The 144,179-nt window shown below is 37.6% G+C and overlaps 1 pseudogene; it reads left to right on the forward strand.

Annotated features, from left to right (window-relative positions):
* The first annotated feature begins 21,671 nt into the window (after window positions 1-21,671).
* On the forward strand, window positions 21,672-117,397 carry LOC119260325 (60S ribosomal protein L6-like; annotated as a pseudogene).
* The last annotated feature ends 26,782 nt before the right edge of the window (window positions 117,398-144,179 follow it).

A 144,179-nucleotide genomic window follows, 5' to 3' on the forward strand; every position in this document is an offset into this window, starting at 1 on the left:
CTTCATTCCTTTGCATGCAGCTATCCAGTTTTCCCAACACCATTTATTAAGAAGGCTATCCAGAGTATGTTTTTGGCTCCTTTGTCATACAGATGTGGGTTTATTTCTGGGTTCTAATTCTACTCTATTGGTCTGTCTGTTTTTGTTGTAGTACCAGGTTGTTTTAATTATTGTGATTTTATAATATAACTTGAGAAAGAAGGTTGTTTATTTGAGCTCTTTCTTGTTTCTTGATGTGGGCCTGTATTGCTATATATTTCCCTCTTAGTACTCCTGTAGAAGGTTTGTAGGTTGCAAAGCTGATGTTGGTATGGGCAGGCATTTGCTTGGTCCTGTGGGAGGTCCCGAGACCTCTGTTTGTCTGGGTGGGAGCTGGCAGGGTTTCTAGAGGCCTCTGGTGGCTCTGGCGCCATCTCTGACATGGTCTGGGGCCTCAGTAGTTTGCCAGACCTCAGCTGCTCTGAGTGGGTGTTAGTGATGTCTCGTGGATGTTCAAGAGGTCTCTGGCTAATAATCCAGCTTCCTCCCTGACATGGGTCCAGTGTCCTTTAACTGTTTTTTATGAATATCATTTTCTACCATTTCAATTATCAAGAAATAGCTCATGGGTTTCATTTATCAAGGAATATTTGGCACTATTAGTTAAACTGGAATATTTAGAAAACTATTTGTAATTTTGTATCAATTTTTAACTGCCAGAAAAAATATATTGTACATATATATCTGTCTGTATATAAAATATACATATATGAGGATGTATATATATTATATTTAATTGTGCAGATACTATAACAAAGCTAACTCACACTATTTTATAATTCATAGGAAAATTGTTTAGTATATTTGACCATAGTTTTTAAAATACTCATATCCCTTGACCCATTCATTCCATTTCTGTAGATCTATCCTAAGGGAATAAACATACACAAGAAACATTAACCACTTAAGATAAATATTGCATCATTATTTGTGCTAAAGAAAAATCCAAAACTACTTATATTTGCAGAATAGGACAATGGAGAGGTAAATAGTATTTTAACTCTCTGAAGGAATATTATGTAAAATAATGCTTATAAAGATTTTATGACAGGGCCTCCCCTGGTGGCGCAGTGATTGAGCACTGGGCTGCAAAGCTGCCCTCAGCCTCTGCAGCGCCAGTTCGATCCCCGGTCACCAGTGAGGGTCCCACACGGTGCACAGACCTCTCCTGTGTGCCCGCTGCTCCCCTCAGCAGTGTAATTCATCAGTCTGCCTGTTCTGTTCCCTGCTCTGGCTCTGGTGAATTCTCTCACCCTCCTGCGCTTCTGACTGTACCCAGTGCTTGTAAAAGAAATAAATAAATCTTAAAAGAAAAAAAAAAAAAAAAGAAGTGTGCTAGAGGAGAGACCTTTAAAAAAAAAAAGATTTTATGACAACATAGAAATTCTCATGTTATAAAGTTAATTTAAAATAAATTTAGGTACAAAATTTCACATGCACAGACAGAAACTGGGAAGAAAATAGTTCTCAAATTATCCATTCTTTAGGCATTTTACTTACCACTTAATTCTATCTGCATTTGGGAAGAAAAACAAATTAACCCTGCTCTCCCAAAACATACAGAGGAATATTTGCCTGAACACATATATAATTATTTTAAAGACTGGAAATTTTAACTAAAGAAGAATTAGATCCCAGCATTTTACAAAATTCTGTGTTTTGAATAACTTGTTCAACTTCCCTGAGTCCTTTTAATTTGTAAAATAGTGATAATATATATAGTTACCATCTTCATGTGCTTTTTGTGAGGACTGATAAATATTTTTATTGTTGTTAGACTAAATGAAAGTGTGTGTTTTAATGTTGAGCCACAATGACAGAGCAATAAACACACACAAACATATATACATACATAATACTCAAATCAATAGGGGAAAAAAAGGAAACTTGAAGGGAAAATTTGGTAATTTGAAAGAAAACGTTCAAAGAAAAAAATATCAATTTAAAAAATAAAACTCTATGTCTCATATAGTCTAGACCATTTCTCATGACATTTTCATGAAATTTCTTCATAGTCCTTCCATGTACAATTTGAACAATAAACTGTTGGCATAGAAACTCAAGGATCTTGACTAAATTGTCACCCACATCCTTCCCTTTCTAATAATTGTTGCTTGAGCATTATTCATAATGTATGGAATCAACCTAAAGCCCATCGATAAATAAACAGATAAATTGTGATATATTCTCAATGGAGTATTACTCAATCATTAAAAAAGATGAAATAGTGTCTTTATGGACAAAATGGATGGATATTTGATTGTATTAAGAGAAATCAGTCAGATAATGTAAGACAATTACAAGATGGCTTCACTCATTTGTGAACTATAAAAAAGCCAAAGAAAATAATCTAGAAAAGACAGCCAAAGTAACACTTATATTCTGAAAAATAAAGTGGTCACCAGCCAAGAGGATAGAAGAGGAGATGGAAGGGGAATGTAATAATACATTGGCACTGGAATTTTGGTGGAGAGTGAGTGAAACATGGGCACGTGTTGAAGTGTAAAGTTCTCATCCCCAAATTATATAATTCTATAAATGAATGGCAAATCAATGAAATTTGATTAAAAAATCATTTCTGCTTAAAACTAGCTTAAGATGACATCAAAGAAATCTGAGAGCAATACTGGATTCATTTTCATGTCCTACTGCCCCCTAAATGATGCTCCCAACCTCCAAGCCAAAAAAAGATATATAGCTGAACTATGCTATCTTAATACAATGTACCTGGCAAATATAATCCCAATAGAAGTCCATGTTAGGCCAACTCTTCACTGCCCCTCCCAACTGGCAATGTAGGAAAGCCCATGCCTCTGTGGTTTAGCGACCAGTTGTTTTGAGGAATGAATTTTATGATGCCACAGGCTGAGCCAAAATAATATGGGATCGTAAAAGAAGAATGCTTCACTGAAAACTGTCTCCATACAAATGTCATTTGAAGACCAGCAGAGGGGAAATGAGGGCATCTCCAGTTTTTTCGTTATCATCAATTGAAGCCAATCAGGAAAGTTGAAATATTGTAAGTCCTTTTCAAGTGGCTAATCCCAAAGCATAACATTTACTCCAGGGAATTTCCAGAATTCATATAATCTGACCTTGGCACTGAACATATTTTGTGGTGCCATAGTTAAGATTTTGAACTAGTCCTCTCTTCATATGGTATTTGCTTGCCTCATGGCACATGCTGTAGTTCTAGATTTGATAGAAAAGATAGAGAAAATAGATTAGATATGGTGTCTGTTTTGTGATATTTTTATGCGGACAACTAAGTTTATTCTTCCTATTATGATACAAACTTGACCTCCATTTCCATTCCTGACTATGTACCTACAGTGTTCCTGAGAAATCAGACCCTTGCAATGCCATATCTGGAGTGCAATGTAGTATGCTAGGCTTTATCTTTGCCTAGTGCTTTATTAGCACTCCTACAATATTTTTGAATCAAAATTGTCATTATAACAATTAAACCTGAATGAACAACTGATTGCACCTATGTAGAATTTATTTTTTTTCTTTATCTCAGATGATCAATTATAACAGGAGTGATGTGATAAGGACAGGAGCAAATGCTAGTCTTAAACTAGGTGAAAGGATTTAGTGACGTTCTAAGTATGTAGTCGACAATTTCACAACATTTATTCAAAAGAAATTTAAGAATCAGTGGACTCTGGTGATTTCAATGGTAATAAAACATATGTCTATTAGTACTCCTGATTATGAAATAGTTATATTGAAATAGTCATTTGTGAATCTTCCTACTGCTGTTTGCATTCAGACCTGGAAATTCTCAATTTCCTTAACTTTCAATATGTTGAAATTACCAGGAGAAAGTATGATATAAATTGCTTGCTAAGAAAATCTGAAGTTCCTACAATGCTTCTAGTTTATACTAGAAGAGGTCTGAACTTTGTGAAATCAATTCTTCCTACCATTTAGAAAGGAAGACAGGAGGGCAGGTAAGGATGACAGTGTTTATATAAAGTATTGTAAACTGATCTGAGTTTGTATATGATAGTGAGTATATGGGTTTAAGAGTGTTAAGGCCCAAGCAGAAGTGGAAATGTATCTGATAGGAAAAAATGGGTAGCGAGAAATTAAGTGAGAGACAGGGTTAGAGAGGGTATAGAAACCAAAAATTAAGCTCATGCTGTGATATATTAAATTTTTGCAACTTAACAATCTTATATCTTTGTCTCTTAAACCAGTATTTGTGTAGTGGGATGGTAAAGGAAATGTATATGAGAGGAAGCATGCATAAATCTACAACTGACGTAAAATTGAAGATGATTCTCTCTCAATCTTGTAAAACATTGTTGTGTAATATTTAAGATATATATAGGTTTAAAGAATAATACAGGTAGATTAAAAAAATGAAATATCATTATGATAAAATAATGTTACCCTCCCAGATTGAGTCACCTTTAGAAGTAACCAATATTCTGAACTGAATGTTATTTCCATGGACTTTATTATTATATCAATTACCATATGGCCATTAAAAAACATGCAGTGTTATGTTATGGTTAGCCTTTTTTTATGGGATGCCAAAATTTTAACTTATCTACTGCTAGGAGTTCTAAAAGTAGTGTTAATTTATTTAATGAAAACCATTGTCTTACATCCTTGTTAATATTTTACATACAGAATTTCTCCCCTCAGATGTGGTCACTGTAGCTCTCCCACCACCAAGGCACCCATAGTCCATTGTGTTCTACTCTACCCCACCCCATTCTCACCTTAGAATCATTTTTAATCTACCTACTGCTTTAACCATGTTTTTAAAATTGAGATTTAATTTATGTATAACATTATGGTAGTGTCAGGTATAAAAATAATGACTTGATACTTGAATATATTGCAAAATGATCTACATGATAGGTCTGGTTAACTAACATCTGTTCCCATATTTTAATAGCCCCAATTTTTCCTTTCAATCTCTCTCCACCACCACCACTAGAATTAAGTTTGAAAAATGCATTTCCTCAGCATCATTCATAATTCACGTACTTCTTTTAAAATCCTGTATGTCTAGCATTGTGTTAATTTAAGGTATCCTACTAGAGATAAGTAACATAAAATTCAGAAACTCCTGGCTCTATTCATCAAAGACTAAGCTTAGCAACTCATTTGTATTCCAGAGCTCATTTTGCTAACTTATGAAAGGGTAAACTATATATGAATTATCTCCACTGCCCTTTCCAACTCTAATATTTATCCTTTATTTTGTTCATTTCCTTCTGCATAGATGAATAGACATATTGTCTCCATTAACAAATTTTCTTTCTTTTTTTTTTAATTTTTTAAAGATTTATTTAATTTTGCATACAAGAGCTGGGGTACAGGCCAGACATGCAGGGGGTGAGAGGATTCACCAGAGACAGAGTGGGCAACAGAACAGGCAGATTGACTGAAATACACTGCTGAGGGGGGCAGCAAGTGAGACAAGAGAGGTATGTCTCGCCATGTGGGTTGCTCCCTGGCCAGCCTGGTATCAAACTTGTGCTTCAGAGGTTGACGATTGCTTCATAGTGCGGTGCTTAACCCCTTGTGCCACCAGGGAGGCCCAAATTTTCTTTCTTTAAACCTCTTTTGTCATTTTCTTGAAATTACTACTAGCCAGTATAGGTGATAATGTTCCCAAATATTTTTCCCAAAGTATAAACTAAACCCACATTCAAAAATCATTTCTTCTTAATTTGGTTCAAGTAAACTACCTTAGCCAATTTAGTATTGTGTGATCTGTTGAGTAGTCATTATATTACTAAAAGTCTTTTACATGCTTTGCTTGCTACACAATAGAAATCATTAAGGTAGGTTTAATTTGAAACCCATCTAAGCCTATTGCAAACCAAAATATCTCAAAGCTGCAAGTTTCCACCTACAAGACTTCCTAGGAAAGTTTTCAGACAGCTTCATACAAAGATACCATATGATTTCCATTCTCATAGTTCATGCACAGTTGACTGTTACTTCTAAAATAAAATCATTGTAAACTGAAACATTCCATGTTTAGTCCCTGTCTATTTTTTATTGGAACATGTGAGGAAAATCAATTGAAAACCCTAAGTTCCAAGAAAATAAAGTAGACTTTTCTCCAATAAAAATAATAATAATAACTTACAATTTTTCTTCTTTCAATTAATATAAAATGTCATTTCTAAGATTCTCTACTTAGGAAAAGCAGGCACTTGATTAATATAAAGTTTCAGTACTTCAAGCTAGGCTAACAAGAAAGAAAACATTAGTAAACAGAATTAGAAATAAAAGCAGAAATTAGCACAGATGGCACAGATGATAAGAGAATACCATAAACAACTATATGCCAATAAATTTGATGACCTTGAAAAAATGGACAAATTTCTTTAACAATGTAGGATACCAAGTTTAAATCAGGAAGAAACAGACTTGAATAAATCAATCACAATCATGGAAACTGAAACAGCAATAAAAAAAAATCTTCCTAAAAACAAAGACCAGTGCCAGACAGTTTTACAAGTAAATTCTATCAAAGGTTTAAGGAGAATTTATGCCCATCTTGGTCAAATTATTTCTAAAAATCCAAAAAAAAAGAGAAAGTTCTTGAATGCATTTTATGGTGCCAATAATGCTCTAATGCCAAAAGCAGATAAAGGCAGCATAAGAAAACTACAGACCAATGTCCCTAATGAATACTAACATGAAAATCTTCAACAAAACACTAGCAAGGTGACTTCAACAATACATTACAGGGATTATACATCATGATACCCAGAATTTATCCCAGGGATGCAAGGATGGCTTAATATATATAAACCAATTAATATAATACATTAACAAATGAAAAGATAAAAATCACATGAAAATATCATGTGCAGAGAAATCACTTAAGTTTCAGCACACATAAGAAAAAAAAAAACTTAAACAAGATGGAAATAACAAGAACCCACCTCACCTTATATAGTTCACCTTATATATCACAAATCTACGTCAATGTAGTTCTTAATGATGAAAAGCTGAAAGTCTTCCCTTTAAGATCAAGAAGAAAATAAGGATGCCCACTGTCACCACTTGTTTAATTTCATATTAGCAGAAGTTTTAGCTAGACAAATCAGACAACAATAGGAAATAAAAGGAACCCAGTTTGAAAGTGAAGAAGTGAAACTATCATTTTTTTTTAAAGATTGATTTATTTATACAAGAACTAGGGTACAGGCCAGATGCGCGGGAGGGTGAGAGGATTCATCAGAGACAGAGCGGAAACAGAACGGGCAGACTGACGAAATACACTGCTGAGGGGAGCAGCGGTCAAGACAGGAGGGGTCTGCTTCGCCATGTGGGATTCTCGCTGGTCAGCCGGGATCTAACCGGCGCTGCAGAGGCTGCGGACAGCTACACAGTGCGGCGCTCAACCACCTGCCCCACCAGGGAGGCCCAAAACTATCGTTATTTTTAAATTATATGATACTATATATATAGGAAACCCTAAAGACTCCATCAATAAGTTATTATATATGATAAATAGAAAACTGACAAATAAAAAAATCTGTTGCATTTTTATATATGGTGAATAAAAAGACAAAGAAATTAAGAAAATAATTCTATCTATAATCACTTTAAAAAGAATCAGATAATTAAGAATTAGCCTAAGGGGGTGAAGTGTGTATACAACAAACGCTACAAGACATTATTAAAGGATATAGATCATGACATAAATAGACAGAACAAGAGTTCATGCTTCTGGTTGGGGAAAATTATTATAATCAAAATGACTAATCTAACAAAAGTAATAAGTAAACTTATTGTAATTCTCATTAAAATATCAGCAACAATATTCCTCAAAGAAATCGCACCAAAAATGTCAAATTTAAATGGAGCTATAAAAGGTCTTGAATTGCAAAAGGAATCCTGAGGAAAGAAGGAAATAGAAGCATTATATTACCAGACTTTATGCTATAATGCAACTGTAATTACAACAATACTAGTATAAAATAGATACAAGGATCAATAGAAGAGAATTGAAAGCCTGGATATAAGATTCACAAACATATCAACATTCAATTCATGCTAAAAGAACCAGGACCATATAACAAAGAAAGAAGAGTTTCTTTAACAAATGGTGTTTGGAAAACTGGACACCCATGTTGGATGAAGCTGGACCACACTCTAACTCCATGCATAAAAATAAATTCTAAATCAATTAAGACTTTGATATAAGACTTGCAACATAAAATGCATAGAAGAAAACATTGGCAACACATTTGATGACATTAACTTTAAAGATGTTTTTGGAGATTTGACTCCTCTAATGAGGGAAATAAAAGCAAAAATAAATTGGGATTACCTCAAATTAAAAAGTTTATGCATGGGGGGAATATAAATTGATTAAAAAGATATCCTACTGAACAGGAGAAAATATTTATACATTATACAACTGATAAAGGGTTAATATACAAAACTATTCCATTTAACAATAAAAAACAAACTATCCAATTTATAAATGGGAGGCAGATATGAAGGGACAACTCACCAAAGAGGGCATCCAGAGGCTAACAGACACATGGAAAAATGTTCATCAGCATTTTCAATAAGGTCAATGCAGATCAAAACCACAAAGAGATATCAGCTCACAACCTTGAGAATGGCACATATTTAAAAATGTCCTCCAAAAGCAAGTGCTGGAGAGAATGTGGAGGAACAGGAGTTAGTGAGAATACTGTTACACTGTTGGTGAGACTATAAACTGCTGTAGCCATTTCAGAAAGTTATTGGATTTACCTTAAAAAACTAAAAGTGAAAAAAAAAAGCTAAAGGTGGAAATATGGTATGAGCCAGCGATCCCATTTTTTCGGAAATTATATGAAGAATATGAAACAATCAACTCAAAAAATCATATGCTCTACAATGTTTATTACAACATTATTTATAAAACTAGGACATGAAAACAATATAAATGCCTACTGATAGAGGATTAGATCAAGAGTATTTCATATATCCACATAATTGAATGCTATTTGGACATAGGAAAGATGAAATATTACCATTTTCAGCGGAATGGAAGGACTTTGAGGAAATTATTATGTGTAGTAAACCAAGTTAAAATTACAAAGACAAAGAGTGTACATTTGCTTAGCAGACAATTTGACAAAGCAAAATACTTATAAAAACTAGCAGACACTAATAAATGAAGTTCCTGATTAAGATAGAGGGGGGTGGAAGGAAGGGATAGCAACAGGGCAAAAAAAAACAAAACACCTAGAAAGTTCTCTTTTTAACACCAAAAAAAAAAAGTATATTGAACTAAGTGAACTAAAAACAATATAAATTGTGGGATATAGTTTCAGCTATAAAACACTGGTTAGAAAATGTATTAATAATTCCTACAGAGGTCTCCCTGGTGGTGCAGGGGCTAGAGTCTTAGTGCTATCAAACTATAGGCAGCCACTGCAGCACAAGTTCAATCCCCTGCCAGGCATCTAACCCACATGGCACACCATACCTCTCCTGTCTCACCCACTGCTCCCCTCAGCAGTGTATTTCAGTAGATCTTCCTATTCTGCTCTCCCCACTCTGTTTTTAGTGACTCCTCTCACCTCTCACACCTCTGGCCTACACCCAGTTCTTGAATGCATAAATAAAAATAAATCTTTAAAAAATTTCCTAAAAATTAAAAATTATTGTCAAATAGAATATCAAAGAGAAGAAAGTTTTCAAATCAGTTATCTCATCAGAAAATCACATCTGACTATTACTTTTTAATATAGAAGATTATGCTGCTCAAGTACTTGGAGATTGAATTACAGGTGCTTGAATTCTCTTGGTCTTCTTAGGACTGAGCAGAAAAATAATTTGTTTGTAGTCATTTACAATGTTTTAAAAATTTGCACTAGCCTAGGTTTCTATTCTCCCTCCTTCATACTATTGCTCCCTCCCTTCCATTTACATTTAATTTCCTTCCTTCCTTCCTTCTTCCTTCCTTCCTTCCCCTTTGCTATCCTTCCTCTTATTTTTCTTTCTTTAAACATTTATTGTATATCTACTATTTGCAAGATATGCTAGATGCTGGGAATGTAATGATGAATAAATCATGACCCTATAATATCAGTTGTATCACTATAATAAATAAGTACAAATTAATCATACCCAATATAGATAAAGAAAACACTATTGAAGCTTTAAAACAGATGCTCCTTGGTATTTAACTGTAAATTTCTGATTCCATTTGTCTGATTTTCATGAAGATCTATTGAGCCCAAAATGTCTGAAAATGTTTATAAAGATTAATTGGTTTCTAGGATTAAATTAGAAATCTGTAGCTGCAAAAACATTTCATTTTGGAGACTTTTAACAGTCAAATCTCTCCATTTTCTTTTTCACTATACCTCCCACATTCCCACACATTCAATCCCTACTCAGAGGTCACTGTCCTCCTTTTATTCCTTCTGAGCTGCACAGCAGGCAAGCAGAGGAGGAAGGCAGAAAACAAAACTTTTCAATGTGGGCATCAAGCTGTCAGCCTGTTTCTGCCATACCATTCTACTTCATTCCCCGACTAAACTCTACAGCAACTCCACTTACCCACCAAATGCTAAAAATGGAAAGAAAACCCTCAATTCAAGATGATCTCTCCAATCAAACAATACTCCTTAACACCCATACAATTCACTGAAAACACAAAGAGGAGGTCTGCAGGGCAGCTTCCTGACAGGACTCCACAGACTAGTTCTTGTGAAAAGAAAAGACATCTGAGGATAACAGCTAAGGTGCACTGAACAATTGGACTGGCCTGGCACTATTCATGAGCATACACAGAACTCACTTAATCTTCACCTCAATCTACAGTCTTCACAGGTACATTATTTCTCCCCCTTTTACTGAAGAGGACTGAGGTATAGAAAAATTATAGATGTCAGATTTAGAAAAACACCTCAAGCAGTACTCTATAATTTCATGAGTCCATATTCTTAAATATTAGACAGATCTGCAGGACATTTTAAGGTAGTGTGATAAATGCTAATATAGACATGTGTTCAGGGTGCTATTGAATCAAAAATCTAGACAATACCTTATGAGTGTTATTTCAGAAGCCAACACTTCTTTTTTACAGTCTAGGAAACAGCTGGAAAAACTCTGTTAAGCAGGTCCCGATCCAAGTGATTCTATGACTCTAAACCCATAAGGTTAATAACTACTCTTTATCTTGGCTATTTAATGACAGCCATGCCCTTGCAAACATATCACATAATATTCTTTTATATGTGGTTAGCTCCAAGTATTGGAAAATTTATTTTTACTTCACAAAGTTATTTGTTCTCATAGCCTTAAATCTTTGACATTGCAACTCCTAACTTCCTTTTCTCCATTCAATATTCACTGTAGCACAGTGACCCTCATAATACTGGTAGTCAGTGAATTCAGTTTTCTGGCATCTGCCAGATGCATTTTACATTTTTTTAAATGCTTCAGAAGGAACAATTTCATAATAGTCATTAGAAGCATCTGCAGGAGGCCAGAGGATCTTTGGAAAAAAGTACTTAGATGATATGTTGCCCTATAGTACACAAACATATAAGAATCGTTATATGTCAGGTATATTTTGGTTCCAAAAATTAAGCCAAAATTCTGCTAATATTTTAGATAAAAATTAGAATGTTAAATAGATGAAAATGCCAATTTTATAGCTTCCCAGCTCACTGTAGTGACTGGATTTGGGCCACAGGAGAAAAATCTCTAGTGTTAACATAAACACAGAGAGACATGATAAAGCTCTTCCTAGTCTGATGACTTAGGAGTTAAACTACAGGTTGAAATGCCAGCATTTTCCCACCCCATCTTGGCTGTAAAATCCCTGAAGTAGCTTCCTTTCGGAATTCAGGGTTTCTTATAATGCCATAATTGGTTGAGTTTGTATTATCATGTATTTAGTAACTTGAATCCCTTGATTTTCACAAAAATCCCTTGTCACCGATTTGTTGCAATTCACCTTCTGAAATCATGCAAATGAATATTTTGAAATTCAGTAGTAATTTTTGAAGACAGCTTTGCCCATGTAAGGAAAATGTTCTAAACCAAAACTAAGACCTGTAGTAATAGTTGTTACAACTGGCTATCACAAGTCAACTGCTATTGGTAATGGAGAAATGCTGGACAATAAAAGTCTTTAGAGTTCACAGGTAATTGTTGAAATGACTAAAATGTTACATTATAATCATATGGAAAGGGTTCACATATAAAAATTGCCAACAGGGCCTCCCCTGGTAGCGCAGGCAGTTGAGAGCCATGCTGTGAAGCTGTCCACAGTGTCTGCAGCACCGGTTTGATGGCACAGCAGACCTCTCCTGTCTCTCCCGCTGCTCCCCTCAGCAGTATATTTCATCAGTCTGCCTATTCTGTTCCCGCTGTCTCTGGTGAATCCTCTCACCCTCCCACACATCTGGCCTGTACCCCAGTTCTTACATAAAATAAATAAATCTTTAAAAAAATAAAAATTGCTAACAAAGACAACACACTTGGACATACTATGTCCTAATTTATACATTACCTCTCCAAGAATAGCTATGAAAACATCCATGATAGAGTAATAGTTCTATCCCATCTCATAAATAATTGTAAATTTAACTAGAGGATTGAAAACCAGTTGTGACTCAGGGAAAAAAGTGACTTGTCAACCAAAATTAATTTATTATGAACTAAGATAAATGCATGAAGTTAAAATAGAAATTTTTTTAGCCAAAGGAATTGAGTCTTATAGTTTGCTGATTAAGCAGAAAGGTTAGAGAATAAAAATTTATATTTTATGTTAACATAAATAAAAATGTGCTGAAGTTCTAGTCTTTTGATGTGGGATGAAAGCCATTCCCTTGAGAATATATACTCTAACGGAAATTTCACTTGGTCTTTTATACATAAACTACACCATAACATTGACTGAAATTTCCAATTTCAAGCTTTTTAAAGATACAAAAATTTAAATACTTTAGAGAAGCAAAAATCATGTCAAATCCTTTTAGATTTTCAGGATTTTACAATTTTCTCTAAATATCTTAACTATCAAATTTATATCCTTTTGTAGCTATTTCTCTGAGTCTTTTCAATACATTTATTTCCCTTTGTTATAGTTTTTATTGTGAGAACATTGGTTTACACCACTGTATATGAGCGAAATGTATAGATTACCATATGACGCCCACCAACAAGGCACCCATAGTCCTCCACCACAGTCCACTGTGCTCTCTTCCCATTTTGCTCCCCAATTCCAACCTCCCTTTCTGGTAGCCTCAATTCTATAGTCACATTTCTAGGGTTTATTTTGGTTTAGTATCGTCTGTTCCTATATATTACACATATGAGTGAAGTAATCTGCTATTTGTCTTTCTCCATCTGATTTATTTCACTTTGCATAATCCCTTCCACTTCCATCCATGTTGTCACAAATAGCAAGATTTCATCTATTTTCATAACATTCCTTTGTGCATACATACCACATCTTAATCCACTCATCTGTCATTGAGCACTAGGTTGTTTCCATAACTTCTCTGTTGTAAAAGTGGTGCAATGAACGTATGAGTAAAAAGCATTAATTGATTTGGTACATTTTTGAGTAATTAAAGAGAAATAATGAGAGGCGAAGGGTAATGAATCAAAATTTAAGGTAAAAGGCAGAGAGGGTCCAGGAAGCATTAAATAAAATCCATAGTCTATTGCTGATAAGGGACAGGTACAATAAAGGACAGGCTTTGGACTTTATTCTAAGACTTGCATGAGAGGCAAAGTTGAAGTGGTAGCCAGGAGTGGCCCAAGCTATACAGAGGTAGTTAAGAAATGGTCAAAAATATATGATCTAAGGCCTCCCCAGTGGTGCAGCGGGTTAAGTACCACTCTGTGAAGCTGTTCGCAGCTTCTGCAGCACGAGTTTGATCCAGCTGGCCAGGGAGATACCCACATGGTGCAGCAGACCTCTCCTGTCTCACCTGCTGCTCCCCTCAGCAGTGCTTTCAGTCCATCTGCCTGTTCTGCTCCCCACTCTGTCTCTGGTGAATTCTGTCACCTGCCCACACCTCTGACTTGTACCTCAGTTCTTGTATAAATAAATAAAATCTTTAAATATATATATATATATGATCTACCTAAAGGTATGATGGACAGCCAACACATATATTGCTAAATTTATATAATGGTGAGAAACTGAGGAGGAATAGCAAAAAAGTTGAAAGAAAGCTACACAATCCTTGCTCAGTTTCCAGATCTAATATAGCATCTGGACCCAGAACTCTCTGACATAAAGAGAGGCTAGATCTCTGAGAAAAGACCCTGAAGTACCAGGCCTATTCACTTGGATAGCCAGTAATTGGGAAAAGAATAATACTAGCTTATTTCAAGGATGATTAGACATGAAGTCCCAGTTGATATTGATATTTAGAGTACTACTATACCCCCATCATTACCTCTGTACAAGCCAATAGACTGGTCCAGGTTCAGTTCTTAGTGAGTCCACTGGGGACACACAGTCCCACCTGCTAAATATTTCCTCAAAATTTGTGTGTATATATAAATGGACATACTTAGACATTCACAGAAACCCGCATTAATTACTTGATTTGTGGCGGAAGAACATTTAGCCAGCGGTGAAGGCTAAATGGAATTGACTGAAACTGATCCCCTCCAACAGTGCTAATAAGTTTTGAAATTACCATATCCTGGGTATAGGAGATATTAGCTATAGACAGTAGATATTAATTCTACCCTGCAGACTTATTAAAGATAGCCCCATCATATCTCATTTAATTAGTTTCAACTTGTAAAGCTTACATGGATCACAACAAACAAATAAAAACTTAAGCAAAGTCATTCTAATTTATTGTGCTTAATGTGGTATCTTGACAATAGCAAATTAGCACAGTTTTGGCATGTGATGTATAGCCATAGATGCAGCAAATTTGCTCTTTTCTATCCTTGTCAGGAAAGAGCATCAGAAGCAGTTTTGTTCATGTGAAATGAATGAGGGTACAGACCCATGCTTTTCCCCAGGGCTATGCTAAACTCTCTTACCTCTTTCTGAATACAGTCCAAATGGATCTAATTGTCTGAATGTTACATAGAACATTCCATTGATCTGTCAGATCAATGACATCATGTTAATCAGACCGAGACAGTCAGGCTACATAGAGGTTACAAGAAAACCTCACATGAAATATTGAAAGGTTGATCTTGTTCTTGGAATCTGTTCATAGAAATAAAAATTATCCCTCTTTAAATGACTCTCCTAATTTCAATGAATTTGGAGAATTCAGGGGTCCAGAGCATACTACTGAACCCAGAGTGAGGAGGAATGACAAGGGCACATTATTATACAGTATTGCCTCGATGCATATATAACAGTTATCAATATCTCCTAAAGCGTAGAAAAGAAAAAAATTGTAAGATAAAGGACTTAGTATTACCTATGTTTTAAATATAAATTATTTAATTATAGAAGGTAATGTAGCTTAGATTTCAATAATGGCTGTATATATACCATAATTTTATTTTGCAAAACTTCCCAAAACCTTAGCAATCAGTTTCTGTGAGTTGGTTCAACTTGACTTGAATCACTGACAGAGAGCGAATACTTTATCCTCCTTCCTCACTCACCCTGACTACCCTATGACTCAGGGTGAAGGGCACAGAAGATTTCCATGATGTGAAAAATGCTTTCATGGTCCAAGGTGCTCACCTGTTAGACTGAGATGACTTACTTTCACCAGCCCATCTTTTGTGTTCCACTTCTCTTGAACATACTTTGTTCCTTGTGATACTCAAAAGTTTTGAAAAATTTTTTTTTAATTTCTGTAAGATTTATTTACTATTGAAATATGAAAATACCCTTTGTATATACAGCACAAACAGAGTGGATGATGACTCTGCTGAGTTAATACCTTCAGATCTGAAATGGAAAATCTCCAAAGCAATTGAAAATTATTAAAATTACCCATACTAATAAAAGTAAGAGAGTAAGGGAAAGAACCATGAGGGTACCTGGAGGTAAAGCAGGCAACAGTCAGTCAGAGTCCATGCTCTGGACTCTGCACTTGTGAGACAGCCCCCCCGCTCCAGGCATGCAACTATATCCTTCCCACTAAGCAGAGTCTATAGCACCAGGGGAGGTAGCCACAGAGTCCATGCTGCCCTCTTGTAGACCATCCTTCATGCTCAAATGACACTGAGTCCATTTTAGGACCCATACAGATCTCTTCTCTTCCTTCTGAGGGGGACTACATCTTCCCTCTGCACCCTTACCACACTCTGCCAGATGGGAGGCCAAAAGGTGGTTGGTTGCCTAGTGAGTTGGAATAGAAATCAACCTTGCAATTTGGGTGTCCAAGTGCTTGCACGTGAGGTCTTTCAGGGTGTAAGACAGAATCAAGGTAGGAAGAGAAAGGGTAGGTGACAAGCCAGGCATCCCCCTGTGCTCTTGCCAGGGTCACCAAAAGCTAGTGCAGAGGGTGGGGAAGACTATTCCAAATAGAGAGGTCAGCGAGTGGAGAGGCCCTGACTTTTCTCATCACTAGTGTCAATCTTTTCAATATCATCTCAGAAATCATTTTGCCTTTTCTTCTGACCCCACAAATTTTTTTTTTTGTGTTTCTGTAATTATGGAGGAAATATGGTATCACCACAAGCAACCCCTCACTTCCCCAAGCTGGTTTTTGTTAAAGCTATTCTGCTAGGAGTAAATACCTAGAAATTTTTCATCAAATCTTATTTCCTAGGTTACTTAAAAGACTTCTGTTCTGCACATGACCATGATTAAGTAGGTGTTTATTTTGTGTTCTTCACAGAACTCAACAGTGTTCCATCTTCAGGTTTCTTCCATGTACTTAATGAATTCTGGTTCCTTTGGAAATTCTTGATCCTAGTTTAACCTGATTTAGTCATTACTTAGTCCCAGGGCACATATATGTACCTTGTCAACATGCACTGTTCCACACGACTCTGACATAACCTCTGTGGCATCGACAATTTCTGCCACAGCAAAGAGCTGCTTTCAGATTCACTGTCTTCACTGAAGGGCCTGTCAGTGCTTTAGAAAGACCATACCCTGGTTTCTCAGCTTTCCAGGATCACCAACTCCAGATACAAGAAAAACAATCAAGCATTTTGTGCATCTGGGGCCATAAATTTTAGCTCACATTTAATCTCACCTTCTCTTAGAAAACGTCAACATACTCAGGAAGATGATATTAAAAAAAATTAGATGCATTAAACACTAAGTGGTCTCTCTATATATATGACACACATATAAAAATATATTTACAATCAGTAAATATATTACAATCAGTAAATATATTGAAAAAGGGTGGTAGAAAAATGTGGCATGGAATTCAAAGACAGAGACTCTTTTTGGAGCAAGCCCAAATATAACATACTCTTCTCTAACAAAGAGTGAATGTCTCAAAAATGAAAGCAATCTTCTCAAGCAGAGCTCTTCGATGTCTCATCCATTGCTCCCATAATTGTCCTGACTTTCTCTAGTGAACTCTGGGTAACTGTCCTCTGAAAAGGATTCCTCTGTTGTCTAATTCACAAGTTTCAAGCTCTCAGGCTGCCTTTTTACGGACGTCTTCCCTATGGTCAATTCCTTGAGGAATTAATTCAGCTTAATTTTAGTATCACACAGGGAGTGTTGTGCCTCTCTAAGTAAGTTCTTTCAGAGCATCCTCTTAAATGAAGACATTCTCTGAAGGCCCTGACTATCACTAATTGCTTCCCAGTGGTAATCATCTTTGACGGGAAACATCTGCTGTTGCCTTTAGGGTGAGTGCTTGGTTTTGTTTTTCTCTGTTGTCTCGCAGTACTCATCTCCCTCTTATTTATTTGGGATTGTATAGTGAGGTACTTGATGATATCTTTTCCTTTGCTTGGGATAAGATTCACATAATTCAATCAGTGAAGAGTCACTAATAATTCACTTAAATTTCTATTTGTCCTGCTGAAATTGAAATCTTTTGTCAGAATTCTGTTTATGTTCTCTTTTCATCATTGTTTTAACTAGAAATTTCAACTGAATGGGAACCCAATTAGAGTCTTTCCCGCTTGTTATTCTGAAATCTAAGAAAAATAAACTTACTACACTATGTAACTTCATTAACCATGGAAGCCAAATGATCAGATGTTAAAAATTAACTTTGTGTGTAATATTGTCACAGAATGGTGAATGTGGAAATAAACCAGATTACAAAATTCACATTTTACTGGTAGTTTACTGAATCAAATTTAAAAAGGGGTAAGACTTGTAATGACTGGTAGTAGTAATTTTGGTACTTGTTGCTGTTGTTAGCTTTAAAACTTCTTGGGGTCTATTTTATATAGAATATTTTACTATTACCAAATCAAATTTCTTTAAAGAAATTAAGGGGGGGAAGAAAGCACTTTAAAAAGAGGTAGGGGGATATACATATAAACCATTTTATGTCTCTGTCATTTGTCTTTCCATTTAAATCTTTTAAGTAGTGCTTTTTAAAAATAAACTCAGATGTACAGAACAGAATTAAACATAATCTTTGATTCATACACACTCCCATGATTGGTCTATATATGGTCTCCTTGGTCCAATGTATGAATAGATTTTAAATAATTATAGAACTGTGTATTTCTACACCCATTATTGAGAACTAGAACTTTAACAAAAAGTTTTAACTCCCAATACTCTCTCTCATCCTGTCCCTCTTCAACTTCCACTCAAGGTAACTATTACACTGAATCCCACATATACCATTTGCTTGCATTTATAAAAATAGTTTTATAAGTATTCCTAAAATATATGTATTGTTATTGCTGCTTTTAATTTTTTTTTAAGTGTACCATATCCTATGCAGTGTTCTGGAACTTATTTTTTTATGAAATATATTGTAAATTATATGAACATCCATCTATAAATGTAACTTTTTATTTTTTTTATTTTTATGTTTTATGCCTAGCTCTGGTGAACTTGATGAACTACCCAGTAACAGTCACAGTTTATAAGTTCTGTTTTAAGCCTATTTTCTTACTTTTCCCCTTTCATCTTGTTATGAATAGTTTTCTGGATAAAATTAATGGATTCCACATATCAGCTGCACACATTTGTATACCATTAAAAATATTAATATTAAATTCAAATGAAGCCAGACCAAGATAATTATGCTTCCATTCTGAGTAGAAAAAAAATATTTTAAGGAGCTTTCCTCAGATTTAGAAATTAATGAAACTAAAGTTTACAACCATTCAATGAGACAAAACAAAATTTAAATGCATGTGAAGAATTCTATCATGACCAGTATAGTTTCGCTCTCTACTACACTATTTTAAACAAAAGATTGTAATCAAAAATTTTAAACATTATGGGTTTGGGGCAAAAATGAGATGTAGGTGCCAATCAAGTCAAGCTTCCTACTGTATCTATTCTAGAAGCTACAGAGAGGTTCTCTGTGGTATACAAAGTAAGGTGTGAACTTTGCAAATGATACTTGTAAATGTTAATAATGCCATCTTCCTGCATATGTGCCTTTTATGGGGCTCTCCCATGATGCTTTGGCCAATGACAATACAAGCTGGACTCAAACACCTGAGTGTTTCCTCTTTCACAATCCCTTCACTGCCATGAGCACAGACCAGGGCCAGCCTGTTGGAGGGATGTGAAAGACACTTGAGAAGTCACCCAGACCAGGTTTTCCTACATCAAACAACTCCAGCAATTTAATAGCTAATTTCAGAGCAAGCCTACCTGAGAACAGGCAAGTCCAGCCATGTTGTCAGTGCCCACCTAAATGCTGATGACCTGGTGAGAAAAAAATAGTTATTTTAAGTTTGGGGAATGTTTATGTTGCTTGTGATTTTTACATGTGTGTTCCTCAAAGCAGTCTTCTTAGGTTTATTAACCTGGCATTTTCTGGCCAGTGGTCTCTCCCTCCCTCCTTCCACTCTTAACTTCTTGTACAAATGTTCCAGGATTTTTTCCCTGACTTTGGGACTAATGTTCTCCACTTATTTTTCCCACCCATAGTTCTCTGTCTGGTTTTTCTGTCACAGTTTCTTAGTCCTTCTACATCTCCTAGTCAATTCTCCCCTTGAAAGAGTGCTCTTAGGGAAGAGTGGGCATCAAAAGGGCAGTGCCCAGGTGGAGATCAGGTCACTGTCTGTGGGTCCTTCACCAGCATGTACAATTTCAAGACCACTCAATTTCAGGGAAAAACAATGGGGTTTATTTCACAAACAGGGTAAGCAAAGTCCCCAAAGCCACAAGCAGCCAGCTATCTCATCCCAGAGTGTCCAGTGTCCAAAACTCCCAAACAAAAGTCCACGATGTCACCATCCCACCAACAAGGGCCTGGAGCTGGTGGCAGCAGGCCAGGATCCAACTTACCACAGCTGGAGGTGTTCATAGGCGGATCCACCAAGATGATGCTGCAGCAGCCACAGAAACAGCCTGAAGGACGGGATGGACAGCACCAGACATGGGACCAGGCGTGGGTGGCGACAGCACCGGAGGCAACAGTACCCAGATACAGTGCTGGGTGATCAGGAGCAGTTAACAGCTATCAGAGGTGACCCAGACACTGAGTGCTGCTGAACACTGATCACTAGGAAGTAGCAGTGTCAGAAACACCAATGCTACAGTTCTTTGTCATTTGTTGGCCCACACCAACAATAAACTCTTTGAGACACCAGGCTGGGGCCTTTGGTGTTCCTTCCAAGTGATGGCAAAGGCAGGGCCGGAGGGCAGTGGCCCTTAGCCTGTAAAAAGCACTTTAACTTTTCTGTGAAGTTTTTGAGCTTCTGTTCTTCCTTTGGAGGTTGGCTACTGGATGCTTGTAGCAGAAGCAAGCACAGGGCCGGATCTCTATCGATTCAGGCAGACGGATAAAGGAGCATCCCGGAGTCCTCGGTGGATTTTAAAGGCTTTAATGCACTTTCTACACCAATTGTGGGGCAAGCCTGCAGGCTGACAAGGCAGGGGGGCCAGGGGCCAGGAGACAGGCAGCAACCAAGCCCCCAGTGATTCTTTACTCTCTTGGACTCTCTGGCATTCTTTCAAGGTCTCTTCGGCTTGCAGCTGTTGCTTGTCCTTTCATGGCCGCTCTGCCATGCTGGATTTCATGTCTCTGAGATGCCGCCCTTTTAGGCTCCGCCTCCAGGCTCAGGTGCGCCCACTTACGCAGCCCCCCCACACCGTCTTCCAGGTGCCCACCATCAGGCACCTGTGCCCCACACCCACAATCCTAAGCACCTTCTGCTTTCAAGGCCAGAGGTGATAGCCAAAGGCTAGAGGCATAAAAGCCTGACTGACCCATTCACTTACCCTAAAATGCTCCTTCTTTCTTCTTTCTCCGCAGGCCAGGAACAAAGTCACAGAGTCCAAGTCTACGAGAGTTCCAAGCTGGCCTCTGCCCTGTCTTATAGCCTCCTTCAGCCTCTCGCCCTCCCCTGCCCCCATCTACAAGTATGACTTGACCGATTGAACTATAACACCAATCAGTTCATAGCTCACACCTGATCAGGCCATTATAGGCTGCAGTTACCAAATTCTCGGGCCTCTCTACAGTCTGCAGCTGGAGGGAACCACAGCACTGGAGCTGGCCCTGTGGGGCCCCATGCTCCTCCCGCAGGACTGAAACAGGGGCTGCATGCCCTAGAGTGACATGGTAGGGAAACGACAGCCATCCACCATCACTGCTGGCCTCTGCCTGCAGCCTGTGCCCCAGAGGGGTCAGTGGTGGCTGACAGTAAAATCCCCACCACCTGCTGCCACTTGCACTGCCCACAAGCAGTTTCTAGAGCTGGTAGCAGGGGGCTGCCCCACAGGCAGCAACTCTAGGTGAGAACTCGCTATTGCTTTTCCAAGGGCTCCTGCCTCTTTGGCAGTGGTTTTGCCCCACAGCACAAGCTGTGGGGCCCTGTTTTCACTCTTTGCTTTCTTAATCTGTCGATGGCATATGATAACCAGACCCAAATGATTACTAAAATCTGGTTTCTCGTTCTCTGTAAGAACAAGGGGAGAGTGTAGGGGGTTGGATTCAGCTTCAGTGTGAGGCAAGTACACGGAGCCTGCACTGGCCAAGGAGCTGCTCTCGCCAGCCCAGCCCTCAGGGCCCTGCGGCTAGAGCACCAGCTGAGAGTTAGAATTGAAACTACATCATGGCTGACTGAGATGGGGGGGAGATTTCCAACAAATGGTGGCTTCAGCACTGAGACTTTTCATGACACCCTAGATATGGTAAAGGTGTGCTTGCTGTCTCAGCGCCCCTCAGGGGCCAGCTAGCTGATGCCATTCTCCAAACTTTAGATCCTCTCCTGTGCCAAATGGAAGAGCCTCCTGTACTGCAATGGGGACCTGGAGCCCCTGTGTCTGTGTCCAAATGGTGCTGACTGTGCCATGCATGTTCAGCACCCCACTTGCTTCACTAGCACCAGGGGTGCCTTTGTGAAGACTAAGACATGGCAAGCACCAGGATCATGTGGAATCCTGTCACCTTAGTGATTACTGTGCCCACCAACATCTACACCTAAAACCAACTCAAGGCCTTCCTCCATGGTCAAACGCTGACCCCTGACCTCTCTGTACCCACAGTTACTGCTGCCCTGCCTTGCCTGAGCATTGTGACTGTGATGAGCCCCTGCAGCTGGTACAGACAAAGCTGCAGTCTCAGAGGTGTTGTACCCAGAGCAGGGCACCTGTGTCCGGCTGCCGTGGCTCAGGGTGGCTGTTGCTCACTGGCTGGGATAGGATCCTGCTGTTTGTAAGGATGTGCTCTTCTCAGCCCTGTACTTGTTCAACTATGAGCTGATGAAATCCTAGCTTAATGGGCAAATGACTAACCACCTGTGGGCATCAGTTTTGTGGGTGTTGCTATCTCAGGGATGGACTCCAACCTGGTGAATACTTAGTGAATCCTGGGAGCAGTGGAGGCAGAGAGAACAAAGCCCTAGCATGCCCACTCTACCTGGCTGCTGTTACAGGGATCCCAGCTGAGCCTGGCACTAGGGAGCTCTTTGCAGCCTTCTTCCTAAGGTTCATCAAGGCTGTCCCTCCTGTATCATCATGATGAGCACTTAGGAGTTCAGCAAAAGCTTCTTCCAGAGTCTCAGCTGGGAATGGTCTCAGGGCCCTTGAAAGGGGCCAGGGTATGAGCCAATTAACCCCAGTACTGGTGTAGCCTGTAGCCATCCAGTTAATACATTGAGTCTAAAGAAAATGAACTTCAAAAAAGACTAAGGGAGTCGGGGAGAATATTAACTGAATCCTGACATCCTTCTAATATACCATATATATATATATATATATATATTTGGTGGTGTATATATATGTGTGTATATATATATGTATTGGTGGTGTGTCTGTATATATACATATGTGTGTGTATCACCAAATTAAAATACATTATTAACTATTTCTGTCCATCTATGCAAGTATTCTTTGCAAGTGTGTGCAATCCAAATTTAATTTTATTAATAATGACTCATTGTAAAGGCAGGACATGGGCACAGGTGCAGGTTTTCTGATCCCATGCAGATCGGGTAAAGGAGGAGTCAGAGTCCTCAGTAGTTTTGTAGGTCTTTTATTGGGGTTCACCAGGCATATGGCAGGCAGGGGTGCTGGCTGGGGGGCTGGGAGGCTGGCAGGCCTCCCAGCCCCCAGCAAGTCTTTACTCTATCTGGGCTATCTGGCATTCTCTGCTTCTGCGTCGGCTTCTCCTTCAGGTTCTGCTGCTGCTGCCTGGGGCTGCTGGCGTCCCCCCGTGACGCCACCCTTAAAAGCACAGTCTTAGCTCAGCTGAATCCCATCTACCTATGCCCACACCCTATTCCAGGTGCCCGCCATCAGGCATGCATTCAGGACAAGGATCCATCATCTATCCTGATGGCGGAAGGGCAGAAAAGCCTGACATTTTCTTTACCCTACAGTCCACCCCCTCAGGGTTTTCTGCCATACAGTCTATACATATATACACAATTTTCTAAGCAAACAAACAATGCAGCCATGGCCCACAAAAGCAAATACATCAAATAACAAAATACAACATAACAAAATACAACAGAACACAAATAAGTCCAGGCAGGGCACCAACCAAGTGCAAAAGACAATTATTGGTACCAGCAGATGAGCCACCAAATCTGCTGCCGAAGGCACTGCTCATACGAGGGAGGGGAAATCACACATGGCATCTGCTATAACACACCAGGAGCCGTCAGGCTTCCTGGCCTTCTCTGGCTGTAGTCTCGGCTACAAGGCACACACAGCATCCACCCCCAGGATGCACTAGCTCTGGGATTGGCAATTTTATTCTGTTGGGGGTAATCGCCAACCCTCAGGGTTTCTGTCTGCAGTCGCTCCAACACTCGGCCTTCATGGCCACCCATGCGACTCACAGACCCCTGCTCTCAAGCCAACCCACTGCACAAGCACATGGGTTGGGGATCCAAACTTTGCATTTGGCTTGGGCTCCACCCCAAGCCACATTCCCCACCCGTCCCCCAAGGACGGGCTCCTCAGCTCCTCACCCTCACTCAAGAATGAGCAGGGCATCACCCATAGGTGATTTTACGAGACTCACAGGGCTTCAGCATACCCAGGCTGCTTAACAGCCGCTTTAGGGCTTCTCAACTTAGCATCAGTACCAGCTTTTGCCACCTTAGTTGGCTTTTCTCCTCCACCTGGCTGCTGGGCATGCACAGTCTGCTTTTGGCCATCTAGGCCCACTGGCCACCCCCAGATTCTCAAAAAAAAAAATAACCTGCCAAGGTCCTCTGCCTTCTGGCGGTATTGTCAATCCAAGTTTATCAGTCCACGTCCATCAGTTGAAGTCCATTGGCCTCGCCTTGCGTCAGCAACGGCCTGCTGCCTCAGGGGTCATTGGCTGGTCCTTTCCGGTGTCGTTGGCTAGTCCTTCCCGGTGTCGTTGGCTGGTCCTTTCCGGTGTCGTTGGCTGGTCCTCTCGGGCGTCTCCTTCACGCCAGGTCTCATCCTGTAGCTCGTGGACGTGTCCACCTTCTGTGCCGCCATGGCGCCTCCAGTGTCGTCACAGGCAGTCTTTTACTCCTTAGTCCCTCCAGGTCTTTGGAGGGCTCCAATACCCGTCTGCATGGATCTTGCCGACTTACGCCAATTGTAAAGGCAGGACATGGGCACAGGTGCAGGTTTTCTGATCCCATGCAGATCGGGTAAAGGAGGAGTCAGAGTCCTCAGTAGTTTTGTAGGTCTTTTATTGGGGTTCACCAGGCATATGGCAGGCAGGGGTGCTGGCTGGGGGGCTGGGAGGCTGGCAGGCCTCCCAGCCCCCAGCAAGTCTTTACTCTATCTGGGCTATCTGGCGTTCTCTGCTTCTGCGTCGGCTTCTCCTTCAGGTTCTGCTGCTGCTGCCTGGGGCTGCTGGCGTCCCCCCGTGACGCCACCCTTAAAAGCACAGTCTTAGCTCAGCTGAATCCCATCTACCTATGCCCACACCCTATTCCAGGTGCCCGCCATCAGGCATGCATTCAGGACAAGGATCCATCATCTATCCTGATGGCGGAAGGGCAGAAAAGCCTGACATTTTCTTTACCCTACACTCATATTTTAAAAGATGTGGTCTCCCTGGGAAGTTTCACCTATTTATGTTTACCAATGCATAAGGGAGTGCACTGCACCTATCACAACCATTCTGTCAGTCACATTAACTACTTGGAATCTGGCCCATTCTTCTGACTCACACTCACATGGTGATGGTCACTACCTGTGAAGTTATTTGAGGCTGCCTAGGCTTGAAACTATAATGGGAAGCATACAAATAATTTTAATGATTGTACCAAAACTATTGTCCTGGTTCTCCTGATATCAGCAACCTCAGGGTGCTATATTTAAGCAGAAGTAGGGGGACATTCTTCCTCCTACTGCCTCATATATAGATACCAGTATGCTGCCAAGGAAGACTTTCTTATTGCCCCAAGGTAAGGAATTTACTCAAAGTCTCTCTTTCCATAGTCTCTGAATAAGTCCATGACAAAACTACTAACAACAGATACATTGCTGCTGTCTGCATACCCATTTTATTCCACTTGGCTTTTTTTTTTTTTTGCAGTAAACTTCTCCTATCCTAATCAACTCATGCAAATGGGTACCTTTAGACCATCCACTATAAAGTTTCTTAAATTTACCTGTGTTTGCAATGAAACTCAGTGGTAGGTGCCATTTGGACTCACAGCAGTATACAGCTATCCCCTTTATATTGCCTTGGGAGAGCTTTAATATGGTGTTACTGTAGACATCACGTTGTGCTCATCTTCATTCTTTCACCAAATGATCAAATCATCATAGAAATGGATAAGGCTGAGTCCTTTCCAATATCTCATTAAAGCTTTTAGTCATCACCCCTAGGGCTTGAACTGGAAGAGAAAAAGGAGCTCAAATAACCTCTCTCATCTCTTTCCCCCAAAAGCTACCACACCTGCATAGTGTCTGGCACATGGGAGTTTCTTAATACCTATTTGATGAATGAAGAACGTGCCAACACCTCCCTATTCATCTGCAACTTCAGGTTCAAGGAATCTGAAAGAAGCTGAGATGGAAAAACAAAAAAGACAAAGAAAAAGTGGCAAGAATGACTAATTCACATTTCATGTTGCCCAGAGAATTTGCAAACACTCAAATGAAGGAAAGGATGTGATAGTTGCCAAAACAGAACCAGAAAGCCATTGTTCTGTTCCCTCCCCACCCCAAGCTCTGTATTTTCCTTGGGTAACTGTTGCCTGCTCTGGGGGAGAGTGATTAACAAAATATAACCACAGCCAGCTTTACTCTTGTTCTAATATTTCTAAATTTTTATCCCCCCCCTACTTTTTTTTAGTGTTTATTCTCAACACAACCCACTTCACCAGATTCATGATTACCTCTGACAGCCAACTGTAAAACTACTTGACAGATAGAGGTGAGAAGCATCCTCTTACCGGAGCTCTAAAGGATGTATGATCCTTTAGAGTGAATGATCTATTGTACTTTAGCACAGTGTAAGTACTTAGCAATTTTGTAAATATGTTACCTGAAATGGGGCCTCCCTGGTGACGCAGGGGTTAAAGACACAGTGCTATCAAGCTATTTCCAGCCACTATAGCACAAGTTCGATTGATCCCAGCGGCCACGGAGCTGACCCACATGGCACAGCAGACCTCTCTTGCCTCACCCGCTGCCGCCCTCAGCAGTGTATTTCAGTAGATCTGCCTGTTCTGTTCCCTACTCTCTCTGGTGAATCCTCTCACTCCCTGCACCGTTGACTTACATCCCATTTCTTGTGTGAATGAATAAATAAATCTTTTTTAAAAATTACCCAAAGTCTCACAAAAGGAAAAAAAAATTAAAGATTAACTGGGTCTCAGAAAGGACAATAGAGCATCCAGGCCAGGAAACACCTATTGCTTCCCATGGGATCACCCAAGTTGACGACTGTCAGATTTATAAAGGGAAATTCACTTGACTAATTTGTGACTTCTATTCAAGTGCTCCTGAAAGTCAAATGTTTTTAAACATTTTTACATTGTATTAGTATATTCCAAATGTCTCTAGCTGAAGATCATAATTTAAAGGCACCTTTACTTGTTTTGTACCTATAGATTTACATTTTAAAACTAGATGCAGAAAGATCTTCATCTCCATTTTAGGAGTTTAAAAAAAATGTCATTCCTTGTGAGATGCTTAGGTGATTTAGAACTTATAGATAGACTCCAGTAAGACGGTGACAGAATGAAGACACCGAGGTCACGTTCCCCAGAGACTGACAACTAGATTGCAGTAGAACAAAGCCAAAAATCCTCTGAGGGGAAAATTAACAATCACAGCAGAAAGGGGCAGGACAATTTTTTTAGTAAACTCTGTTTATAGTGATCCTGGGGTAGTACAACCCCCAAGAGGAGGGTGGCAGCTATGCAGAATCCCCTACAGTTACTGACTCAGACACATGCCAATGTCAGGGACCCCTGAGACCTGGCACCATACTGGATAAAGGGGTTGTAAGGGCAGGAATGAACACAATGCAGGTTTTCTGATCCCATGCAGACCGGGTAAAGGAGGAGTCAGAGTCCTCAGTTGTTTTGCAGGTTTTTATTGGGATTACCAGGTACGCGGCAGGCAGGGGTGCTGGGGGGCCGGGAGGCTGGCAGGCCTCCCAGCCTCCAGCGAGTCTTCCTTCATTCTATCTGGGCTCACTGGCGTTCTCTGCTTCTGCTTCTGCTTCTGCTTCTTTGCTTCTCTCTTGGCTTCTCTTCAGCTTCTCTTTCAGCTTCTGCTGCTTCTTGGCTTCTTTATCAGCTTCATACTGGTATCCCCGAGACACCGCCCTTAAAAGCCCAGTCTCAGCCCAGTGAATCCCATCTACCTATGCCCACACCCTATTTCAGGTGCCCGCCATCAGGCATGCATTCAGGACAAGGATCCATCATCTATCCTCATGGCAGGAGGGCAGAAAAGCCTGACATTTTTTCTTACCCTACAGGGGTGCACAGGGTTGATGCCCAGGGCGAAGTGCACAATAGGAGAGCCTCATGAGTGGAGGTGCAGAGGAAGGAGTGCTGATTTCAGCACTATCCTGTGGTTCTCAGGATAGAACAGCTGGATGCTGAATGACAGGGAGAAACAGGTTGGATCACCTGTGTTTCCGCACATAAGAGGCCAATACTCAAAAGCAAAGATGGAATATTTAAAATACCTGCCACCTCCTACCACAGGGCTAACAAAATAAAATACAACAACAACAACAACAAAGGAACACTTGAATAAACTAATGCTCAATTATCTGTAGTAACGAGAGCAAACCCCAGCATAAGCCTGGGGATAAGAGGACAAGTTCCACCTGTGACCCCATAGCAATTAAAATCCATGCCCAGTGTTGTACCTAATACTTGAAAGCAGGCACCAAATTATACTTGGAAGCAGACATCAAATTATAAGAGATAATGATACTGCGGGCTTGCGTAGAGGAGGGGATTACTGTGTATACCCACCACACAGTACCAGAGCATAGTAGGAAACTAATTTCTCAGTTTACTGGAGATGATACTTTGGTGCCCTCCTGCCCTGGCCCTCTTATATACCTACTATACCCATTGCCGTTACTAGTTTTCTGATTACTTCAATAGGCACAAAAACAATGGTCTGAAAGTCTACCCCCATTCCAACCCATAAGAATTAAAAATGAGGAAACAGGACATCTCATAAAGGCTGGAGGAAAAAAAATCCCTGAGAGGGGTCCCAGTCCAGCAGAATTGCAGAACCTGAATGAAGGCTCAGGTAACAGCTCCAACAAAGGGTATGGCCCTTAAAAAGACAATAGAGGGTATAAAACAGCAACAAAAATAAAGATAAAGAAAATATAAGGCAGTTGAAATTAGAAATAACTGAATTGAAAAATATAATCGAGACCCCCTCAACAGGAGATAAACAGAAGCAACAACGAGAATTAATGGGCTCAAAAATACAATGTTGGAGAACATACAAATGGAACAATGCAAAGAAAAAAATGAAAATAGTGTGAGAGCACCTTGGGACAACTTAAGGAGAAATAACATCCATGTCAAGGAATCCCAGAAGGGGAAAATGTCTTTAAAGAAATAATTGCTAAAAATCATCTCAAACTGGGAAATGAACCAGATGTCATGATCTGAGAGGCCCCAAAGAGTTCTACAAAAATTAGTATCAGACAGACACACACCAAGACACATTAAAAGTAAGTTGTTGAAAGACAACATCAAGGACAGAATATTAAAGGTATCAAAAGAAAAAAGGGAACATCGATGGGAACACCAATCAGACTGTCAGTGGACTTTTCAGTAGAAACATAAATATGAAGGCAATGGGAATGATTTTTAAATTTTTTTTTAGATTTATTTATTTATACAAGAACCGGGGTACAGACCAAATGCGCGGTAGGGTGAGAGGATTCACCAGAGACAGAGTGGGGAACAGGACAGGCAGACTGACTGAAATACACTGCTGAGGGGAGCAGCGGGCGAGGCAGGAGAGGTCTCCTGCGCCATGTGGGATTGTTGTTGGTCAGCCGGGATCTAACCCGGCACTGCAGAGGTTGCGGACAGCTTCACGGCCCAGCACTCAACCGCTGCGCCACCAGGGGAGGCCCTGGAATGATTTATTTAAAGCACATAAAGTAAAGGACTTCCAGCCCAGACCCTCTCCAGAAAGATTAACATTTAAGAGAGAAAGAAGACTAAAGAGCCTCACTGAAAAGCAAAATCTAAGACTTGGATAGGATGTGGAAGAAAGGAACCCTAGTACCTTGTTGGTAGAAATGTTATCTGGTGCAATCATTATGGAAAGCAATATGATTTATTTTAAAATACAAAAAATGGAGATGTGGTATGACCTGGCAATCTTATTTCAGGGCATATACCCAAAGAAAATTAAGCCATCAATACCAAAATCCATATGTTCCAAAATGTTCCCAGCAGCATTATTTACAATAGCTAGGCTATGGCCGTGGCCCAAATGTCCATAGACAGATGACAGGATCAAGAAAATGTGTTATATCCATGCTACATAGTGCAATGCAAACAGAAGAAAGGATGAAATGAAGTCATTTTCAACAAATTGGAGGAAGTTTGAGAGAACTATCTGTAGTAGAGCATGTCAGAATAATAAAAACAAATACCGCACATTTGCATAGCAGACGGTGAATGTCAGTAAACATTATGAGGGCTCTGAGGTTAGAAAGGGGAGGGTGGGAGAGGGACAAGGGGACTTAGGGGTGCTAGTGGGGAAAAAATTAAAAAATAGTACTTTTAGACCTTGGTGCATCAAAGAACCTGATCTCTAGCAAACAACTCTGTTAGGTCAATTCTACAGAGTTAAAATCCCTTCTCAAGAAGTTCTTAGATTTTTATTGGATGGTTTCATTTATAGGAGGAATATAGGGAAACCAAATAAGAGATCAGGGGGGAAAAAAAGACAAAACTAGCAGGAAACTATAAATCGGAGACATTCAGCAGGGGATGGGGAAGGAGAGGGATTAAAACAGAGGCTGGAAGAGCACAAGAGACTATGGTGATGATTCACGGGTGACTTGGTGGTGGAAATTTTCCGGGCACTACACCTAAGAGGATAAATCAAACACTGTACAAAAATGACCAATGATGTAATATACATATATATTTAAATATATATTACATATAATATATTATATATATAAAACACATTATATATATATTAAGTTCTTAAAAAAGTTCATTCTGGGATTCTCATAAATGTTTGCTTCCTCAAGTCAAAATATTGCATTGTGTTCTATCCATCAAGCACACTGGCTCCTTCTATACTGCTTGCCCAAGTACAATCATAAATCACAATCTCATGATTTCATCTGGTCTGCATTTCATTAATTGTAATGTTTCTTCATTTCCAGGTACACCTGTGTTATATCCCTTCCATATTAACAAAATAATTCTTTCAATCCCCACTCTGCACTCTTTTCCATCCTCTACTCCCAGAGGACTGAGAAATCTGCAAAAATAATAGAAAAATTCATGAAATATGTCGATATTTTGAAGACAGTGTTTTTGCAAGATTGTCTAATTCGCCATCTCAATTTGTGCTGAAGACATGAAATGTCAAAGAATAAAGTGGTTTATTTGTATCAAATCTAAAAAGTAGATCCCTCACACTTTCGAAGAACCTGTATCTTTGTGTTGAGCTAAGTTTATTTACCTAAGCATCTGACTAAACCAATGAAACACTTCTGATGTTTGCAGAACCTAATGGAATGACTAAATAAATAGGAAGAAACAATTCACTTGATTGTGTGCCTCCTACTCCCAAATGAGAATGATTTATTCCACATGCTCTATTCTCAGTAAAATTGATAAATTTAAAAAATTGTTCATTATTAAATAACATTTATTGAAATCTTTCTATGTATTTTCTATGCTAAACGCAGGCCTTGCTTTTGAATCCTCATAGCAGCCTTATGAGATAAATCTATTAGCACCTCCATTGAATACATGAGAAAATTGAGGATTAGAGAGGTTAAAGGAATTGTTCCAGGTCACACTGCCATCAAGTGACTGAAATAGGATCTGAGTCCTAAACCTCAATGATTCCAGAATCCATTCTACTGTGCAAGTCGTTTGCTTATGGGACTATCCAAGAAATCTTCACTCAGATCATTTTATACTGTTGATTTATACACAAGCTTAGTTTTTGGTCCAGAAAAGATTAGGAACTGGAAAATAAAAGTAGGACCCTCCACCACATTAACAATAACAATCAGATGATAGAGGGGATTGTGGGAAGAGTATAGATGAGGAGCTTTGAATCCATGAAAATCCCCCCCATAAAATAAAGAGAGCAAAAACTAAGGTAAAAACTAAAAACCCATAGACAGCATTCACCACAAAACTGGGGATAATTTACTCTCAAATGAGTTCAAGGAGACAAAACTTTCTGAAATGCTCTGTAGGAATATGTAAGTAAGAGGAGTCTGAGGAAAGCTAAAAGATATGCCATTTTCATGAGACAAGAGAACCCCAAATCAGGAGTACAGTGGACCAACCTGAAAATCATAGCTACAACATAGAGGAGTTCAGAATTCCAGGTTGTGAGTTAAACCTGCACGAAATAGAAGTTTATAGCAAACAGGAGCTGTTGTTCTGTCTAAAACAATGGAAGAGGACCTACACATCTAAGAACTAAGCTAACTTCTTCTCTACCTAAACTACAGAAAAATTTATTTCACCACATAATGAAAATTCTTACAGTCCTAGTGTGTAAGTAGTGTTATGAGAATCCCTTGGAGAAACAAGTTATTAGAAACTCTGTGGAGCAAGATTGGTAATACCTACTAAGACAGAAGTTATAGGGAATAACATAAGAAAAGATATAGAAGACCATGACTAGTGTAGTAAGCTAGATTGGGCTAATGAGGAAAAATCCTCTAGTTGGTAAATGGACTAGATTTCTTGTAAAATTACAAAAGAAAAAATTTTAATTTAATACAGGTTACCAAAAAAGGTAAAATAATAAGAGCTTCCAGTTTTGAAGTATTAAGTATTAAGAAGGAGCGCAATCTAATGAAGAAGGTAATAGACCAGCAAATGTATTTGAAAAGAAAAGGAGAAATGCACATGAAGACAAAGGTTCACAGTCATTGAAATAAATAGCTAATTAAACACAGAAGTCCAACAGATGTTGGATTTTGAGCAATATTGGTTTTGATTATTAAAGGAAAAATAAATGTTGAGGCTAAAATTATTTATTAGAAGCATGAAATACAGTTAAACTTTTCCCAATATGTCCTCTAAGCCTAATTTGGTATATCTTGAAGAACTTTGTATTTAATTAACTATGATATATTTCAAAAATAGGTTATTATGTCATATTCTGAATTAAAAAAAAGTAAGATCAGTTACAGAAATTAAAAATGGTAAGAACTGGTGTAAGGGTAAAAGGAAGGAAGGATGAAGTAGGAGAGAAGGAGGGAGGAGGCAGGAAGAAGAGAGGAATGGAAAGAAAATATTGGAATTCTGCTATGACAACAGATTATTAAGCATTGATGACTTTTTCAAACCCCTGAATTAAATTCAAGTTTGCAAGTGAAATTATTGACCTCAATTCCAGAATATCATTTCCTCATGAAGTTGAGCAGATCTGAGGTCTGGATAGAAGCATCTGGTTTAGTTGATGAGTTAAGTCTGAGATCATAGGCAGTCTATAATTGTCTCACTTAATGGCAGTTTACAAATGGCCTATTCAAGTCGACATCAGTCAGGCAGGCTAAATTCATTCAAAACACTCTCCAAACGTGAGAACATGCTCAGAGAATCAACTACGTATTTTAGTTCTCATGATTGGAGACTAATGAGCCATTTTGGTTGACAGTCTTCAACTCAATTCAATGAAACAGGGTGATCTGAAGTAAATATTTTGTTAAAACATGTTATCCAGACAATTCATATGCTTACATATGCTCTATTCTATTTTCTTGTCTCCAGGTTTTTTGATTTCTTATAGATATCAAATTGATACCCTTAGTTTTGTGTCCTAATGGCACTTCTGAACTTGGAAACATTAATTAACTTTAAAAATATTTCATTCATAAAGTAGTTTGATTTTTAGAAGATGGCAAAATGTGCCTTCTCTGATTTATAGTATTTATGTGAAGGTTCCTCTGTGTCTGAGAGTGTTCCTGCATAAAGACTTATTTAAATGGTATAAAACATAGAGTAGTTACAGAATTCCAGCTAAGAAATAAGGAGACTCAAATACTTAAAAATTAAGGTGACCCCCCCCCCCAAACTCAACATGGGAGAGTAAGTATTGGAACCTAAATCAACATTAATTGTAGCATGACCTTCAGAGGTTACAGAGTCATTGCATGGAATATAGAACCCATTTCCCTTTGGAGAATAAATTTCATGGTCAAATTTTCAGCATACAACTTCTAGTGATATATATAATCAATTCTCATTTTATTCCTTAGCTTTACAAGAATTGTTATTATTATTTCAACTTTGTGTATTTTAGTGTTAGTAAATTTTTAAGAAAGGTTTAAAAGTGCTGAATTAGTGATGAACTATTTCCATCATTATTTCTAGAATTTCTTTAGGCAGGAAATGCCTAAACATTTTAAGGCTCTTCATTGAATTGCTTTCAAAAAGAAGATCAACAAAAGTAGATATAAATTGCTAAATATACATGTTTCAGGAGGTCAAAAGAAGAGCTATTGTCAGATACTGTCTGATGAAAGATTTCAAGAAGAGGATAAAGGAAAATTCAGAAGCTCAAATACAACCTTTTTATAGTCCAAGGAGGACTGGAAAGGAAGCCTCATCTTCAGGAAACTCCAGACAGTGCAAATGCCTTCTGGTGTCCACCAAGTAAAGAGGGGAATTAACCTACTTGGTCTGCTGGGCACTGAAAGAAATGTGCTCCATATGAGTTGAATGGTTGTAATAGAATCTTTGGGTTAGTACAAGCGAGAAAGATCTTAAAAACTTTTTATACTTATAACTATGAAAAGTTGTATTACATGCCCAAATTTCTTTCCCAGGCAGCCATAAGTCCTGGAATTTTGAAATCTATGACTGAAATCAAAACTGGGAAGTGATAGCAAGGAAGCCTAACTGAGAACAAAGGGGTTTCCAGTTTCTCATTCTTGCCCTGGACATCCTGCTAATACTTCCCACTTCCCGTCTCCTTGGCTCACACAGGGCTGTAATGGCTTCAGGCTAACATAATGGAATAGACAATACAATGGGGTCAATATATTTACCCCATTCTGGAGTTGGTGGCATCTTCAGAAATATCCTAAGAACATCTGATTCTCAATCCACCACAATATACATATTTAGCACACACACAGAATTGTGCATTATCCTAACATTCAAATACCACAACCAGGAATTGCTATAAACAATATTAGTGCAAAAAAAGGTGAAAGGAAACATGAAACATGACATCAAGAAATAAATATCTCAGTTGAAACAGGAATGTTACACTATAATATCATAAAGAAAAAGGCAGGGAGTGGTACCCTACTTGCCTTCCCAGTCACAGCAATACCAACACTCATGGGTCTCTCAGCTCTTATGGTTGGATTTTTACACCTATAATTGCCCACAACAATTATGAAGGCCAGAACGTTAATGTGAAGGACTCGCTGCTATTTTGCAATAAGAAACAACACAGTCTATTGTCACCTTGCACAAAGCAAGTGGGTCCCTGGAGAGATGCCCCAACCACCTTTATAATGAGAGTGCAGAATAAAAGAGGGCTGAGTCCCAAACTGGATAGTGAGCTCCTTCCATAATTCCCTTCTGCCAGATTGGGCCAGAAAAGGCGAAGAAAAGGGGGAAAAAAAGTCTACTTCTTGGTCATCTCTGCTGGGAAGTCTGAAATTCCCTGTTACCTGAGAAGAAATGCCAGTTGGCCAGGTCACACTCCTCTGGACAATGTCTCGCAGCCTCACTCAACTCTTCCACTTACGGCTTCTTTTGGTTTAATTCAGAAAACAAGATCAAGAAAATTTTTGATCAAATGATAAAATATAAATGGGCAGTTTGGTTTAAAAATGTCAGTTCACATGAAATTTTTACAGTGATTTTTGTAAGTGGAGGAGAATTTTGCCTCAAATGACACAGGGATTATAGAGAAGTGGGCAGGAGAGATTGGAAAAGCATGCACGGAAGTTTTCATTATTTTTTGTTTTCACTCTTAGGGCAAACATTAGAACAGACAACTCATGTACTATGGGTGAAGTTATTCCTGGACATGGGGAAACATCTGTAATTTGGGTAATTTTTTTTTTCTGAAAGAGAAAGTGCATTGAGATTTCGCTTTCCAACTTCATTTTTTTAATACAGAAAAATAAATAAAATCTGGAAGAGTTCAAATCCTTTCCTAATACCTCTAAAATAGCAAAGCACTTTTAAGAAGCCTGATGTATTTTCTGTTACAGTGTCAGGTCATATTAGCTCAAAATTTAAATATAAGAGGAGACATAGCAGGTCACATTTGCTCAGATTTACTCTAATCAATAGTCACTATAAATGAAAATTCCCTAGAATTTTTTACTAATTACAACTTTTGAAATAAATTAGTAGGAATTCTTTTATATATAGTACTAATTATCATTTACTAGCAAAGACCTTGACTAACTTTCAAGTTATGTAATTATGTTTTCCATATGTATAAGCCTTTATACTTTTTTTCAAAATGCTTTAACATATACATATAATCATGATCATCTTACAAGCAGGTTGAACAGTTATTATTCCATTTCTCTAGTTGGTAAACAGAAAGCTGATGAAGATCTAAGGATCTTCCCTATGTCTTTCTCATCCTGCTCCAGAGACCAGTGAATTAGTTATGGTATAAAGAGACATGTGCTCCACTCAAACTGGCATCCTGTAGTATCAACCCATTTGCCATTAGCCAAAGAAAAGATGTGAGTGACCCAAGGTCAAAGAACAAGAAATACATTTCAGCATTAACGAGTCAGTCATTCAGTATACCACATGCTTTAATCTCATCTTCTAATAGTATATCTTATTGCAACATCCTCTATCCAGACTGGGATTTTTGTTTCTCCTCAGTTACAGAAATACTATCCCAAACTCAATATTTGGACAAGCACACACAGAAAAACTAAACTAGACCACTCTCTTATGTCATATACAAAAATTAACTCAAAATGGATTAAAAATTTGGATGAAAGGCTGGAAACCATAGAATGCACATAAGAAAACATAGGCAAAACACTCCTGACATTGGATTCAGAGTTGTCTTTGGGGACTTGACTCCAATGACAAGGAAAACAAGAAAAATAAACAAATTGGACTACATCAAAATAAAAAGCTTCTCCATAGTGAAAAAACACTATTGTTAAAATGGGCGGAAAAAAAGCTCTATTGGGAGAAAATATCTGTACAGTATATCCAACAGGGTGCAAGAGATACAAAGGACTCATACAACTCACCAAAGAGAAACATCAAAAAATAAGCAGAAAAGCTAAATAGACATTTCTCCAAGGAAAAGAGATGGCCAACAGACATAGAAAAAATGTTCAACATCACTTATCATTAGGGTAATGCAAATCAAAACCACAATAGATACTTCCTAACTTCCATGAGCACAGTCCATATCAAAAAAAGCAGAAATGATGAATGTTGGTGAAGATGTGGGGGAAAAGGCACCCTCTTACATTGTTGATGGGAATATAGACTGTATGTAAAACAGTATAAAGATTCCTTGAAATATTAAAAGTAGATCTACTACATGATCCAGAAATTTCACTCATAAGTATCTAGCTGAAAAATAGAAAATCACTAATTCAAAGGAATATATGCACTCCTATGTTCATTCTAGTACTATTTACAATAGCCAAGTTATGGAAACAACCTAAGTTCCCAATGATATAAGAGTGGATTAAGAAGATTTAGTCTATAAACACAAGGGAATACTACTCAGCTAAAATAAAAGATGAACTCTTGCCATTTGTGACAACATAGATAGAACCGGAGGGGATTATGCTAAGTGAAATAAGTCAGAAGGAGAAAGACAAATACCAGATGGCTTCAGTCACATGTGAAATATAGAGAAATAAAACAAAAGAACCAACTAAGCCAAAACTAAGCCAAAACTAAGCCAAACAAACCCTAGAAATGTAACTGCAAAATTGAGATTATTAGAGTGGGATGGGAGGGTGGATGGAACAAAGGGGGACACAGGGCCCTGCAGGTTATGGTAAAGGCTTTTGGGTACTTTGGTGGTGGGGGTGCTGTGGTGATGTACATCTGAGGAAGTGATATACAGTGTTAATAATTAATTAATTAATTGAGTCACTCCAATTAATTAATTAGGTCATCCCAAGCTCAGGGTACTGACTTTACTGTTCTCTCTCCTGGAATGGGTTTCTCCGTATATTCCATGGTTCATTCTCATCACATATACCTATCTCTCAAATGTCAGTTCCTTAAGAAGTTCTTCTCTGATTGCCATATCTAAAACAATTTCCACCCCTACCAAAAGTTGACACACCCACCATCTTCCATTCTGTTATCTTGCTTTAATGTTTTTTTCTTCAACTTTTTTTTTGAGGTAACATTGCTTTACCTCAACACTCAAACATATACAACACTGTAAAAGTATTAGGGGAATAACTTCATAACTTTTCAGGTGCATGTTATTCACCACCAAAGCACCCATAATCATCCTTCATAGTTACGTAGGCCTAAGAGGCAGTATCCAAAACATTATTAAAAATTACATGTATTTGTTTATGGGTCTCCATTACTCTATTGGTAGTTCCTCAAGGGATCCTTTTTGTCTGCCTAATTCACTACTTCCCCCAGCTCCTAAGATAGTGTCTATTACATAGGAGCTCACCTACAAATGTTAGTTAGATGGGTATATCAAAGTAATTACTATAAGAGTTGGAAAAGTGAATTCAAAAGTGAGCATGTGCAAATCAAAACTACAATGAGATGCCATCTCACACCTGTGAGAATTGGCCATATTAAACACACACACACACACACACACACACACACACACAAAGTGCTGGTGAGAAAAAGGAATATTCTTACATTGTTGGAGTGTAGACTGGTTCAGCAACCATGGAAAGAAGTGTGGAGCTTCCTCCAAAGATTAAAATTGGATCTGGGGCCTCCCTGGGGGCGCAAGGGGTTAAGCACAGCACTGTAAAGCTATCCGCAGCCTCTGCAGCACAAGTTCGATCCCTGGCCAGCCAGGGAGCTACCCACATGGCTCACAGACCTCTCCTTCCTCGCCCACTGCTCCCCTCAGCAATTTATTTCAGTCAGTCTGCCTGTTCTGTGCCCCAGTCTGTCTCTGGTAAATCCTCTCACCACCACCCCGCCCCCCACCACAACACACATACACACACCTCTGGCCTATACACCAGTTCTTGTATGCATAAATATGTCTTTAAAAAAAAATGGATCTGCCATAAAACCCAGCAATTCCACTCCCAGGAATCTACCCAAAGACCACAAAAACACTAACTCAAAGGGAAACCTGCACTGTTATGTTTATTGCAGCACTATTTATAATATCCAAGATATTGAAAGAGTCCAAATACCCCCAAATAGATGATTGGATCAAGAAGATGTGGTATATGTACACAATGAAATACTACCAAGTAATCAAAAAAGATAAACTCATGTTTCCATTTGCTGCAACATGGATGGAGCTGGAAGGGATTGTCCTCAGTGAAACAAGGCAGAAGGAGAAAGATAAATACCATGTGGTTTCAGTTATATGTGGAATATAAAGAAACCAAACTAGGGTCAGAAAAAGACAAAACTTTAATACAAACCCTTGAAAGCTGATCATAAATCTGAGACATCCAGAAGAGGAGGAGGAAGGGGTGGGGGAAGGGATGGAACTGGGCATGCAGGGGGGAGCGCACATGGTCTCTGTGGAGGACAATCAGTGCTTTGGTGCTGGGAGTCCTACAGAGACCACACCTGAGAGGGAAATCCTATATTGTCCAAAAATTAACAAGTCTGTAAAAGAATGATAGTTCATTTTTGGAAAATAATTTATTAATGAGAAGCAACATTTTATTTTTTAATTATTTTTATGTTTTTATTTATACATTTTACATCATTTTTTTGTACAATGTGTGCTGTCTCCTCTCATGTATAGTCCCCATATAATTTCTTCCACCAATTCACCCGTGCACCCTCACCATAGTCCCTTGTGCTCTTCCCACTCTTGTTTTGATCCCTTTCCCCCCCCCCTTCCCTTGCAGAATATCTCTGATTTATAGTTGCCTGTTAATTTTGGTTTTTTATTTATAGAAAAAAAATTTTTTTTTTTAAAAAATTAAGTGAACCTGTGCATCCCTGGGTCCGTTCCTCAAGACCAGAAGTTTCTTTGTAAACTTTCCAGGGAGATGAAGACAGATTCCAGACCCTGTAAAGAATTCTATTTCCAATGAATTCCTTGTTACATATTTGATCATAGAATGAGGAAATGTGCATTTTAAATTAAGGAATCACAAATACATATATATGCCACAGAGCAACTTCAGGATCTGCAGTTAAACAGGTTCCACAAAAGAAAGGCTCTTGCAGGCCTGTCACTAAAGAAGTTCCTTCATTTGCCTGCTAATTCTCCAGACAGATTACCATTATCTCATATGTCTTCCTAACTGACAGAATCAAGAGAAAGAAAGGAGATGTGAATTCTACCTGGATCCAGCAAAGGCCTCAAACAGCATAATTCAGGGATGGGTGCCCTCTCCAGGGAGGCACTTTTGGATTCTGAGAAAGTATGCAGGCCTTCAGCATCTCCAGATCACACTAATAGGCCTCACAAGACTGTGTTTTTGGCTTCAAGGAGGCCTTTCATGAAGTTCAGATTGAACCTGTGCAGTTTTAGTCCTGCAATGTTTCCTTAAAATTTTACAGGGAGCTTAGTTCTTATGACATTTTCAATAATGGGAGCCAAACTTTTGTTTGAAATCATAGCGTGATCTCCATAATAATAATAATAATGGCAATGGCATAGTAATAATAAAAGCAATTGGAAGGCAAAAAGATATGAAACTACATACCCTATCAGGTTAATTTGGTATTTCTTTATAAATTTTAAGGGCTACTAAAACTCATAGTGAACAACTCTCGTGTAATGTCTTGCATATTCTCTGTGGGATATTTTTTTTTTTTTTATTTCTTGGGAATTAAATGGAGGAGAAGGCAGAATGGTGCTGAAACTTTCCATCACAGTTTTTTCTTCTGATTCAGCAGAGTTTTTCCAAAAGCCCCACGCTCCAACAGAAATACCCATGCCAGTATATTCTTCAAGGAAAAAGAATGCTCTGCTCTGTCTTCATGATCCCACGTGCATGTGGGGAAGATCCAGCAGAAATACATGGGCCAAAACATTGGGAGGAAGAAATTGCCTTCCCTTTTCTCCCCTCCTTCTTGTTTTTCTGAAACATACTTCACTCACAAGGACAAGTGTGGAATAGGGCCATGAACATATGCTTTACCTCAACTTTTGAATTTTTGGTTTTGAGAACTTGAATATTTAGGGCTGGGTAGGATGGTGGAGGTGAATTTAGAAGTAGGAATTTAAAAAATGAATACCAGAAACTCATCAAATTACTCTCCCAAATAACACTATGCTTTGTTGTATACAAATGGCTCAGAATTTGAAATCAGGAGAGAAAATGTTCCGACTATGTTGTGTTTTGGATTCTACTGACTCCAAAATAATTTTCCAAATATTTGCTGCACTATTCACAATAGCCAGGGTATGGAAACAATGATGTATGAATGGATAAAGATGTGTATATATACACAATGGCATACTACTCAGCTACAAAAATAGATGAAATCTTGCCATTTGTGACCACATAGATGGAACTGCAGGGGATTATACTAAGCAAAGTCAGCCAGAAGGAAAAAAACAATACCCAAATAGGATGACTTCACAAAGAAACAGACAAAATTAAACCAAACCATGCCATAGAAATGTGACAGTAGGATTAAGGGTACCAACAGGAGGGGGAGAGTGAGGTGTGAAGGGGAAAAGGAGCCCAATTGACTATGGTGGGAAACAATGCGTGTTGGTGTTTTAACAAACATTTGAAGAGTTGTGACTCTAAACCTCTGGATCCCATACATTGTTATAAAACAACACTACCCCAGTAAAGAATAATAGAAAAAATACTTTGGAAAGAATAATTTTGAGATAATTTTGCTAAATCCAATATCCAGCCAAACTCTTCTTATCACTGAGGGCTAATAGGAAAAAGAAAAATGTGAACTCTGCTTTTCAGATTGTGGAAGACGTGTCAACAAAAGAACAAAAGAGAAACACTAGCATGGACTAGAAATGACCCTAATAATCCAAGAAATTGAATGAGTTGTTTGAATCATACAAAACTAAGCAAAACAAAAAACAGACAATTATAAACCAGAGACATCCTGCAGGGGAGGAGGAGGGAGAGGGGTGAGAGGGAAGGAGGGAGGAGCACAGGGGATTGAGGTGATGGTGCATGGGTGCCTTGGGGAAGGAAATTCTATGGGACTACACCTGAGGGGGTGGGAGGAAGCAAATATGGTCTAAAAAATGTAAAAAATGATAAATGTTAAAATTTAAAAACACTAAGCAAAACAGTAATGGGAATCATACAAAACTAAGCAAAACAGTTGTTTGAATCATACAAAACTAAGCAAAACAGTCCCTTTATTTTCACAAATTGAACACGTAGAAGGAGGTAGCTCACTTGTATTTGTTTTCCCAGCATTTAACACCTATGTGGAAATAATGACTAAAATACTGAATGAGTTAATGAACAAAGGAATGAATCAGTACATGAAGACCAAAGAACATTATTCAAAATAATTTTGTATACAGCTTGCATTCTGCTTCACAATTATGCATTATAATGTTCAACTGGTAACATTTCTAAGTATGTGCAGGATTTTCTGACATGAACAAAACCTACAAATTAGGATCAGAGATTAGACTTAGACCCCATGCAGTGCAAAGGGCCTCTTTATCAGGGAGTCTGGGTGCTATATCCCCATGCTGGATTCCTACCTTTACTACTCTAGACAAAATTTAATTATCAGCACCTTGGTTTCCTTATCTGCACAACAGAGTTATAAGAGATAAATTGTCATGTAGTGTATAAATTCTTGTATTTTTTTGATTATCATGATAACCATAAATTCAAACTTTAAGGACTTGATTATCTATTCCTACTAATCTTCAAAATTTAACCTTTGCATTACCCAGTCAACTTCCTTAAGAGTCTATAAAATTTCCACTTTCCTGAGTAAAGACCTTCAAAAGATGAATGAGATGTACTTTTAGCAAATTCTCTTCCTTCCCTAAGATCAAAATGTTTCTGTCATTCAGAACTTGCTCCAGATGCTCTGAATCCCCACAGCTCTACAAGAATGGGGCATATAATTCAGTGCTGTACAACACTACTCACAATTCATTATTACTTGTATGTCTTTTATCTGCCATCTAATTATATTTTTCTTTCTTTTTTTTGCTAGCCTCCCACTGAGTTCTACCACATCCCCAATGCCTGCTCCTTCATTTGCTGTAGTTGTCATTCTAGATCCATTTCCCTGCACCACAATTTTGGGACTTCTAACTACCCAGGTTATGTGGATCAGAACTTGAGTGCACTATCTTAGTGACTGCACTGTCTGCCTTGTCTGCTGAGCTTGTACTATCACCCAGCACCCTATGGCTCTTCATCATGCTCTATTGTCCCACTGGACTTGACTTTGAATACAAGTTCAAAAGTAAATTTATTAGGACTTTTTATAGGATAATAGCAGAACATTAATCAGAGGGGAGATAGGAAGACTTTTCTGATTGCAGAACTCTCTGTGACCACAGAGCTTGCAGCCTTGGTGTTTGAAATTTTTATGACTTTTTAAAATCAGGAAAGTAAAAATGTTCTCAGAGGTCTGTTTAGGCCCTATTGCCTGCTACTATGTCAGATGGTGATTTCTTGCCACAAGACCTCTTGCTATTGGAGAAAGATTATTTTCCTTCCTCTTTTTTATTGTATTATTAAATTATAAGCTTCATTTGGGCAGTCTTTACCATTTACAACTGTCTTTCACCTCTCACAGCTCACCAGCAAAAAGCCAGTGTTTGATAAATACTTGATGACTAAGTGACACCTAAGAATGACCAGGGATGGGAAAAGGGCTATTAATGGACAAAAGATTTCTCAAAACTTCAGAAAATGGGAAGCAGTGGGAAAAGTAATAACTGACGCAGCTCCTCAGAGAAGATGTTGTTAAAATGCCTGTAGAGAGACTTCAGAAAAAATGAATGTCACCTCTCCTGCAGATCACAGAGAGAACGCTTAGTTAAACATGGAAATGGTAATCAGGTGATCAGATGAAGTGCTGAAAATTTGGGATTCGCTGAAAGTCTACATAAGGTCATCCCAACCCATGTCCATACCACTGCACCCCATTTCAGATGGAATATGCAAAAAGTTAGTAGTCAGAAATCTCATTCTTAAAGACGAAAGAAAGAAGACCTGTTCTCTGGAGATAATAGAACTTCAGAGAGCTGGTGTTCTGATATTTGGGAGTCCCCTAGCTGTTCACCAGTAGAGAGGGCTGCCAGCTAAAAATGAAATCAAAAACAGAGTCACATGCCTTCCCTGGTGGCGCAGCGGTTGAGCGCTGGGCTGCGAGGCTGCCCGCAGCCTCTGAAGCACCGGTTCCTCCCACGGCCGCCGGCGAGGGTCACTCGCACACGCACACGCACACACACACACCAGAGTCACATTTTTTAACTGAAAATAATCATGTCTTAAAAAATAAACCATTATGTGAAAGGTAAACAAGATAAATGGGAAAAAGTCCCAAAGAAAAAGAGAAATGAGTTGATAGGAAAATAATGATAATAATAATGTTCTCTAATTTATATATCCAATAGGGTAACTTTCATTAACTATATCACAATAAAAAGTAAGAAATTATAGAAAACAAAGAATACTAGACACTATAGGATACATTTATTTATTCTCATTAATGCAAATATTGTTAATTGATTTACCTAAAATTAAGATTATACTTTTATAAGGAGCAGTGTAAAGCTATAGGGTGGTGTAAGAGTAAATTTCTAGCATCATAATAGGAAGCAGAGAATACACTATATTATTTAGCAACATAGAGCAAATATAAGAAAATAGTTTAAAATAATAGCCTCTACTGAAAATTGTACTGGGAGTGAAAATATTATAGTGTTTTCCTCTAATTTTTTAGCCTCTTGGGCTCTAGTTATTTTCTAGTGTATGTAAGTATCTTTTAATAAGTATTTGAAATATATCTAAATAAGCAGATCCAAAGCATAACATAACAGAGTTGTATTGCAATTATAACCACCTTCAACTTGGTTATCACTTCAATTAAGTAAAACAAAAGATATCCATTACCAAGAATCCATTCCTTAGTGTTAGCAATGCTTAGAACACTTGTTGAAACATACTATCATCTGGATGTTTGTGTATCCCCAAAATCCAAATGACAAAATCCCCAGTGCCAGAGATGATGTATGAGGAGATGGAACCTTTGAAAAATGCTTCTATCAGGAGGGCAGAGCCTGGTGAATGGGGTTAGTGCCTTCTGAAGTGGTTCTTGGAGACTCCTACTCCTATCAGACACAGGTTCAGTTGCTCACCTCTAGAAAGTCAAGAGAGGCTGAAGGGTCTGCATCAGTAGAATTATAAAGAAATAGGTGGGAGCTTCCTGAAACTTTGTTCATACCCCCTTTTCTTCCAAGTTGGGTTTGTCCAGTTCTGTCATGGCACTGGTGGAAATGCTTTTTCCTATACTAATGAGGCTATGGTTTAACCCTTCTCTGAACTCTACTTCCATCTTGATATCTCACCTGATTTTCTGGTGTTGTCTGCAAAAAAAATGTAAGCAGGAGCAGAGAAAGGATGAAAGGAGCAAGGATGTCTACAAACTGTCCCTTGTTCTTTAGGGGCATTGGGCAAAGGGCTGTCTCAAAGCATTGTTTCTTAACATCAATCTTCTGCCTATAATGGCATTCAGTACAGTGGATGAAAAAAAAAAAAACTAATAGTTAAGCAGTAGGAACTGCTTCCTGCTGAAAAGGGACAGTGATTTGGGGGCCATACTGGAGAAGAATTTTTCCCTAACTTAAAATATGATTGAGGGGTTGAGACGCAACCTATGAAGATATCCACAGCCACTGCAGCACGAGTTCGATCCCTGGCCAGGGAGCTACCCACATGGCACAGCAGACCTCTCCTGACTTGCCCGCTGCTCCCCTCAGCAGTGTATTTCAGTCAGTCTGCCTGTTCTGATCTCCACGCCATCTCTGGTGAATCCTCTCACCCTCCACAACTCTGGCCTGTACCCCAGTTCTTGTATGCATAAATAAATAAATCTTTAATCAATATATGACTGACTGTTACAGGATTATAATCACAATTGTTCATACCCTTGAATCATAATAATTTGAAATTTTTATGTCTCCAGCCTTTTGGAGACAAAGGAAACTAGGCAATTCAGGAGACAAAAGCCAAAGATCAAAAGAATCTGAACAGCTGTTTAGGAGCAAAGAAATACAGATTTGGTTGAAGTTTATTAGCTAGTCATGGAACACTTCAAACATGAAGTTATCTTTGAAACATGAAGGTTTTTCTTCAGATGAGTAGAGTTTTTAATTAATGTTTGTGTGCACCTCCTCCTCTGGGTACCCCTTTTTTGCATTCTTAATTCCTAGCCAACCTTGGAGCTCAGTTCAAGGTTGTCTTTGCTTTATCTGTAAAAACAGATCTCAAAGAGAAAACTGGGTAAGTTTTTTTTTTCTTTTTTGTGCTTTAGTATTTGAGGTCAATTTAACCATTTGTCCTTGGTTTCACTTGCTAGTTCCATGTGATAGAACACAGCAAGGCCACACCAGCTCTGAATCAGGATGGTACTGACCAGAACTTGATCAATGCTTATCTTGAATTTCCCAGTTTTCACAACTGTGAGAAACAAAATTCTGTTGTTTACAAATTAGTTACTCATGGTAGTTGTCATAGAAGCCCGAGTGCAGCAAGCCAGAGCAATTTGCTACGGAAGAAGGAAAAGGTAGAGTTCACAATGTTTACTTTAAGGAATATTATTTTTTAACTTCAATCTTCTGCCTATAATGACATTCAGAAGAGCATGGATGAAAGAAAACTAATAGTTAACGTATTAGAACATCATGGATTCACAAAGCCTAGGTAGTATTTCTGATGACAACTAGTGAGATTTCTCTTTTATATGAATCAGGTTATGAGAGGGTCAAAACTTAAACATTACTTGAATATAAGGTCAGAACTTGATCTCTTGCAAGATAGTGACTGTAATTTCTATGAATGATTTCAATAAACATTTATTGAACTGAGTTGAATGTGAAGCAATGTCCTTGCAATGATTTATTCTAAAATATAAAGACAGCAGTAGCAAGAATAGTAGAAAATTTCTACCTTATTTAATATTTGTCTATTTCCCCTTCATTTCATATTATTTCTTTGAGCCCTAAACATTCTTAATTTTTTAATTACAAATGTACTATAAATTTTAAGACATCCTTTAGAAGTGAGCAGAAACATAGTATTAGATTTTTGTTATTATTTTTGGAAATTTATTTTTCTCTATGGCAACAAATTGCAAATTTTACCCTAACAAAAATCTCCATCTGTGTTTTCTATTAACTATGTAACTCCACAATACAGATTTAATGAGATAATTCTCAAAGATGTGCTTGTGAAATACTGCCTAATGTGTTAGTTCCTTTTTTTGATGTAGAACTCATTAAAAAATATATTTAAATAATTCTAAAACACTCTTTTGTCTATTTTACATGTATTTAAAATCCATTATTGAAAAGTCAGAAAGCAATAATTTTTTTAAGTTTCACATAATCTTACTATCTATTCTAGATAATATTCTTAACTTTTGTTGCTGTCAGGTATTTCTCTATGTTTAATAAATATGTGAAATATGTATGAATAAAATATATCAGTAAAATATTCTTTTTACAAAAAATGAAATCATATCCTCTGTAGCCATTTTTTATATGCTAGTATGTCATCAACACAATTCAATTTCATATCAATATATAAAGATTTCTATCATCATTTTTTTTTTTTTAAAGTGGGAGACCAAATTTTATTTTATTTTATTTTTTTTTTTAAATATTAAATTTTATTTTTATATTCCCCCATACAATTGCAAACGCCCCATTCTGACCCCAATCCTTCCCCTCCCACCCCCCACCCCCCAAAAAGTGTCTCTGGTTCATAGTTTTTTGTTGATTTTGATTTTCACTTTCTTATATTCATTTTCCTGGTCCCTTATTTAAGTTTTCTAGATTCCTGCTATGAGTGAGACCATCCGGTATTTTTCTTTTTCTTTTTGGCTTATTTCGCTGAGCATGATCCCTTCCAGTGCCATCCATGTTGCTGCAAATTGCATGTGTTTATCTTTTTTGAATGCTGAGTAATATTCCATGGTATATATGTACCACATCTTCTTGATCCAGTCATCTATTTTTGGGCATTTGGGCTGTTTCCAAAGCTTAGCTATTGTAAACAGTGCTGCTATAAATCATTTTTAACTGAATGATAGATACCATCATGTGGGTATATACATTATTATTCAGTCAATAACTTAATGTTGGACAAATACCTCATTGATTACCTGTAAAAAGACCCTACCACCAAATTATATCAAATTTGAAGTCTGGGGGTTAGATTCCAACATATCATTTGGAAGGTGGGGCACAAGACTATGCTAGTATGTATGTTCCCCTTCTTGACTTTTATTGTCTTTTGTCCTTATCAAAGCAGAAAGTATTCACTTACTATTTGGAAAAGAGGAAGCCTGAACTAAAAAAAAAAGAATTAAATCCTGTAATGTGTACTTAATGTGAAAAAGGACATATTTCAGACTGATAAAAAATAGCCATTTCCAGTTAGTAGGTAGCCATTTCCAATAAGTAGCAAGTCATTTCTAATTAATATGATCTATAAGGCATATAAAGACCCATTTCTGGGAAATATAGATATGGTAAAATATTCTTCTGTCAGGCCTAAATTGAAAAACACTCTTGTTCATTCCCCAAAAAGTGGGGGCAAATGTTACATTTATCAACATAAGCATTTAGGAAAAATAATTCACTCTTAAGGGATAAATTAGACATTCTACTTGATATTAAACAGTCATTTTTCTCCTTTACCTCATTCAGCACCTTCACTCCTGTATTAATTTATATTTACAACACAGTTGTTGAGGCAAATAAGAAAATGTTCTGATCTTCATATAGTATTTCCTTCAGCTAAAACATACTTGTACAGTAATTCTGATTGAAACAGCCAAAATTCCATACCTTAAGACTGAATATCAACTTATACTGTTTTACCAAATATTCACTCAAGTTATGTTTGAGGGCCTCCCTGGTGGCGCAAGGGGTTAAGCACAACACTGTGAAGCTATCTGCAGCCTCTGCAGCACAAGTTTGATCCCCAGCTGGCCAGGGAGCTACCCACATGGCACAGCAGACCTCTCCTGTCTCGCCCGCTACTCCCCTCAGCAGTATATTTTAGTAGATCCACCTGTTCTGCTCCCCATTCTGTCTCTGGTGAATCCTCTCACCACCCCCCACCTCTGGCCTGTACCCCAGTTCTTGTATGTATAAATAAATAAATCTTTTTAAAAATTATGCTTGAGCTCCCCCATGTAATTAAAAGAGAGTACAAAATTTTCCTTTATGAACACATGAATAAAAGGTGGATTTCTTGAGTTTCTGGTGGACTATCCAGCCTGAATATTTTTTTTTTAGTAAATTAATATAGTATGTTAATTGGCTTTCTTGTTGAAGGAACAGAAAGCACACAAGGGGAAAGTCAAGGGAATCTGAGGCTCATGTGACTGGAGCTGTAGATACTCACTACTCCTACTTTTTTTTTTTTTTTTTTTTTTTTTTTGCCTTTCTCCAGCCTCTGAGGTCTAAGTAGGGTATCTACATAGTAGAGTTGCTCTCATTAGAAATCTCTTCCTTTCAAAGCTATACTCAGTGGCCAGCATCAGTAAAGTTATTTGTTGAATTATTACGTGTTCTAAAATTTTCCAGGATGTATTGAATTCATTTATATAAAGCTAATACAGGCTTAGCTCAATATACAATACTAAAATACCTTTATATGTATACATCAGACAGCTCAAAAATATTATGTATCTCAATATAAGAAACATTTTGGATAAATTCCTCACTATGAAAAAGCAGGAAAATGTTGATTGAAAATAATTAATTGGTTGAACTGGCTAAGCTATGTAGAGAGTTGGTTGATTAATGGAATGAGGTCAGCTATGATGTGAGAAGGAAGAAGTCTTTGATGATAATCCACAGGATTTTTCTCTAAGCCTTGTTTTTGTTAACTTTTTTTAAGTAGCTTCCCTGAGGTTATAGATAATATGTAACTCAAACTTGAAGATAGAAAAATAGTTGAGAAAGATAGCTAATAATGGAACCAAGAATACTCAGAAACATATGTCAATTTAGAATAATGGGACAAGTGAAATCAAATATTATTAAATACAAATAAATGGTAAAGGCTGTAGCTTGGTTCAAGAAATCAACTATATAGCTCCAAGATGGACAATAACTACAGAAAAAAAAATTTAAAGATTGATAGCTAAGTAAGGTAAATTATAACTAAGTATGTATAGTTTTCTGTAAATTAGAAAGGATACATGCAAGTTTGCTATTGTATGGGTAAATAAATGACTGGATGCTTAGACTGCATCATTAACATTATATTATGCAAAATAAGGGTAGTACTAACATTTCTTTCTTTTTCTGATTGAGCTATATCTGCAGTATTGGGTGAAGTTTTAGTTACACACTTCAGAAATATAATTGGAACATGTATAGACATCCGAGTCTCTGGTAATATGTGGACTTGACACCATGTCATAAAGAATAGTTGATGAGACTTCAGTTTCTAATACCTGAAAGTCACCACTTCATCCTAATAACAAATCAAAAGCTGAACAGACTGGAAAAAAAAAAAAAACAGTTCTTTTTAGATCCATAAGAGAGGAGAGAACAAAAGGACAAACTGCTACCCCTCAAGACTGTAGAAACAGGCAAATACAAGTATAGCTATGTCTTACCAGAGCAGAGATTCATGAGCAGAAAACATCTCAGAAACCAGTGATGGGGCAGGAAAACCTGAACTGTAGTTGATAAATTGTTCTTGGCTTAGTAGACAACTGAGAGTTAAAAATTCCATTAGGATCCAATCAAATTGTGAGACTTAGCTCCAGGAGTTCAGCCAACTTCCCATAGTAAATCACAGAAGATCCCCAGATTTCTGGTAAGTGGTGGGAGGGGCAGGAAGAGAAATAACTTTGAAATACACCAGAAAATGTTCTTAACAAGACTTGCCCTCAAATGAAACTAGTTAACCCGAGCTTAAACTGCTGGGATATTACCAGAATTTAACTGACCTAGAGAAGGGAAATCCACAAATCGAATCCACTTTAGCCATTCTTTCGCATCTCAGAAAAGGAGAAAAACATTTAACAGCACAAGTGAAGTTCATAATCCAGAGGCACAGCCCAACTAAAAGTTAAGGCCTAACCGTAGAACCACTGAAATCTTCCCCTCCTCCATAGCTCATCACCACATTATTAAAGGCCTATTTACAGCAGTTCTGCGTACCCATTATATCATGTCTTACTATTTAAAAAAATGTATAAGCTGTATCAAAAGCTAAAACACAATTTGAAGAGATAGGACAAGCATCACAACAGGACATGACAGGGATACTGTAAGACTATCAATTTTAAATAAGTCATATGATAAGTGCTCTATGGATAAAATAGATAGCATGCAAAAATAAATAATCAATGCAAACAGAGAGATGGAAATCCTAGGGAAGCAAAAAGAAATGCTATGGATAAAAAGTAGCAGAAATGAATAATAAATTTCATGGCCTTATTAGTAGACTGGACACAACTGAGTAAAGAATCTGTAAACTAGAATCCTCTAGTTTTTCAAACAGAATCTGAAAACCAAAAAAGCAAAAAGAACAAAGACTGAAAAAGAAAACCCAGAATAGCCAAAGACTGTGAAGTAACTATAATCTTCTCAATCTCTTCTTAGTATTTCTCTTTCTCTAACTACTATATTCATCTCAAAATTTATGACACTTGAGTTCAGACTTCTGATCTTTAGAACTGTGGTGAATAAATGTCTATTGTTTTAATTAACACAGTGTGTGGTAATTTGTTACAACAACCCTACTATATGTGTTCCAAATATATTTTTATTTACTTATAAAGTAATTTTTATAATTATCATGTTCATGTCCTTAAAATATAGAAATCAAATGCACCCAGGCATATGCAAAAGAAAGAGAGTGGGAACCAACACAATAATGTGGCCAGTAATATATATTTGAAGAGATGTGATCCCTTTCTACAAATTGTAAACAGCATTGTAAACCAATGTTTTCTCATTTAAAAAAAAATTAAAATCTTAACAGTAGTTATCCCTGGTTGGGGCAGGAGTGGCTTTGGTATTTAAATTACACTCTTATTTTTCAGGAGTTTTCCAAGATTTTCACAAAATACTTGTTACTCTTATTTTTAAAAGAACAGTAATATAAAATTTGCCAGAGTACAGAATGTAGAAACAGAAGGTTGAATGAGAATGTGTACACTCACAAAATTTGATTTCTAGAAAACTCATCTAGTTCAGAACCTTACAGATGAGTACAGGAAGGTCAAGATTCCTCCTGAAATACACTTCTATTACTTAAAGGGTAATAGAAGAACTTGAAGAAAGTTCTTAGTTTCTGATCCAACGTTCTCTCTACTGTTATTTCCAAGAATCAAATACAAAGGCACTACAGGACCTCAAAAAAGATATAGAAAAACTTAAGAAAATTGGCCAAAATAATAAGAAGAAAAAGAAAAAGAAGTCACTGTGAGAGGAAAGTCCTGTTCTAGCCAATGAGACACCAAACTCCATTGTTTCAACAATCAATACTTAAGGACTTTAATGGAGCCACCACAGCAGGTGGCTTTAGTTAGACAAGGAGGACAGGCAACACTATGATTTTATCTGGACTGATCCATGTGAACCCATTTATGGGAAAATTAAAAGGTAAATGCTACTTCATAACCTAGTAAACCAGAACCTCACCTACTGATGTTACCTAAAGTGTTCTTACCACATCAGAACAACTGGTCCATGCCTTCTCTAACTCCTCACTTAGGCTGCCATGCAGTGCATTACTGGTAGTTAGCCATAGATATTTATAAGTTCTTTGGAAGAATCTAAGTGAACACTGAAAGAGCTCTTATACGAAGAAAAAAACCCAGCTTATTCTTTTCTTACAGAGGATACAAAACTGGTTAGAATTTTAGGCTTTGTGTTTAGGAAAAACAGGGAGTTTGGAAAAACTCTTATAGAAGCCTTAAAAACTCTCTCCAAATGTTTAGAGGATTCCAAGTCTGTGTGTGCTCTGTTGCTTCCAGTTCTAGTAGAATTATCCAGAAAAAAGCAAACAAATAGCAAACAAAATCCATAAGCATAAAACAAAACCCAGCAAAGAAAATCTCATCTATTTGTTGTTTCTTGCACAGTAAAATGTTTAACAATGATTTTTCATGAGAAATAACAATACCTAAAAATTTTTCAGAGCAGTGATGAATCATAAGAAAATAATACTAAAACTATCATGTAGTTGCAGAATTTTCAAGAGCTCTCAATTTTTGGACTATGATCAAGTGTGAGATGTATTGTGCTTTTCAGGAACAATGAAACAACATGTAATTACTTGAGAAACCTCAAAAGAATCCATCATATCATGATTAAGGAGGAATTAATGCTTGATTACTTAATTCTAATCATCAAATAAGATTATGACTTTTGCTTTGGTGTTGAGCAAAAACATAACTAATCCACTTCTGCTGTAAGAAGAGTATTTCTTCACCCAGAAAATGAGGAGATTGCTGTTTCCAGTGATGATAGGAATGTTTCCAGAGATTGTTGAGTGAAGGATGTGAGTCACTCAAAAGGGAAAAAGAAATATGATTAGCATATCACCTGCTTGGACAGTTTCTGCTAGTTAAGAAAAAAGACTGGGGAAATTACTGTGTAATTAGGCAAGGATTTCATGGATGGCATAATCTCATGGATCTCACCTTCTTTGGCCTCTCCAATGACTACAAAAAAGGGAGATGACATCAGAAGTCATTGAATACATGACCCTTCGCAAACAAGTATAGCCCCTTTTCAGCAAACCTGTGTGTTTGCACACTTTGTAGGTATAAGTATTTTAAAAGCTTATTGAGGGGCCTCCCAGGTGGCGCAGCGGTTGAGCGTTGGGTTGCGAAGCTGCCCGAGGCCTCTGTGGCGCCGGTTCGATCCCCTGCTGCTCCCCGGCCACCGGACGAGGGTCCCACATGGCGCGCAGACCTCTCCTGCCGCCCGCTGCTCCCCTCAGCAGTGTCTTTCGGTCCTTCTGCCTGCTCTGCTCCCCGCTCTGGCTCTGGTGAATTCTCTCACCCTCCCGCGCTTCTGACTGTACCCAGTGCATGTATAAACAAAACAAACAAACAAATAAATAAATAAAACATGCCTCTATTAAAAAAAAAATTAAAAAAAAAAAAGCTTATTGATCTCCATGGATATTTTTTCTACTCGCACAAATATTTATAAATTAAAAAAAAATAAGTTTTTCTTTTTCAAACATTCAAATAATGCTTATGTTGCCTGGCATTCTCTGATAAGCTGTGGAATTAAGCAATTGCACATATGTCTCAGTGTCTAGGCCTTCCAAGGGGGCCTCCCTGATGGCGTAAGGGATTAAGCCTCAGCACTATGAAGTTATCTGCTGCCACTGCAGCATGAGTTCAATCCCCATCCAGGGAGCTGACCCACATGGCATAGCAAACCTCTCCTGTCTAGCCCCATAGCAGTGTATTTTAGTAGATCTGCCTGTTCTGCTCCCTACTGTTTCTGGTGAATCCTCTCACCCCACTCCCATACACACACCTCTGGCCTATACACAAGCTCTTGTATGCATAAATAAAATAAATCTATAAAAAATAAAATAAAATACCTTCCAAGGGGATTCTTAAGCTCTAGACTTGGGAAATGAATGATGTCAGATGCCTGAGCCTACCTTTACAAAAATGCCAAAGACTCAGCAGTAACTTCAGTACCCACAGATAAGGCACAGCCTTCTCTATACTGCAAGCATCACCTTGGTTTGACTGGTGTCCAGGGTCAACCATGTCAGAGGCAGTTCCCAAGATCCAACTTATACTGCCAGTCAGTATAGTTGACAGATCCCAGATCATTTTGACTCATTTGGGCCCAACAAAGACGCGTTTGAAGTGTAGATAGTTGAGAAATCTCCTCTTGATGTCTTCTCAGTGAAGATTTTTATCTATAAGGGATGGTTGAGGTGTGGTCTTGCCTTAAGGTAGTAGGGAAATCTCCCCAAATCATCAGTCTTTGAGGCTTGGAACTTGGTCAAGTCACTCCCTATTTGAATGACTCTGCCTGTTTCATTAATGCTTTTATGATCTGTGGGAGATTAATATGCCACCCAGTTTCTAGGATGCTGTTTGGAGATTGCCATTTTCTTTTACCACCATAGATAGGCCCAGGTTCTGACCCGGAGGCTCCGTATATAAATACTTTTCTTATAAACCTGCATTACCTCCTCATCTGTCTATCACTTCTCTGGAATGTGACATTGAGTATCACTTTCAAAACTGAGTTTAAAGTTGGTTTCTATTGGTTTGAATATCTTCCATCAAGTTGTTATTAGTCCCCTAACAGAATTTCCTGGCCTACTTCTTATTGGGAATAAGTATCTTAAATTCATGTTCCTCCAATTTTTATTTGTAATTCAAAGATAGGGAAGATGCCAATGATTATAGCACATTTTCCAGATTCCAAAGGTCTTCCTGACAGTCAAATAAGAAAATGTATAAATAGACTATAAAACTATAAATCATAATAGATAGATGAGATGTTATACTTTATAGTAAATATACTATTACCATAAGAGTACTAATATGCTGAAATATAATATTTATCTGTCTGCACTGGCTAGGAAAAGTCAACTTCTCATGTGGTCTGAATACCATACTTTTTCACCACACAATTCTTTCTAGCTGGAATTTCCTCTTTTCCTAAATCTTCTGATTATTTTCCAGCCCCCTTGGCTCCTGGAAACCTAGTTCATTCCAAAATTTAGTACCTGTGTGGCCTTGGAAGAGTGACTTGGGCAAGAAATATGTCTTGAAGGTCTTCTAGATTGACTGTCACAGTGTAGGGTGAAAAGCTGATTTGTACATGTTAACACTGTAAATGGCAGATGAGACTAGAATTCCCATCTTTGTCTCAGAGATCAGCTACCATCCACTGCCTTATCACACCTCCTAGGGTAACATCAAGGAATTCATTGATTATTACCAAACTCTGTTTTGGGCAAGGTGGAGGTACCAAGGGACCTCCAAACCTGCACGCTCTAAATAGGTCCTGCCATCCTATTTAGGATCAAGACAAAACACACTCTAGTGCATGAGACCTTCAATAGAAAATGAAAATGACTTTAATACAATCAGTGATCAATACAGAGAAGAGAAGGGAAAGAATAGATAAAACAGTTTCCGCATAAAACACCCAAAGTTCCCCAAACAGAGTTGGCCCAAGCATGACAAGACTAAGGCACCTTCTGGTGGGGATCCATAGGAAAGGGGAAGAAGGGGCCAGACAAATCCAGAGCCTGAATTCCCAAACATTTCTTGTCTAACTCACAGACCAAGCTAACATTTTCCCTGCTCCAAATTATCCATGACTAGCTACCAGATAGTTAGAAACCATCCCTAGAGCCCAGAGACCATTAACATTATAAAACCCAGCCAATCCTAAGCTGTTTATCTCATCTTTCCCTTCCCACAGAAACCCCAATAAATGTGATCTAGGAATTCCTCTTGCTCCTTCTGTCTCCTAAGCAAAACCTGTTGTTTCTTCTTGGCTCTGTAGAGCATGGCATACCTTTTCTCTTGGGAAAACTAAGTAACACGTTTCTTTCGATAACACTGGCCATTCTTTGTCATTGCTCAGTCATACCTCTATAAATTAAATCCTGGGTATAATTTTAATGTAATTATAATGCTGCATAGGGAGATCAGTTTCATAGTCACTTTGACATCTGAAGTATCAATTTCACATGAGCTGAAACTTCAATTTTGTCTTTTTAAAAATTCATAATAAGTTTTTGATAGAATGCAGAGCTTAGTCTAAAGTTCCACATATGTCCGCGAACTGTTTCTGGGGTATGCTATTCATTCAGAAGCTGTTCACTTGATATTATGTCTGCCAGACAGCATACTGGGTGATGGGTATATGAAAATTGCTGCCACACAGAAGCATAAAGGCTGTTCACATCGAATGCAACTGATAGCATAGAATCAGCTCCCTGAAGTAGATTACCTCTTAGCTCTAGAGGCAGGAAATGCCATTTGACTCTGAGCCTTGGATTTGTTCGTTAACCAGTAAAAATTACACAGCATTCAATTGGTGTCTAAAGTTGCAAGGAAACCAAAGCCATAGTTATAGTGTTATAGATCTAATGTCTTTTGATGGAGGTATTTATCAAAACACCACCTTGAAGAGATAGCAGATGAGAGCCAGCTTGAAAGTCTGAAATCAAGCTGCCATTTCAAAGGGATACTAAAAAAGGGGGAGCCTAGTGACGTTTAAAGAACATGGAGACTGATGATGCCTAATAAGAGAGAGGTTTGGAGGAGATGATGAGGAATGGAGCCAGAAGACAGTTCTGAGTGGAAAAACAGGTGGACATAGAGCTTTTTATCTGGCTCATGGGAGGTTGGGCATGTTCAAAAGGGCAGCTGGTGGAATAAACATTAGCCCAAGAGATCAGGCATCCACAAAAGCAAGTAGCAGTTCCAGATGCTAGCTCTGTCATGACACTAATAATCTTTATAAAGTTAATAACAGTTTTCTTCTTTTTGAGGACTCCAGATATACTAATATGGACTCTAAGAATTGGAAAAGATGATAAGGAAATTTTCCAGAATCTATTATGATTTAATGAAGAAAAGGTATGTCAATAAAAAACAGAAGGGTACATGAGTGAAGTGGGCCTGAGTCATTAGTAAGATGTCCCAAGGTATCTATAGGTTAGAGACAAGTAGTGTTCCCAGAAATTGATGCTTCAGATTTATATATTTGGTCCACTCAACTAGCCAGGGCTCCTGAAATCATTAACATCTTGTTCTGGTGTGAGAAGCCTGCTACCCTCAGTTCTAAATAATGGAACATGACACCTGCTTTGGTCCAGAGGGCAGCCCAAGGCTTACAACCTCCTGTTGATAGACTGTGCAGATACAGAAGGTGGTTCAGTGTCCCTACAGATCAGACACTCGACTTTTCCTGAAAGCTGAACAATGGTTAGCAAATGTTGTCCAATCTCTTTCTTCATATGAGAGTTGATATCAGTCCAGATAGCAAGTTTCCTGAGTGGTTAGTGCAGTTTGAAGGAGTGGAGATACTTGCCAGCAGAAGTGGTGTGTGGAGCCAGGCAAAATTACTAGATTAGAAACAGAATTTAAGGAGAAGCAAGGTCAGAAGAAAGGTTTAGAATCTTAAATCACTTGACCAAACAAATCTATGTAAGAGGAAGGGAGACATGATAAAAAGCCAAATATTCCACAGGACACAAGGACATTAAAGCAGATAGACCTAAAGGAATTCCCTGTCCAAGAATGACTACAGCCAAGGTAGCTCTTTTTATAAAGTTGAAATCCAGGGTTGAGGGAGATGAAGGGGGCCACTGGGGAGCCCACCCTTCTCTTTCATGACTAAGGCAAAGAGACCATGCTTCCTCTATTGCTTCCAACTTTCACCCTCTCTCTGACTGACATTCCTTAATTGTTCCCCTTTCAGGTTGTATTTACTTCTTTTTTTCTTTTGAATCTGACTTTACCTCCATGAAAGTTATTCATTGAAAGTGAGCACGCACTGTCTACATAAACCTAGAGATCATCTCAGATCTTATAATCCACTGAAGACATATTACAAACATCCCCTGAAGTAAAGTATAGTTAAGAAATATTTCACGACTGACTTTCACTATTTATAAGATTCAAGTTCTCACAGCATTAAAATTGGGGGAAGAACTCTTCTACACTACAGTATGAAAGTTACAGCTCTTTGGTCAAGAAATGGCTATGCAGTATTCACATTCAGAACAAATTTCATATCCCAGACACAGAGCTGGAGTGTGTTCTAATTTTAAATTAGATGTTGAAGAAAATAAATCTGGATACTATAAAAAAAATTATACCTGTATCAGGCTAAAAGGGATTTTTAAACAATTGTCAGGCCAACACATCATATTGCCAAACCCATAAACTGCTTCAAGGAACAGGCGGAATTTACATCACAGACTCTCAAACCTCAGGGGGAGGGATCTTTGAGTCCAATTAACCCTTTGGCAACAACATTTAATCTGGAGAGATATGCTTAAAGCATTCAAAAATATTTTGTCTAGACTTACTACAGAATATTCTATCACACATTCTCTGGACATGGTGACATGGATCTGAGGAGACTGATGATCACTTCTCAGTATGCAAGTTCTCTTTTCACATTGTCTCAAGTTCATCTCCATAACAAGTTTATGAGACAGGTATTCCACCTCAGTTGGGCCTGACATTCAGTCTTGCTAGGATTTCTAATGCAAGTGCCAGGCCCCAAATTAAAAGAAAATTCAAAAACCTGTCAGTAGGTGCTGAACCACTGTCAACAATATTCAGCGATGGCCAGAGCTGGAGAATTTGGAGAATTAGTGTTTCATTTTGTGTAAAATGCCATCAGTGAAATTTTTTGTAGGTATTTTCAACTAATTTTAGAAGGAACTAGGGGTTAAGAAGCAATCCATCCTCTATAATTTTATTAGGATTTTGGATACTTTTCCTTAAGTGATTAAGCCAGGTCAGTGACAAAGCAGTTAATTTAATAAGTTGGTTCTTGCAGTTATGGGTGCATGCCATAGCACTGTGGGAACAGAGGGTCAGAATCTCCTTCCCTTCCACTCAAGGACATGTGCCCAGCCTCTGTACTCAAACCTGCTTGGATGTGGTCCTGTGTGAAGGCAGAGGACAAGAATGGACATGCTCCTCTCAAAGATCCACTGCAAGACTCCAGTCCTTAATACAAGACCTGGTCTTCCAACAATCAGAAGAGCTTCCTACATAGATGACAAGGGAAGAGAAAAAAGGAAATTAGTTAAGCAAGTTACAAAGTAAAATAAAAAAAAAAAAAAGGCAGAAGCAGCAGCTTGTGGCCAATTTGAAAGAGAAGAAAATGAAAGCAATTGACCTAGTAGTTTGTTGACATTGGACTAGAAAGGAGAAAATGACAAGCTTTAAAAACTTGATAGAAAAAAAACCTGGAAAGAAATACATGGAAATCTTTTTATGCAGGTGATTTTTGTTTTCAACACTTCTACTACCATTAATGATGTATTCATCAATAGTTCCTGACAATGTTTTATGTTCATTACTTTTGACAAATCCCTTGCCTAAGAGGAATGACAGTTATGATTGGCTATGTTTGTTAATATTAGATGTAATCACTGACATTTGTAAATGACTTTACACTTCCTTAATCACAATTCAAAGTCATCAAAAAAAGTCTGTAATCCAGGTTATCAATATCACTATCCCCATTTTATAGATGAGGAAAGGCTTAAAGAGGTTAAGGGATTGACCAAAGGCTATTTTCCCAGACTTTTCCCCACACTGACTTAGCTTTTTGTACTAAGCAAGCGAAGTATACATTTGTGAATAGGTGACACATGAAATCAGTGCTCTCCACAGTTTTGCTGAATTAAAATATCTTTCCTGCAAAGATGCTTACCAAATGTTTACAGGTATACTGGAGAAAATGTGTTATAAGAGTAAATAAACAAAATTAAGACAAATAATTTAACACAGTCTTTGATTTCAACTTGCTTTAAAAACTTGATTGAAAGCAGTCTGGGAGGTATTTCGTGTAAGTATAAATAGAAATAATAATGTTGATGGCATAGCATAGTAGTTAAGAGTTAGATCCAGATTCTGACTGCTTGTATTTTAATCCTCCCCTGATACTTATTAGCCAAGTGTCCTTAGGCAAATAAGTTAACCTGTGCCTCAGTTTCCACATTACTATAATGAGGACAATGATAGTATCTATCTTATTAAAATCATCAATAGAGTTAAAAAAATTAACATAGGTCAAGTTTTTGGAGTAGCACTTATTACATATTAAATCCTATGAGTGTTGGCTACTTAATATTATATCCAGGCATTATGTATGACTTTAATTTTCTTTTTTATGTGTTTTGAAATTTCCAAGCTTGTAATAGCTGTTTAATAATTTAACACCAAAAAAAAATCTATGAAAAGTAGCCAGCAACTGACAACCTTGCACAGTTAGCTTAACCGAAAATTCTGTCCCTATTAAGATTCAGAGCTCCTTTATAACAATCTCCAGTTTTTTGCTCCTTGAAAAATTTGTCTTACTGACAGGTAGTTCCCTTGTTTGCTAAAGAAAAGCTATGTGAATTATAGCTATTCCAAAATCTCCCTGATGAAATCGGAGCAGATGTTTGAGAAAGTATTCAAGGTATCTGGGATTCCTTAAAGGGACAAGGTCCATCTTGAAATCATCAAGCAAAAGAAACAAACACCAATTTCCAGGTAACCTTGCGCAAATTAGATGGCAGGTAAATTAATCAAGTTTTCCTGACACTGAGTCTTTCATTTATACAACCCTTAGCAAGTTGCTTCGAGTGATTAGTCTCACCATAAATGTGCACCGAAGCAATGCAAAAGCATTTACCCCAAAAGTTAACAAAACTAGATTCACGAGAAACATGGCACACATCAGACAACTGGGAAGAAATACAGAAAGCAGACGGCTTCCAACCAGATGCTTCTCAAAATATGTGGCAAACATTTTAAAGAGTCCTGTAAGAATTTCAAGAACCATTCTTCTAGATTAAGAAAAGCACAGAAGGAAGACAAAGAGCAGATGGTGTGCACAGGCTGTCTAAGATTTTGAGAGGAGAGATACTACAATTTGATAAAGTAGTGGTAGTTTATGTACATTTTAGGCAGCGTTCAGTCAAATGTGCTCAATTTCCCCTCCTGCTCCCGACTCCTCAGAGCCTCCTTTTGAAGACACTGGATATAATCTGCCTCTATTACAAATTGTGATTAAAGAGTCCCAAATTACCAATAACTGGAAATAGGATATTTTTATAACAAGTCTATTTACAATATCCAATAAAATGATTATTTTGTAATTAGCAATATGTATTAAGCTCTTAAAATCTGTCCATCTGGCATCTTGATGGGATTTTTATACTGTACTGAAGTTGCAAACACAACAGCATTCTTTATCTCTATAGGCTGAATAGTGCTTTATGACTATTTACTACTTTTAATGCATTCTGCTAACCACCATGGGGGTAGACAAAAATTGGCACTAAGTGATGAAATACAGCCAAATATCTCAGCATTCTAGAGCCACTTATCTCTACCACCATTCCTGGTAATTAAATACAGGGAGAAGTGCCAGCATGTAAAGTACAGCCTTCATGCACCTATCAGTAAATAAATATCTCCTGACAGAGTCCTTAATGAGACAAGAATTTCAGAGTATAATTGGAATGAACTTGCCATTAAATATAGTTTCAACTGGAACAGCACTTAGAGATTTGAGGGAAAACTCTAGCTCTTGGTGTGTTGCTTTGAATTTTCTCCCTGTCAATTCCTTTTTGCTTCTTTGGAATATATAACAAATGTAAATAAGAGTGAAAGAGAAAGAAAAATTGCTCTGATCATTTCTTTCATTTTCTAGCCATTGAAAAACTATAGACACATCAAAGGAATGTTAAGGTATTATACAGAGGTTATGCTCTAATTGAGTCCTTTCTACTTGTTTTGCTGATTTGCTGATAGTGGGAACAGCCAAAATGGAGCAAATCTACTTCTACAGAGTCTCCAAATTTATCATGCTTTCCATTCATTAGATTCTTGCAGATAGTGTGTGTCTCTTCACTCCCATAGCAGATACAGGGCTGAGGCCAGGCTGGCTGTGCAAAAGATAGATGAATGTCTTTGCCACTGGATTATGACTTTCCACTAGCAAACTTAATCTGCTTGACAAATTACAGTGTCTCTTCTGCCAAAATGATATTTTCCTAATACAAATGCAACCTTGTGACAGAGTATGTTTTATTTTCTCCTTTGCTTCACACCCTGTTGCTTACCAGGGGAGAATTTTCCCTTCCTGTTGACAGCAAAAATAAATCTCTATGTGAAGGAAGATGGTCAAATAAAGTTTTCACATTGGCAGCCACAGATATTCTAATTCAAATTCAAAAACTATATTGCATTCTGTTCCGGGTGTTTGGTTGTATTCTGAAAAAGTCAACTGCTGTGCAGAAAAATGGATTATTTTTCAAAATTCTGTACAGAATTATCTTCATGGAACTAATTTCTTTTTCCTTAGCCTTATGTCCCCAGAGACTAATGGGAACAGAGTAACCCTGAATTGTCCTTGGAGCTTCCCAGCAACCCAGTCTAGCTATTATCCTATCTCTGCTTCCTTGCATCAGCTGCCTCCATTTCCTGCCCCTGCCATCTCTTGCACTTAGTTTCTGCAGTCCCTTTGCTTCTACTCTACATAAAACTCTTTTTTGACATAATCAGCAATCATCTTCTTGCCAAAAAAAAATATATATATATATTTTCTCCTGCCTTTGCTAAACTTGAACCTGCTATACTTAGAATTTTCTTGGCTTCTTTCTCACTGGTGCTTCTCTTCATAATTAACCACTATTCATCATTCTGTTCTTTTTTGTCTCTCCGGCTGTCCTTGCCATTTATCCTTTTCTCTCACGCTCTTTCAGTAGTGAGTTTACAAAGACTATTGCTTCAACTATCTCCTCTGAGGAGATAATCCCCAAATCTCCACCTCCAGTTCTTATTTCCCAGCAACCCCTCTTGTATTTACAAATGACCACAGGGTAAGGCCTGCTGTAATCTCAAATTCAACATTCCATCTGTTAGAAACTGTCTTATCTCTTTCAGAATAGCTCTTCTTCCCAAGTACTCTACACTTACCCTTGATTTCATCATCAGTCCAGCTTGCCAAATCATAAAACTTCGTATCTTCTTAAAAGACATTTGACTGAAGTGTTGGTGACAGAGCTTTACCTATTTAATATCTACAACTCGATGAGTTGGGGGATAAGTACACATCTGTGAAACTATCACCACAATTAAAGCCATAGACTACTCCATCACCTCCCAAAGTTTCCTCAGTCCCCTCTATTGTTTGTGTGTGTGTGTGTACTAAGAACACTTAAAAGCTTCTTAAAAGTATTTTCACTTCTTATTAGTCCTAGAATGTAAACTTCAACAGAGCACAGACTGTTTTGTTCACTGATGAAAGGCAGATTCTAGAAATGTGCCTGGCTCTCAGTAAATACTTACCGAATGTATGAATTGTGAGTAGCCAAAGACATAATGTATGTACAAATCTAAGCAGTATTTTGCAGAAAAAAGTTCAAAATTAATTTTGCCTATCCCGTATTACATCATCAGTGCTATTCCTACTTCAATATTATTTGCAAGTTAAAAAGATGACTGCAAGCATTTGTGTTGTTCTTTTGTTTTTAAACACTTTTTCAATGCTGTACTTTTCTCCTTCATTTTGGGAGAGCAGGGACTTTGGTTTGTCTTTGTCTTCTTATGACCGAAACCCCAATATCTAGAACAATGTAAGAGGAAAGTTCTAATAAACAGCCTTTCCTGATTTTTGCAGAGTGAGAGACAAAAATACAAAAGGAGGTAGAAATCTGGAATAACTGGGTCATTTATCTTGTTCATATGTTGTATTTTGTGATACTATATTATAGGCATGAATGCTAACAGTCTTTTGAGCATCCAGTAAAAGATAACTGACCTGAAGAAAACACTAAAACATTTCCAAGTTGAATCTTCACAAAGATAGATGGAAGGTATTTTCAATAACTTTGAACTGATATAAAAACTGATTTGATACAACATTAAAGAATACAAATTATTAAATTATATTGTGCCTCTGTAAGATTGTTCCAATTAAATAAGCATTTTAATTCAGTTATTATCCAAAAATAAATCATAGTAAACAAACATAATTCAATTATTTTCTTCCCAGTTTGTTTTGTCTGTTGAAATGAGTTTTTAGGGTTTCAATTTGGTAATCTGTCTCTGTTTAGGTTTCCTTTGACCCATCCTGTTATTTTATGTTTTTATATTAATATAATTTATCTGTTGCGACAGGAACTTTGTTGTTGCTGCTTTGTGGCAGGAACACGGTGAGGGACACAGCAGTCATGGAGCAGGTTTGCAAGGCAAGACTCTGCTTGAGCAGTTCTTGTGACATTTATTGAAATCATAAAGGCTAGTAAAAGCTGATTGTGCGACAATGGTATAGGGAACAGGATCCGAAGGGTGGGATGGAAGTAGGGGACAAAATTTTACGAGGAACAGGGAAGGAGATATTGTGACCATATGTCAAGAGACATTTGTGTCAGCAAATTATGATGTTATCACAGGCAGAGTCATCCGAGACCACCATGGAGATAGTCACGTAATCAGGTCAACAGTGGCCTAGGCGTCCCTGGCCTGCCTTGTGATATGGGCTATACTCAGTAGGTAGTCAAGGAATGTTCTGTAGTGATTTGTAGATAGCAAATAGGTCACAGTTGATCATGAGTGGCCAGCTCATAGAAACCCACATTTATCTTCTTGCTTGTTTCCACTATTTTCCTAATTTTTCCCTGTATATCTAATTCCTCTCCCAGAAAATCTGATTTTGGCAAGCTAGAAGTTATTCAAGTGTTAGCCTGCACTGTTAGTACATTTCTGATTGTTAGGAAGAATCTTTTTTTCAATTCTTCAGCTCTCATCAGTTCCCAGTTTAAACCAAGACACGCATAGCCTAGACTTACAGTCTAGGGAAAGGACTATTCCAAATTCCTGGTCTAGCCTTTTCTTGATATCTAAGGTCAGTATGACTGCTAATAACATTAAAAGACTGAGGGTTATGGTTAAGGAAGTCAACACCAAACCCAAATATCCAGAGTATAAGCACTCCATGAATGAGTATTCTCATTCATAGAACAGATGTGATAACAATGCCCACTGCACAGTTTATGGTATAATGAATTGAATTTATAAATAAAAAGTACTTTGAATATTGTGAGACTAGAAAGGGATGAAGGGATATGATGGTAGTGCTAACAATGATACAGCTGACATTTGAGGACTTGTGCCATCTTTTACATATCTGAAGTCATTTAATCATCACAACCACCTAATAAGGTAGGTACGGTTATTTTTATTTCACAAATGGAAAAATGAAACTAGGAAAAATGAAGTACCTAGAACAGGTCACACAATTAATAAGTGAGATGATCCTTTTACAAAATCATGAAAAATGATGAAGATAAATCTGGTACATGACCTCTTTCAAATGTTAGCTTGTGTCTGACTGACAGATTTAAGAGTAAAGATTCTTTCCACTTTCTTTCTTGAACCTATATCATGAATAAAATATATATAGCATAATGGTTATCATTTGAGCAGGGCCTGAGTTTGAAAATGGCACTGTCATTTTCCAGCTGTGTGGTCAAAGCCGGAAAGTTGTTGGGCAACTTTCCTTGGGCAAGTTGTTTCATTAACTCTCTTGGCCTCTACTTCTTCATTTCAAAAATGAAAGTGATAACATGTTTTCATAAATTTGTTATAATTAGTAAGTAATATTATGACTCAAAGCCATTAGTATATTAGCACAGATAATCAGCAACTAAACATCAAAAGGAGGAAAAAGAGAAATACATTCTTCCTATTGTAGTTTTTTAACACATGCTTTTCCTATAGGAAGGGTCATATCCTAAAGCCTCTCAATTAATTTTCTAAAAGTTCTGAAGTCATTGGTTCCTGCAATAGGTCTGGAAATAAATATATACTTAACACTGTAAGCTTGACAAACTGTCTCTTCATTTAAATAGCACATACTTGCTTTCTGTATTTTACAGTGGGCTCCTTGGCTCATATATATTTCACCATTCTCCATAGGATTAGCTTCTCCTCAGTAACTTTTTGTAACCAAGTATTGATTTACTCCACCAATGTCTTTCTCATTCCCTGAATTGTACTGGAGAACAACACTACTTAAAATCTCCCTCAGCAGTGTATTTCGTCAGTCTGCCTGTTCTGCTCCCCGCTCTGTCTCTGGTGAGTCTTTTTACCCTCCCACACATCTGGCCTGTACCCCGGTTCTTGTATAAATAAACAAACAAACAAACAAACAAATAAATAAATAAATAAATAAATCTTTAAAAAAAAAATCTCCCACATCATTCTCCACATTCAAGTACAAAAGGGTCTGAACTCCAGGGACATCTCAAGGGACTGACTCATACAAAGAAATTCTTACTATTTCAGCATCTCACCCCTCTTGGATGACCAAACTAACCTTGTGGCAAGTTCAGTTTTGGTGAATATTCTTCCTTAGGGTTATTTTGTCCACAGAGACGATTAATGCCAGAGATACAAAAGTGGAAAATATGAGCTTTGCCTAGAAGACCCTTGCCATCTGTTTCACAACAGTGACAAAGTGTTCTCTCCCCCGAAAGCATCGCCCACTTCCTCTGAGGATGACCTGGTGGAGTCACCCCAGTGCCTACTGGGTCTTGGGTTATTGACTCCATGACAGAAAGGACAGACTGGCATGTGTCCACCAGCCTCCTCCACACTCACTGACAGCTGAACAAGCCCCACACTTCTCTCTCCAAATGACTGGCAATGCCAGCAGAAACTTGGAACAGCCGGCAGACAAAGAAAAACAAGTTAATTTCTCTCTGACTGGCTGGTGCTTTCCAAATGTGACAGCTTTTCTAACCAAATGGCTCCTATTCTAGTCAGTTAAGACTGAGGTAGAAAGAGGGTGAACAGTGACACCAAATGGTTACATTTATTAGGAAAGGGTGTTTATATTGCATCTCATATCAGAAACTCTTTGGGGTGGTTTATAGAGATACTTTTATACTGGGATAGCATAAACTAAAATCAGATACTAGATAAGGAAACAAAATACTTTAGGGATTTTAAGATGTCTTTAGGAGGGGGGCAGGAAACCAGTTCTTCCTCAAAGCAGAAGTAGAATTCTTCCTGAATCTAGAAGTAGAGAAATTTCTAGTTAGGGGCTCATACATATCTATTAAAAGCAAAAATCTTCGAAAATGTTTTTACTCCTTTCATTTTTTTAATGTATATTTTCATTTATGTCACATTAACTTCTTAACCTTTTATTTGGATTTCTATCTAGTAGTCTTAGATCACACTAAATTACAGTCTTTTCTTGATCTCTGCCAATTAAAACCAATTAGATAGTGTAGATCAGTTGTTTGTAGGGTTTTTGTGTTTTAGGAACATGCATCACTGAAAATCCCAGTGAGCAAGAAGGGAAAATCACAGATGTTGCTCTTTGGTGGGGTTAACTATTCATGATGATGTTGGAAACACTTTTAATCTAACCAACATATCCAATTTTTTCAAGTTGCATAAAAAATAACATTCAATTTGTTTTAATATGGATATACTAAAGAAATGGTAGAGAGCAGAGAATGTTCAAGAGAACAGAATTTAGCGAATAGACAGGGAACACCCTAGAAAAATAAAGAGAAATGGTTACAAGAATAAATGGAAGCTCCACCAGAAGAATAAGAAGTGGAAAAGATGAGCATGTCTAGGGGAATGAGAGAAATCTCAGGAAGAAGATGGCCAGGACTATCAGGTTATTGGTGCTTAAGCTAAAAGAGGGAAATGGAGAACAAGATGAAAGAGTCAGATAGGAGATGGGGGAGAAAATAAAATTTCTCCCAGTCAGGGAGAGAGGAAGTCTAAAAATGCTTTTAAAATCACAGCTGGAAATTTTAGCATACTCAAAGGTGAAAGTGCCAGAAAGTAAAGAGAATGTGGAAAGAAAAGAGTACTTGGCTCAGAATGAGCTCTTAAAAAACACTTGGTAGGCTTTGGTTGCTGTTGAGACAGAAAAGAGATAGGGAATTGGAAACGAGATTAGAATTTATAGAGGAAAGAAAAAGATTTTTTAAAGAAAAAGAAAACGTAGAGAAATGAAAATTCCTTTCATGTTCCATATTCTTTCCATGATGTTACATAAAGGGATAATCAGAAAATTACCAGGATGATTAAAATGTTAGAAAATCAGACCTCTGAGGAAAGGGTAAGTAAAATCTGATCTTTTCCCAATAAAAGAATGAATGATTAAAAGGATTTTGATTTTGGGAAGTTTGTGTCTTGCCATTAGTCATTCTGAAGCATCCAATGGAATTTTCGTTAAGTTCCTTCCTCCTTCATTTTGTCCACATCCCTACCATATTGGGTATAAATTTGTACTGACTTTTTTGACATGTTTTTCCCTCAGTAGATGATAAGCTCTCTAAGATCAGAGACTAAGTTATATTAATTTTATATTTATGTTCAGGTCCCAATATATATTTCTCTTGTTTATTTATGCCTTGTCTTTTCCTGAAAAGATTAATGTGTTACCACTAGCAAACATTTTTTGCTGTCTCTGAAAACAAGTGTTATCTTTGATTCCTCTCTCTCTCTCCCTCTCTCTCTCTCTCTCTCCCTCTTTCTTTCCAGTAAAAAAACCTGTATCATTACTTCTCCTCACTTCCCCATCATGACCCATCCTGGATTATAGGTACAGTTTCCCAGTCAGCCTCCCTGCATCCTTATTTGCCCCTTCCAGCTTATTCTTTATAGATCAAAGTAGTTTTTAAATCCTAAAACACTTGACATAATCCCCCAGCTTAAAATCTTCTTTCTTCCCATTGCACACAGAACACGCGTCTCAATATCATTTTATTTCTTACCCTCTTTCCCTTGCCCACTAGCCTTCATTTACATAGGGTTTCTTTTGGTTCTTTTTTTTTTTAAACATACTTGTTTGTTTTTTCACAATATAGTAACTCTCCTTGAAGGTGTGGCCACCAGGCTTTCTTGTTGTGCTTTGAAGAATTCACTCCAGTCCTTTACCCTTGCATTCTTACATAACTAACTAACCCTTTCTAATCATTCATTCACTACAAAATGTCACTTCTTTTTTCTGAAAGAACACACAGATTCCCTAAATCTGGTTCTTTTTCTTCATAACCATTGTTACTCTCTGAAATGATATACTTAGTTTATATTTCCCATGCTCAAATATAAACACTCAGAAAAGCATACGCTTTGTCTATTCATGATAGTCCTACATTCCCAGGACCCTGAGCACAAAAGAGGTGGTCAAGAAATAAATTCCAAATGACCACATAGATATGTTGGACAATTAGACTCTAGCTTAAAGGACAGAAAGTTTCCATTCATATCTACATATGTCCTGGTTTCATAACATGTAAGATCACTATCTTTCCTATAACCATGGCGTTTAGATAAATGACAAGAAGTTTGTGCACTAGTACTCAGAAAATATGATATTCAAATGATTTAAACCAGAGGAAAATGGATGAAGAGATTTTAAGTGACCATCAAGCTGAATCTCACACCTATTTCTTGATTCCTTCCACATCCATTTAACACTTCACACACGGACACACAACCTGATGAGGCAAACTGCTTCCCTGTTGGAAAGATGTCAATCTGTGGTGACTATAGTTATATTGTATTGCATATCTGCAGGTTGCTAAGAAAGCAGATCTTAAAAAAAAAAAATTGGGTGACAAATGTTAACTAGATTTATTATGGTAATTATTTCACTATGTACACCAACACAAATTATCATATTACATTCTTGAAACGAAAATAATGTCGTATGCCAAGTATAACTCAAAAAAAAATAAAATTGTAATACTTAACCAAGATATATCCTTTTTTTTTTTTTTAGGGTGGGGAGTCACAAACTCAGATGCCTACAGAAAACATGTAGATAAGACTTAAGTGAACTTAGCCGCTTGCGGCCAATGAGAGAACGTGGCTCTTCTGAAAGGGGTAGTTGTTTCTATAGGAGTTTTCAGGTCTCATGTTGCCAAAGTGTTCTCAGTTTTCAAGAGAAGGTTGAAAAACAGATACATTATGTCAAATGTCTCCACCTAAAAAAATCCTAAAACTACATCAAAACCTGAAGACTGGTGATTGATAAATTTCTAGTCTTAAATATCAAAGAAGGGGCCTCCCTGGTGGCCCAAGGGGTTAAGATGCAACCTATGAAGCTATCTGCAGCCACTGCAGCACAAGTTTGATACCCAACCACATGGCACAGCAGACCTCTCCTGACTCTCCTGCTGCTCCCCTCAGCAAGGTATTTCAGTCAGTCTGCCTGTTCTGTTCCCCACTCTGTCTCTGGAGAATCCTCTCACACACCCCCACACGTCTGGCCTATACCCCAGTTCTTGTATGCATAAATAAATAAATCTTTAAAAATAAAATATCAAAAAAGACTTCTCTGTCTCCCACAACAGAGTCCAGACTTTAAAGGTATTGAGGATAATGCTGCAAATTTTCTATTTTTAATCCTCTTAGCTAAGTAAAACATTTTTTAATTGAGCTGTAATTGTCTACATTGCAAAAATCAAATAAGAATTTGCTGGATTAACTCAAATATTCAGGTTATAACTGAGTTAAAAACAAACAGAAAAACTAAAGTAAGTAGGTATAGGAATGATTACAAGGAAAACAGTGCTGTGGTAATCTCCTTTCTTCTGGTATTTCATCTTGTGGCATCTTGTCCAGACCACATTTCAATCCTACCATTTTATGTACCATTAAGATTACTAGTTTCAAACTTCACACAGCACAGCATGTACTTGAAGGAATGACCTTCAGCGAACAACATGTTACATGACAAATTTTAGTGCAGGAAAATTCAGGCCATTGTTTTAACAAAAATATTGTAGCTCACCCACACATATTCAGAGCAGCACATATTCAGTCAGACTCTGTCTGACCCCAAAAGGAGACTTACACTGTATTATATTTGTAGGTAATAAAACATACTTGTCCTCATGCTTTTCTTATTTCAGTCCTCCCCCATTTATCTTTTTTTAAATGTTCTTTTTGGCTGTGGACTAATAATGCGGTTTAAATTTGAGGAAGACAATAATTAGTGGAAAATACTGCAAGTCCAAATATTGGCAATTAAAAAATTTTGGAAATGTTTTCTAACAATAAACCACACATTTATAACTTTTCTAAAGTATTATTTGTGATCATTCTTTAAAATTCTTGTGTCAGTGGCACCAAATTACTGTATAGTGGCATTATATTCATTTGTCTCTATTCCAAATTTCATTATATAGACTGCTCATTCTTTTTTGTGTTGCTGATTCCAATTTTCCCCATGTATCTCAGAGGCATGACCCAGTTTTGACCCTTCCATTGTATCTAATAAAAGAGCCTTTATTTTTTCAGTTTGTCATATTGTTTTCTTCTCAACTTTCCAAATACAAATCATATTTCCCAGCTGTATTGGAATTATAACATTTTTTAATCCTTATCACTAAAATATCATTTAAGAATATACCTGTGGTTTTAACACTCACATTTGTTAATATGTGTTGTCTTCTTTATGGTACTGCTCAAAATATCCTCTTGGTCACCTTGCAAGATTGATCTCTATTATATTTGTGCTATAAAGGGCAGTAGACTTCCCAATTGGTTCAATAACATCTGGACAACATTTGGATATTGAGGATACTTGTTCTTATCTCTTCCCTTTCTCAGATGTAGATAGACTTAGTTAAGAAATTGGCTCACAAAATCATGGAGACTAACAAACACTAAATCTCCAGGACAGTGCAGCAGCTAAAGATCCAGAGAGGAGTTGATGTTGCAGCCCAAACACCAAAGGCAATGAAACAGAATCTCTTACTTCTTGCTAGTTTCAAACATCACACGTTGCATGTCTTTTCATTGGATGAGGCCAGTTCACATTATGGAGAGTAATCTATTTTATTCAAAGTCTGCTGATTTAACTGTTAATTATGTCTAAAATATACCTTCACAGCAACATCTAGACTGGTGTTTGAACACACAGTTGGGTACCAGAGTTTAGCAGATTTGACACATAAAATTAACTACCCTGAATTAGAACCTAGGTTTATGACCTTCTCAAAACAAAAAAGGCTCCCCTTCTATGATTAATTATGAGTGCTTAGCAGCAATCTTCATGATTGCTTGTAATATGGTACCCAGACAACTAAATGGAGAATGTAGCTCCACATTGATATAGACATTTGTATAAAAGCTTACATTTCTCTTCCTCTATAAGCTTGACTTTGAGTAACAGCCAATATATGAATCCTCTTCAAAATTAAGACCAAAACCAAGTAACCTTTTGACAACCCCCCCCCATTCCTGTCCTTTGAAGTTTATATTAACTCTCTAATGATGGGGAAATGTGTTTCCTCTTCTTCCCTAAACCTTAAATATACTGATTTTAAAACCCTCCTAAGTCATAAAGTCTTCCTAGTTTAATCATAGCTTTATTTAGATGCTTCAGTAACTATTTTCAACTCACTCACTGAACCAACCACCTTTCTGCTTTTTGTACTTAGTCATTGTTATGTGTAATTATGTATATGTTTTAAGATTCTGTTCATTTGCATTTTATCTGTGTATGATTTTTTTACTCTATTTGAAGTTGTGTGTTGTCTTCCATACTTTTGCAAGCAGCATTACAAAAATTTTTTTGCTTTACTTATGTATTTTTATATTATTAGACTTACTTATTTCTGCAAGTAACAAGTGATTAAAAAACTAGACAAACTTCATACTGAAGCTTTTAGTCATTTGTGTTATCCCCCAAGCCCTCTGTTTCTGTCTCTTAGATTCCCAATCACCACAGTCTCTGTCCCAAATAGAGTAAGTGGGATATTTACAGCTTTTGTAACGATGAAGTGTATTTTGTCTTTTAGGAAAAAATTTGGGTCAATTCTATAGGACTTTTCCAAAATAGTGAAATTCTTCCTCACATTTTAACTATTGCAAATGTTCAATTTCTACATTCTAAACAGAGTATCAATTGTCTAATGTGTTACCTGACAGACCACAAAGAAAAAAATCAGAGCAAAAAATTCTTGGTTGCAATAGTTGAGTGAATCTTTGCAAACCAAAAATAAAGGACTTTTTTAATCTTTAAAGTAAAATATGGTAGAATATTATCTATAAAATACTATAGATAAACTCTAGGATAATTTGAGTATAGGATCCTAAACAATATGTAATAACACATAAGAATGTCTTTTTAAAGTTGTGCCTGAGACAACTTATGAAAAAACGTCCTAATAATCCCAATAACACATTCATGTTGATTGTATCATTATTAATTCTTTTTTTAAATTTTTTCCCAAAGATTTATTTATTCGTTTACACAAGAACCGGGGTACGGGCCAGATGTGCGGGAGGGTGAGAGGATTCATCAGAGACAGAGCAGGGAACAGAACAGACAAACTGACATAATACACTGCTGAGGGGAGGAGCGAGCACGACAGGAGAGGTCTGCTGTACCATGTGGGTTCCTTGCTGGCCGGCCGGGATCGAACCGGTGCTGCAGAGGCTGCAGACAGCTTTATAGCCCAGCGCTCAACCCCTGTTCCACCAGGGGAGGCCCTCATTATTAATGCAATGAGGTTTTTTTCTCTACTAAAGTGAACATGAGCAACCAACTCAAATCCTTAAATTAAAAATGGATTTAAATTTTCATTGCTTATCATCTTGGAGATGTCTCAACTTCCAATACCACAAAAAAATTGAGAAAAAAATAACCCATAGCCCTTGTAACATCTTATAAATCTTAATCATTTTAATCATCTTTCAAATTATGCTTGATATGTCTAATATAAATTTATCAAAAGATAACCTTCATTTTAGCATCATCTGCAGTTCATCTGGGACTCTGACATATGGAACATCCAAGACCTCATTGGAATGTCTCTGGTTTCCCATGGTAACTAGGACCATATGCAAAATCCTCCACTGACAAATTAAAAAATATGAAAAGAAAGAAATGAGAGAACTTTTGATGCATTTCCATCTATAAACAAATCATCATAAAAAACAAAGACACTGAAAAAGCTATTGTAGCCTTCAAACTTAAACAATAAAAAAAAATCCTAACCACTGAGCAGACAATGTAATTTGTTACAGTCCATGACTAATCACCACAAAATAATTCAGCTGTGCCAGATGGGGAGAAAATTCTTAATTACTGAAGATATATGTTGTAAGTTTATCAGCACTTTAAACCACTAAATTTGATTAAAGCTAGAAATGTTATCATAGGAATGATTGCTTTGGAAGAGGAAAGAATCTTGTCCTTTGTTTTTGTGGTCAACTGTGGAAAAAACATAAAATATAGGACATGAGTGGTATCCAGTGGATCCAGTGGTATCTAGAGTTTCCAATGGGGATATATGTGCAAGATGGTCTCCTGTTATCCAAAATTACCTAACATTTTGTATTATCAATTTATTTTCTATTTTTATATTTTATATAACATGCATAATAGTATAGTAATGTAAATGTAAAAAAATATTTTTTTCTATTTGAGATACAATATCAAAAGTTCCATATGCCTGCTTTTCAGTAAGTAACCCTAGATTCGACTGTAAATATACCAATTATGCCTAAGCACCAGGCACTACTCCAAAGCTGTGCATGTAATATTTCATTTATTACTTGCGTCAAATCTATCAGATGACAACTATTATCATCCCCTTCTTGTGAATGAGGAAACTGAGCCACAGAGATTACAGCAACCCACTCAAGGTCCCAAGATTGATGTGATAGAATATATTTGAAGACACACAGTCTGATCCTCATGCTTTTATTAGAGTAATTTCCTTACACAGACAACACCAATATTAAATATGATGCCCTGTTAACTTTAATATCAGAGTCAATAAAAAGAAACACATTACAGGGCCTCCCTGGTGATGCAAGGGGTTAAGATGCAACCTATAAAGCCATCTGCAACCTCTGCAGCACGACTTCGATCCCTGGCCAGGAAGGTGACCCACATGGTGCAGCAGACCTCTCCTGACTCACCAGCTGCTACCCTCAGCAGTGTTTCTCAGTCAATCTGCCTGTTCTGTTCCCTGCTCTGTCTCTGGTGAATCCTCTCACCCCGCCCCAACACCTATGGCCTGGACCCCAGTTCTTGCATGCATAAATAAATAAATCTTTGGGAAAACAAACAAACAAACATAAAGAAACACATTACATAGGAGCTGGCCCAACATGGGCTCTCCGATCAGAAGTCTCGCCTCCATGTGAAGAGTAAGAATTCCCCTGGAAAGAGCACCGAACGAGTTCACTGGCAATGAAAAAGCAGGGATACATGGGTCACCCTAGAAGATTTATCCTAAGCATTCAGCAGAATGGATGTTTCCTACTCATCATTCCTCAGGTAGTCTGTTCCAAACGAGAAGCTGTAGATAAGTACTGGCTGCACGGTAGAGGAAAGCCAGAAAAGACAGTTGTTTTTGGTTGTTGTTCTTTTTAAAATAGGATTATGTTGGGTTTTTTTTTAAGATTTATTTATTCTTGCATACAAGAACTGGGGTACAGGCCGGAGGTGTGGAGGGATGAGAGGACTCACCAGAGACAGAGCAGGGAGCAGAACAGGCAAAAGGACCGAAGTACACTGCTGAGGGGAGCAGCGAGCAAGACAGGAGAGGTCTGCCCCGCCATGTGGGATTCTTGCCGGCCTGCAGGGATCGAACCTGAGCTGCAGAGGCTGAGGACAGCTTGACAGCACAGCGCACAACCACCTGCGCCACCAGGGGAGCCCAAGACAGCTGGTTTTAAGGGTTCTCACACACTAACTTCCATCACATACTAACTTAAGATTTTTAACCAAATCTTCATTTCTAAAATGATCAAACTGGAGTAAATGATATCAAATTGTATCAATGAGTCTCCAGCAACATAAAAAAGCTAAGAGCCAACAGAAAGGCTTCACAAGGTCGCAGCAATTCTGCAGGAACCTGACCAATACAGCTCACCGACATCCATGGACTAGTCACTCAAAAGACTTGGGGAGGGCCTCCCCAGTGGCGCAGCGGTTGAGCGCAGCACAGTGAAGCTGTCTGCACCCTCTGCAGCAGACCTCTCCTGTCTCGCCCACTGTTCCTCTCAGCAGTGTTTTTGGTCGTCTACCTGTTCTGCTCCCTGCTCTGTCTCTGGTGAATTCTCTCACCCTCCTGCGCCTCTGGCCTATACTCCAGTTCTTGCATAAATAAATAAATCTTAAAAAAAGAAGAAGACTTGGTGGAAAGCTAGAAAGCTATTACAAGAGAACTAACATGTTAAGATCATGTTAAGATGTTAAGAAGGTTTCCTTTAAAACAGTTAATGGCAGTTAACCTGTGGCTGAAGTAGCTAATTGTACCTCATACAGGAATATTCTAAGACCTGGATTAAAAAATAAATTCCTGTACTTTAAATTGCAAACCGATCTTCTCTGAGATCTGGAGGGATTCAGGGAAACATTTTTGAGCTTCCACATATTAAATAAAGACCAAAACAAGGTTCAAACCTGTGATACATGTTAGGTTGGATGGTAGACAAAATAACATCTTTAACAGAGAAGAATCCAATGCAATATAATTATGTTATTTACAAGCAAATGACAAGCTTCTAGAGAAAAGGTTAAACAGCAACTCAGTCATCTAGTAAAAGGACAAAGTGCAAGCTGTCTGACACGAGCTTTCATTCACTAAAATGATGTGTATGCAATTCATTTAATTACAGGTAGTGATCAACTTTCCAGGGCTTAACATACAACTTTTTGACTTTATGATAGTATAAAAGTGATATTCATTTGGTAGAAACCATACCTCAAATTTTGAATTTTGATAGTCTCCCAGGCAAGTGATATGCAGCACAATACTCACCCTGATGCTGGACAAGAGCAGCAAGCCTTAGCTCCCAGTCAGCCCGTTAATAGGGAGGGTGATTAACTGATTCTTGACAGAGAAATTGATGACCGTCACTGTAGCCTCTCCATCAGACACCAATTAATTTTAACTTAATGCTCTAAACATTCCTCAAGCCTAGTGTACTTTCAGTTGTGTGTTTTCATACTGACATATGTTAAAGTTAATAGAGAGATACATATTAATGTTAATAGCAAGACATATATTACTGTTAATAGCAAGAAGCCACACAATGATTCCATTTTTCACTTTCAATGAAATATTCAATAAATTACCTGAGATATTCAATATTTTATTATAAAATAAGCTTTGTGTTAGGTAATTTTGCTCAACAGTCTAATGTAGGTGTTCTGAACACAAGTAAGGTAGAATAGAATAGGCTAGGCTAAGATTTCCTTTTGCTTTTTGGGGTGGAGATGGAGCATGAAAGAAGGCAGCTAGCTTGGCATATCTGCCTTCCCTCACTCTCCACCTCCACCCCAAAGAGCAAAAGGAAATCCTACTTTTCACCTAGGGGACCCTTATTTTTGTTTCAGCTAAATAACAAACAGTGCCCCTCAGCCTGGTGACCACTGAGATTTGACTCCAGGATCAAGGCAGACTACAGAGGTAAGACCTGGTTCTGAAATTGAAGTGTATAAGTTGGAAGACTGAGAACATGGTGATAACAGTTACAGGCTCTCAAAATCCAACGTGACTGCTAAAGCAATAATAGGAAAATCAGTTTCCTGGATGTGGATTTCAAAGAAGTCATCAGAGTGTTCTTCGTTTGGATTCAAAAAGCTTCAAAGTCAAGACACATTTTCCCAAATGAGAACTGAACTGACAAGCAAAACTTGCACCTATCCTAGAGGATAAAATTTTGAGAAATGCTGATCTTGTGTTTCTGGTCACTGGCAAACCAGTATCCAATACTGATGGAATAATCTGTCTCCTAAGAATTTATGGAGTTATGTCAGGTACATCAAAGAGAAATGAATGACAGAGTGAAAAATTTACATTTATGTCACCATATCTACATTTAAAACTGGAATAATTGACAAAGAGCATTTCTGATTTGTGATTGAGATGTTCTTGTAACTCCAAATAAGCTATGCATCAGATGTGCTACGTTCACAACTTATTTTTTGCAAGTCTACAGTAAACTGTGCCTATGAATATAGATGATAGAAATTGCCCTAATGAAGAGCCCATAGTACAATCTAGATTGGCCTCTCCCATTTTCCTCTTCATATTTTTCGTATTAGCTTTTACTTGCTCTTCACTCCAACTAGACTTGTCTCAGCTTGCATATTTTGCAGAGTAGGAATGCTTTTGGAAAGCCTACCTTGGAACATTTCCTTGAGCCAGGTGGGGTATGCAGAATTTGGCCAGTTCTCATAGAGCAAGCACTACCCAAGTGAACCCCAAGGAATGCCTCTCAGCAGGCTGTCTGTGCTGGTGAGTGCCCAGGAGAAATTCTATCCCTCCTGCTAACCTTTGAGGATAACCTTTTACTCTCCCTGGTGGGGCTTTTCCCCTGAGATTGTTCCTTGTGAGTTGTATGGTGGAGTATGTTTTGTTTATGAAAAATCACTTATGGTGAGTAGGGATTTTTCTATGGCCATATCAGTTACTCTTAATCATTATATCTTTTAAATAGAACCCTTTCTTCCACAAAAATGGGCTGTCATGCATCGGCCATGGCAATATCAGTTTACATCATAATGAAAGAAAATAGTCAGGCACTTGGAAATATTGAGTTTAAGACATTTTTTAAAATCCTAAATTATCTGCCTTTTTTGAACAGATGAGAGAAAAAAAGATGAAGTTATTCATAACATATATATTGTCCCCATGGAAGTTTTGAAGGATAACTTCTAAAATTTAAATGAATTCAGTTGTATGAACCTGTCTTTATCACGCCATGTAAACAGTCGAGAGAACTATTGTCCAGTAGTTTTTCTGTTTGATGGAAATGTTCTGTATTTGTTCTGGCCAGTGTGACAGCCTCAGATAGTTCCATGTACTCAAATGTGGCAAATATGACTAATTGAATATTTAATTTCACTTAATTTTAATTGCTTTAAATTTGAATTAAAGTAGCCACGTGTTGCTAGTTGTTGCCACACTGGGTGGTGTGGGTCTAGAGTCTTGCTACTTAAATTATAAATTACCTACAGAAAACATCATCTTCACCTGGGAACTTGTTAGAAATGCACCTTTTAAGTCTCTCATCACTTTGGAATCTGTGCTTGAAAAAGATCTCCCAGGCAATTTGTGTGTGCATCAGAATTTGAGAAGCACTAATCTTCATCCTTAACATGGACTGCACCCTTGAGTATAACTGAAATTCTTTCAGGAGATTAATGGATCAAAATATGACTAAAACCCATGTTTTTTAATTCATTTTATTGGCATTTGCACTAATGGTACAAAAGCAATGAAGGATAAAATTTCGACACCTTAGCATGAACCAAGACACTGGCAGCAAACTGTGGAATTACTGATTAATTACTTCACTGTCACCAGTTACATTTAAGAATACTCTTGAAGTCAGAAAACATCTGATTTTCTTAAATCTTAACCTATACATGTATCTTTTCAATAATCTGAGGGGAAAAAAACAGTAAGTATGTATAAAGTGTGATTGCTCTAAATGGAAGGACAAAGATTAAGTCAAGAAGAAGTAGCATCTGTGAGGTTATTTGAACTTAAAATAACTCAAGAAACCTCATGTTTATGGCTCACTACTTACTTGAAGCAGATAATGACAAACTGGGTCTATTCATACTTGGGTATTTGGCAAATATTTTGTTCAAAATGAATGAATTAAGATTGTCACTTCAAGGAAACTAACAGTATATGCTTCCAATGATAACTGTTTAGTTTAAAGTAGAAATTAAGGTTTAAGAAAACTACTATTAGGCCTCCCTGGTGGCACAGGGGTTGAAGTCTCAGTTTTGTCGGGCTATCATTGGCAGCCACTGCCAGGGAGGTGACCTGGCAGAGTGGTCCACATGGCACAGTGTACCTCTCCTTTATTATCCGCAGCTACCCTCAGCCATGTATTTCAGTAGATATGCCTTTTCTACTCCCCACGCTCTGTCTCTGGTGAATCCTCTCATTCCCCACACCTCTGGCCTACATCCCAGTTCTTCTACACAAAAACAAAAATAAACCTTAAAAAAAAAGAAAAAGAAAACTAGTATTTGCCACTAGGACCTTGACAACATTTTACAACTGAAGACTTTTCTGATGAGATTGGAAGTAATATTAACAACTGCATTTGAAAGTGCAATATAACTCAGCTGACTAATATTTTTTTTATAAATCTTCCATGTATGAGTATAAGATTCATTCAAAAAGGCAAAGTAGAATGATGAATTTTCATGTAACAGGGTACATACTTACTGATACCCTTTCAGATTCTACATTGCCCAGAAACTTTTTGGGACTACCATTTCTCAAGTTTTGATATTATAAAAAATAATATCCACAATTAGCTACAATTTTATTAAAACATTTCTCTTCCCCAAATACATATTCATGCAAGCCTGAATTTTATCTTATCCAGTTGAAACAATTTACCAACCAGCATGCAGAAGCAAATATCAGAATTCAAATCTCTTTTATTAAACTATAGATTAAAGAAATGTAGGGTGGAAAGAAAACCAATGCCATTCTTCTGACTTTTTTTTCCTTTAGGAAATCATAATTATTTTTCATAAAAATAAATGTTTTATGTTAATATGCAATGTATTTGTTACTGCTATTTTTAAAAGAATCATAAATATTTTTAGATTTGTTGGTATGGTAAAAGCCAACAAATCATTGATGGTATGGTAAATATTATTTTTAAAGGTTTATTTTTATTTATGCATACAAGAACTAGAGTACAGGTCAGAGGTCTGGGTGGGGGGGTGAGAGGATTCACCAGAGACAGAGTGGGGAACAGAACAGGAGGATCAACCAAAACATATGGCTGAGGGGAGCAATGGGGGAGCCAGGAGAGGTCTGCTGTGCCATGTGGGTCACCTCCCTGGCCAGGGATTGAACTTGTGCTACAGTGGCTGCAGATAGCATCACAGTGCAGCGTCTTAACCACTTGCACCACCAGGGAGACCCCCATATAGTAAATATTGATTGCTACTATTCCAGTTCCTGGAGGACTGCACTGTGGGTCATTCTCTATTGTGTTTGGTTTCTATAGCTGTCCTTTCCTGTCGCGGTTGCCTCAGCTCTTCATCTGTCAGTTCTTGGTCATAGGATACCAAGATCTCTTCCACGTCATGGTTGTCAGCCTCCACTAGATGCCAAGATGCTAAGTGTAGTTCCCAGGAAGGAACACTCTTATGGTGTCACTCTTATGGAAGTCTGTACTAACACTCCACTTTTTTCTCTTTTCACATTTTGTCATAAATAAAGAAATCCAAAGAGGATTTCTGCAGTTCGCAAAAACATATATTTTTTAAAAGATTTATGTATTTATACAAGAACCGGGTACAGGCCAGATATGCAGGAGAGTGAGAGGATTCACCAGAGACAGAGCGAGGAATAGAACAGGCAGACTGATGAAATACACTGCTGAGGAGAGCAGCGGGCGAGACAGGAGAGGTCTGCTGTGCCATGTGGATTTCTCCCAGGCTGACTGGGATTGAACCCACACTACAGAGGCTGCAGACAGCTTCACAGTGCAGTGCTCAACTGCCTACGCCACCATGGAGGCGCTGCAAAAACATATTCTAATGTAGACTTTTATAAAAGTAAAATGGCATAATGCAAACTTATGAAAGGTAGGGAATATTTGTATAAAATATCATTTACGTCACCACATTCTACTCTCCCTTTTGCCACCATCCTCTTTAGCCTCATTTCAAAACAGTGACCTACTTTACTTGATTCTCCAGCAACGAAAGTCCTTTTAGGTCCTGGCACATGCCCTGATTTATCTCAGTTCTGGGTTTTCATATATTGTGTTCCCTGTTTTTGAAGTTCTCCTTTTCCCCACATCACCCATTGCTTGTAACAGAAAATCACCTTCACTGGAAAGCTCTTCTAGGTTTCTGAGTGCTTCTGGCCCCTGCTTCCTAACAACCAGTTCTGATCTTCTTCCAGGATAGTATTTAACACCGAGGGCTAGAAGCAAATCTGTATTGTTCTCTGCTGAAGTCCCAGCATCTATCTCCAAGGTGTATTGTAATAATAATAACAACAACAACAATTTACCCAGTATCAGGCTCTGAGCCAAAAGATTCATATAAATTATTACATTTAACTTATTGACCTAATCCTTTACCCTACACAACTCTACCTTCCTTGTAGACACTCAGTATTTTTAGGTATCATCTGATACTCTGGTCTCTCTTTTTTCTCTGAAATATTCTGTGTTCTGACCCATATTTAAGGGACTTAATTTGACCTCGCTATTACTTTACTTAATTTATTTATCTTACTGGATCCATGGGTCCATTTTCTTAAGATAACATAGTAAATGTAAAAACGAATTGATATGAAAACCTAACTTCTGGGACATTTGCTTTTATGGAGCACACAAAGTGATGGCTAAAATTCAAGTGGTAGTAATATGAGCATTCAGTTAGCCTATGAGGAAAGCATTCTTAAAAAGAAAAATTTTCACCCATGTTTTTTAGATCCATCTTTAAGAGACCATCTACTTTCCCTGTTTGGAAGAACAGTCATTGATTTGGAGCATTTTTGTCAATGTTTAGCCCTGATCCAAATGGTTTCCTATGAGGAATTTTAAAAACAAACTAAAAAGTTGTATCTCTAACTATCATTCTGATCACCGAAATCATAGAGTTTTGAAATCCTTTTATAAAGTACCAACTACCTAAAATCCAGTGAGTTCAGGTTGAATGTAAACTGATTTCCCAGGTGCTGGAGGTAAATGCATTCTTTACCTTGACACTCAGTCCCCCAGGGCTGTCCTTGATGTCAGTCCTCCAAAATACGACAAGAGCCATATGGGCACAAGAAATGTTCATGGTATTTGCTCTTAAATTGGCAGGAATGGGAGCCAAGCCTTCAGGGATGAGATGCTTGTCTTCCCTCCTGAGTAGTCAAGGCAAGTGAGCCAGCAAAGGAGTTAGGGAGTGGGTGCAGACAATTGCAAACATATGGCCAAAAATTCTTTCTTTGACAGTTGAAAAGGAGAACTTCAAAATGCCAGTCTGGAGGTCTTGGAAACTAAGGAGGTAGAATCAGGAAGGTGGAATGAGGAAGGTGGGAATGAAATAAAAGCTGGCATTAGAATTTAGAACAGCTAGGTCGCCTGGTTCAGTGTAGGGTGAGCCAACTTGGTGCCTCCACTCTGCCATCTAGTGGTAAGAGGCCCCACAAGCCTGTTACAAGGGTTCTGGTCAAGGCCTACTTCTACTCATTTCATAGAGAACTTTCCCACTCAAAACCTCACTTACATCTTACACAAAAACAGAGAGATAGCTTTCTCTCTGTTTTACAGATGAGGAAACTGAGGTCCATATAAACTAAATGGCTGTAAAAGGAGAGAGCTGGCAAAAGATTCCGTGTTGTGTAAAGTAATATACACATAGCACACTGAGAAAATCAGGTGGTGATTAGCTGGTCCACACCCCTTCCCCAGGACATATGACTTAAAATACAGAAAAATGCTCACATGACAACTTAAGAATGTACCCCACATATTATCACACAAAAAAAGTCAGAAAATTTAAAAAACAACATTGAAACAAAGAAAACAACTGCCAAAAATGATGCCAGTGAACAGGAAATGCACAGATGATGTATTTTAAGTCATTTAAAAGACCTTTCTACTTTGACTTAATTGTACTGTACTGAACTCATCAATCAAAAGGCACAGAGTGAGTGGTTAGATCCAAGAACAAAACCAAACTTTCTGATGTCTCCAGAAGACACACCCAAGTTCCAAAGATAACCAAGGCTCAGAGTAAATGATAAAGTAAACTTTATGCTAAAAAATTTATATATATATATATATATATCTATACATATATATGTATGTGTGTATACACACACACATACACACATGTATAGCAAAAAGGAGCACCAAGATATATACAACAAATATTAATAAACCTAAAAAATGATTGGCCTGAACACAGAAGTGGTAGGGGACTTCAACAACCTCATTTATATCAACAAACAGATCAAGCAGACAGTAAGGAAACAGTAGCATTAAAATAGGGATAAAAGTGAATTGAGTCTAATCGACATTTATAGGGGACCACACTCCTACCCCAAAAGCTGAGTACACATTCTTCTCAAGTACACATGTAACATTTCCCAGAAAAGACCACATTCTGGATCATTTAACAAGTGTCAGTAATTCATGAAGGTTGAAATCACATCAAGTAAATAAGCAAAGTTAGTCTTATTCCCACTTTATTTAAGGATAGGACACGTGGGGAATAAGCCATTATATTATGACCAAAATAAGAGATGTACTGTAAAATAATGAGAATTATTTTTTAAACACAGTTCAGACACATTGTAAAAAATGCTCATCATCACTTGTAATCAGGACAATACAAATCAAAACCACAAGATACCACCTCACACCTGTGAAAATGGCTTGTATCAAAAAGATCAGAAACAAGATGTGGCGAAAAAAGAACCCTCTTACACTGTTGGTGGGAATCTAGATTTGTCTAGCCCTTTATGGAAAACAGCATGGAGGTTTTTCAAAATATTAAAATTTTTTTAATTCAGCAATTCTACATATACCCATATTATTTTCTGCTCTATCATTCCAGCTATTTAGCTTATTAATTGAAATATCTTGTATTGGTTATGATTTCTTTTTTTTTTACAAGAACTCTACCTAGTTTTCCCCTCCTTATGGGATTGTCTATTAGGTTCATCAGAGAAGATTAAAAAATACTGGACAAAGCTATGGAAGTAGAATAGATCAAATGGAAGATGGAATCAGAGATTTAAAAGAAGGGAATGCACAAAGGATCCAAGTGGAAGAAGAAAGAAAAACACAAAAAAGAAACACTGAATAATCTATAAAAAGAAGAGCAAACCCAGAAACCATAGAAAGAAAGGGAGGAAGGAAGGAAGGAAGGAGGGAAGGAAAATTAGAGCACAAATATATGAAATAGAAATTAAAAAAAAAGTTCAAGAGATCAAAGATACCAAAAGCTGTTCTCTTTTAAAATGAACAAAACAGACAAATCTCTTGCTAGGCGCACAATGCAAAAATGGAAGAAAACACAACAAATAGTATAGAAATGAAAAGAAGTAACAACAGACATCTCAGAAATTGAGGGGCTCTTAAGAGATTACTGTACACATTTGTATGACAGAGAGCTGAATAACCTAATTCTTAGAAATATACAAGTATCCAAGACTGAATCATGTAAAAATAGAAAACTTTAGTAGACTGACTACAAACATGGAAATTGGAAGAGTGATCAAAGTCTTACCAAAAACAAAAGTCCAGGACCAGACAGTTTCACCAGTATGCTCTACCAAACCTGAAAATATTGTTACCTATCCTTCATAAGTTGTTCCAAAAAATTGAGAAAGAGGGAATACTTCCAAACAAATTTCACGAGAACATCATCCAACAACAAAATCAGATAAAAACACCACACAAAAAGAAAATTACAGACCAATTCCCCTGATGAACATAATTGCAAAAATCCTCAACTGAATTCAACAATGCCTTAAAAGAATCATACACCATGACTCAGTGGGAATTACTCCAGGGAAATAAAAAACAAAAATTAATCAATGCCATTTACCACACCATCAAAAAGAATGATTGAAGTCATATGGTCATACTACTAGATGCTGAGAAAACATTTGATAAGATTCAACATCCTTTTATGATTAGAAAAAAATCCTCAAAAATAGGGATGGAATATACCTCAATCTAATAAAGACAATATATGACAGACCCACAGCTCACATCAATCACAATAGTGAAAAATAGAAAGCTTTCTATTAAGGTCTGGTACAAGAAAAGTATGTCCACTATTATTCCATGTAGTTTTAGAAACCTTAACTAGAGTAATTAGACAAGAAAAAGATATAGAAGGAATCCAAATTGGAAAAGAAGTAAACTATCATTATTTGTTGATGACTTGGCAACATATTTAGAAAATCCTAATGATTCCACTAAAAAAAAAGCTATTAGAAAAAAAAGAAGTCTATATAGTAAAGCAACAGTGTACAAAATCAACACACCAAAGTTGGTTGCAATCCTCCATGCAAATAATGAACTAGAAGAGAATGAAATAAAAAGCTGACTATGGAACAGAAGCATCCAGAGAGGGAAAGGATTGGGAGAGGGGTAAGAGCAAAGAGGGAAGGAAGCACAATGGACTGTGATGGTAGGCTGGGCTGTGGGTGATTTTGGTGGGATGAGCGCTGCGGTGGCAATGCTTGATGGAGGTATCCCAATATTACCTCATTGAAAATAAAATAATACAACCAAACAAGTAACATACCCTAGGAATCTGATCACTGAATTATGACTAGCAGAGGGTGATACAGAGGGGAGAGAGGAAAGTAGGGAGGGTGCGCAACAGACTCTGGTGGAGGACTTGTAATGTCTTGCTGGTGGGGTGATGTGGTAACAACTGAAAGGGGTGATCCTATACCTCTAAATCAAATACAGTGTTGTAAACCAATGTTACTACAATAAAATAAAATAAATTAGAAAAAATATGAGATTTTAATTATTTGAAAGAAACTAATAAAATAAAACACTCTGCCACTATGCTACAATGTTTAGAGTTTGCTTTAGTCTAGCATCACATAAATATTTGGTAAAACCACCAAAGTAATTTCCTTGTTTATGCTGAATTATCTGATTAGCTTGCTTTTGTATTCTAAAATGCCAGTCATAATAATGGGTCCCCTCAACATATATTGACTGCTAAGCCAGCTAAGCCCTCATCAATATGAGAGTGATTAGTTGGGGACCTTCTACTGTGCTCTGGGGTTTAAAGATTGGTGGCAGCATGAATGTGACAATCTTGTTTATAGCTCTTGGTATTCAACCTTTTGTTTGTTTCCTTGCTAAGAAAGAGAACTATCTTCTTTTTCTCTAAGACTTTTTTTATTCTAATTACATTGCTTTGTAACACCTTCTAGCTTCTAAAATTGATAGCCAGTCTTCCCAGCTATTTCACTAAGTTATAAAAAGAAATCAATATTTATGGTAACTTCAGTAGGCACACTTTTTTTTCAAGACAAGTTCTCTACGAAGTAAAAAATCAATAAAAAGAAAGACCTTTATGAGGTTGGTGGCAGTACTCTAAAGCTAGAAAGGTCTTCAGTATTCATGCAGCAGAGAAGGCCTGGAGTGGCTTCAACCCAACACTCCCATTTTGAAATACAACTTTGGTGGTAAAAAGCTGCTTGACATTGAGTGAGCCATATACCTGCACTGGGTTTGGTTTCTCTAAAGTTAATTCTCAGAATTCATTTCTAGTATTATCTGATTTCCTCTAAGATTGAGAAAATTTCTTTTAGATTATAGACACATGTAATCATTTCAGAATAGACACACTGATGAAATCGGAAGACTACAATTCTCTTCCTAAGCGAGGAAACAAACAAAAGGTTGAATGCCAAGAGGCATAAACTTAGTTGTCAGTTTCATTCATGTCATCAGTCTTCAAACCCCAGAGCATGGAAAGCCCCAAATAGTCCCTCTCACATTGATGCCAGCTTGGCTGGCTTCAGAAATTATGGTCCAAGGTCACTCTATGTTGCAGGGACACAGCATGATAATTTATTTCCAAAAAGGGATTTAAATTTTCACTGAGAATTGCTGCACATACTACCCAGCTTATTACCAGATTTTCCAAATTGCCAAATGAAAATAAAACCAATTTAGTATTTATTATTTTCACTTAATCTCAAAATACTTTTTTTTAAAGATTTATTTTTTATTTTTATACAAGAACCGGGGTACAGGCCAAATGCGCAGGAGGGTGAGAGGATTCACCAGAGACAGAGTGGGGAACAGAACAGGCAGACTGACGAAATACACTGCTGAGGCGAGCAGTGGGCGAGACAGGAGAGGTCTGCTGCACCATGTGGGTTTCTCCCAGGCTGTCTGGGATCGAACCCACGTTGCAGAGGGTGCGGACAGCTTCACAGTGCAGCGCTCAACCGCCTGCACCACCAGGGAGGCCCACAAAATACCTTTTTTTAAATTTTGCATTGTATCCTAACTGTGTGTCTACTGAATATTAGAATGATTTCTTTTTGCTTAATTCTAGTAATTTAGTTCTTTCTCACTTGATGGATGTTTTCTTTCCCTCATTTTCAGTCTATGTGAAATTTGTATGATTGATGTTTCTTTCGAATTAAACAGCCTGTAGATAACTATTGCTATTAAATAGGGTATAATTTATTTGTCAAAGCTGCAGTTGGTTTTCTTCTCTTCTTTTGAGCTAAAGCAAAATCACTGAGTAATACCAGTGGGATAATGCCCAGCCACTATCTCTGGGACAAGAATTATGTATTTCATACAAATCAATCATGTGTTACAATTTTGTGAAATAAATTCTTAAGGAAGTCTTAGATAAGTCAATTTTTCTATCCATTATAATCCATTTTTCTATGTATAACGATGCTTTCATTAGAACATATAATGGCTCAATCAGTCATTATTCATACTCACTGGTTTACAACTTGAATGGTAAAGACCTTTCAATAAATCCATGTGGAAACTTTTAAGTCTATTGTGTCAGTTCTTTCGAAAAACTATTTATTGACAAATTACTATTAAAAGATAATTTTTAATATTCAAATTTTAATGATAGAGGTTAATGTTAAATTGTATGCTATCTTATATATTTATAAGATATATTAATTTCCTAATTACTTACATGTATTACCTTGCTTCAGTCACAAAACAACCCCAATGTAGGCAGAGGTGATCTCTATTCTATAGATGTTACATATGAAGTAATATAGGACCTTTGCCCATAGCACAGAACCTGGCCCAGAGGGAGCACTGAATGTTTCCTATGCTTCAAAATTTGCTGGTAAGTGGAAGAACTGGACCTGGAAGGCATGGCTTTTGGATACCTAACAGTTTACACTGCACTATGCTAACTCTGGAAGGAAAATGTCAAGTCCAGTAATGAAATATTAACCAGACATTTTCTTAACTGCAGGGGCATGAGAAGTCTGCAGTTAGCTCTCAGAAGAAGCACTCTGACATCTCCTAGGCCTTTATGTGGAAAAAGAAGCAATGATTTCCTCTCCCTGTGAGTGGCACAAGCACCTTCATTTCTGGTATAGCAGTTAGTAAAAGAAAATGAGCTTTCTCATAGCAAACAGCTAGGCGCCCTGGCCTGTCTTCTTTTTTCGTTATGAAATTTTCAAACAAACACAAAGGCAGAGAAGGATACTATAGAGAAATCTTATAAACCATCCCCGGTTCAAGAATCTTGCCTGTTTTTTTAAATAACTTGTTATTATGAGGCCTAAGCTGATGTCTCAAGATTGCTGGCAGTTATGGTTCTCATGAGATGAAACCCGGTGGTCGTAGGAAAAGCTGGAAGGAGAAATGTGACTCTCACATATCTTATTTACTGCCCCACCTCTAGGTCAGAGGGTAAATATAAATCATGTCTCCAGAACCAAAGAGTGAATAGAATTAAAGTATGATCTAGTTCCCCGATCAAATCTGATTTAGGTTAATCACAGAGATTACTGAGCACTTACTGTTTTTCAACCCTGCTTAAATTCTACCATGTCTGAATTATTGTTTTTAGGATTTTCATTTTAAAGGTGAGGAATATAAGATTGGAAGTCTAAAATAGTATGAGCAAAGATATCTGTGTGTCCACTAAGAAGTTCAGCTGGGCTGTAAGCCTTTCACTATGCTCTCAGGTTCAGTGCACTTCACTTCCCTGCCATTCCTCCCTGCCTGGAAAAGTCTCCTGTGAGTTAGGGTGCCTACCCAATGCCTGTCCCTAAAAAGGATGGATTTCTGTATTTCTGGCAGGTGATAGAAACAGAACTTCCTTGTTATAATCTCATTTCTTTATCACAATGATACTGTAGGAAGTGAGGTGAAGGACTATTTTTTTGCTCTGTAGAGGAAAAAATGCACACATTGAGAGATCAAGTGGTTCACAAAAGAGCATGCAAATGGTCATGGAAGATAAGGAAATTTCTCTGAGACTCCAGTCTCATGCTTCGTGTCCTTTGCATCTGAAGACTCCATATGTCTCTAGCCAAGTGCTCAGTCGGTAACAAATACTCCTTGCCCCAAGAGGATTATGCATTCCTTATTTCTAGACCAAATTAGGAATTTTCCTTTTATTCCTTCCATATTCTAAATGGAGGAGAGGGAGAGATAGTGCTTTTCCTCCCCAAAACATCAGTCTTTCATTCGTTCTATCCCTTCTTGGTCTATCCCTCAGAAGATTATATAAGTATGATTTTTTAATGCTTTCCTCTCAAACTGTAGTTCTGGGTGTTCTTTCACTATTTTCTTCTGAAATTTTTCCATATCATGCTGAAATAATTGGCCCCTTACCAAAACTGTGGAAAAGACCTGAATAATTTTAATTCTGGAATAATTAATGAGCTTTTTTTATCAAACTCTTTTCTTGTTGATTAAAAAGAATCTTGCCTTAATATGTAAAAATATATAATTTATGCATTAATGATTCATGTCTAGTTTGTCATCAGCTACAAGTCTTTTCCTTCTATTTTCAAACACAGCCAATGTACACTAACCAATTAATCTGGATTTAATTTTTCTTTTTTATGACCATCTGTCATTTGCCTCTCCTTTCAACAAGCTAAATGCTTGTTTCTGCTTTTTTGACGCTATTTTCCAAGTATCCAGTGACCCATGTTATCAGTAAATTTAATTTATGTGTACTACATATACTCTGTCATCATTTAAATGGCTGATGAAAATATTAAGCGTGTCTGCTCATCAATCATATTGACATAACTACTCACATAAGTCTAACACATTGTGCAAGTTTACAGACATATGAGCTACTGCCAAAAGTAGAAATAGTGTTGAGGATATACATAACAATACATATTAGTCTCTACAAATATTGTTGCTAAGTAAGTAAATGTCATTAAATCTGGATAAAAACTATTTATAAGCATAATATTTATGAAAAGTATCTGAAAACTTCCCATTAACTATAATGATAAACTCATGATTTCTCCACTAAAACATGGTAAAATGATAAAACAAAAATGCAAAAATCCACAAGGGCCAAGAGAATGGAACAGGACTGAGTAGTAAAAACAAGAAAGAGATAGACAAGTGACGACTGCCTTACTAGGTTCGTGAATGTAGCCCCTAAAAGAAAGACACAGCTTCCAAAATACTTGAAATTTGTGATGTGCACATACCTGTGGTTGAAGTAGAAATAAAAATGAAATATTTATTAAATACCAAAAGAAATTTAGCTACCAGATCCATTTCACAACTCTGTTCTACATAAGCCTGCAGGTTTCTTCTTTAATAAATTTTATCAAGTCCAGTCATACAAGGTACAGGGTGCCCTGATTGTAGACAGTGAAGATTCTGATCTCTGCCTGGGAGAAAAGAATCCATAAACACTTTCATTGATATGATCCCATTAGATAACCCGATCATATATGCAAGATCAACAAGTCCTATCCACATGCACAAAGTATCCAATCAGCACTTGAAAAACTCACCCAAAAATCAACAGTCTTGGCCATAGTAAAAATGCATAGAATTTTGAAGTTCTTTACTGTGAAATATGACCAACAAACAGAAAAAAAATGATTTGAAGGGAATACAGATCATGAACTAACAAGTTATATCATTAATGTCTTCAGAGAAATAAGGAAAGTTGACATTCATTAAATATGAATATGATAATACCTGTATATCAAAAAAAATAAGAGGAATCCTTGGAAATGAAAAATGTGAGAGATATATGAATATATATGTTTGTGTGTATATTGTTTGTGTGTATATATGTGTGTGTGTAGAGATAGATAGATGATAGATAGATAAATAGATAGACAGATAGATAGACAGATAGATAGATACAAATATACATTTAAAGTGAAAGGCTGGGGCACATAAGGCAATAGCAAAAAGAAAGCAGGAACTGATACCTGATAAATTGGACTTTCAGCCAATAGAAATTTAGTGACAGTGGCAGGCACTACATAATTATCAATATAACGTTCCTCTAGAAGATATAACTGTCATCAATGTTTATAGACCCAATAGGAGCATTCAAATATATTTATTTAGGTCTGTTAAGAGACCTAAAGCAGCACATTGACAAGAGCACAGTAATAGAATATTTCAACACCACACATCAATGGATACGTCATCCAGACAAAAAGTGAACAGGTGAGGAGGAAAGGATATCCTGAGCTAATTCTATACAGGCTTTGTGGATGCCACCCTCATTCCATCAAAACACTGGTAACTACAAATCCCAGGATCCCCAAAGGGAAGTTCTGAGGACCAAAGGGTGGAGTTAAACAGCCATTTTCTCTGTTTGTAAAAAAAAAACCAGCCATGTTAGTAGGGTCGGGCACACTTGGCTCATGCTCTTGGTCAGGCAGGTTTGGTCTCAGTGGGTCATTTGGGATTCCAGGTTGGCCGAACAGATAGGACACATTTAAGAATTTATCTCCCTCTTTTCTCGCTGAGTTGTACATTTCCTAATTTCCCTTCCCTTGTAAATAAACCTTCTGTTAACCTTAAAAAAAAAGTGAACAGGTAGTATGACCTTATGTAAAGTAATGGATCAGATGGACTTAATAGACATTTCTAGAACTTTCCATCACAAAAGAGATGAATTAGAGACTTAGGTATGAGCTCTGAAGCCATAAAACACAGAAAAGAAAGCATAATGATACATCAAGCATGGAGAGATAAAATAATTGGGGACGCAACTTTAATGGAAAGGGAAATGAATATAAAAAGAAACAAACGGGACTATATCAAACTAAAAAGCTTTTATACTATGAACAAGACCACCACACAGACACACACACACACACACACACACACACACACACACACACAAAGGCAACTTCTGGAATAGGAGAAGATATTTGTACATCACAAATCAAACGAGGAGTTAATTTCTAAAATATATAAAGAATTTATAAAACTCAAAACAACAACACAAATAACCCAATCCAAAAATGGGGGAAAGTCTCAAACAGATTTTTCTCCAAAGAAGACATTCAGTTGACCTACAGGCACATGTAAAAATGTTCAACATCATTTACTATAAGGGAAATGCAAAAGAAAACTGCAATGGAAAAACCACTTGATCCTTGTGAAAATGGCCCATAACAAATAAAATAGGAAGAACAAATGTTGGTGAAGACATTGCGAATAAGTAAACTATGTAAGCTAGTGTGTATAAGCATGTTGTGGAAATGTCATTTAGTGCAGCCAAATGACTTAGCATGGAGATTACTAAAAAAAATGAAAAGAGAAATATCAAATGCTCCAGCAATACCCCTTCTAATTATTTAATCAAAGAATATGAGAAAACTAATTTGAAAAGATTTGTGTTCTCATATGCTCACAGCAGCATTATTCAAATAGCCAAGTCATAGAACTAAACTAAATTGCCCATCAACAGACATTTGCATAAAGAAATTTATAGAATATATACTAATGGGATACTACCCAGCTATTTAAAAATATAAAATGGTGCTTTTTCAGAGAAAATGGATGATTTTTTAAAAATATTTATTTATTTATGCATACAAGAACTGGTGTACAGGCCAGAGTTGTAAGGGGGGTGGGAGTGTGTGGTAGTGGTGAGTGGATTCACCAGAGACAGAGTGGGAAGCAGAACAGGCAGACTGACTGAAATACACTGCTGAGGAGAGCAGCGGGCGAGGCAGGAGAGGTCTGCTGCTTTGCCATGTGGGTAGCAGCCTGGCTGGCCAGGATCAAACTTGTGTTGCAGAGGCTGTAGATAGCTTCATAGTGCTGCACTTAACCCCTTGCACCACCAGGGAGGCCCGAAAATAGATGAATCTTAAGGTTAGTTATTATGCTAGACAAAGTAAGTCACCAAGTGAGAGATGGTTACTGGATGGTTTCACTCATTTGCAGAATATAAATAAAAACCAAAAAAAATCGGGCAAGACACAGCAAAAATAATCCTTGTACTATGTGAAAAATATATTGGTTACTAGAGGGGATGGAGGGAAGGAGAAGGAGATAGGAGAGGAATGTTGTAGGTTATTGACACTGGAGCTTTAGTGGAGGGTGAATGAAACTTGTGCATGTATTGAGGTGTAATATTCTCCCAAAATTATATTTATGAAAACCAGTGACAAATCAATAAATTGAAGGAAAAAAAACCAAAAGATTTTGACTTTTCCTTTCATTGACTGATATATAAAACATAATTTGAAGTATGCATTCTAAGATTTTAAATACAGTATTCTCATGACCTTAGAGTCATGCCTTACAAATATTATCATATGGAAATAAACATAATAGAAGAAAACAGCATTTTACTGTCTCATTCTGCAAATTTTTGTTACAAATGCACAGAAGCTTACATTCTTCAAGAGAGCAAGTTCTTCTTCATATCAAAATTAATCTTTTATTTATAATATGTAATTCATTATGAATAATAAATAAAACTTCTGATGATAAGAACTCCTTCAAAACTATGTGTTTTTCTGCTGTAATTAGCATTACAGTGTACTGTCATCAACTTAATCATTTTTTGTTTCCATGTACGTGTTTTTTAGAAATCTGTGTAATGATTGCCAAAACTTTCTGTTTTTCTTCACTCACAATTATGTGTATGTTTGGTGTAGTAGCTAACATTTGTGGATATGAAGGTTGTGTTAGTGTACATCTATATATGAATATACATATAAATATATATATTTACTCATACACACACATTTCAAGTACAACCACCACAGACATTTAAAACTTAAGACTTGTCATTAATAGAAAGAAAAATAAGGTGCTAGTAGACTTGTTTTATAGCAGAATTTACTGTTATCTTTTAAACAAAATACACACAGCATTAGTAAGGACAAAAGTACCAGAATGGTAAATCACTCTTACTTTCAAGGACTGAACGTCCTTTCAAATAGTTAACTGCAAAATGCATAAAACTGTGAAACACATAAAAATGGTATGTAACAAATAGTAAAACATAATGGAAGTTTAACTGTTAAAAGAATAAAACCTGCTAAATGAATAATAGCAGTAGCCAAGCCGGCTATGATTTCATGCTTTTCCATTGTAAAATGTAGGAATCCATTCACATATAATATTCCAGAGGGAAAGTTCCACAGTTTTAAGATATTTGTGGAGTAACAAGTCAGCTTCATTCGAGTCCTCCCCATTTTAAAGACAAACAAAACCTGCTGATGCTGTACATTCCAGAGAAAAGTAAAAATTAAACCTCCCAAGAATTAGAAATGCTTACTGAGTAACCTGCATTATGTACATACAAAATAGTCACTCACACAGGAAGGCACAAAATAACATTTGTTGTCCTGGAAGGGCACATACAGTCTGTTCACTTGCACAAGAATTACTGTGCTGTATACCATGATTCTCTAGTTTTGTATATTACAAACTCATTTTACAAGACAGACATAGTATAATTTGCAAACAGTTTTCCCCATCCTTATCATTCTAAAAAAAAAAATGGAGCTCAACTTTTATTTGATAAAAATAACCACACTAGGAACATTATCTTTCCTTTCTCCCTGATTCCTTATGGCAGATTGATTGCATTATTGATCCTAATCCTTTATCTTCTCAATTATGTGATTTGGGGATTCTTTTCAGTAAAGCAAAGTATATTTCTATAACCAGTGTGACTTGCTTTGGCCAAAAGTATGAGAGAAAACTCTGGTGCCCAATTCCAAATGTAAGACTCAAGAAGTCTTGCATCTCTATTTTTTAATAAAGAGCAACTGCAACATAAATTTACATTACTTTAATTTACCTCTCTATATTGTTTATGAAAATGTTGTATTTTTATGTTTATATTATTAATCATTAAAGCTATTCACTTCCTCAAAAAAAAAAAGAAGTCTTGCATCTCTTGCATCATAAAAAGAGCATTTGGGGGTACCTGCTGGTCATCGGAAGAGGACAATGATAAATACTTGCTGCAAAGCTACTTCCAGCCAACTGTAGACATGAAAATGAAGCCAGCCAAGACTGACAAAACTGTCCAACTAAGCTCAGTCTAGGTAAGTTGACTTGCAGACTCATGAAAAATAATTTAGAGATTACTGTTTTAAACCACTGAGCTTTGGCATAAGCTTTTTACCCAGCACCATCTAACTGATATATCCCCCCCAGCAGTTTTTGTCATTTCTCCATTCTATTTTAATGTTCCTCCTTTTCATTTAGCAAGTTCATGAGCCACAGGAATGTATCAAATATATCAACTATATAATAAGCCTGAAACAAACTAGCAGTCCCTGTTTCTTTTTAAATTCTTCTACTCTCTAAAATACTCTTTTAAAAGCATATGACAAAGAATAAATTCCCCTTCCTATGCTATATCTTTAGTCAGATAAATTAATCTCGGTAGCTACAGATTATTCAAAAGGAAATGACCACACAATGCAAGATATTTAAATTATTATATGTTTTATATATTCTCATTTTGTGAATCTACATCATCAGTCTTTACAAAAATAGTCTACATGTCAATTTATAAGTGGATGAACTATCTTGTGATAAGTTAAGTGAAAAGACTTTTCAATCGGGAATGAAGAAGGACTGGCCAATCAAGAACAGCACTGCCAAAGAGTAAAAAGAAAAAAATCAAGACAGGCCAACCATGGATAATATCTAGCAGCGCAGCATGAGAACTTCTACAGACATAATTTCTAGCAAAACAACTGAAACCTCAGGAAAACTTAATCAAACTCTCTAGAAGTGGTCTGAAGGGCATACATCAAATGAAGGACCACTTATTAAGAAACCATCATAAAATTAACATGTGATATGTAGAATATACAGAAATCCAATGAAGAACTAAACAAAGACAAATTTTAAAACAATCTTTGAATACTGAGCATAGATCTGAGGCATCCACGCTGGGTGGGGGAGGGTGAAGAAAACAGGAGCCGGGGAGCGCAGTCAACTATGGTAGCAGATTATGGGTACTTTGCTAGTGGGAGAAATACAGTGATCATCCTGAGTGTGAGACATCCATACTGTGAAAAGATTAACAAGGATGTAAAATAATGGTACTTCATCAATAAATTTACATATTTTTAAAAAAGAATCACATACTTAGGTTTCCATTCCTTTGTAGATAAGTCTATTAGAACCAAGGCTGTCAATGTTTTCCACAAGTTTTATATATGCAACTTAATATTTTAGCATTAAAGAAAAAAAGTCCTCATTTTTCTGTTCTATCTACTAAAAAAAACATACAAAGAATTGATCAGACGGGTGCTTTCTCCATTACAAACTCCATTTGGTACAACTTAGTGTTTCTTTCCTTTCAAGAATAATGTTATTTATGGAACATAAGCTTAGATGGTGTGAATGGTTTCTTAGTTTCTTTCTTCTCTGATTAGCATATGCACCCCATACCCAAAAGATGGTAGCAGTTAAAATGTGAACACAGGGCCTCCCCCCGGTGGTGCAGCGGTTGAGCGCTGGGCTGCGAAGCTGCCCGCAGCCTCTGCAGCACCGGTTCGATCCCCAGCCACTGGCAAAGGTCCCACATGGTGTGCAGACCTCTCCTGCTGCCCACTGCTCCCCTCAGAAGTGTACTTCAGTCCTTCTGCCTGTTCTGCTCCCCGCTCTGGCTCTGGTGAATCCTCTTACCCTCCCGCGCTTCTGATTGTACCCAGTGCTTGTATAAATAAATAAATCTTTAAAAAAAAAAAATGTGAACACACATGACAATAGTGGGGCCTGAAAATTCTCTAAGCCCCCCTTGAAGGGTGTCTAGGATGTCCCACAAGGGACAAGCCCATTCTCACCCACAATATGTTTCAATTTTATCACGTAAATCATTTTACTTTTGCATTCTAGATGGTTTTCTATAATTTGGTCAGGAGCTTAAACCCACAGTTTGTATCAAGTCAATTCTAAAACATTCAGGTAAGCAGGAGATACATCCTCTGTTCGAGTATTCTGATAGCTTCAAATACAAGAGAAAAATCAGTATACTGACTAAGACCCAAAGATTCTAATAAGTTACATGTGGCAAGCATTCCAGGAAAAGTCATAGAAGTATAATAAAGCAAGAATTCTATAAAAGTTTATTATTTTTAATACTTTCTATTAGTAGTCTGAATTTTCAGGAGACTTGGCCAGATTTTTCAGCGTACGCTTGTGGCATATGAAACTTTTTTTGTTCTTTTCATTTATTTATTTATTTAGTAACCACTGGTAAATGTTAATGAATAACAGATAAAATATGTAGCATTTAAATTTGAGTCTGAAGTTATAAAGTAAACTGATTACCAATATGGAACATTGCAGTCTTATTAGTATAGTCATTTCAAATGCACTTTTAATTAAGGGATTTAACATGCAAACAAGCCTATTGTATTTCCCATAGATTGCTGACACATTGTTAACACTACTGTAAGTATTTTTTCTGGAATAATTCAGACAACATTTTTAAGGGATATAGACTAAAATATTCACGTTGGAGGGGACTCTAGAATTAGACTGACCCTGGGCTAGAACTTTCTTTGAGGGGATATATTATTTTAATAGTATCATAACAAACAACGCTGTAAACATAATTTACTCTGTAAACATATCTATATAGCGTCAACTTTCACCTTGAACTTAATTGGTTGAGTATTGATAGTTGGTGTAGACAAAGTCTCATTAATAAGTTCTTCTTGGTTGAAGTCACTCATGGCCAAATAAATACAAGCAGCAAACTATCATAAACATTCTCAACAATGTAATAATAATAGTTGATATTTACTGAGGTCTTACTATAAGCATGTTTACATGGCCTATTACCAGATGTGAAATACAGCCGACTGACAGTCATCTGCATCTCAATACAGCTGCTCAGTTTACCGTGAAATTTTAAGCACATTTAAATCTGTTCAATTTATAAAGTAAGTAGAAAAAGAATAGATTTTATAAAGTATTTATTACTGATTAAACTCAGTCAAGGAATATTATCTTTATCCCACTAAAATCAAAAGTTATTTGTAGAAAGATGGTTGAAAGACAGGAGTACATGAACTTAAGTTCTAGCAACTTCACCAAGTCTTTGGCATGTTACTTAAAATTTCAGTGATTTAAAAAAAAAATTTCAGTGATTTAGTTTCCTCATCTGAAACTGGGAGTTATACATTGAGGTTAGAGTTGTTATAGAAATAAAGTCAACCAATGTAAAGTTTCTGCCCAATTGTGTTATTGATCCTACTTCTTAAAATTGAGGAAGTAGGGCCTCCCCTGGTGGCACAGTGGTTAAATGCTGGGCTGCAAAGCTGCCCACAGTCTCTGCAGTGCCAGTTTGATCCCCAGCCACAGGCGAGGGTCCCACAAGGTGCGACAGACCTCTCCTGCCTTGCCCGCTGCTCCCCTCAGCAGTGTATTTCATCAGTCTGCCTGTTTTGTTCCCTGCTCTGGCTCTGGTGAATTCTCTCACCCTCCTGCGCTTCTGACTATACCCAGTGTTTATATAAATAAATAAATAAATCTTTAAAAAAAAAAGAATGCGGAAGTATGTATTTATTCTGCAGGTCTTGCAAAGTGTCTTGTGCCTTGATTCTTATATTTAATTGCCTTTATCAATTTGTTGTAGAAGACAGACATGACAACTGTTGTAATAAACAGAAGAGGGAGAATAGCTAGAATGTGTTTTCTTTGTCAGTTGGTTACTTTTTTATTTTTACTTATTTATTTTACTGAAGTAACATTGGTTTACAACACTGTATATGTTTCTGAAGTATAAGTTTATATCTATTTAAATGTATGTTACCACAGCACGCCCACCACCAAGGAACTCATAACCCTCCACCATAGTCCATCAGGATCCTTTCCTTTTGTCCTCAACTTTCCCCTCCTCCTCTGATATTTTCAGTTTTACAGTCAAATTTATATTTAGCTCTTGTGCACATTTTTTTATTTGATTGTTGTTGTTGAGTTGTATCAGGTCTTTGCAGATCCTGGATATTAGCCTGTTGTCAAATGTATGATGTGCAAATGTGTTCTGTCATTTAGTAGAATGTCTTTTTGTTTTAATGATAGCTTCCTTCCCTGTGCAGAAAGATTTTTAGTTCGATGTAGCCCCATTTTTTTGGTTTGTTTTTGTGTCCTGACCAGAGGATCTGAGTCTCCTCCATTAGGATTGTTTTTCTTGATTTCATTCTCTTCTTTTTCACTGTTTATATATAGGAATGCAATTAATTTTTGTAAATTGGTTTTGTAACCTACCACTTTACATGTTTTTGTGACTGGGCTCTGGAGATTTGTTTTCTCAGTGATGAAATAGCTCCATGAGAACTCAAGGTACCACATGTTGTTTTTTTCCACTTCCCCTTCTTGTAGCTTTCTGGGATGCTTTTTATTCAAGTATCCTACAGATACAGAACTTCCACTTTTTGCGGGGGGGGGTGGTGCACAATATGGTGGTAAGAACTGATCTACAGCTGTTAAATCAGGGTGGGAGGGACCTGTCAAGTCACTGTTGAAAGTGCTGTACATGGTGACTCACTTGTTGGATTACTGATATTCTTCCTTTCTAGATTTTCAGCCCTGTGTCTCTGTAGCCTGTGGGCTGGGATTGAAGTATTGCTTGACATGTTCAGGTCAAATCCTGATGTTGGGAAGGGGCAATGTCACTCTGTGCACTGTCTTCTTCCCTAGAGACCTGCTTGGTTCATCCCAGGACAGCTACACATATCTCCCAACAATCATGGGTGCACTTCCAAACCATTCAGTTCTCCCATCTCCAGAACTTCCGTGAAACATGGGAGGACAGGCTTGCACTGCTAGTTCCCACCCCAGCTGCAGTGTCCAGGTACCTCTCTCTCCCACCTTTTATTATACAGAGTTGAATTTCCCCAGTGACCTTCCTGTCATGGTTATCATTGGACTCCAATGTCCATACGATGCTCCAGTTTTACACCAAGTCAAGGGATCATCTGTATCCAGTACCTCTTAACCACCGTAGATTATGTACCCTTAGGGAATGAAGCAGGAAACCTCTGAGACCATCTTCCCCTAGTCCCCCAGGAAAGATTTTTAAAAACATATTTAAAACCCAGAAACAAATTCACTGTACCAAGAAAATCAAAGCAGCATTAAATTCCAACTTCCTCTGTTCCCTGGTTTGCTCAGTCTATCAAAGATAGGTGGAGGCTAATGACCACATTAATCTCTAGCATGGACAGCTGAGAACAAGAGCACTCTTTTATGTAAGAGTCCCCTACCCTAGAGAATTCAGTAATCATTCTTGGCAGTGGGCCAAGCATGTTGGCTTGACCACAGAATCATCTAGCATATCTTGCCCCTTCACTCTTGGCTCAACCAGTCCTTGTTTTTGGATACTCCAGAGGTTTTGAACTGGCTGCTCACCCTCAAGTATATAATTCTTGAAAAGGGAGACAGAAAGATATAGTCAAACCAAGATTGTGCTGGACATTCTGTCTCAGTTCAATAATAAATTTATGCACAACTAAAGGAATAGTTGGAACTTCAACTAATTTTAAAATAGAACTTGGTAAACAAACTTAATGTGAAAAACAAGTATCCAAATACAAAAACCGCTATAGTCCCCTTGATTTTTAATATTTCCTTGAATAAGAACAACTCTTCCATCTCTTTTGTTCCAGAGACCTCACTCCACTTAGAAAACCTGTCATTTAATGTTTATGAATTTCTAAATTAAGTGGTTGTTTATTTATCCCCAAAGAAACAGCTTTGTTACAGCCCAGGTAATTATATGATTCCTTAGCACATTTCCTCTCCCAAGATGCCACTTCCACGTGGGAAACCTCCAATATGTGATCTAAGACAAAACCAAAATGTCCATTTTCTTCTTCTCATTCCAAGACAACTAATTCCTTCACTTTTGTATATACCCATGTTAAATCACACATCAAATTATTCTGTCACTGTAGCTTTCTGCATCTATTTACCTCACTAGACAGTATTTCAAAATCAGAGACCATATATTCATCTTCACAACCTTGGTGTTCCATCACAAAAGATAGTCAATAAATACTGCAATAAATACTTTTGAATGAATGAATGAAGTCAGTGTACGGTTCAGCACATATGTCAATGTTCTGATGTATGTCTTGGGAAAATGAATGAATTCAGTGCATGGTTCAGCATGTACAACCTAATGCAGTATATAGCAATTGAATGAAATGCAGACTTTGCATTTACATCAGTGAAAGAAAAATCAAGTTCAGTCAAAACAGTTGTAGATATTTTTTCCAACCTAGAAAATAAAATAGACACTCAGTAGTTTATCCATTCTTAGGACTCATCTAGAAAGCATCCATGTATCTAGAAAATCATGGTGGGGGAAAACCCAACAACTTCAACAAAAAGTTGAGTGGTGTTGCAGATTGGGTTGTATGTATATTTTACATATACACACACACTAACATTTCTGTTAGACTAGTAACCCATGTAGGATACTATGATAAGAAAGATTATTGTGGTATCCCACACAAGAATTTCTCTTTATGTTAAGCATTTGATCAGAAAAAAAAGGCATATGATAAGAAAAGAACTGGTATTTTTCTTACCCGCATGTTTGAGTCAATCTCTGCACACAGGAGGAACTCATTAAATACTGCTTCAGCCATTTGGTGATTTCCTGTCTCCCAGGCTCATTGTCTATCACTTTCTGACTAGTGCAAAGCAGATCTCTACCTTGCTGCTTGTCAAGAGAAGGATCTCATGCTAGGAAGGGTATATCTGACATGAAAGAAATAATTCAAGTCCTAAACATGCATGGGTGAGATCAGGTTTGAGGGTTTAATAAGGAGTCTCACAAGAAAAGAGGTTAAAAATTAATTAAATTTCTCAGTCTTGGTGAAAGTGGCCATGTAGAACTCAGCTGAGTTGAAATTCATCTGGGAATACTAAAAAATAGCTCAGAAGTTTTATTATGAAACTTTCTACAAGAATCACAAATCTTTCTAACTTTCAGAAAACCCTCCCAAATTAAACTTCAGACTGATGTAAAATACAAGGCCCCATCAGTGCCAGTATTCTGAATCTGAGATCCTATTTTCATTAGAAATCGTAACACAAGGGTCATAGGGAAGAATAGCATAATTTTGCAAAAAAAAATCACTAAAACTCTAAGAATATATACAATTTTAGAGAATAGATGCTTGCTAATTTTAGGAATTTTCTCATAAGCTATCTGTTGTGTAGTCTAAAAAAATTTCTACAGAATGAGTCTTTGTAATCATATTTTTTGCTAAACAGTTTTTGTCATGTGAAAGCCACATTAGAATGAAATATCTAAAGGAACAATCATCAATACATGTACACCTGAGGGGTTAGGGTTCAGGCAGTCACCATCATCAGGAATGTATGGAGAACTGATTACTTATTCTTTGTGGCATAAGAAGGGAATTAATTAATCATATATTTGAAGGATATCTGTATATAGGCAGGATAGTCTACAAAATCAGAAATATATTTGTTTCAAACTTTCAGAGAATTCTTCAAGGAAGGAATAGTGATTGATCAGATTGGTGAAATAGAAAAATAACCTATACAATTGACCCAGGGTCCAATCTTTGTTTTCCTTCATACTAGTTGGCCGATAGCATGGACACATAGTCTTATTTGTCCCACAGGAAGTTGCAGAGGCAGGCTCTGCCCAAGGGTTTCCTGCTTTACTGTCTACAACTGGTTGAAAAGTGTGTTCATTTCTGGCAAATTTTGCGCCTAATTCTCCATTGGTTCAGAAGAGAAACAATTATCACTCACTAAGCTTCAACAGCCTCCCGTGTTTAAGGAAGGAGATGTGAAAAATAACAACAACATAGTCTTACTGATGAGTGGTGTATCATGAGAAAGTAGAGTTGTGGAAAAAAGAGAATAGACTTTCAAGAAAGAAGGGGTAGTAAACCACCAAGACCTCTAGTAAACAACAGAGACCTCTATTTCTTTTTTTTTTTAATATTAAATTTTATTTTTATATTCCCCCATACAATTGCAAACGTCCCATTCTGACCCCAATCCTTCCCCTCCCGCCCCCCACCCCCAAAAAGTGTCTCTGGTTCATAGTTTTTTGTTGATCTTGATTTTCACTTTCTTATATTCATTTTCCTGGTCCCTTATTTAAGTTTTCTAGATTCCTGCTATGAGTGAGACCATCCGGTATTTTTCTTTTTCTTTTTGGCTTATTTCGCTGAGCATGATCCCTTCCAGTGCCATCCATGTTGCTGCAAATTGCATGTGTTTATCTTTTTTGAATGCTGAGTAATATTCCATGGTATATATGTACCACATCTTCTTGATCCAGTCATCTATTTTTGGGAATTTGGGTTGTTTCCAAAGCTTAGCTATTGTAAACAGTGCTGCTATAAACATAGGAGTGCAGGTGCTCTTTGGAATTGATGTTTCTGTGTCCTTTGGGTAAATACCTAGGAGTGGAATTGCTGGATCATATGGAAGCTCTATGTTTAGTAGGTCCAGAAATCTCCACACAGCTCTCCATAGTGGTTGGGCCAGTTTGCACTCCCACCAACAGTGCAGGAGAGTTCCTTTTTCTCCACATCCTCGCCAACATTTGTTGTTGCTAGTTTTTTTAATATGTGCCATTCTCACTGGTGTGAGATGGTATCTCATGGTAGTTTTGATTTGCATTTCCCTGATTACAAGTGATGTTGAACATTTTTTCATATGTCTGTTGGCCATTTGCATTTCCTCTTCAGAGAAGTTTCTTTTTAGCTCTTCTGCCCATTTTTTGACTGGATTATTTTCTTTGTTGTTGCTGAGTCTCATCAGCTCTTTGCAGATTTTTGTGATCAGTCCTTTATCATTAGTGTTGGGTGCAAAAATGTTCTCCCAGTTGGTGGGGTTTCTCTTTGTTTTTGTTATTGTCTCTTTTGCTGTGCAGAAGCTCTTTAATTTGATGTAGTCCCAGCTGTTTATCTTTCTCTTCACTATCACTGCTTTGGGTGATGTGTCTGTAAAGATGTCTTTGATGTGCAAATCCCGTAGTGTTTCACCTATATTTCCTTCTATGTATTTTATGGTTTCAGGTCTTATGTCTAGTTCTTTAATCCATTTTGAGTTGATTTTTGTGTATGGTGTGAGGTAGTGGTCAAGCTTCATTCTTTTGCATGTAGCGACCCAGTTTTCCCAGCACCATTTATTGAACAAACTTTCTTTGCTCCAATGCATAGTCTTTGCTCCTTTGTCAAAGATTAGTTGACCATAAATCTGTGGGTTTATTTCTGGATTTTCTATTCGATTCCATTGGTCTGTATGTCTGTTCTTGTTCCAATACCATGCAGTTTTGATGATTATGGCTTTGTAGTATAGTTTGAAGTCTGGGAGTGTGATGCCTCCATTTCCTTCTTTTTTTTTCAGTAGAGCTTTGGCTATTCGGGGTTTTTGGTGATTCCATATGAATTTCATCAATAATTGTTCTATTTCTTTGAAGAATGCCATTGAGATTTTGATTGGAATAGCATTGAATCTGTATATTGCTTTTGGTAGGATGGCCATTTTAATAATGTTTATTCTTCCAATCCATGAGCAGGGGATGTCTTTCCATTTCTTTGTGTCTTCTTCTATTTCTTTTAACAGTGTTTTATAGTTTTCTTTGTATAGGTCCTTTACCTCTTTTGTTAGATTTATTCCCAAATATTTGATTTTTTTTGTTTCGATAATAAAAGGGGTGGTTTTTTTGATTTCTTCTTCTTCAGATTTATTGTTTGTGTATAGGAAGGCTACTGACTTTTGCGTGTTGATTTTGTATCCTGCCACTTTACTGAATTGATTGATGAGTTGAATTAGTTTTTCTGTGGAGATTTTGGGGTTCTCTATGTATATTATCATATCATCTGCAAATAGTGATAGTTTGACTTCTTCTTTTCCTATTTGGATTCCTTGGATGTCTTTCTCTTGTCTTATTGCTCTGGCTAGGACTTCCAGTATTATATTGAAAAGCAGTGGTGAGAGTGGACATCCTTGTCTTGTTCCAGATCTTAATGGAATTGCTTTCAGCTTTTCACCATTGAGAATGATACTGGCTGTTGGCTTGTCATAGATGGCCTTTATGATGTTGAGGTATGTTCCTTGTATCCCAAGAATTTCAAGGGCTTTTATCATGAATGGGTGTTGCACTTTGTCGAAAGCTTTCTCAGCATCTATTGATATTATCATATGGTTTTTATATTTCTTTTTGTTGATGTGTTGGATAACGTTGATTGATTTTCGGATGTTAAACCATCCTTGTGCCCCTGGAATGAATCCAACTTGGTCGTGGTGAATTATCTTATGGATACATTGTTGGATTCTGATAGCTAAAATTTTATTGAGGATTTTTGCATCAGTGTTCATTAGGGAGATTGGCCTATAGTTTTCCTTTTTTGTGTTGTCCTTATTCGGTTTTGGTATTAGTGTAATATTGGCTTCATAGAACGTGTTTGGTATTGTCCCTTCCTTCTCAATTTTTTGGAAGAGTTTGTGAAGGATAGGCACTAATTCGTCTCTGAATGTTTGGTAGAATTCATTTGTAAATCCATCAGGTCCTGGGCTTTTGTTTTTGGGGAGGTTTTTAATTACCATTTCAATTTCGCTGCTTGTAATTGGTCTGTTTAGGTGTTCTATTTCTTCTTTATCTAGCTTTGGGTGATTGTAGAGTTGTAGGAATTTGTCCATCTCCTCTAGATTGTTGAACTTGTTTTCATATAACTGTTCATAGTAGTTACTGATTATTCTTTTGATTTCTGCTGTGTCCGTTGTGATTTCTCCTCTTTCATTTATTATCCTGTGTATTTGTGCTTTCTCCCTTTTTTCCTTTGTGAGCCTGGCTAGGGGTTTGTCTATTTTATTTATTTTTTCAAAGAACCAGCTCTTGGTTTCATTGATCTTTTGGATTGTTTTTTTAGTTTCAATTTCATTTATTTCTGCTTTGGTTTTTATTTTTTCTTTTCTTCTACTGGTTTTGGGGTTTTTTTGTTGTTCTTTTTCTAGATCTTTGAGCTTCGAGATTAGGTTGTTTCTTTGAGTTCTTTCTTGTTTTTTGATGTGAGCTTCTATTGCTATATATTTTCCTCTTATTACTGCTTTTGCTGCATCCCATACATTTAGGATATTGGTGTCCTCCTTGTCATTCAATTCAAAGAATTTTTTAATTTCTTCTTTGATCTCCTCGTTAGTCCAGTGGTCTTCCAGTAGTGTGGCTTTTAATCTCCATAAGGTAGGATAGTTCCTTGCCTTCTTTTTATGATTTATTTCTAGTTTGATGCCTTCGTGGTCAGAAAAGATGGTTGGTATGATTTCAATCTTGGTGTATCTGTTGATGTTTGTCTTGTGCCCCAGTATGTGATCGATCCTGGAGAATGATCCGTGTGCGCTTGAGAAAAATGTGTACTCCGTTTTTTTTGGGTTTAGTGTTCTATAGATGTCTGTTAAGCCCAAATGCTCTAGGTCCTTATTTAGAGCTTTAGTTTCTTTACTTATTTTTTGTCTTGTTGATCTATCCATTGTTGATAGTGGTGTGTTGAAGTCTCCCACTACGTATGTGTTTTCAGAGACCTCTATTTCAACAAGGATGACATGTCCAGGTTCTGTGCAAGGGAGGTGGAGGGAATCAGATAAAAGTTGGTCTTTTCTAAAGCTGTTAGCTAACCAGCATGTAACCACTAAATCCCAGACAAGAAAGAGAATGCAAAGGAAGGTGTTCTGATGGTGACCCAAAGTTTGTCTTGAGGCAACATTGACAGATAAGAGTAGTGAGGCATGATTAGAGACACTGTGTTGACACACATGTCATACAAATTGTTGAGCTGACTTATGGACCAAAGAAATAAAATCAGGTGGAGGAATATGGATGATTTGGTGGTGGGTGTGATACAGTTACATACATCTGAAAATTTAAAAAAATGTAAAGGTGTTTTGCTACAAAATCCTATCATCCAATACAAAATCACTGACATTTATTCTAATATTTTTAATCAAATAATGGCAGAAAAATCATTTTCCTTCAGCATTCAACCAGATAAAACTATTTACATGTTTATGGATGAATGAGTGCTTATAAGACTTCTTACTTTGTGAGCCCCTTTTAGAATCTCCCGGGACTGTTAACTTTGTTTCTTTGCCAAGAAACACTTCAACTGAAAGAAAATTCTGGTATTTTGTGCAAGATGAAGCACCTGTGATGCTTGGAAATGCATTTAGTTTTGTTGCTTTGGTGCAGAAAGAAGCAACCGTGACACTGGAATGCATGCTGTACAGGCTGGCTTGCAGGGGTATTAAAGAGGTGGTCAATAACACAGAAAGAAGTCTTTTCTGCTTCTGTGAAAGTTGTTGGCTTAATCAGAGTCTTGAATCACTACTTTTTAAAGAAATGTGACCAAAAAGTGAAGTAAGATTTTAATTTTTTTTCTAGTATATAGACACTCTTTGACATTCCAGGGCACAGGCAATGCACATGATTAAACTTGAAAGAAAAAGGGAAAAATAAAAACTCATTCAGAACAATTTGAAAGAGGGATATTCATTCATTGCTTGGCTTGTTTGGCAAGTATTTTTGGCCATGTGCATGAGGTAAATCTTTTGACCAAGGCCCTGCTCCTGAAAAATCATGAGCAACTTCTGACCAAGATGCCAAAGGAGTGCTTTAGAGGATGAAACTGAGACTGATAAATCACTGTTGATTTCTCAGTAGGTAGAATTGAAAGCCTTGAAACTTTTGAAACTTTTCTGGGGTTCCTTCAGCTCTTTAGTCTTAATATTGAGATGAGCATTTGTAATCCATTCTTTGCTGACATGACATTAGTAGTGCAAATTTTGTCAAAGATGACCCCATTGCACTGATAGCTAAGTCAATGAATACGAGTAGCTTACTATCTCATACTTCAACACCAGCTCATTCTAATTGGGCAAAACAAATTTTAGGTGATTTGATTCTGTTTGTTTGTCAGTCAAAACTTTCAAGAAAATAAAATATTAGAAAAAGAAATTTTGACTACCAAAAACAAATTTTCATAAACAATTTAAAGCTAAGATTCAAATTATATATTGCTATGTCAAAGTTCATTTTACTAAATCAAACAACAACTTTATTTGAAATTTTATTCTTATATGCTAAAAGTAAAAATTAACCTTTTGTTTTATTTGCACAATTGGGATTTATTTCCATGTTTTCCCACTTGGAATCATCAATTTTTACATGATGCCCACTCCAGACTCAGGAGAATGCATATGAACATATCCTGACACAAAGTTATTAAATTGTTTTGTGATATTTTTATACATATACCAAAATAATCCTTAGTAGTCTTTTTAGAATCTGTGTGTTAGAGGAAATAAGAACCAAAGTTATATTAAAGTTAATAAAGAAGAAACTGACAAATTGCCTTAACCCCTATTCCTCACACACATATAGAAATTACCACTATACAGAGTGGTAATTTGAGAAGTCAATTTTATCAAAGCCCACAAATCACTGGATTTCACTAGAATACCATATTTTCAAAGATACACGGAGAGTGAGCAAGTCCTGAACACTTAGGAATGCTGCAATTTCAGAATTTCTAAGTAAGTATTCCCGATCTTAAAAAAAAAAAAAATTCCAGGGCCTCTCCTGGTGGTGCAGGCAGTTAAGCGCCGCACTGTGAAGCTGTCCACAGCCTCTGCAGCGCTGGTTCGATCCTGGCCTGCAGATGAGGGTCCCCCATGGTGCAGCAGACCTCTCCTGTCGTACCCACTACTCCCCTCAGCAGTGTATTTCGTCAGTTTGCCTGTTCTGCTCCCCACTCTGTCTCTTGCGAATCCTCTCACCCTCCCGCACATCTAGCCTGTACCCCAGTTCTTGTATAAAATAAAATTTAAAAAAACAAACAAAAAAACTCCAAACAGCCTGGACGTGTAAAATGCCAAATGAAGAACACATGCACCTTCTTATCTTTAACTTGACTAACCTAATTGTGGTGATTATTTTATGTGTCATCTTCACTGAATCAATATTGAGGACAGTATACTAAAGAAGCAGGGAATATGAGGAGCCCTCTCTGGTGACAGGCGTTTTGAGGCAAGCTTGAATATCCTGGACTGCAAATGATAGGAATACCCAGTGTCCAGAGTCAGTGGTTGTTAGGTCAGGCAACCCCACACTGACAAAGGCACAGGCGTTGTGGAGCAGGCTACATAATGCAGGATGCTGTTTGAGAGTAAGATCCTGGCCGTTTTTATTGGTAGAATAATCATATAGCATCAGTTACATGTTAGCGGCCATGGGTGGGGCCACAGCTACAAAGTTCTGGATGGCAGCAGAGGAGAAAAGAGGTTGGATAGCCCATATATGGGGCCAGGAATAAGTCTTTATTATGAAGCAGCGAGAAATAAATAGGTAGTAACAGCGGCAGCGTCCAGCAGCAGCAGCCCCCCTGGGCTCCAGCCATAGCAATGGCTCTGTGCCCCATGGGTGACCAGTGAGTGGCCAGTGAAAGGCCATGAGAGCCCCCCCACCCAGAAGCCCTATTAGCCTTCATGTGATTTATAGACAAGCCAGCACAGGGACAAATTTAGGCCTAGTTTCTAGAAATGTGTATTTCCTGCATGTGAACTATACATCAAGGCTACATAATATTTACTGCTGTCGGTCTACACATGCAGACTACATCTCAAGGCTACATGTTATCTACCAGGTCACATGTGCTGAAAGGGCATGGCAATCAACAGCCTAAGAATTCTGAGAAAACTCTACTTTTTCCCATGACCCCTATACTGTTTGCATGTTAAATGATTCAAAAATCTTTTAAAAATTTTAAATTGCTAGATTTTTCATCCCCTTTTGCCCAGATAATTGCAATTGCATTTTCACTGGTCTCCCTTCCTCATCTCACTCTATTTACTGGTCTTTTTGTTTTCCTGCAATTCATCCTCCACATGACTTGTCAGAGTGTTCCCTCCCAAATACTCCTACTATCAAGACACGAAATCTAAGCTTCTTGGCATGGTGTGTGTCATCCAGGAGCTGCAGATGACCCTTGACCATTTTTCCAGGCCCCATCTCCTGTTAAGACACTTTGCTACTCATGGGCCTCCTTGGTGGCACAGGGGTTAAAGTCTCAGTGCTATCAAGCTATTGCCAGCTACTGTGACATTCGTTCAAACCCCAGCCAGGGCGCTAACACATAGGCTGGTCATGAGTTCTATTTCCAGCCAGGAGCTAACCACCTGGTGCAGCAGATCTCTCCAGTCTTGCCTGCTGCTCGCCTCAGCAGTGTATTTCAGTAGATCCTCCCATTCTGCTCTCCACTCTATCTTGGTGAATCATCTTACCCGCCCCCCCCCCCATCTCTGGAATCCTCTCACCTCCCACCTCTGGCCTACACTCCAGTTCTTGTATGCATAGATAAATAAAAAAAAATAAAAGACACTCTGCTGCTCACGCTTCAGCTGAGGGACTGGCCAGTGTTTCTGTAAACATTATTTTTCTCCACTTTTTCTCAAGATATAATAGATATTACTAATATGTGTTGAACGAATGAAAAACTATGCTCTGTATATTCTATATGTTGGTACTTAACACAAATTCCCTCTCTATTTCCTATTGTTCCTCTTTGAATTCCCATTCATGGTTTCAAATCCTGCTCAGGTGTTATCCTTTGCAGCCAATCCTGATCACCACCTCCCTCCTGTAAAGGACTTAATTATTCTCTCATCATCCCACTTTGTGTACCCTGATGATTTATTAAGCATATAATTCATATTTTAATTAATTTTTTTGTGTTCTTTTTGTTATCCACAGACCAATAGCATCAGCATCACTTGGGAACTTTTAGAAATGCAAACTTTGTGGTACACCCTCCCACCCCCAGTGCTGAATCATAAGCTTTGGAGGTAGGGCCTAGTAGCTCATGATATAACAAGTTTTCCAGCTGATTCTAACAAATGCTAAACTTTGACAAACGATTGTCCTAGGATTTGCCTTAATCCCCTTATATCCCAAATGTCTAGCATAACCATAACGTAGAGAAGAAAGAAATGTGCATTGAGCTGAACTTTAGCTTCTAAGACTTTAAAATAAATAAATCATCACTGGTGTTCTGGATGACTTCCCCAGATAAGATTCTCAAATAAAAAAACAATAATAATTGAGACTAAGAGATAGCTATTGACTTTCAACTAATTTATTTTGGCAATAAAACTAGCAAAAAAATATATAGCTAGATATAGATACAGAAATGGATATAGGTGTAAATACATAGATATACTTGTGTTCTAAAGAACTTTTCCAACTCTTCTAAAAATGTTTACATGTTATGTCAAACATGGGGTCCATGCCAGAGATTAATGCCAATTTATTTTTCCCTCAAAAAAATTATCTCAAACATAAATTTAAGTTATGTGGGGGTCATGAAGCTATTGGCAGGAAATAGTCTCTCATTGAAACTTACAAGAAGTCTTGTAGTTGTTATTCTGACTGTCTCTTTACAAGAAATAAAGTGCTGGACTATCAGTCTTAGCACCTCGGGAATTAATAGAAGTTCTCTCTCTGGTCCTTTTTCTAGTAGCATCCTTTTCTTTCAAGCATGATACCATTAAATGCAAGGAATTAACCCTCTTTTTGCTTAAATTGCCATTGTCTGATTATCTGACAGTGTTCTCTTAAAAGGAGCCTAAAGGAATCAGAAAGTTTGGAGGCAACAGATGCACTCAATCCAACCCCTGGTACTCCATCAATCAAATAATAGTAAGTAAATTATTTGGCCAAGCAATAACTGGTATTCCTGGCCATTGTCTCTGGCACTTTCTTTGCTTAGGATTGCTACATATATCCAGAACACTCTTAGAAGCTCAGTACAAAAGTATAAATCAATACTTTTAATATCCCCCCTTGTGAGAGAAGATTAGAGCAGGAGGAGAAAGAGCTCTCATACTATGATGAGTCTTCTTCCTAGAATGTATTATTTCACCAGCTTACCAACATTCCTACCTGTAGGATAAGGAAAAAATATCAGGCTTTTCTGCCCTTCCACCATCAGGATAGATGAGGGAACCCTGTGATCCTGAATGCATGCCTGATGGCGGGCACCTGAAGTGGGTACACCTGCGCTAAGACTGTGCTTTTTAAGGGCGGCGTCACAGGGACACCAGAAGCAGAGAAAGCAGCAGCAGAAGCCCAAGAGAAGCCGAGATCAACAGAGAGCCCAGAGAGAGTGAGGATTTGCTCACTCTCCTCCCAGCTGGGAGGCCTGCTAGCCTCCCAGCCCCCCAGCACCCCTGCCTGCCATATGCCTGATGAACTCCAATAAAAGACCTGCAAAAAGACACTGAGGACTCTGACTCCTCCTTTACCCAGTCTGCATGGGATCAGAAAACCTGCATCGTGTCCTGTCCTGCCTTTACACTACCCCTTTTTGAAAAGAACTACTTCTTATTTCATGAGAATTAAAGATTAGTACAGAGGAGCCTCAGGTTGAAATAAATTTTCTGAGCTGACAAGAGGGATATACAGATCTTCAATGTTCTCTTTCCTCTTTCCTTTTGCTTATCAACTAAAAAGTATGGCAATACAAATTACAGTTACTGTGAAGAAGGATTTTGATAAGGGGAAAGCTATAGACTCATAAATATTGTCTAAAGCATCCAAGTCCTTAGAAGCAATCTAAGAAATAAAGATTTACTCCCTTAATTCAAAGGAACAAGATTCTGTAACGGTGGTCCCCAGGAAAAGGGAAGGTTCCAGGTTCCCTGATCTACTGTAGAGTAAGTAAATGATAGGCTTTCCTGCCCTCCCGCCATTAGGATTAATGATGGATCCTTGTGGTCCTGAATGCATGCCTGATGGTGGGCACCTGGAATAGGGTGTGGGCATAGGTAGATGGGATTCACCTGGGCTGAGACTGGGCTTTTAAGGGCGGCGTCACGGGGACGCCAGCAGAGAGCAGAAAGAAGAACCACAAGAGAGCCCAGAAAGAGTGAAGACTTGCTGGGGGCTGGGAGGTCTGCCAGCCTCCCGGCCCCCCCACATGCATGCCTGCCGTGTACTTGGTAAATCCCAATAAAAGCCTGCAAAAGCCACCAAGGGCTCTAGAACTCACTTCTCCTTCACCCCATTTGCACAGAATCATAAAGATCCTGCTCTGACCCCTCTTGCCATTACATCTACCCAAAGGAGGGTTTGAGCTGAGCAGGGAGGAGAAGCTGGAGAGGAGACTAGAAGGAAGCAGGGTGGAGAGCAATGAAGAGATCTGAAGGAGGCACATGGAGCAGAGAGACACGTGAAGAAACTGCACTTGCTTTTTGTTCCTGGACTGGCTGAAACAGATGAGAGTGAGAGACCCAGGGGGAGGTTAACAATGGCAGCTTTTATCTTGATTTTGATTTTGTTTTTTTCCTCCCAGACTTGTCTGGCTGTTTCTGACCCCTTTCTGTGGGTCCCCACCTAAAGGTGCTTTAGACTTGGGGCAGGCTTTGGGGTCTTGCTCTGGGCCAATCTTGTTTGGCTGGATTTTTACTTACCAGGGGATGGGTAACTTTGGGTGCTTGATTTAGAAACTATATTCTTTGTCTTTTCTGCATTATTCACTAATGGTATTAAAGTTCCTTTCAATTAAATGTCTTATATGTTTTGTCTTGATACAGTGGGTGGCAGAACCTATTTGCAGTGAGTGGGTAGGTTTGGAGGCTCTGGAGTACCCCTCTCCCTACCCTGTAACAATTCCACTTAATTCTGTATTGTCTATTGCTATGATCTAAGTGTTTGTGATGCCCTAAAATTCATATATTGGAACCCTAATACTCAGTGTGACAGTAATAGGAGATGGGGACTTGGGAGAAGGGTACATAAGTCATAAAGGTGTTACTGCTTATCTATCCAAATTGCTAAAATCCTAAGTAGTCACTGTAACACATAGTTTCTCAATTAGACAGAACAACACTTAATATTGAAGAAAATAGGAATGACAATGACCTAAAACTGAGTAAAATGAAAGCTACATGAAAAGGTACAGAGTGTAAGTAGGTACAGAGTGTAAGTAGGTACAGAGTATAAGTAGATACAGAATTTAAGTACAGAGTGTAAGTAGGTACAGAGTGTAAGTAGGTACAGAGTGTAAGTAGGTACAGAGTGTAAGTAGGTACAGAGTGTAAGTTTGAAAAGTTTCAGAAGTTGTCCAGACCAGTTTGGCTTATCAAAATTTCCTTCAGCCCCTACTAGGTGTCATGACTGTACATAAAGGTAAAGAAGACATGGTAGACATCTCCTGTGCTTGCTTATAGAGCTGAAGCCTGGGCCTTAGTTCTCTTCCCATCTTGCAAGATGGTGCTTGAAAAAAGCTGAGAAGCCGGCTACTAAGGAGAAGAAACATGAAGCCAAGAAAGCCGATGCTGTTGGCAAGGTTAAGAGGGATAACCCCTAAGGCCAAAATACCTAACAAGGGGAAACCCCACAGTAGCTGACACTGTGTCCTAGTCAGAGGAATGGGCAGATACTCCTCACCTGCTATATATTCCAGAAAGGTTATGTATAAGAAATATTCAACGGTTAAATCCAGGATTGAAAAGAGTTTCTTGTAACTGTCACAAAACCAGTTGTGACAAGTACCCAAGAAATTAAGCTTCACAAAATGCCTAGATATTATCCCACTGAAGATGAGCCTTAAAAACTGTTGAGCCACAGCTGAAATCCCTTCAGTCAGCATGTGAGAAAACTGCAAGCTGGCATTTCTCCTGGGGTCATTCCAACCACCCTGCCTGGTACTACAGAGGAGGGTGATTCCTGAAGCAGCTGAGCAGTGGCTCAGACCTCTGCCCTCAATCAAGTTCTTCTGTGTAGAAAACACCAGAAACTTGTCATCACCACCTCCACTAAAATTGATATAGGTGTATGAAAATCCCAAAACATCCATAAATCCCTATACCAGGAAGGTAAGATCTTGCACATGGAGAAGGAGATGTAGGAAAAATTACAGAGCAGCTCAAGGTTGAACAGAAAACTGTGGACTCACAAGTTCTACCCCAAATCAAAGCTGATCCTCACCTCCAGGGCTTCCTCTGCTCTGTGTTTGCTCTCTCCAATGGAATTTACCCTCACAAATTGTTGTTCTAAATTTCTTACAAAGAATCTAATTAAATAACTGACACATTTAAAAAATAAGTAAGAGAAAACATGTTACCTGTCTGGAAGAGCTAGCCGAGAAAATATAACTGTGTGCTGTGTAAACTCATACAATTAGATGTACAACAAGGTCATGTACATCATATACAAATATAAAATATACAAGGGGGGCTTCTCTGGTGGTGTAAGGGGTTAAGCACAGCACTATGAAGCTATCCACAGCCTGTGCAGCATGAATTCGATCCCCAGATGGCCAGGGAGCTACCCAAATGGTATAGCAGACCTCTCCTGTCTCACCCGCTGCTCCCCTCAGCAATCAATCAATCAATCAATCTGTTTTTATGGTCCCTACTCTGTCTCTGGTGAATCCTCTCACCTCCCTCCCCCTGCACCTCTGGCCTGTACCCCAGTTCTTGTATGCATCAATAAATAAATCTTTTAAAAATAAAATAAAATGTACAAGGTATAAAAAGTAGGCGATTTTAAAATTAGACTATAAATAAAGATAATAATATGGCTATTTTACTGATCTGTTTCTAAGGACATTCACAACAAGAACTATGAAGTTTAATTTTTTTATAAATTTAAATTTTTAAAATGCCTTTTAGATACAAGATTTTATTTCCCTGTTATGTAACACTAGGCATTCTTTGCAAAAAGTATTCAGTTTTAGGATTGGATGGACCTTCATAGGTCAGCTCCTTTGCCCTGCATCCCTAATCCATCTCTGACTTAACATACCAGACAGATGAGAAAACGTTCTACTTCCCTAGGCAATCAGAGCATGGGATTTCACAACTTCACTTAGTAGCCCCTGCCAACATTCAACAATCCATTGGGTCAGTCACTTTCTCTCCCAAGTTGTCTTAAAGACCATTAAGTCTAGGTTCCAGAGAAGTCTAGGTTCTTGGACATCTTTTTGTTGTTATTGTTATAAACCAAGGAGGTTGACATTTTCTCAGCAATCTCAAAAGCTTTGCTCAACATCTATGATACTGAGAAATCCTGACCCCTTGCTGCCATCACCTTTAACTGCAGATCACACACTAATGGCATTAAATCAATGCATTATTAAAAAAAAAAAAAAAAGAGGGGAACTGTCACCTCCTAGACCAGGAACCACCACCACCGCTGGCGGCACAGTGTCAGTAATTAATACTATGGACATTCCTCATGAGGACAAGGTTCAAGATGCTCAGATGGAATATTACGCCACCTGCTCATCAGACAGGGATGCAAAATCTTCCACACGCAACGGAGGGCAAGATCCTCACTGCTGATCTCAGCAGTCATGAGGGCTCCATGTACACTGCAGTCACTGAGCACCCCAGAAGGAGCAGTGACAAGACAGGCAGCCCCCGACCTAGGCCAACTGCCCAAACAACTAATGAAGGCCCTCCCCATTCCGACAAGATTCCTTTCCGAGCAGCAGAGATAAATGCAGCCCTGCAAACTGATGATATGCCTTAACATGATGTCACATGGTTTGTTATTTATTGTCTGACTGAAAGCACTCATGTTATGAGCAGAAAACTAAAAATGATCTTCAAATCTATTATTTAAAAATATTTTACGGGCCTCCCCGGTGGCGCACCAGGTTGAGCACGCAGCACTGTGAAGCTGTCCGCAGCCTCTGCAGCATGGGTTCAATCCCCGGCTGGCCAAGGAGCAACCTACATGGCACAGCAGACCTCTCCTGCCTTACCCGCTGCTTCCCTCAGCAGTGTCTTCGGTCCATCTGCATGTTCTTCTCCCCACTCTGTCTCTGGTGAATCCTCTCCCTTCCCATGCCTCTGGCCTGTACCCGTTCTTGTATAAATAAATAAATCTTTTTTAAAAAAATAAAAATGATAAAAATATTTTAGGCCATTTTAATGTAATTTTTGGATTTAGGCATTATTTGGGGGTGTTGTTTTCAAAGTAATTAAAATCATGCTGCTTACAATTTAAAAAAGTTCTTAAAAAGTATTAGGGCTGGGCCTCCCCGGTGGCTCAGCGGTTGAGCGCTGGGTTGCGAAGCTGCCCGCAGCCTCTGTAGTGCCGGTTCGATCCCCGGCCACCGGGACAGGGTCCCACATGGCGCGCAGACCTCTCCTGCCACCCGCTGCTCCCCTCAGCAGTGTACTTCGTCAGTCTGCCTGCTCTGCTCTCCGCTCTGACTCTGGTGAATTCTCTCACCCTCTAGTGCTTCTGACTGTACCCAGTGCTTGTATAAATAAATAAATAAATCTTAAAAAAAAAAGTATTAGGGCTTATTCTAGACATTTTCACATAGAGCATCTTGCCTAATTTCAACAATGTAAAGAGAAAAAAATTATATATGTTCTTTGGAGGATATCTCCCTAGTCTATGGGAGTTATCTTTCTTCACAGAATAGACATAAATGATTTTTATGAATAATGCTATTTAATAGATTTGTTTTTATGTCATTATTTTCCCAAAGACAGAAAAGTCAAAGCAATTTGAGTTTCACTCTGAAAAGTCTTACACTGTGACACTGGTGATAAAAAAAAGAAAACTTAACATTTGTCTTGCCCAATTGAGAAATTCTTTCTGCAGCTTATATTCCTCCCTAGCAAATATATTTTCTTTGCCTTCCCCTATCAAAGGTTAATCTGTCTTTTTGCTGTTTGAGGAGAAAATAAACCCAACACTCTCAAAGTAGTTCTTGAATAGTATCCTACAAGATATACCCCATAATTTAATTATCAGAAGTTTTATAACATTCTTCAAATGTGGATTATTATTTAAAATTCGCAAATGAAGTAAGGCTATTACCAACAGAAAGTAAACCTAATTTGATTCAATAATTTGAACATAAAGATAACTTCGCAGGTTACATTTTTTGGCAAATAATTTTCTAAAGTTGAATAAGATAAATTTGCAACTTCAAAGGTTTTAGACAAAAAAATATATTTAAGGCAATGCAGAAAGATGAACATTTTTCTAAATTAAAAAACTTCTAAGTTAAAAAGTAGCATATATTGCCAGTAATTATTTGTTTACTCTTGGTAAAACCTTTTTGGTTATGATTCCCAAAAACTGTGAAAGTAAATGATTCTAATGACTGTATAACAAATCCTATTGCAAATCAAGTGGCTTCCTGTCCTTTGTTTTTTAAATAAAATGGAAAGAGATGTAAGTTAAGAAATTATTTAATATAATTTTTCATGATCAATTTAGGATGTATATTTAGGATCAATTTAGTTGTCTATTGCTGTTTGATAACATTCTCCAACACTTAGTAACTTAAGACAGCACATATTTATTGGCCCACAGTTTCTGTGGGTCAGGAATCAAAGCGTGGCTTCTCTAAGACTTGCCGTCCAGGGTATCTCAAGAGGCTGCAATCAAGGCTGCAGCAATGCTAATGTCATCTCAAGCTTCAAGTGGAAGCTTGAATCCACTTCCCCATTCATTTAGTGGTTGTTGGCAGGGTTTGGTTCCTAACAGACTATTGGACTGAGGGCCTCTGTTCCCCACTGGCTGTGAGCCAGAGGCGGCTTCAATTCCTTGTCACGTGAGCCTCTCTATAGGGCAGCTCCTAATACAGCAACTGGCTTCAGAGTGAGCAGATGAGAGAGTGGGAGTTTGCCAGATGGAAGTCACAGTCTTTTATAACCTAACCTCAGAAGTGACTCCCATTACTTTTGTCATTTTATTCATAAGGAGCAAGTCTCTAGGTCTAGCCTGTACTCAAGAGGAAAGGCCCACACAAGGGTGTAAATGCCAGGAGGCAGAGTCTGTGGGACCATTCAAAAACTGTCTAACACAGATTGGTTTCTGTTGCTTTTAACAAAAAGAATTCTAATTTGGTTTGTTGTGAGGTTTTGATCATGTTAAGATGGCATTATGACCACCTAACGCAGGAATACCAGAATTCTAATAGTGTTCCCCCTTTCCTTCCTGAGTCTCCAGTGGAATTTTAAGCACGAGGGATAATAACAAAAACAATAAAAAGGCAATGTAAAAGTTTTTCTTAACTTGAATTGGAAACCCCTCCACACTCATAAAATTAAATTTAAGCCTGTGGTTTCGCCTCATAATCATTCCTAATTATAACCCTCACATTACTGAGAGTCTCCTTCATGGGAAGAAAGGAAACTGATGTGAAGAAAGCTCAGGCAATCCACATGTGAGCACCCCAATTTATACATGCCTGATTCCAGAAGGCTAAGGAGGAAATGCACCCAAAGAACAGAGACATTTGAAAAACAAAACCCAAAGTGAACTTGAAGCTAAACCTGTACGTGTGATAATGACTGCTTGTTGGTCTTGAATGGAGGCAAAACTGAATTTCCTTGTCAACAACAAATAATATGTGCATCATGCTGAATTTCATCATAATAAAATGTAACATAACATTTATCCAGATGTCATCTATTCATCAATGGTGCCACCCCCTTATCTGCAGAGGGTTCATTCCAAGATCCCTAACGAAGGCCTGAAACCATGAGTAGTATCAAACCCTATTTATACTGTTTTTTTCTACATATACATAAACCTATGATAAAGCTTAATTTGTGAACTGATAACAGTAAAAGATTAACAGCAATATCTAATAATCAAATAGAATAATTATAACAATATACTGTAATAAATGTCACATGAATGTTTTCTCTCTCTTCCAAAATGTCTTATTTTTGTACCACACTTGACTATGGATAACAAAACCATAGAACTTGAAAGTGATATAGTGGAGGACAACTATATACAGAAGAGTCTCAATATACAAGTTCCTTGTACTTTCTAAGGAAAGATTCTTTTACTCTTTCTTTTTTATTAAGGTCACATGTGTACACTTAAGATGTATAGTTTCTCACCTCAGTAACTGTATATATGACAACATGCCTACCACCAAAAAAATGTCCAGTATCATCCACCACCAACCAATACATCCCCTCTACCTGTTCCACACACAACCCTTCCCCTTCAGTAACCCCCTTTCTGCTGTCAGAATGTAAGGTCATGTTGTGTTCATGTTGTGTTTATGTTCCACAAATGAGTGAAATCATGAAATATTTGTCTTTATCCTCCTTAGTTCACTTAGCATAATCCCCTCAAGTTCCATCCCTATTGTCACAATGGCAAGACTTCTTTTTTTTTTTTTAAGACTTATTTATACAAGAGCCGGGGTACAGGCCAGAGGCACAGGAGGGTGAGAGGATTCACCAGAGACAGAGCAGGGAACAGAACAGGCAGACTGATGAAATACACTGCTGAGAGGAGCAGCAGGTGAGACAGGAGATGGTCTGCTCACCATGTGGGTTGCTCCAAGGCGGATGAGATGGAACTAGCACTGCAGAGGCTGCAGACAGCTTCACAGCGCTGCGCTCAACCGCCTGTGCCACCAGGGAGGCCCCAAGACTTCTTTGTTTAAGATTGAGTGAGGATTCCATGATCTGTGTGTGTGTCTTAGTCATTATATATCACATCTTCTTAATCTACTCATTTATTGTCAGACACTTGGTTTGTATCCATATCTTGACTACTGTGAATGGTGCTACAATGAACAGTGAGGCGCACTTATCTTTTTGATTTAGTGTTTTCATATTCTTCAGGTAAATACCCAGAAGTGGATTGCTAGATCACATTATGGTGGACGTAGCTTTAATTATTTGAGGAACCTTCATGCTGTTTTCCATGTTGCTGTACCTATTTATATTCCCACCTGTAGTGACTGAGGTTTCCTTTTCCTCCACATTCTCATCAACATTTACTTTTTGACTTTTTTAATAATAGCCATATTTACCAGTATGAGGTGCAATCTTGTTGTTTTGATTTGCATTTCCCTAATGATAAACATTATGGAGCACATCTTCCTATGCCTGTTAGTCACCTTATGTCATCTTTGGTGAACTAAAGGAAGATTCATTGACTCCTATTTTAAATTTGCCCACTCTAAGTACATAGAAGCTTAGAAAATAAGCAGGGAGTGAATAAAAGAATGTATCTTTATAGTACTCATAAGTATGAGCATAGAGGAAGTTGACAAACCTTAATATACATGGAGACATTGACTGCAGGAAAATCTCAATCACCCCTGAAGTCATCACCCTAGTTTACCATGACATACTCATTAATGCCTTTGTTTAACAAATAGTTATCATTGAGAACCTATCTTGTATTAGTCCTGAACACTGTGGACACAACAGAGAAGAAAGCAAGTTCCTGCCCTGGAGATTGTATTTCACAAAGGAGAGACATCAAATAAATAAATATGCTTAGAATTTATCAGAAAGTGATAGTATGATTTTCAAGAGGGTTAAATAAGTAACTTCTCTCTTCTCTGCTCTAGTTTCAAGCAAACAGAGAGGTTGATGAGGCAGACAAGTTAGTGAGCCAGTAATTCTAAACCCCAAAGTTGAATAGGTTTCCCCCCAAGTCATAAACTACACAAGTCTTGTGAACTGCCACCGCTGACTTTGTGACATATAGAGTAGAAAATAGACTCAGTAGAAATGCTCTCCCAAGAAGGTAATAGAGAATCTGAACTCCAAGCATGCACAGTTTATTTTTCCCAAATGTTCAAATTAGAGAAGGTGATTTCTTCCTTCCCAGGTGTGATATGAGCAAAGGATTCGAAAGTATTACATTAATTTAACTCTCTCAACATGGAAGGATACGTCATCATTTAAGAAGAATTATTTCTACCCCCTTCTCCAACACTTACAGCCTTTTTGATCTTTTTAATCCATCAGATTTGATCACTAAGTGTACGGTCAACCATGGGTTTTGCTCTGCCCAGAGTAGAGATAAGCAATTTAGAACAAGCCTGCTATTACCATCCTTTTTTTTTTTTTTTTTTTTTTTTAAGGATTTATTTATTTATTTATACAAGAACCGTGGTACAGGCCAGATGCATGGGAGAGTGAGAGGATTCACCAGAGACAGAGCCAGGAACAGAACAGGCAGACTGACGAAATACACTGCTGAGGGGAGCAGCAGGCGCGACAGGAGAGGTCTGCCGTGCCATGTGGGACCCTCGCCAGCTGGCCTGGATGGAACCGGCGCTGCAGGAGCTGTGGACAGCTTCACAGCGCAGCGCTCAACCACTTGCGCCACCAGGGGAGGCCCTGCTATTACCTTCTTGAGGCAACTCTCCCAATACCATCCACTCCTTTTTGAAATATATTTATAGGAGGTTTAGAATTGGCTCCCCGGAAATCCTAAAATGTATAATATTAAAACCAACTCCAGGGCCTCCCTGGTGGCGCAGCGGTTGAGCGCTGGGTTGAGAAGCTGCCCGCGGCCTCTGCTGCACCGGTTTGATCCCCGGCTGCTCCCAGGCCAGTGGGGGAGGGTCCCACATGGCGCGCACTCTCCTGCCACCCGCTGCTCCCCTCAGCAGTGTACTTCGGTTCTTCTGCCTGTTCTGCTCCCCTCTCTGGCTCTGGTGGGTTCTCTTGCCCTCCCGCGCTTCTGGCTGTACCCAGTGCTTGTATGTATAGATAAATGGATAAATCTTTAAAAAAAAAAAAAAAATGACACGCTACTATTAAAAAAAAAAAAAACCAACTCCAAGTTCACTCTAAAGTTAACTCACTTCCTGTTTATTTCTCATGTGTTATTATGATAGACCATAGTGTATACCACAGATTCTTTAGCAAAAGTAAACAATTTAAGACACTCTATAATAACTTGCCAACAAAAAGACACCCCACTATTAGGTATGAACTTTCTTCTGTTATATAATATTAGGGAAAAATCACAAATTCAAAGATTACATCTCTTTGCAATTTAATATCCAAAATTATTAAAATTCAATGGAATCAAATCCTTTATCCCATGTAAGTTAGAGGTAAACAAAATTCTGATCCAAAACTTTTCTTCCAAAGTTTCTTTCTCAGCTCCAAATGGGTTCGTGATTGCTGGCTGGGTGAAGTTGGGGGTTCTCTAATCAATTGCAGTGTGTGTTGTCTCTTACAGAGTGATTGCCTAGGGGCTGCACAATCTCAATGCCAACTCTTTAATATACCTCCCTTATTTTAGAGTCCAAAAGTTAACTGGATTCATAAGTATATCAGCACCAGCCAGCATTTAATAAATTGGAAAAAATCCCTACCCTCTCAAAACTATTATCTCAGGAAAAATAAAAATTTTAAAGTAAATATTTAGGGTTACAGAGACTCAATGAGATTGGAAAAATGAGGACAGATAGCTTTGTCAGAATATCAGCCAGTGTAATTCTGGTACCCAAAGTTCATGACTTGGAATTTACCTTCAGTTGGGATGTCTACCCCAACAAGAGGTTAATTTTGGCACTGATCATACATAAGAGGAGAATCCACCTATTCTCTCAGTATGTGACAGTGAGAAATTGCTGTCTTCTTACCAAGCAAAATTTTTCATTGGTGAGATTCCCACTCACAGTTCTCACACCAGTTCTCTGATAAACTCTCTTGGACGATATCACATCGCAATTAGGCATGAGAAATAAATAGGCAGTGAGTTGCCAACCTGTTATAGAGTGACTAGCCTTACTTTTTTTGTGCATATCCAATTTACATTTCCCTTTGGAGCCCCTACTTATGACACCTCATTAGTAAAGGGAGTGTTGGACTCTATCAGGAATATCATATTTATACTCTCTTGAATTAAGTGTTTTTTGGTTTTAGGCTACAATAGCTCTTTAATTTCCTTAATTTCTCTTTTTTTCTTTTATTCTCTTCTTTTATTTCTCATCAAGAGATTGTTCAGACCTAAAAAATCTTCCTCCTGTAGATTTCTCATACAAAATTAATCAACCAGAAATCAACTTGAATTTTGTAAGAGGGACACTTGCCCTATGGAAAGAATTGCTAAAACGTGATGTAACATCCCATATCCTTTCCTAGGGAAACCTGGATGAAATTTGAGGCCCTAATGGAGTGCTGCTGGCCAGGCCTGGCAAGAACAATTATGCTAGACCCCAAGTGCTGCTCTATAGTGCACATGGGACTTAGTTGCTCTACTGTTTAAAGGTAATGAAAATGTTCTCTTCCCCTAATATAATATAGTACTAAGTATAATAAAGTACTAAGGCAGTTTTCCCTATTGTCACATGTTTGGCTCAGCAATATCTGCGGCAAAACATCTATGTACTTAGAAGCAGCAGTCTTCAGCTGGGACCCCACAGACCTGCTGAAGGCCTCACACGTAGCCTTAGGAAGACCCACTCATGCTATGCATTTTCTTCATGCTTTTGCCAGGATTTTCTACACAGTCAGCATTTTCCAAGGCCTGAGAAGCCCTTGTGGCTTGGTCGAGAGCAAAGAAACCCTGAGTCTCTGAGAACTGGTACCCAAAGCCTTGACTTGAGAGAAAGAGGGAACTATAGAAGCATCGATCTACAATGGTAAAATGTTGCATGGCCTAGGGTTTAAATTCTCTTACCTCAGTTCCACTAGCTGAAAAATGCCCCAGTATAATTCTATTAAAATAGCTTAGGTCTGCATACCCTAGCCACACAATAAAATGCCAAACCATAAGCTACATGTTCTTACCACCAGAACGTTCCATTGTTCACTTGTTATTATACTTTCCCCAACTGCACTTTCTTTCTTTATTTTTAACTGCATCAAATACCAAGCTTTCAAGGATCTAGTAAATATTACTTCATTTCCCTAAGTTCTGAGCAAATTAAGATCTAAGAATGATAAAGTGCATAAAATTCAAAATAGCACCTTTGTTACAGATAAAGGCTAAATAAGAGGGACTGTTTAAAAAGATCAAAAAACCAGTGAACCTCAGATTGAGAAGAATGTACCCACCACAGACTGTGCTAGAAACTAGAGCGTGTCCCCTCATTGTGGGAAACACACCTCAAGGAGAAAAAGCATGCGTTCTGAGCCAAAAGCACCAAAAACACTTTGTTCTGACCAAATATTCCAACTAGATAAGTCATGTCATTGCCCTGGGTCAGAGTGAACAAAGTGGCTGGGTTTTATCCTAATTGTGCTCCCACTGCATTTGAATAAAGTACCTGGATACAGTAAGTGGATAAAACAAGACAATTATAGAGAAAAACAAAAGGATCTGAGAAAAATAAAACTGTGTAAGGTTGACAGGTATTGAGAGTTTGATAGGGATGACTGGTTAAGATGGGGCTTGAAAGGGAGACCTGCCCAAGTGAGGAAGCAAGCCATGTGGTATCTGGGAGAAGGCTTAGAAAAAGCAGATTCAAAGGTCCTGAGAGAGAAGAAAAAATATTTACTATAATCTTGTAGTTCCTCACCAGAGTCAATTTTGCCCCCTACTCTGGAAGGACATTTTGCGATGACTAGAGAAATTTTTTATTGTAGTGAATAGAGGATGCTTAGTAGAGACCAGAGATACTACCCAGCACCCTACCTTGTCCAGGGAAAGCCTTCCAATGCAAAGCGTATGCCAGTGGCACCAAGATTGAGAAACCATGCATTAGAAGAGCAGAAAGGAAGCTAGTGATGAAGCAGGAAGAGAGACTGAAGATGAAGTCAGAGAGAAAATAGAGACCAAGATCATTTGGAGCCTTGCAGCTCATGACAATGATGTAGATTTGGATTTTACTCTGAAAGAGTTGTAAAGCTATGAGAGGATTTGAGGCACATAAAGGACATTCTGATTACATTTCTATAGGATCCTTACATTTCTATAGGATCCCTACAAAAGAAATGAAAGGGCCTTTATAATCTCCATGCAGAGAAAAGTAGAGGGAGGCAAGGGTGGCAGCAGGGAGAGGCTATGAATTCCAAGTGAGAAACCAGGGTGGTCACAGTGCAGGTGGGCAGTGAGAAGTGGTGGGGATCTGTACATATTTTGAAGATTAAGTGGAAATAACTATTGACAGTTTGGATCTATGGGGTGAGAGAAAGAGAAGAGTCAAAAATAACTCCAACTTTTTCAACCTGAGCAACCAGAAAATACAAATTTCATGTGATAAAATAACAGATGACTGTGAGGAAAGAGGATTTAGGAGGGAAATGAGAGGTTCATCTGGAAATGTCAATGGTGAGATGCTCACGAAGCCTCCAGTAAAAGAACAGTGATATAATTGAATAAGTACGTCAGGTGGAGGCTCTGACTGGTGGTCATTAATTTAAAACCATGACATTAGTATACTGACTGCGGGCCAAGTGTGGAAAGAGAGGACTGGGTGTGCAAGGATTGAACCCGGGTACCAAATGGTGATGGACATGGGGAAAGAGGAGCCCACAGAGGAAAGACAAGCCACTAAAGTAGGGGTAAAAGAAAACAACCAATTTATAATCATGACTCTTAACTCTTGATAAAAAGTTGGCGTGTTAATCAGAATGCTCATTTTAAGAGATGATGGAGAAGATGCACAATATATGTATGATATATTTTAACAAGATTTTCACTAAAATATTGTCTAAATAGACTAATAAGTTATACCAGTTATTTTAAAAATTCATATGTGGTGAAGACTGGTGTTTCCCAAGAGCAATTTATAGAAATTTATACAATGTATACACCCAGGACACAAGCCCTTTTCTCATTTGATTTTCAGTTTACAGTGCTGTTCAGTCAGCATGAATATTTCACATATTCAACAACTGAATGTCAGGATCTAAAATTTCAACAACTAAATGTTAGGATTTAAAATTAGGATGACTCACAATTGTGATAAAAAGCATTGTGCTTCAATTTAATTGGCAGTGATTTTTTTTTCTTTATAGAGGGTAAAAAATAGTGGTGTGTTATAAAGCAGAGGCATCTTAAATTTGATGAAAATAAGTGGATAATTTCTTAGGAATATAAATAAGGTACAGCTCTCCATATACTAAACTGTGGACAGAGATACTTTTCTATTAAGCAAGCAATCATCACCCCCTGCAGGCTAAGAGCAATCTCACCACTCAGGCTAAAAGTTGCAGGCACCAAGCTAGGAAGGATGTTATGAGCCATTTTTTTCTCTTAAGTTTTCTCAAGTTGCTCTATCAGCCCAGGTGTGAAAACATGCAGATCAGTAGCTTTCCACGTAAAAAATTATGACTTCCCATCCCTCCCATATCTCTTCACAGCTACACAAAGCCAGATTTTTTGCATAAAACCACTAAGCTACCACCTTAGTTTATGCCATTTTACATGTAATCTGTGAGCAAATCATGTAAATTTTTATCTTCAAAATATCTTTAGAATATCATAACTTCTCCTTTTCATGCCACCATTCTCTTTGTAATAAGCCAACTACCCTGCTCCCTCTTCTATCCTATTTCCTTAAGTCTGTTCCCAAGACCCAGAGTGATACTTTTTTTCCTTTTTTTATTTATTTATCTATATATATTTTACATCATTTTTTTCATTTTTTTACAATGTTTTCTTTCTTTTCTCAGGTGTAATCCCCATTGAATTTCTATCACCAGTTCACCTGTGCACCACAGAGTGATACTTTTTAAATGTCAGATCATCACACCTTTCCACCCTGAGGCCTCTAACAGAGTCATATGTCCTCAAAGTAGAAGCTAAAGACCTTACAATGACTGACAAGTGTCTTCATCAGTGATCAACAAATTGCAGTTTTCCTGTTTTTATTTTTGAAACTTTTACTTGGTTCACAGTCACACCTCATTCATTTACTATTGTTCACAGCTCCTTTCATATTACAATGGCAAAATCAGGTGTTTATTATTCATTTAATAATAATGTTATTAATACTATGCAATAAGGTACAGCACTTGATTGATCATGATTTCAAAAGAACTAATGTTTATGCAAAAATAACTCTGAATGAGCAAAAACCTAGTCTTTCAGGGCTTTTTGTAGTGGAGAGAATCGTATGTCAAAGGAGGGGCCCAGTGCCTGGGTGGGAAGTGTGAGCATGAATGGTGAGTTGACTATTCATGGAAAGGAGCACAAGTGAGCAAACAGGGAGACAAATCTAGCTGAGGAAAATGAGAGAAGTTTTAAGCAATTGTCATGAATACCATGGAATTTGGGGAGATGGTGAAACAAATGACTAGAAATAATGTAGGGGCTATTTCTTGGAAGCATCCTATGTGTTCAGCCCTATAAACTCTTTGGGCCACATCCTGTAAGAAAGGATCTAAAATTAGGATGGCTCACGATTGTGATAAAAAGCATTGTGCTTCGATTTAATTGGCAGAGATTTTTTTTTTCTTTTTAGAGAGTAAAAAATAGTGGTGTATTATACAATCTTATATAATTATATAAGAAAATGACACCAAAGCGCTATGTGATTCATCAAGCTTCTGGAGTTGGATTTCTATTTCCTTTGATTCAATTCCATGTAAATACTGGATCATGTGGTACATCTACTTTTATTTATAGTATATTAGCCAACATCTTTTGAGAGATTCCTATGTGCCAGAGACTGCATTACATGCTTTACATAAAGTATTCCATTGAATCTTCCCCCAAAGAAAGACTGTAAGTACCATTATTCCCTGATTTTCACAGATGAGCAAATTGGTGTTTGAGGAGATAAATAAATGACTAAAGACCACAGCTGGCAGATTGTAGAGACAAAGGTCTGAAGTCAGATTGATTGAGAGCAAATAGCAAGAGAATGGACATGTTCCTCAACAAGGACCTCACAGTATGGTGGGGAAGACAGCTGGGTAGTGCCCTGGTAAATAGAGATTGGCACACTCTATGGCATCTCACAACTCTGACCTCTAACAGGTGCTCTCATTCTCACAGAGAATGACTTCCTTCCTGTTTGGGGACTCTATGACTAGACCCAGAAGACAATAATACTTTCATTCTAGTAAAATCTTCAGTGGTTCCCTGAGGGTAAGGGTTGTATTTATTCATCTTTGTATTCATATGACTAGAACAGTCCCTGGCTAATGGTAAGTTTGTTTTGTTCTGTTTTTTTTTTTTTAATATCTTATTGAATTAGTTATAAGGCCCAGAAGAATATTTTAGTTTATCAAAGGTGGAATGTAGAATAACAGCAGGAAGGGGGCTTCAACAGCTTATCATGAGTCATTCACATGGAGAGAGGTGTAGAAAACTATTGTTTGAATTACAAATATTTTCTAGAAGGAATAACAAACACATTGAACAACGGTCACTGATACTATCACCAAAATAGAACTTTCTGTTTTCTCATGGAGTATGAAAAAGCCTCAGCAGAAACTGACAGTGGAAGAGTAATTATGGATGATAATGTCCTTGGTGAGGGGGAAAGAGGGAAAAGCTTGGCAAAAAATGAGGGAAAATTACTTGATTACTTCACCCTTTTACCCATAACTTTATTGTTTCTTGCTCCATGTAACTATCATTAGGTCTTTAAAGACTTCAGAAATTCTGTAACAAATGAAATGGCAAGGCCCAACTTCCCCTTCTCAGTAGGTTTAGTCTAACTTTATTAAAATTCAGTTTCTGACATAAAATATATTGCCTGATCTTCCGTTCTTAGCCCCACTAAGAACCCAAAGTTGCTCACAGAGCTGTATGTTCCTACTGGCAACTGATCCCTTGTAATTGCCTATTTGGGAAAAGAGCAGCACTCACCCCCCACCCCCACCCCATGCTCCATCTCCTGGATTTATTTTTCTTATTATTCAAGAAAAATGTAAAGTATCAGCAAACAGATCAGCTGGAACACTCCAATCTGTAAGTAAAAGAGCATTGTAAGCTACATATTATTATTCAGAATTAGTTTGCCAAAAAGTCTGATTTTACTGTTAGAAATTGGCCATCCATCCTACACACGTATGCTGAATTCTGCCTGAAAAGATCACCATTCTCATAGAGACACCATCTATAAGTAGCATCTAACGCATTCACATTGCTTTTTGGTTAAATTAGAAGTCATGTTATCCAGTCTCAAGACAGTCATATAAATAACACCTTATGAGAAAGAGAGTCTGTAAGGAATATATTCTGGATTCAGGTACTGGGATATTTGGCAAAGGTTTGGCTTTGTGGCAAAACTGGGAATGAAATATGAATAGCATTTGGCTATGTGAAGCATAGGAAATCGATCCCAGAATCTCTCACTATTACAAGCATACCTGAGATGGGTGGAAAGCCCACGCATGCACAGACTGGCAAGGCCAGAATTAGGTTGAGTGCTTACATGGTCAATTTCACTAAAACCATTGTCTACCTGCTTGTCAGGTCACTCGCCCAGTTAATCTTTTCAAAGGCCGAGATAATAGAACTCATCAAATATACTCAATATGCCCCACATGTGAATTTATTAAATCCATGCTTTCTTTCACACAAATTATTAAAATGTATATTTTTCTTCCTCTTTCAAATGTTAATCTTTCTTGAAGTTCAATCCAAGAGAGCACTTTCCAAAGATTCGTAGAAACTATTTTTCACTAAGTCCAAACAATTTTGCACACAGGGAGAGGTAAAATTCAAAATGCTGGGTCTCCTCTCTTGCTTTATTTGGTTTTATGGCTGACTAGAAAATAATAAAAGCCATGCTACAGTGTTTATTTCCTGCACCGTCAAACCACAGGGCCATCTTGTTAAATGAATGGTGAAATCTGTATTAACAAATACAAAACCCTCAATAATATTATTGTTAGTGTTCACCACCATAAAATACATCAAAATATAAGATGTGAGTCTTGAGGATCAGGCTATCTTATCAAAAAATGCAATCACTTATTTTTTATGTGTAAGTAGATTCCATTCATCAACATATGATGTCTCTTTCTCCTGTTTAGCAATATACCATATAATGATTTAAATAACATTATACAACTTTTAATACCAAAAATATATTAGTAGCATTAAAAATAATATTTTGGAATGCTGTATATTTTTGATTCAGAACTATTTATAAGCTTTCTTTTCAATCTCTGTGCTGAATCCAATTTCTTAAGTATATCTTGTCTAAACCAGTATGTGGGTCATTTTTCTTCATTCTAATACTATCAGAATGTGTTCAAATGAGAATGATCATTCTTAATACTTCTGACACTTGTATTAGTCAAGGCTTCCCAGGCAACAGAACCAATAGGATATATATTGGATATCATTGCTTTGCTCATAAAGAAATGCTAATTCCTAAGCAGATTTTTTTTTTTATAATCAGCACCAACTTTCCTTCTTCTTAAGTATTAAATATCAAAACAAGTACTACTTCTAGTACAGCATTTAATGCAAATTCTATGACAAAAGCAGACCCATTCATTCTATAAGCATTTATTTAACATTTACCATAAGGAATTACCTAGATGTACTGAATAGATAAAAGACATGGTTCTTATTCAAAATGAAGTGAAAGTTCATCACATGCCAAGCCCAATAAGGTTCTTGGAACATATAATCATTCTGAAATTTACACAGTGTTCTCTAAATTTCAAGCTAATTCACATCAGGATCTGGAGTTTATTTTCAATTAACTTCAATTCATTTCTGTCATCTTTTTTCTTAGCCTTTGCCGAAGTCATCCACAGAGATTTCAGCTCCATTTAGTTATTTTAGCCCTAATTTGGCTTACTTAAGGAAAATCAATACTTAGCATAAAGAGAAAAAAAAAATACCATCAACTATAAACCAGACACTGGGCCACTAGTTGTCATTATAAAGATGAAGAAAGAGAATTTCCCTTCAAAAAGATCACAATCTAGCAGAAGCAATAAAGATGGAAGCAAAAAAAAAATGTAATATTGAAGGATATATTCTATCATGGAATCAAAGGATATATTCTATAAAGGAGAAGCTACAAACCGCAAGATAATTTTTCAAATTACATTATTTTATAGCTAATGTTACTTAAAAAGACAGTTATTCACACAGGGCATGGTATAAAGCTGGTACTCAAAAAAGTTGATAAAAATGAAATCAGGATGATTTTTATGTCTTTATTTTTTAGTTTGACTTTATTTTTTGTTTGGCTTTTACAATTATCACTTGATGAACAAACTTCCAGCCTTTTTCTATGCTTATAATACATTGCACATGAATGTGTGCATGGTATAATGCTTGTATGTGTGCATAAATAAAAGCACAAGAAGCTGCAATTTTTGTAAGCTGCCCCTAAGTCTTTCAGTGATACTGACCTGTTACCTTGGGAAGATCTTCACTCTTGGCTGAATTTTATCAAAGGATTATTTTAATCATATGGTGTAGGTGGAAGGTAAAACTGGAGTTTCCAGGCTTGGCAGAAACTGCATGCTTGGCATGCAGAATTCAAAGATAACAAAGAAAAGATGTTAGTGTTCAGTTTCCCAACAGATTGAAAGCTTCCCTGTATGAAAAAGACTGAGACGGATTTCCCATTTCTTAGGATTCAAATATAATATCTTTGCAACAATGAAGAGGTCCTCCTTGAGGCTAGCTGCCTACAAAGTATATCAAGGGATCTGAAGAAATCATTCAAGTTCACAAAAGAAATAGTCAAGGATTGGTGACCTTTCTTCAATGCCAGGACCTCAGTTGTCATGAGAGAGGCTATGTTTGGCCATATCAAGGGATGCAAATTAGATTCCCCCATCTCTTGTTAATCACTTTATCACTCTAGACTTGGTGAACTTTGAGGATGACCATATAGCTTGTCACCCAAATCTGGACATTTTTGAAAATAAAAAGTATATTGTTAGTAATGTTTGTTTTGTCAAAAATAGCTGTGTGCATGAATGTCAATTAAAGAGATTTAACACTGGGAGCCCAGAACAGTTTGAATGTACCCTACATCAGCTGTTGTTAGCAATGAACATAAGGAAGATTAATTTTTCCTCTCAAGTTCTTGAAGAATCACTGCAGTTTAGTAAATAACCTGCATGAATGACAATAGAGGACTCAGAGTCAAATCTACTGTCGTTAGCACATCAGAGAAAATGGGATTTCAGTACAAAAGAAGATAGCAACAGCAAGTGGGGAATTATTTGAAATGCCATGTTTCAGGTACCTCATGTGCGATGACTGACTTAAAACCAAGGTAGACTTTTCCAGAGTTAATTTCCTATAGTGGTCATTCAGTCCTCTGGCCTCTAGGGGTCAGACCCATACTCATTCTGAAATTCTTAACACTTAATGTCATTTCTCAGAAATCATCTCACTGTCATGTCAGAACATAGAGGGTGGTTAAAACCACATATTAAATTATATTTCTTTTAAGGCTAAAGAAATTAGGGGAAAGATGTCTATGACTTAAATAAAAGAAGAGATAGTTGGCTTGACATTCCCTGTGAAGTAAGTCAGATCACCTTCTGAGATTGAAGGGTATAATGGGCAGACTTATGCAATTTAGAATATTGGTTGAAATGACAACATGATATTGGTGGTTAGAGGGATTGTGCTAATAAAGTAGATTTTGAGGAGTTTGATGAAGCCAATAGTCCTTCCTTTCTTCACATAGGTTTGAAAATAACAGAAAGTAACATGTAAAGGTCAAATAAAGAGAGGAAGATATTTTCTTTGGGGTTAATTATATGGTGAAGGATAGAATTGAAATCTTAGATGTGAACTTAATGCAGTAAATATAAATGTTAATTTATAATAATGTACACCTGATACATATGTTATACTACAAGGTTATTTCAATGAAAAATAATGTAATATTCCATCTATTACTTTAGGAGTTACATAAGTATATGCCTTAGTTAAGCAGAACTTTTTAAAAAGGTTTTATCATACCTAGAATCTTAAATTAGACTTACCTATCCAATGACAGAATGTCTGGCAACCAGACGTTATGTACTTTTAAATAAAAGTAAATCTTTAAAAAAAAAAAACTGAAATGAAAGACCGTGTGACTCAGCCATACCACTCTCAGGCATATATCCAAGAATATGAGCCATCAGCACAAAAACCCATATGTACCACACTGTAAGTAGTAGTACTGTTTACAATAGCTAAGACAAAAGGCCATGATTAGAGTGCATGATTAGATCAAGATAATATGGTATAGGGCCTCCCCGGTGGCGCAGCGGTTGAGCGCTGGGTTGCAAAGCTGCCCGCAGCCTCTGCAGCGCCGGTTCCATCCCCGGCTGCTCCCCGGCCACCGGAGGAGGGTCCCACATGGCACGCAGACCTCTCCTGCCGCCCGCTGCTCCCCTCAGCAGTGTACTTCGGTCCTTCTGCCTGCTCTGCTCCCCACTCTGGCTCTGGTGAATTCTCTCACCCTCCTGCGCTTCTGACTGTACCCAGTGCTTATATAAATAATAAATAAATAAAATCTTTTTAAAAAAAGATAATATAGTATAGCCACACAATGGAGGCATAAGAAAGGATGAAATGCAGTCATTTTCAGTAAAATAGAGGGAGTTTGAGAGAATTGCATGTAATAAAGCAAGCCAGAATGATAAAAGCAAATACTGGACATTTACACAGCAGACAATTTGATAAAGTAAAACACTCTCAAAAACCACTGGACATCATTAAACAACCTGAGGGCCCTGAGGTTAAGAGGGAGGGGGAGGGGGATGGACAAGGAGATATATGGGATGGTGGTAGGGATTAGAGCAATCACTCAATCATTCAATAAATAAATAATAAAAAAGAAAGAAAAATTTAAGACATAACACTGCTACCTGTGTCAGTTTAGCATTATAAATATGCTAACTTTGAAAAAATGATAGACTTAATACATTACTGATTACAATTTAGCATGTGACAAATTGAATACAATGACTTTAATGTTCATATGAATACCAGATAATAGAAAGGAAAAAAAGGGCCCACTTTTTTTTGCTCGATAAAGTATAAGACAGAAAACAGACAAATAAAGAAAGGTTCTCAAAATAAAGAAGAGGAGGAGGAAGGATGAGGGACACATATGCTTAATCTCTTAACCCACTTTGCCAAGGACAAAACCAAGGGACACGGAGAGATGAAATATCCCTCTGCCTAGAATAAGAACCTGTAGAATAAGTATTGTCTAACAAAAACAAGTAAGACTGATTATAACCTTCCACTTTCCAAAGGAAAAAGTCTTCCCCAAGAACTCGAGCTGGCCCTAGATAAAGGAAAAGATCATTTCACAACTTCTGAGGGTGCTTCACACTGCTACAAAATAGAGAGAATTTGTTTGGCAAGCTTATTGCTGATTTTTTTTTTTTTTTTTATATTAAAAGTAGGTCAGTTAGTTTGCTGTCATGTCTGCAGAAAGTTGAATTTCTCTGAATGACAGAATGGGATAAATTTTGATTTGGGGAAAGTCAGCAAAGAATAGAAAGGAGAGCATGATAATTCAGAGCAGAGAGGGCTCAACACAGGCAGAGGCAGAATACTGAGCTAGCTGGAATTAGGGGGAAAAAACATAATCATTACCTCCTGGGTGGTACCCGAAAAAATTTTCCCAAAATATTGGGAATTGTATTGCCTGCCCCCAAACATGTGATGTAAAGTTAGAAGAAGGGAGTTGCAACAACTTTAGTTAAATCTGTCAGATCAAATTGTTATAGAGCAACCCCGATATTAAACGGGTTCCTGGCTATGGGTCCTCACCCGCGCGCTTTAAAGGGACTTATGAATACTCTACTACAGACACACGCAAAAGGGTTAATAAAAGGTTTATTTTCAAGAGAAAAAGAAATAAGGAAAATATACAACTCAGGGAGAAAATAGGGAAATAAAGTCTTTAATGCGTCCTACCTGATCCGACGACCTGGAAACCCAAAGTCACTCTCCGAGCAGGCCGGACACTGCTAGCTGGCGGAGAGCCAAAAATGGAGAGCCCCCCAAAGCCCACGTGTCTGCCTTTTGTATCCACCTGGCTGCTTAACCCCACCCTCAGGTCCCAGCCACCTTCCCTTTGGTGGTGATGGGATTTGGAGTTCCCAGTGTCTTTGGCTTTGACCTGGGGTGGGGGTGGAGTCCACAAAGCCTATATGGAATTTGCTTTGGGACATCCTTTTCCCCCTAACAAAATGACCCCAGGAAGTTGGAGTACTTAGAGAATATCCTAGAATGGGACAGTCTCACCTCTCTCTCTTGCTGAAATCATGGATGGGCAATGGAGTGGCCGAGAGAAAGATCGGGTATGGGGTGAAGTTCTGGAATAAGATGACCACGATCACTGGCAGCAGGGGTGTTATACAAATTTTGATAACTGAAAATTGTTATTATATTTCAATCCCAATCTTTAGGGAACTGCAAAGTATATTTCTCTGGGGGCTGTCAGGAAAGGCTAAAACATATAGACTGCTCCAACTGAAATCTCGAGAAACTGTCCTTTCCAACTGCTCCTCTAGGCACACAGCCTATTTCACTTAATTTACACATAATGACTTTCTAATTATTGACTTAAGTGCCTTGCTTGAGAGGTTTCCTTAGAAACTGCCTCAGAAACAGCTTAATGTTACAAAAATCTAAACTTAGAACAGAAAGTTGAGTAGAAAATTAAAAGAAAATAAGTTGGTGTCATTATTAGAATAAATGGTATAATTGGACCTATCAAGAGTCGTCAGCATGCACAGCTGAGCCCCTGCCTCACGGTGCTGAGATGCCTCTTCCCATGTATTCAAATGGTTGTTCAATAAAGAACAAAGATTTCTAAGATAATTTTCCTCCTTTCGCATTTGGAAATGTTTACATTAAAAAAAAAAAAATCTCCTGCCCAAAGCAAAATGTCAGAGCATTCATACAACCATTCAAACCTTTTGGGCATATTTTATGCACCAGTCACTGTGCTGAGACAGCAAAACCCTCAGGTCTCCAAAGCACTCTCACTGCAAACTTTGAACTTCTCCCTTCCTTCTAAAAATCTTCAAGTATTCAGGGACCTCCCTAGTGGCACAAAGCGTTTAGACGCAGCACTGTGAAGCAGTCCGCAGCCACTGCAGCACAAGTTCGATCCCCAGCCAGCCAGGGTGCTTCCCACATGGCACAGCAGACCTTTCCTATCTCGCCTGCTGCTCCCCTCAGCAGTGTATTTCAGCCAGTCTGCCTGTTCTGTTCCCCACTCTGTCTCTGGTGAATCTTCTCAACCCCCTGCACCTCTGTCCTGTACCCCAGTTCTTGTATGCATAAATAAATAGATCTTAAAAAAAAAAAGTATTCAGGATACTGTGACAAAAGTAAGTTAGTATAGCAGAAAGTTAAAGAATTCACCTTCAAATTCAGTTCTACTGTTATTTTATATAGCCGTGGACAAGCTAAAGTCACCAGTCAAGATTTCCTATAAATAAAGAAGAGAGAGAAACAGTACCTATTTGAGGGGTTGGAGGAACGAATGAGATAGTGCACTGTGTCAATCACACTGTATGCATTCCTCTTTAGATTCTTCAAGCTAAAACTTTTATTGACTCCAGCTATACAGATGCTGGGCACCACCCCAGGGGTGTGGGATACAAAGACAGCGGCTGGTATAGATGGTGCCCTCTGAGCTCGTAGTTGATCCCCTTCATAACCATTATCTCACAGAGCGGGAGCTTGATAAAGCAAGAGGCTCTTTAGGAACAACCATAAATATAAATTTTAGGTAATATTAATAATAATCCACAAATGACTACCAATTGTGTTTATGTGAGATTTGTTTTCAAAACACAACATAATGGTTTATGTAAACAGATGTATTTAAGAGACTAATAAAATTTCAAATACATGTGATGGATATACACTGAGTGGACTTAATCTAAAGATGAACTGAGTTCTTTCTAAATTCTGGTAACTCAGTTCAAAAAATTTGTATATTTCAAAAAAAAAAAAACTGACATTCTATGATTTCTTTTTTAAGTTACATATCACATTCCCTCTAACTCTTTGTCTAGAGGAAGAATTCAAAGCACGGAAAACTTTCTGGCCAGTACTAGAAAGAGAGAATTTTCAGACCCATTCTATTTTGTCCCTGACACCCTTAGCCTCACCCCAATCCTCATTAAACCTTTAATTGGAAACCCTTCAAAACTGATAAAATATACTGTTACCATCCCTGAAATAAAAACAGTGAAATGGTTCTCAAATGAAAGCAATGTGTTCCAGTAACAGGATTTCACTATAATGTAATTTAAAATAATAACCCTGGGCCTCCCCGGTGGCGCAGCGGTTGAGCGCTGGGTTGCGAAGCTGCCCGCAGCCACTGTGGCGCCGGTTCGATCCCCGGCTGCTCCCCAGCCACTGGAGGAGGGTCCCATATGGCGCGCAGACCTCTCCTGCCGCCCGCTGCTCCCCTCAGCAGTGTCCTTCGGTCCTTCTGCCTGCTCTGCTCCCCACTCTGGCTCTGGTGAATCCTCTCACCCTCCCGCGCTTCTGACTGTACCCAGTGCTTGTATAAACAAAACAAACAAACAAAATAAATAAATAAATAAAACATGCCTCTATAAAATAAAAAAATAAATAAATAAAAAAATAAAATAAAATAATAACCCTTTTATCACCATTGCAGACAGGAAATCACTAGCAGAACGAACACTAGCTTCAGATTTCCTTAAGATAACATATAAAGGAGGTATCCAAAAGGATTTAGCTCTCCTACTGATTGACACATTTTATGACAGTCCTTCAAATAATGGAGAAATACTACCTAACAACTTATTGCCTTTCTCTAGTTTTTGCACATAAAATATCCCTTTCCCTGACACAGAGTTTCTTTTACTCTTTTTCCCCTGCTCCTTTGCCAACTATATTTTTATACAAATTCCCAACCATATTTATCATTCAAAGTGAGTGCTGCTGTGTGAGCAGGGAAAGAGAAGAAACTCTTAGAAGGATACAATTTGATTATGTGAAGGGTGAGCTCTTAGGAGAAGACAGGGACATTCACACTTGGTGCAAATAGGACTATAACTATGTGAATTGAATTATCAGATCTACAAAATGCAATGCTTAATTTTATATCAACTGCAGAGGAAGCTCAAATACTTGTGTTTGATAAATTTTTAAATGAAGAAAAGTCACCACTGTTGTGAAACATCAAAAGAATGAATTATTAATAAACTAAAAGTCTGCTTGAAACACAAAAACATGAAGTTTAAAACAAATGTCTCAAATATTCACAAATCCTCCCACTCATTCTAGTCTTTAACGTTACATTAAATACCATCTATTCTGTTATAATGTGATCCTTACTTCCTGAGAAACCTTAGTTATCCAAAATCAAACCATAAAAATAATTGTTTTGATGGAGAAAAAAGAGATTGGGAGCTAGAAAAGTCCAGAATCTTCGTAACAAATTTAGTTTTCCTGCAGAGCTTTCAGTAATAAAGTTGATTTTTTAATATCTCTAAGTAGTTGGTTATAAATGAAATTTCCGGTTCTTGATTGGAATTCAACTATAGAACATTATGTTCAAATTTAAAATCTTTTTCTAATAAATGAAATTGTATTACTAGCTAACCCCAGACACAAAAATAAAGTCCAAATAGATTAAAGATTTATATATAATACCTGCAACAATAAAATACACAATGGTGTAAAAAACAATGGTGATATGTTCCAAGATATCAAGAATGAAGGTATTTTTGGTGACTTGTGCCTATAGTAAGGGAATTAAAAATAAAAATAAGCATTTGGGATTTTCTATACAATGAAGGAAAATACAAGACAATTAAAAGGACACCAGTGAATGGGAGAAAATACTTCTGCAATATATAACTGATAAAGGACTAATATCCAAATTATATTTTAAAAGTCATACAATTCAACAAAAAAAAAACCAAATAGCCCAATTAATAAATGGGTAGCAGACATGAACACAGAAGTCACTAAAGAGGGTATCTAAAAAGCCAAAAGATATAAGAAAAAATTTTCATTGTCGCTTTTTCTTTTTTTTTTTTTATTTATGCAAGAGCTATAGTACAGGCCAGAGTCGCGGGAGGTTGAGAGGATTCACCAGAGACAGAGCAGGGAGCAGAACAGGCAGATGGACCGAAGACACTGCTGAGGGGAGCAGCGGGCCAGGGAGGAGAGATCTGCCACGCCATGTGGGATTCTCTCTGGTCGACGAGGAATTGAACCAGTGCTGCTGCGGAGGCTGCGGACAAGTTCACAGCACTGCACTCAACCCCCTGTGCCAACGGGGAGGCCCTCATTGTTGCTTCTAATAAGAGAGAGACATATTAAACCCACAATGAGATACAGTCTCACACTGGTAAGAATGGTACATATTAAGAAGACCCCCAACAATTATTAGATAGGATGCAGATAAAAAAGGAACCCTATGATCATACTCAGCGAAGTAAGTCAGAAAGAAAAATACCGGATGGTCTCACTCTTAGCAGGAATTTAGAAAACCTAAATAAGGGACCAGAAAAAAAGACTAATTAATACAAAGTAAAAATCAAAATCAACAAGCAACTATAAACCAGACACATGGTGGGGAGGTGCGGGAGGGAGCTGGGAGAGGAATAGGGTCAAAATAAAGGGGGGTGCTGTATGGGGAATATAACCAAAAGGAAAATGCATAAATTGTGCAAAAATGAAAAATGATGTAAGAATTATATAAAATAAAATATTTTTTTAAAAAAAGGAACCCTATTACATTGTTGGTGGGAATGTAAACTGGTTCAACCATTACTGAATGCAATCTGGATTTACCTTAAAAAGCTAAAAATGAAAATACTCATGACCCAGCCATTCCACATATTGGCATCTATTTGAAGAATCTGCAACCATGGACCCAAAACGCTTATGTCCTACAAGGCTCACAGCAGCATTATTCACAAGAGCCAGGACATGAAATAGCCTAATCATCCACCAACAGACTATTGGTTACAGAAAATGTGTATATCCACACCATGAAGTATTAGCTATGGAAAAAGATGAATGCAGCAATTTTCAACAAATGGAGGGAATTTGAGAGAATTATGTACAGCAAAATAAGTCAGAATGATAAAAATAAATACTGGTATTTACATAGGAGGCAAGTTGATAACGTAAAACACTTAAAAACCACTGAACATCAATAAACATTCTGAGACTCTGAGGTTAAGAGGGAGGTTGGAGGAAAAGAGGCAGAGGGTATAAGGCATGGTGGTGGGGGAAAAAAATAAAGCACGCATACACAAAAATAGATCTCTTTCAGTTTTGGTCACCCAGAGGAAGTTTGCTCGCATAGTCTGCTATTTACAAAGCTCTGGGGGCAGCAACCATTAGTCAGATATAGTCTCTGTCTCTGCAAACACTGCAAAGCCTGTGGGAAGAGCCCAGGGCTCTCTGGTGACTTGTTATCTTACAAATACCTAACCAAACTTGACTTTCCAAAAGCCAAAAATAAAATTAAATGGTTCCTTTAACCTGTGTCAATGAGTGAATATTTTTTTCTAGAATAATCTCAAAGATAACACTGAGCACATTTGTTCTCATTGCTAAAGTGACCCAAACCAGGATGGTTAACAGACAATAGTGCTTTCTCAAAAGCCAGCGATGTTTTGAGTTGACCTTGGTCCTCTTTCTGAAAGATGGAGGGAGCACTCTTGTTTCTCAAATTACTGTCTCACTGCTCATCCTAACCAACCACTTTTTCCTTGTCTTTAGTTGCTTTGGAAGCATGAAAAAGTACTGCTCTGTGTCCTGGGGTTTTATGCCAGAAATTTGCAATCTTAAAAAAATATTATTGAAAATCTCATTCATCATCTTTTTTCTAGGAAATAAAGTGTCACTCTTTTTCTTAAGCTGCAAAGTAGATAAATCAATTGTAACCTTAGCTCAACAAAATGAAGCAGTGCATAAGCAAGGAATCATGTTGAGAGAATACAAATGAGCTGCTCAGATGACTTCAAAAACTTTGTGGTTGCTGCTTTGGGAATTTGGCAGTATGGTGTCCTTATAAGCAAATATGTCACACGTGTCATTTCGTAATGAAACACTTCTTTTAAAGGCATATTTAGCATCTGGATAGCTCTAAAACTCTTAAGGTACAGAAAACAGGATAATTAAATAAGCAATAAAATGTCATCCTATGGGGGAAAGCCTATTTCAA

This window comes from Talpa occidentalis, unplaced genomic scaffold, assembly GCF_014898055.3.
Source record: "Talpa occidentalis isolate TD23 unplaced genomic scaffold, MPIMG_talOcc4v2.1 talOcc4.6, whole genome shotgun sequence".
Lineage (NCBI taxonomy): Eukaryota > Metazoa > Chordata > Mammalia > Eulipotyphla > Talpidae > Talpa > Talpa occidentalis.